This window comes from Pogona vitticeps, chromosome 1 (genome assembly GCF_051106095.1).
Source record: "Pogona vitticeps strain Pit_001003342236 chromosome 1, PviZW2.1, whole genome shotgun sequence".
Lineage (NCBI taxonomy): Eukaryota > Metazoa > Chordata > Lepidosauria > Squamata > Agamidae > Pogona > Pogona vitticeps.
Window position 1 is genome coordinate 329,863,322 of NC_135783.1, and position 121,896 is coordinate 329,985,217.

At 40.5% G+C, this 121,896-nt stretch overlaps 2 protein-coding genes across 12 annotated transcripts; one reads left to right on the forward strand and one right to left on the reverse strand.

Annotated features, from left to right (window-relative positions):
- Nucleotides 1-36,504: 36,504 nt before the first annotated feature.
- On the reverse strand, nucleotides 36,505-88,671 carry EFCAB11 (EF-hand calcium binding domain 11). Of its 6 annotated transcripts, XR_012082648.2 has the most exons (9): nucleotides 88,487-88,671; nucleotides 84,611-84,706; nucleotides 79,306-79,351; nucleotides 77,853-77,954; nucleotides 77,211-77,301; nucleotides 53,796-53,919; nucleotides 52,038-52,189; nucleotides 50,096-50,159; nucleotides 36,635-36,792 (listed from the first exon to the last, which is right to left on the reverse strand). XR_012082648.2 is itself a non-coding variant. In XM_072986553.2 (7 exons), the coding sequence occupies exons 1-6, from the start codon at nucleotides 88,565-88,567 to the stop codon at nucleotides 50,144-50,146; spliced, it is 432 nt and encodes a 143-aa protein (XP_072842654.1). In that variant the 5' UTR covers nucleotides 88,568-88,671; the 3' UTR covers nucleotides 36,505-36,792; nucleotides 50,096-50,143. The 6 variants fall into 6 exon arrangements, 2 of the variants coding, with proteins under 2 accessions (XP_072842654.1, XP_020663236.2); XR_012082646.2 differs by lacking the exon at nucleotides 50,096-50,159 and having other exon boundaries at nucleotides 36,505-36,792; XR_013540790.1 differs by lacking the exons at nucleotides 50,096-50,159; nucleotides 52,038-52,189; nucleotides 53,796-53,919 and adding an exon at nucleotides 56,760-59,580 and having other exon boundaries at nucleotides 36,505-36,792.
- A 109-nt stretch (nucleotides 88,672-88,780) lies between these two features.
- Nucleotides 88,781-117,778, forward strand: TDP1 (tyrosyl-DNA phosphodiesterase 1). 6 transcript variants are annotated; one of them, XM_020807600.3, is made up of 16 exons: nucleotides 88,781-88,878; nucleotides 88,987-90,170; nucleotides 92,013-92,056; nucleotides 93,465-93,520; nucleotides 95,086-95,182; nucleotides 96,676-96,710; nucleotides 100,137-100,229; nucleotides 103,888-104,058; nucleotides 104,446-104,524; nucleotides 106,014-106,199; nucleotides 107,630-107,678; nucleotides 108,093-108,159; nucleotides 110,004-110,111; nucleotides 110,477-110,579; nucleotides 112,375-112,483; nucleotides 117,350-117,778. In XM_020807600.3, exons 2-16 carry the CDS (start codon nucleotides 89,648-89,650, stop codon nucleotides 117,421-117,423), a joined length of 1,794 nt encoding a protein of 597 aa, XP_020663259.3. In that variant the 5' UTR covers nucleotides 88,781-88,878; nucleotides 88,987-89,647; the 3' UTR covers nucleotides 117,424-117,778. The 6 variants fall into 6 exon arrangements, with proteins under 6 accessions (XP_020663259.3, XP_020663258.3, XP_078239851.1 ...); XM_020807599.3 differs by having other exon boundaries at nucleotides 88,795-88,899; XM_078383725.1 differs by lacking the exon at nucleotides 112,375-112,483 and having other exon boundaries at nucleotides 88,795-88,899.
- The last annotated feature ends 4,118 nt before the right edge of the window (nucleotides 117,779-121,896 follow it).

The window sequence follows — 121,896 nt, forward strand, 5'->3', positions numbered from 1 at the left end:
GCTAATGCGATCGCTCAACGTTTTTTAAATGGGGAAAAATTCGCTTTGCGAAGACCGGTAAGCGTTTCGCTTACCGATCTTCGCAAAACGAACCCCGACGATCAGCTGTTCGGCGGCCAAAATGGCCGCCAGAAGCCGGGAAATGGCCTAAAATGGCCGCGCACAGCGTTTTCGCGCCCTCGTTAAGCGAGGCGAGGGCGCGAAAATGGCTGCCGGCCATCCTGAAGCTTCGCTGAACGGTGAGTATTTGGCCTATTTGGAACGCATTAAACGATGTTTAATGCGTTCCAATGGAAATCGCTGCCCCGTTCAGCGATGCTTCAGCATAGCAAAGGTTAATCTGGAACGGATTAACCTCGCTATGCGAGGCACCACTGTACTTGTGCCTACAGTTTTCTTCATAGCTACAAGCTTTTCGCATTTTACGGCAGCTCTGAAGTATATTGTGCATATGGAATATAGAAGTGTTATAGATAAATAAAAATGGGAGGGACCTCACAGAAGCAGAAGACGTCAAGAAGAGGTGGCAAGAATACACAGAGGGATTATATCAGAAAGATTTGGATATCCTGTACAACCCAGACAATGTAGTTGCTGACCTTGAGCCAGACATCCTGGAGAGTGAAGTCAAGTGGGCCTTAGAAAGCCTGGCTAACAACAAGGCCAGTGGAGGTGATGGCATTCCAGTTGAACTATTTAAAATCTTGAAAGATGATGCTGTTAAGGTGCTACATTCAATATGCCAGCAAGTTTGGAAAACTCAACAGTGGCCAGAGGACTGGAAAAGATCAGTCTACATCCCAATCCCAAAGAAAGGCAGTGCCAAAGAATGCTCCAACTACCGCACAATTGCACTCATTTCACACGCTAGCAAGGTTATGCTCAAAATCCTCCAAGGTAGGCTTCAGCAGTATGTGGACCGAGAACTCCCAGAAGTACAAGCTGGATTCCGAAGAGGCAGAGGAACTAGAGACCAAATTGCTAACTTGCGCTGGATTATGGAGAAAGCCAGAGAGTTCCAGAAAAATATCTACTTCTGCTTCATTGACTATGCAAAAGCCTTTGACTGTGTGGACCACAACAAACTATGGCAAGTTCTTAAAGAAATGGCAGTGCCGGCCACCTTATCTACCTCCTGAGAAACCTATATGTGGGACAGGAAGCAACAGTTAGAACTGGACATGGAACAACTGATTGGTTCAAAATTGGGAAAGGAGTACGACAAGGCTGTATATTGTCCCCCAGCTTATTTAACTTGTATGCAGAATACATCATGCGGAAGGCTGGACTAGATGAATCCCAAGCCGGAATTAAGATTGCCGGAAGAAATATCAACAACCTCAGAGATGCAGATGATACCACTCTGATGGCAGAAAGTGAGGAGGAATTAAAGAACCTTGTAAGGAGAGTGAAAGAGGAGAGTGCAAAAAACGGTCTGAAACTCAACATCAAAAAAACTAAGATCATGGCCACTGGTCCCATCACCTCCTGGGAAATAGAAGGGGAAGACATGGAGGAAGTGACAGATTTTATTTTCCTGGGCTCCATGATCACTGCAGATGGAGACAGCAGCCACGAAATTAAAAGGCGCCTGCTTCTTGGGAGGAAAGCAATGACAAATCTTGACAGCATCTTGAAAAGCAGAGACATCACCTTGCCAACAAAAGTCCGAATAGTCAAAGCTATAGTTTTTCCTGTAGTGATGTATGGAAGTGAGAGCTGGACCATAAAGAAAGCTGACTGCCGAAAAATTGATGCCTTTGAATTATGGTGCTGGAGGAGGCTTTTGAGAATCCCCTGGACTGCAAGGAGAACAAACCTATCAATTCTAAAGGAAATCAACCCTGAGTGCTCACTGGAAGGACAGATCCTGAAGCTGAGGCTCCAGTACTTTGGCCATCTCATGAGAAGACTCCTTGGAAAAAACCTTGATGTTAGGAAAGTGTGATGGCAAGAGGAGAAGGGGACGACCGAGGATGAGATGGCTGGACAGTGTCTGCGAAGTAACCAACATGAATTTGACACAACTCCGGGAGGCAGTGGAAGACAGGAGGGCCTGGCGTGCTCTGGTCCATGGGGTCATGAAGAGTCGGACAGGACTAAACGACGACGATAGATAAATAAAGCTTGTAGTATTAGACAAACTTATGTTTCCAGGACAGGAGGGCCTGGTGTGCCCTCATGATGTGTCCATGGGGTCATGAAGAGTCGGACATAACTAAATGAATAAACAACAACATGTTTCCAGGAATTATTGCAACAGTTAGTGCTTCCTGTTTCTGCTGGTTCCTTGCTTGAGCTGTAATGTCTTCCTCAACTGTGATGCCTTTTTGTATCCCTGTCCAATCTTTCATCATGCCCCTTTTCTCTTCAGATTCCCATTTGCCTGTTGATTGTTCTAATTGGCTTGTCCCATAACTCATCTCTGTCATCTGCCCGGTACGTAGCCCTGACACTCTAGAACAGTATCATACAAACCTGGTGCTTCTAGATGTTCAGTTTCATAACTCTCATGTAGTCCAACACATCATGAGGGCACCAGTTTGGGGTGATGCTATTGTAAAACAAAAATGTACGAGACAAGAACTTGGAAAAGTTTTTTTTTCCTAATAGAAACTCTCCATTTGCTATGACCATTGCCCATACTGTGTAGGGGATTCTGGAATCTGTAGTGGGGGAGAGGTAACTTTTCTAAATTCTGGTAAGGGACTGATTTGTGTCTAGTGCTTGCAAGTCCCAAAATATTCAAAGATTTTTAATGGCTTTTGTGTTTAAAATGTGGAGTGTTTCAGCGTAGTGAAATAGACTGGTATTTTCTTTTATAATATCTGTACTTGTTAAAAAACAGATCACAAGGAATAAAGCAAATTTTAAATATATATTTTCCACAGGCCAGCTAGGAATTTTTCAGCCAAGTGTTGTGAGTTGAGTTGGAAGCTGCACCGCCTTCCTTTTATCATCTTTCCACTAAAAGTTAGCAGTCAAGTACATACATTTAGTGGGACGTGGTGGCGCAGTGGGTTAAACTGCAGAAGCCTCTGTGCTGCAGGGTCAGAAGACCAGCTGTTGTAAGATCGAATTCACGCGACAGAGTAAGCTCCTGTCGCTTGTCCCAGCTCCTGCCAACCTAGCAGTTTGAAAGCATGTAAAAATGTGAGTAGTCAAATAGGTACCACCCCGGTGGGAAGTCATGCCGGCCATGTGACCACGGAAACTGTCTACAGACAAACACTGGCTCTACGGCTTGGAGACGGGGATGAGCACTACCCCCAGATATGACTGGACAATTTGTCAAGAGGAACCTTTACCTTTACATACATTTTTAAAAAATTAAATCAACAACACTGCAGGACAAACTGGACATCATATACTTTTCTGCAGTTTATTCCCCCCCTCCACCAGGTGCCCACTTAAAGGCAGCCTCCCAACTGCCTGTCCCACCTCCTTCAGGTGCTGCCTCTGAGTGGGCGCCCACTGGAGAAGGCAGGGCACCCAACCAGGGAACAACTGTGCAGCTGTTAGCTGAACGAGCGTGAACCATGGAACTGGCAGTTTGTGCCCCTCTCTATATACCAGTATAAAAATAAGTGTAATGAATGGGTAAGATTAGATTGGATTTGCTCAGAAAGAGGATCTTGGTGTGTTGGCTCAAACCCAGGCTAAGCTTCCACAGCTGGAGACCAAGAAGTTGGACGGGTCCTTGGTTTAGATTTGGGAAGACTGATCCTCCTTTAGGAAGAATAACTCACCCTATCCTGAAGTAAAGTGGTTTGTAATCAAAGTCAAATTAGTATGTAATTGATGGCGGGGAGAGAAAAACCTATTAGTATTTTAACCATACAGTCCTCTCCTAGTCTTATCTGGGCAGTCTAAATGCAAAACAAAGCCATTTCCACCACCCCTTTTTTTGGTTAAATAAAATAAGTGGCATATCAAAAAGGCAATGAATCCACCTAGTATGGTATTAGAATGGTGCTGCATCAGTTAAGGAAATATTTAAAACAAAAACAGAGGAGGGTTTTCTCTGTCATTGTGAGGATAGGAGCCAGAGTGAGCCGTCCCCTCATGAATATAACATAAAGTATGAGCGTAAAACCGCGGAGAGAGAAAAAGAAAGAGAAGTTAAAGGAATAAAAGAACCAGCAGCAGAGACGCGCGAGGACAAGAAGGGAAAGGACAGCCGCGCGGGAGAAATAGAGAGAGCTTGAGGAGAGAGGGAAGGCGCGAGGAGGAAAGTGCAATTAGGACAGAGACGGTGACAAGGGAGGAGAGAGGACGAAGTCAGGAAAGGGAGTGGGTAAATATGTTCTTAACCACAGAAATAGGAGGGGTTTCAACTGAGACCGAGAAAGTGAGTGTGTTCTCAGAGCAAGAAGCTAAAGAACCTGAAGATATTGGTCATGTCTTCTCTGTACCTCAGAAAAGAGCGGTTGAGAGGGTAGACGATCCAGGAGAGAGGACTTCTGCCAAAGCAACCTATCGGCCGATTATCCCAGGATTAAGTCCCATAGAATGGACTGTCTTAGTGTATCCCAGGATGCTCAGTCCAGAGGGACCAATCCCAATCCCCACAGGAGATCCAAAGATGATGATAGAGCAACCTGTAATGGTAGAATGGGCTCGTCACCCGTGTTGCGGGACCCCGTGTGTGGGACGCGACTCTCGCTTGAAAGAAACGACCAAGAAAGATTAAGAGAAATAAACTTGCTGTTGAAAGATGTTGATGAGCGTTCTTTGTTATGGTTATGAGAGGAATCTCCTCTCCAGTTATCTGTTTGCTGTTCAAGTGAATTAAACAAGAGACTCTGTTATTGTTAATAATAAAAATACTTTTATTCATGAATCTGCTGCTTCGGTTTTGTCTCAAGATCTGGAACAGCCTGATTTGAACCCAGAACCTACTCACAGTCATCCCTTTTAATATTACAACCCACCGATTATGTCGCAAGGGTGGTCACCTCTAATTACACAGCTGCATTTGGGTGTGAACTAACCATCCACCCAGGCTACACAACAAAATTATTCAGATCCTGCTGAATCATATAAAAAAGAATACATGTCTTAATGCTGTGCCAGAAAGGAGTGAGACAGCTCTTAAAAGGGGCAGGAGAGATCATTCTAAGTGGAAACACATGTGAACGCTGTCATTTGGTTTGAACCAAACTATACCAACAGTGATCCATATACCAATCTATATGTTTGTGTGGACAGCCTCCAAGTGGAAGGACACCAAAGAATCTGAGAGAAAGAGGTAGATAACTTCAGCAGACCTGTAGCTGCCCCTCAAAACTATAGAGCAGTCACTGTCAGGACATGACTCCCAATAATTACCACTAAATCCAATGGACTTCTGACATAGCAAGAAGCGGTAAGTAAAGGTAAAAATGCTCCCTGTGGAAGAGCCCTCAAGAAAGAGAAAGGAAGGGAAGGAGAATGAAAGATTATATCGCAAAGAAAGGCAAGAATTTTAACTTGCTTGGAGTGAATGAGGATGATAAGACAAAACTGATTCCCCCTTGAAGGCATGTTGCTATAGTTGATGTAATGTCAGCTGAATCTCACATTTTTTTTTCCTGAACACATGGTTGGGAGACCCTGCTCAGATAAAACAGGAAGGGAGCTTACAGCTTGTGGTACCATCTGTGATTGTCACACTTCATCCAAAACAATCTCCTCAACAGAAACCAGCAGTGACACCTCACTCATGTTTTGGCAAGCAGGGAGGAGAAAAAGGATCAGCAACATGACCATAAGGCAGAAGCTTGTTGTTGTGAAGCAAAGATATTAGTGAATTGTTATAACGGCTGATTGTAAAAATCCAGAGAGTCCTTTTCTTGATGTTTCCAAAACTGCAAATATTAGACCTATAAGCTAGGAAACAATGGGTTTTTAAATTACCTCTCTCATAATGAACCATTGCATAACCACAATTCACCTGAAGGGACATTTTGTTTCTTGTTGATTGTAAAGTAAATTGCAAAAAAAAATAATAATAAATAAAATAAAAAGACAGAAAAGGCCTAAATCCAAATACAGCACAGACTCTTTTATAACACATTGCTGCAACCACGAACAGAAAATCCCAGTTAGAAAAGCACAGTTTAGATACAACTGAAATAAGGACAAAGAGGATGATTTTGCTGGAATATGGGATGGCAGTGTTATGGAAAATGTCTGGGCTTTAGTTTATCACACAGAAAAAAAGTTAAGGCAAAAAAAAAAAGTCCAAAGGACAGTTGAAAACATGCTGTGGTAATACTTCCTGAATTATTGTTCTTGATATAGTTTGTTCATCAAGTTTTTTTATTCTTCAGAGGAGCAGACATCCTAAGCCTAATTCACAGTGGCGCCATTGTCCATCACACACTGTCAAACACAGTAAAATCAATGCACTTACTAAAAATGCCAAATCTATCCCTCTATCTCCAGAAGTGAGTCTAGTCCCTTCTGTAGTGAACATGGCACCACCTCCCCACTGAAGTGAATGAGAGACCATCAGCAGTCCTGGAGGACACCCCCCCCCCCCCAATCTTAGTAGCAGTAGGAAACGTTTGAACTGAAACCTTCCTCCCCAAGAGGTGGAAGCGCTGCTGTGGTAATACTTTTAAAAAACCCATTTTATTAATTTTTCAGTTTATCTACATTCAATTCGTGCTTGTTAAATATAATGTTACATGGGTTGCTTATAATTATTTGGTTTTTTGTGTCTTGGTGTCTTCTTAGTTGTCTCTTCAAAATCTATACATTTTTTAAACATTTAAACTGTTCATGTTGTATTTTAGTATACAATATTGGCTACTATCATAATATTGCTCTCAGAGTATACAATGTTGTCAGACTCCTCTAGAAACATACCTAATAAAAGTAATTCCAGTTCCAAATCTATATAATTTTGAGGTAATTTGAATGACGAACTTTGTATTTTATACCAATAATAACTGAGTAGGTACCTAACACATAATAGATGTTATCTAAAGCATTTTATACAGATTTTCTTTATATCATTGTTTACTCATTTCTATCTCCACATTTTCTATCATGTCTATATCAATATCATATGTAATGTATATTCATTAAGTACTATTTGTTTTGCTCCATCCTTATATCTAGCTTCAATTAACCTTAAAAACCACCGTGTTGTGCCTTTACCCTGATTAATGATCCCTTATTTTAGTTTAATTTCCTTTTTTAATATATAAGATATGACCCTTTATAATTCCAGAAGCTAAGTACAGTGGTGCCCCGCATAGCGATGATAATCCGTTCCGGAAAAATCGTCGCTATCCAGATTTGTTGCTATGCGAAAAGAAAAAGCCCATAGGAATGCATTAAACCCCGTTTAATGCGTTTCTATGGGCTTAAAACTCACCGTTATGCGAAAATCCTCCATACAGCCGCCATTTTCGCTGCCCGGTATGCGAGGAATGGGCGCGAAAACACTGCGGGCGGCCATTTTTTCCGGCAGCCATTTTGGAACTGGCGATCAGCTGTTTTTAAAACATCGCTATGCGAAAATCGGTAAACGAAACAGCTTACTGATCATCGCAAAGCGATTTTTTTGCCATTAAAAAGATCGCAAAAAACAAATCGCTATGCGGATTCTTCGTTAAATGGGGTGCTCATTAAGCAAGGCACCACTGTATATACAGTAGTACCTCAGTTTGTGAAATGGATCCGTTCTATGCGACATTACGTAGTACGGAAATTTTGCAAACTGAAATGCCGATTGCACTATGAAAGGGGTGGCACTATAGGCGCAATGCACCCTGGGAAAACCCTTTCATAGTGTGAAAAAAATAAAAGAAAAGAATGTAAACCAGGGCTTTGTTTCTTATGGATTTTGGTTCATAAACCAAAAATGACACAAACCAAGGTACTACTGTAGATGCTTTCAACATTGAGGGCCACCTTAATATTTTTCCCTTTTTCATCTTTCTAAGTAACTCCTTCTCTTATTTGTCTTTTTCCAATTCTTGTTTCTATCTTACTAAACATTCTGCTGTCCCTTGTTTCATCTGAAAACATTTTATACACTTCATCTGTCTCCAATAGATATTTATGCACTTGATCTGTCTCCAACAGATCTTCCAGGCTACAGTGGGCTCTCAACTTACGAACGACCCTACTTGCGAACAATTCAACTTACGAACCCGCCCTATAGAGGAAATAAGGACTCGACATATGAACCTCCCTCGAGTTACGAACAGGAAAAAAAATGCTCCCTCCCCTTAGAGGCTTCTGGAGGGGGGGGGAAAGGGTCAGAAACTTAAAATAAATAAAATAAAGTCACTTACCAGGCCTTGGTAGCCCCTAAACAGCAGGAAAAAGATCAGAAAACAGCTAAAAGCCCACACCAGAAGGGAGCCTGGCAGCCATTTTGTGCTTCCCCCGCCCCCCCCGCTCCTGCACCCTCCTCTCCCCGCCTATCAGCTGATCGGCTGGCTCTGAAGAGCCTTGGGGAGGCTTGCTGAGCACCTAAAAAGCCTGCCTGTGTGTCTTTGTGCTGAAAAAATCAGCACAACATGCTTTAAAACATGATTTAAAATTGGCTTCATTGAAAAAAAAAAGATTTCTAAAGTGCTTTGCAAACTGTTCCCTGCCTTCCTCCTGGTTTCCTGAACCTAAACGAAAAAATTAAAAAATATCCCCCCTCTAGTGGCAGAAGGCGGAATAGCAGCTTCCCATTAGTTTCTATGGACGGAAAAGAGCAGATACAGATTAAATGGTTTTCAATGCATTCCTATGGGAAATGCAGATTCGACCTACGAACTTTTCGACCTACAAACCACCTTCCAATACGGATTAAGTTCGTAAGTCGAGACCCCACTGTATTTTTAACTAATTCTGTTGAATTTTTCTCCTTCTCTTCCCTTAACACAGCTAAAATTCTTCTTGGCTCCAGGGTTAGAATAAAATCTCCTAAAGTTTTCCCTCTGATTTCCTCCAGCCCTTCTTTTAATTGGCATACATTGTCCTCCACCTTCAGATTTCCTTGTTCATTATTCCGTCTCCTGTTGAATATAGTTCTTCTTTAGTTGCTCCTTGAATGATTTCACCTCTTCATTATGGGATCTCATTATTTCTAAGATTGTTTGAAGGGTAGATTTTGTTTCATCGCAAAATTTCCCTTGTTGCAAAATTATGTCCTAAGATGCCAAGTATTTCAAGTAAAATATGACCAGTAGCTTAGAGCAGTCAGTCCAGTTCCCATCAATAATTGGTTCAATAAGTCCACCTTAATAAGTTGATCACCTTTAGGGTTAATTTGAATCCAGCCTCTGATATAAGTTGACAGCCCCGTTCACTTGATGTTTGTATTAGACTTTCCAAAGTTAACTATCTATGTTTAGTCAGTTCTCAGGAAAAAAAAGGAATCAGAGTTCTAATTTTCAGTATTTAAGGTCATGTTCTGGGCTTTTTGCCAACACTGTACATAGCCATAACAGTTTAAATCCCAGCATTGTTTGGCTAAAATAATTTTAAGAGGAAAATTTCTTTAGTAATACCAAATGTCCTTCTTTCAACTACAATTGTTTAATTAATGTCCAATTTATTTTCTTTGTGTCTCTTTGCGTCTCTTTCCCCTTCTCCACCGCTGCTCAATTTAGTGGTGGGCTAAGAGACTATTTTTTTGTTGTTAAAGGGATTATTCCATTGAGGGATAGTCATAGAGCAGTATAATTAAGATTTTGTATCTCACCCAGTGGTAATGACAATGTTAAATTGGCTGATTTATTGCTTCTTCTTTTGCTGGCTGCCGATGACTTGCAAGCAAGCTAATTCAGCTGCTTGTTCCTGCCCACAGGTTGATTGGGGAGTTTCCTGGGTGAAACGTAGGTAAGCACCGTCCCTCCCCATGATCAACAGGCTTCTCCCCCATTTTAACACATCTTTGGGGTGATTTTAACCCCCTGGAGGGTCCCAAACAGGCCACAATTCAGCCCAGGGGGTGGAACTCCATCCTCCTGCTACTGTCTCATCACAGCATTAAGCCCTGGTCCCATGGCAATTAGAGATGGGGGTATTCGTATACAAATATTCCTGCACAGGTGGAAATAACAAAACTCCACTCACAATTTTTTCGCTACCACCGGCTCCACAGCAGCTTCCTATTGCGCTTCTCTCTGCAATAGATTAGCCACTCTTCCACCTAGCAGAGAGGCTTGCCATCCAGCCTCCTGCCAGGACTGGATAATCGACTGTTAACAACAGAAGGCACCGCAGAGCTGGAAATAACCCTTGTTATTTCTACCTGTGCAGGAATATTCATACAGTGGTACCTCGCTGGACAACGACCCAGCTGTATGATAGATAGGCGGGGTATAAATGAAATAAATAAATAAATAAATAAATAAATAAATAAATAAATAAATAAATAAAACAGTAGTTCCTATGGGGAAATTCTGCTGCACATCAATTAGGTCCGTGCTTCGCGAACCGTTTGTTCGCAAAATGATGAATTTTCTGGCTCTGCAAAATTGCTGCCCTGTGTTTTCCGGACCCATGCTTCGCAGGGCAGTCATTTTAACAGCTGATCGGCACTCGGAAAATGGCTTCCTCTATGGACGATCTTTGCTGGACAACGAGGTAATTTTCCCATTGGAACGCATTAAATGAGTTTCAATGCATTCCAATGGGGAAAGGCTTTTCGCATGACGACTGCAGTTCCCAGAAACCACCACCAGCTGTGCTGACCAGAGTTGCTTGGAGTTGCAGTCCAAGAACACCTAGGTTACCCAAGGTTTGGAACCACTGCTCAGTGCATGCCACTGAATTACAGTGATGCCCCGCATCACGACAATAATCCATTCCCCTGAAATCGCTGTACAGCGAAATCGTTGTCATGCGAAAAAAAATCCCCATTGGAATGCATTGAAAACCAGTTAATGCGTTCCAATGGGGAAATTACCTCATCGTCCAGTGAACATCCTCCATAGGGAAGCCATTTTCTGAGCGCTGATCAGCTGTTTTTAATGGATGTCTTCTGAAGCATGGGTCGGAAAACAGCGGGAAGCCATTTTGCGATGTCGTAAAACTGTCGCATTGCGAACAAACAGTTCACGAAGCGCGGACCTATTCCACATCCAGCAAAAAAAAACCATTGCAAACATCATTTTGCGATCACTATAGCAATTGCAAAAAAGTCACCGTCAAGCGATTTTGTCATTTAATGGGGTAAGTATTTAGCGGGGCACCACTGTATAACCCTCAAGCTCAAAAGAAGAGAATACTAAGTATCTCCCCAAGCTACAAACCCCAGGATATAGTTCTGTATGGATACTGTTAGATACAATTTTGTATGGACTTTATTTTCTCACCTGTGATACAAATCTACCCCTATAAACCAGGAATGTACAAATTACAAAAAGCTGGAGTGGATTTCTAGCTTAAGAACTTTTAACTCCACAAGGACTGAATGAGGATAGGGACTTCCTGCCTCTTTTCAAAAGAACTGTTGGATTGTATTTTGGCAACATTCCTTGGGTCTGGTTCTTGGATTTATAGCAAATTTAGTATGGTTTTTTTTCTTTAAAGACACTCTTTGAAGCTCTTGATTATGATGGTAGTAGTAACATCTGCTCTTCTCATTACGTACGAGCACAGCCTTCAACTCTACAGTACTTTGATTCTCTTTACTCTTCAGTTTTGGCGAGATTGCAAGTGCTATGTCTTTTATTATGTATTGGCCAAAATTCTGTTGTGTAGCTATGACTTTGTAGCCCAGAGTTGTGAAGGCAGTTGTGAAATTCACACCAAGGTATAAGTCATATCGAGCAAGCAGTTCCACAGGCACAGCGGTGTAACTAGGTGCACAGTCAATTGTGTGATCAGCCACACAATGAAAATTGTCTGGGCATAACTCCCTGCAGACGTGTTGTAGGTGTAACTTTACATTTCACCAAATGCAATAGGATTTCAGCTTATAGTAATTCTATTTGAATGAGCTTTGATGCTTTTAGTTACATATTAGAACGTAGTTTAATATTTCATTATAGCCCCTTGGGAAGATCCTAGCATTAATAGAGGGAGAAAATGCATCAAGCTCCACAGAACGATTAAGAGAACAAATGATAGTCACTGGCATTCAGATGTTTTGCCTCCATTATCCATACATGTTAATGAATGCCTGACAGTTTTGGCTTATTGTATTTCTATATGGACATAGCTTTTCAGACGCCAGTTGTCTAAACAAAGATTTTAAACATTTAAGAAATAGGCTAAAAACTCCTTGACTCAATTATATTTGCACTTCTTCCTCTTGCTAAAGCAAAGTGGTGTGCTTTTTAAGGATGGTCTTTTTCAGTGAGGAAACCTTTTCCTACAGATTAAAACATGCTGAGTGATGTACAGTCTAACCACACACACACACCCCGCCAAAGAAAGAGGAAAGCAACAGAGGCAAAGAAGCTGAATGACACTTGCTTGTTTTATGCATTTCACCTTTAAGAGTCACTGTTTTCAACATGTGCCAATAAAACACAGCAGGAACAGAGCTAGCAGGTGCACATGAAAGCTGGCCAAATGTCTACAAAAGCACCTAGCAAATTACAAGCAGAAAAAGGTGTTGTTAGACATTTGTTTATACCTACACTCTGCTATCTGCCGGGTCACTGCTGCAAGGAGAAGTTGACTGGCATCCACATGTTGTATGAAAGTTTTTGTAGAGGACCCACCAGTTAACATGGTGGTCAATAAACAGTCCCGTCTCTACAGAGGCAGCAGATGCTGAGGAAAGCAATGATAACCTTCTTGAGTTCCCTTGCTATTCCTCGTGGTTGGATAATAGAGCTGTGTGTGTGCCACTCAACCTATCCTAGTCTTCAGAGCTGGCCAGCTGTCTCAGACATGATAGATCACATTCCATTACCAGTCTGAAGTCTAGACAGCTTCTGTATGTATAATGGGGGGAAGGGTGCCATTTTGTCCTTTGTTCAGGCACAAAATACCTTGGGGTAGGCCTGTCATATAGGCCTCTCTATTGTCACTCTGTCCTCTTTATACTTAGAAAGTGTTTCGCATGCCATTGCAAGCAGGGTTTGACTGTAGTTGGCCTTAAAATGGGGCTCAGAGGGAAACTTGTGTGTGGCAACATATGGCCAGAAGTAGTTTAACCGGTTCTTGCTGGGAGTGGCTTATAGATGACCAGTCCCTTCTCATAATACCTGAGTTCTCACTATGAAGTGGGGGCAAACCGGAAGCATAGGAAAACAGAGATTGCTAGATGAGGGGTGATGTTGGTAATGAGGGTAGTGAGTAAAAATAACAGAGAGTTACTTCTCTACTCTAAATTATCTATTACCTCCACTGCTGTGTAGCAAAGAAGCAGACCAGTGGGATCTTAATACAGGTATTTGCATGGAACATTTAGGTAGACCCTTAGGGTTTCATGTATTTCTCTGTCATCCTGTTGGCATGCCACTGTTTCAGGGAGAATAGGAACATTTATTTCAGAAAATAAAATCTTGTAAATAAATATTTATTTTATGAAGGTTTCAGGAATCCCTTGACACTGATTTCAGCTAACACAAAAGGAAAATCACAACCGAACATGAATTTCTTTAGAAGAACCAAATGCACTTTCTAAAGCATTTGTAAAAAGTAAGCTGTCATCATGTCAAACAGGACCTCCACCTAACGTTCTTTTATATATATGAGCTTCCATTACTGGTTGGTTTTGGAATCACAGATCTAAAGGATTAATGCATTTCCCTTCCATAATTTATGTGATGGGAAATTACACCATCAAGTCTCGTCGCTATTGTTTCTCGGAAATTCCAAAGTTGTGAATGCATCACATGTGCAGATAAGCAGAAAGAATTAAATAAAGCAAAGGGAGGATCAGAAGTCTGAGTTTGCCAACCAATGTTATAAATTAACAGAGGTAAGCCCCATTACGTTATCTGGGGCTTACTCAGAGATAGCTGGATAACTCAATGATTTGGGTACCTGGCTGCTTGGTCAGAGCTGAGGAGCGTGATTTTCCATTGTGCCTTCCAGGAGAAGAATCAACTAGTGTGGTCTCGGGCAAGCTGAGTAGTCCCTGAGAGCCCCCCAGAATAAAGGAATGATAAATCATGTCTGAGTACCTATATCTAGAAAACTGTGGAAAGAGTCACCATTGACTCAACGGCACATAATTATTATTTTAGTGTGTATAGGAGTGCGGCCTTAGAAGTGAAAAGAGATATTCTCACAAAGTCATAAATTTGCTTGAAAAAAATTCCATAACCATAGTTTCTCCAAGGAAATGAGTGATGTTTTTTTTAAAAAAGGACATCTGTTTGTTCACAAACTGCACATTTTTATTCCTCTGGAATTAAAGCTAATATGGTTATTATTTAAAACAGGCAGAACTTAACAACACAGTCAAACTCTGCAATGTATGGAGGCCTCATGAGGATAAAAATCTTTTGGTTTGTTTCGTTGGTATTTTTTTTCTTCTATGGTATTGCAAAAGTGGGGGTGCAGGTAGTGACCTACCTACTAGGTGGTTCCCAGCCTTTAGCAATCAGATGTTTTAGGCTTCGGCTCCCAGAATCCCTGTCGGGCAAGTTAGCTGGGGCTTCCGAAAGTCAAAGGCCCAAATGTTCAGAGACCCGGAAGTTCAAAACTAGCGTGTTAAACCACAATACATGTTTGATTATTTAAGAGTTTGGCTGGTGAGTCGTAACCCATCTGTGGGCTTAACTACAACAGGGACTAAGGCATGTTTCTTGGGCTTTCAAATTATGCACCATGTGTGTAGTCGGGGGGACACTCACTGACATTTCAGCAAGGAGCAAAGAAAGGTTTAAACCTTTATGCCTAGCTGTACCAGTGAGGTTGAGATCTGACCAGGGAACACCTGGGAGATAGGTAAATTGCTGGGCTGAAAGCCTGTCTGTAGCTTTGGGTGGGTTTTGTAGGAAATCATCCTACTAATGTGGAAAGCTAAGGAGGCTTGGGCCCAGTTACTACTTGGATGGGAGGCCACCAGGGATGGGTTAGGGTTCTTCTGCCTAAATCTAGCCTGAAATTTTGCCACTACCAGTCTAGATGGGCTGGGCTAAATGACCTATGGTCTGATTTAGTAAAAGATGACTGCCTATGTTCTAATTCAGAAAGCCATCTTCTTTTTGAAGCTGCCCTGTACTTCCAGGGCTACCCAGCCCAAATTGAATCTCAACATAATCTAAAAAAAAAACAGAAGTAGGGTCATCAGGGAACTTGCCCATTGACTGTCATTGCCCAAATATCGTAGACTCAGAAGGAACAAGCGCACGTGGTTAAAATCTCCTTTTGAAGTATAGTTTAAATTATGAAAATAAATTTTTTTTAAAAAAATTGTATCTGTACATATAAATCAGCATATGCAATTTTATGCAAATTGGTTGAAATAAGAAGAAGGTACAGACACAGCAGGCTGTTCCTCCTAATAATTCCATATTTCAAATATTTGATCAAAATTATTGAGTCACTAAAGGCGGAGCCACTCACCATTTGATCAGGAGTGCCTGGCTTCTCCACCCCACATCTTCTGGGTGCTGCGTCCGAGAGGGTGCCTGCTGGAGGCAGGGCTTTGAAGTGCCAAACACGTGTTTGGCAGATAAATGAACCGCCAGTTCATGCCCACCTCTATGCTGGGGAGGCTCATATGAGATAACACTGCCGTTCAGATAACTTGAACCCAAGCTGTATAGGGTATTAAGGCTGAGGGCCAGCACTTTGAATTGGGCCTGGAAACAGATCAGAAGCCAATGAAGCTGTTGTCACAAGGAAGATATGCGCTCTTGTAACCAGTGCAGGTAAGCACTCTGGATGCATAGTTTGAGGCCATAACTGGTGCAAAGCATGGCACACCCCTGATTTGATATCCCCCTCCCATACATGCCAGAGCTAAAGACATGAATGAGAACACTTTAAACAGCTGTGATTCGAGCCTGAGACCCACCATGTTCCCTGGCTCAAGAGTAATCCCTGAATAAACTTTTGGGACTCTATTGATTTTATCTCTTTTGAGATTTGGCATCTTAAAAATCCCTAAACAGTATTCATGTCCACTGAGGAATACAAGAATAACATTCAGTTCTATAATTTTTTTTCCTGCTAATCGACAGATTTCTCTAAGCCTGAATCTCCAAAGAATCAATTCAAATTAGCATTATTATTATCCCCAAAGAAATCTGCTTCATTATAATACTGAACTGGAGCATGCAACTTTGTAAGCATAACATTCATGTTAACTGATCTGAAGGAAAAACCTCTTTTAATCAGCATTCAAATAAAGCTCAGGTGCAGTTTTACAAATGACAGCTCTAAAAATAGTTTGCCCTTGCTGGCAGATTAGCAGTGGGCAAGTCACACTTTGTTGAATTAGGATGATGTATGAAGACTGATGGTCCTAATATAAGAGAGAAGGAGTCAATTACATGGGGCAGGAAATCCGACATTAACACTCTAGAGGATATTTTAAAATTTAGACTACCCCATTCCTGTGACATTTGGATGTGTTGGACTACAACTCCCATTACTGCAGCTAGCTTCCTGGAGATGATGGGATATGATATTCAAGAAGTCTGGAAGGCTAATGGTGCCTTGCTCCCCGGCGTGCTATTCCTGAGGCCAAAGTCTTTGCAGGCTGGAGTACGTGTACCAATGGGTGGAGGTCTAACAAACAGAAGCAGATGTTGGAAGTAGATGTTGTTTCCAAGAGTTTCTCACAAAAGTGAATGCCAAAATATTTAAAGGACTGTACCTGTTCAATGACATGCCCATCCAATGACCAATTATGTTTGGGGGCTCTCTTCCCATAGACCATGATCTTTGTCTTAGCGTAGTTGATTGTTAGCTGTTCCTCTTTACAGAGCTGCCCAAATTCAAATAGCATTCTTTTAAGGCCAATTTTGTAGAATAAATTCATGGGGCTGATACTGGGGCTCCCTTTGGGAATTCCCTTGGCTCATCTCAGAGCTGAGTTAGGCCTTCCCTCAATTGCCGCTAAAGCTGACCTGGACTATTCTAGATACCGGCTAGAACAACTACCCCCTTCATGTATTGCTGCCTTGTCGTGGCGAAGGGGCTTGAGTAATTCAGAGAACTATGGGCTATGCCGTGCAGGGACACTCAAGATCGACAAATGATAGTGGAGAGTTCTATTTAAAATCTTAAAAGATGACATTGTTAAGGTGCTACACTCAATATGCCAGCAAATTTGGAAAACTCAGCAGTGGCCAGAAGATTGGAAAGGATCAGTCTACATCCCAATCCTAAAGAAGGGCAGTGCCAAAGAATGCTCCAGCTACCGTACAATTGCACTCATTCCACACACTAGCAAAGTTATGCTCAAAATCTTCCAAGGTCAGCTTCAGTAGTATGTGGCTCGAAAACTCCCAGAAGTATAAGCTGGATTTCGAAGGGGCAGAGGAACTAGAAACCAAATTGTTAACATGCACTGGATTATGGAGAAAGCCAGGAAGTTCCAGAAAAACATCTACTTCTGCTTCATTGACTACGCAAATTAGTTTGTTTGTTTGTTTGTTTGTTTGTTTGTTTGTTTATTTGTTTATTTATTTATTTAATATCCCGCCTATCTGGTCGGGTCAGGACCACTCTAGGCGGCTTTGACTGTGTGTGGACCACAACGAACTATGGCAAGTTCTTAAAGAAATGGGAGTGCCTGACCACCTTATCTACATCCTGAGAAATCTGTATGTGGGACAGGAAGCAACAGTTAGAACTGGATATGGAACAACTGATTGGTTCAAAATTGGGAAAGGAGTACAACAAGGGTGTATATTGTACCTCTGCTTATTTAACTTACTGCATATACTTCAGTATAAGCTGACCCGAATATAAGCCGAGGCACCCAATTTTACTACAAAAAACCGGGAAAACCTATTGACTTGAGTATAAGCCGAGGGTGGAAAATGCAGCAGCTACTGGTAAATTTCAAAAATAAAAATAGATACCAATAAAATTACATTAATTGAGGCATCAGTAGGTTAAATATTTTTGAAGATACTGCTTTTCTGAGCTGCAAGGCACAATTCACTGCCTGCAGAGGGAGGACTCATACCAGATGCTGCACTTATCTACTGCTCTGCTGCTGCGTAACAAGGTGGAAGGAGACGGACGATGGAGAAGGAAGGTGGGAGCAGTGCATTCTGGGTAGATTTTGGTGAATGGGTGTCTTTATATAAATGGATCTGAGGCAGGGTGTTGTCCATGCGGAAAACCTAAAATGGGATCAGTCTGGACAATCAACCTTATGTTGATTGGAGATTAGATGGGGTGGGGACAGGGGCAGAATGCATGCAGCAAACTACTGATAAAGCTCTAGGGTTCTGCAGTAGATATATAAAGAAATGCCACATCTATTCCTCTGTACACAATGTTTTCAAATGTTATCTTTCAGGCCACCTTAATACTCACTTAATTGTTTTGTCTTGTTTATTTACAGTGGAACGATTACACATAATATGGTGCAAGTCCCCAGCAGCCTGAAATACCACATGCTAGTTTTCTATCTGCAATCCCACAAGGCAAAGCAAAGTATCATCAAGAGGATTTTAAAATGAGCCCAATTACATTCGTGCTAGCATGTTAATTTGCCTAAAAGAAAACCCAGCAAGTAATGATCTTATAGTCACTGCTATTTCCATTTCCCCCCGAAATTTAAAGTTGCCTTACGTCAAGACTGTTGCTCCATCTAGCTCTCTGTGGTCTAAATGAGAGGTGGGTAATTTCTTCTCCTGGAGGGACCTGTATTGGATTCCTACAAAGCCTGTAGGGGCCACAATCACATTAGATGTGGCTGCAGCCCGCTAACACATTTGCTGCCTTTGTCAAACTTCAACAGCAGTGGCAGCAGTTCTCTATGGTGCAGGAGGTTGCCATAGTATGTTTCTGTACCACAGAGTTCAGAAAGATTATGAGGAAGAGTGTCTTTTCCTGAAATGAAAGGACAGCAAGGGGAGGCAGGAAGATGCATAGTTTTGGTAATGATGGTGACAGCCACCAATTCTGCACTGGAAGAGTGCCGTGGTTTTCATGAGGGTTGCACTCTACCTGCAGAACGTTACTAACTTCTAGAGATGGACACGACCTGCCAGTTCAGTGGTTCACTTATCAGCTGAACAGGTGTTCACCACTTTTCAATCCCACCTCCTCCAGTGAGAGCCCACTCAGAAGCAGCACACTGTCTCCCCTGCCCTGCCTCCTCTGACTGCCCACTAGAGGAGGTGGGCCCGGGAAGTTCTGAACCCTTGTTCGGCCAATAAACCCAACTGGCATGAACCACCAAGCCAGTGGTTTGTGCCCATCTTTATTTGCCAGGGTTTCAGACAACAGTCTTTCCCACATTTACCTTTGAAGCCTGGAATCATGCAAGAATTTGCTCTGTGACTGAGCAAATTGAATTTTGGCCTTTCATTTTCTTTGGTCGTACAACCAATCTTAGACTTATACCAATGGTAGCATTGCAGTATTGCACTGCTGGACCACTGAGACTCAGAGAAACTGGCTTGCCCAAGACTAAATGGTGGATTTAATAGAGGAATGACTACCACTGCTGGATATCTCAATAGCTTAGTTATCTGGCTGTGGAGCCAGAAAATGGAAGTTTGATTCCCCACTGTGCTTCCTTGACAAACTGGACTCCATGATCCACAGGGTCCCTTCCAGCTCTGCAGTTCTAAGGCTGCAGTCACACTGGCAACAAGAACTGCATTTAAGCATCATTTGAGTAGATTTAGATTTTATCATTCACACAATACAAGGATGAAATCAATTTACAGTATATGGGCTACAAAGTGAGTTTTTTTTTCCACCTGGCTTGCCTTTTAAAAAATACTTTGCTTCTAAAATCAATTAAATGCAGTTTTGTGGAAATGAGTCAGTTCCAGCAGCGTAGATGCCAAAACCAGTTTAAATAATCAGAAATAAAACAATTTCCATCCAGTGCATGTGAACTCAGCCACCTGTTTAAAAAACACATGCCTTGAACCTGATTTTTAAAAATTCAGAACAGAAACCAATTCACATTGCCTGTATGACCACAGTATGACCATATAATTATCTGGACTCCAAATCCAAGCCTTGCATGAAAATATGGATATCCTTGCCCATTCTCCCTTTTAAAGAGGTGACATGTAGGAGAGTAGAGAGGTGCACCTCCCACAAAGGGCCCCTAGTTTTAATAGTGTTAAAGGTTTTGTTGAATTTCTGTATTGTGATATAGCATCAGAATATTTAATACCATGTACTCATTCTATAATAAAAGGGACGTGGTGGCACTGCAGGTTAAACTGCAGAAGCCTCTGTGCTGCAAAGTTGGAAGACCAGTCATTGTAAGATCAAATCCACGTGACGGAGTGAGCTCCCATCACTTGTCCCAGCTCCTGCCAACCTAGCTTTTCGAAAGCATGCAAATGCAAGTAGATAAATAGGTACCACCACGGTTGGAAGATAACAGCATTCCGTCTCTAGTTATGTTGTCCACGTGACCACGGAAACTGTCTACAGACAAACGCTGGCTCTACGACTTGGAAAAGGGGATGAGATGAGCACTGCCCCCTAGAGTCGGACACAACTGGACTAAATCTCAAGGTGAACCTTTAGTTTTACCTTACATTCTATAAAGTCATTTGATTTATTGTTTTTAATTATGGTTTTATATGTATTTATGCTATGTTAAACTCTGGTTTAGTATTCTATGGTCAAAATCCTTTTGCACAACTATGAGAGTGGATGGGAAGTGGTAGCAGTAAATTGCCACTAATAAACCAGTGCCCATTTGGCTTGAAGGTCACAGGCCAGGACATCCAACTGGTGCACAATAAGGAATCCGAATGGGAATTCATTAATTAGCAAACATTTGCTGCCACGAGTTATGGTACTTCCTTTTCACTGGAAGAAGGGTTTTTTCTTATATTTTCATTTAAGGGAGCCTCTGCAGAGGGTGTTTGCCCCAAAATGTGACCCGTAGTGTTAAATCCTAACTTAGAGCTGATATCTTGAAAACAATATAGGCCCATTAAAATCACAACTACTGTACCTAAAGGACCGCCTTCTTCCGTATGTGCCTGCCCGTCCTCTAAGATCAGGCCAGGAGGCCCTTCTGAAGGTGCCATCTCTGAAAGAGGTGAAGGGGATGGCATGTCAGAATAGGGCCTTCTCGGTTGTTGCCCCCCAACTTTGGAACACCCTCCCTAGAGAGATCCGCCTGGCTCCGACACTCTTGGCCTTTCGGCGCCAGGCAAAGACCTTTCTGTTCACCCAGCATTTTAATTAATTACTTTTAATGTTTTAATTGTTTTAAGAAATATTTTAATATATGGTATTTTATACTGTTTCTTAAAATGTTTTTAATGTTTTTAGGTTTTAATGTTGTACGCCGCCCAGAAGCCATTGGCAATGGTGCGGCTAAAAAATATTGTAAATAAATAAATAAATAAATAAATATAATTTCATCTCCATTGGTTTCAGTGGAGGTACTCAAGGCATGAATAAATCTGTACCCAATATAAGATACCCATTACACGCACATAATCTTCTTGCAATTGCTTTTAGTGATTCACTTTTTAAAACTCTTCTGTTGGTTTGAGATCACCAGAAGACCATTTAAAAGGTTGTATCTAGAAGGCATTTGCTCTTCTGTCTCCTCCAATACAGCCACTTCAATGGATTAAGCTACATCTTTTCACACAGAACATGATTTAACAAAACTAAAAAAACAATAGCCACAAAAAGGTAATCTATCTGGTGTGTTTCTAATCAAGAACTGCTTTAGTAGCAGAATAAATTTTTCAAAACAAATTCTGGCAAGTCAGCATGATTCTTATTACTTCCCATAAGAAAAGTTTTAATATAAGGAAAGGACGATTAAAGGCAGAAGACCACCTCAAAATGACTCTTATGTATGAGGAAGATGACTTGTCCACAAAATCTCACATTAAATATAGTAATCTTTAGGGTCCCACAACTTTTTTTGTCTTTCTTTCTTTCTTTCTTTCTTTCTTTCTTTCTTATTTATTTATTTATTTATTTATTTATTTATTTATTTATTTATTTATTTATTTATTTATTTATTTATTTATTTATTTATTTATATCCCATCTATCTGGTCTTGCAACCACTCTAAGTGGCTTACAACCACATAATACGACAATAAATATAAAACAGAAATTTTTAATATTTATTCGTCTTTTTAATTTTTTTTCATGTTTTTAAAATCGTTCAACCTCCAGTTGAAAGACTGATTTTATAGAAAGATAGGAGGTAGGGGATAACCATGTTCTAGTAAAAACAACACAGTCTCATTGGCTGTAAAGTTCAACAAGTTTCATTCGGTATAGGTTTTCATAGACTTCAGCCCACTGATTCTTTGCAATGGATGAAGTAGGCTGCAATCTATAGAGGTTTTTTGCAAAGTAAAGCTTACTAGCCCTTAGATGCCACAGGTCTGCTATTTTGAAAAAGGAGCCATATTTATCATCCTGATTGCTCTGCTGTTCTTGAGCTTTGTGTGGAAACAACACGCAGGCTTCCATCACAGGCTTCTTCAGTGGAATATGTATGACTCGTACTTAAACTAAATCCCTTGCAGATACTGAGAACAGAACAGTTTTTGAAGTGGTAGCAGAATGAAATAAGTAGAGGTTGAAGGACCACGTCCAAAGCTGTACTGTACAAGACATAGTTTAAGCAAGTCATTCAAGTGAGAGGTGGCAGACTGCCATTTCAATGAGAAGTAATGTCATTCAGAGCAGGAGGAAACAATACTCTTTCAGAATCTGAGCCACACATCTGAAGTATCTGAAGTACAACAATGCAATGTCATAGCAATTCCTATTTAAGTATGGAAGCTTTGTGACAACTTCTGAATCTTTAATGTTGGCATTCTTCACTGAATATCTTTCTTCAGTGTCAAGCTTCACATCCCATTTATGAGTAAAGAATTGTGAAGCTTTGCTTGAACTGCCTGTCAAGCCAACAATACTACTTAAAATATAGCTGGAGTAAACAGTGACATTCTTCTGACAAAATCTCTCAACCATGAGCTGATTAATTTTCTCCAGTGGCAGGCAGGTTGGCTGGTACCTCCTGAGGGGAGTGTAATAGGTGTGTCCACTTCACATTTTATATTTCCAAACATGTAGAAGACATGTACAAGAGAACTATAGCCCACTGCAGTTCCCCCATGCGCATCGCAACATATGCTTGAGTAGTTCGATATTCATATTCCCCATTTTGTAAGGTATCACCAGCCCCCACAAAAGAAAAAAATACAATACAGCTTGAAGTATTTTAAGGTAAAGAATTATTATTACAGACAAAAGTTACCTTTCAATCCATGCCTGTTTCATATAAAATAGGTATTGCGCTTAGCTTCTCTTACACACATATACATCAAGATGTGCATCCAATAGGTGATGCAAAGCCATACTTTATTTTTTAAAGATATCAGGATGCTATAAGCAATATTATTAAAATTCTGCATAGCAAAAAAAAGTATAGGAAAGGAACAAGAACAATATAAAGAGCTTCAAAGTAAAGAGAAGCATCTGGATAGAACTGAAGCTCCACTTAACTGGGGTGGCCTGTAGCTCTTGAACTGGCAAAAGCTGAACTTTGCCTTGCTCAATTTTTTCCTTAGTGGAAACTGAGCTCTTTCTTAACTTGTTCTTATTAGAAGCTGAATTTTGCCTTGCTAGATGGCAACTTCTGCCTAGAATCTCTTGAACAGAACCCAGTTTAAGGCTAAATATGTATGGCCCACTGATTTCACCAAAGTGTATTCCAAAGGGTGCATAGAACCACCTATAGATGTAATTTTTTAAAAAATCCATTTTTCCCCTGGCAAAAAACAGGGATATGGTGTGTTTTTGAAATTTTTCTTTTTTTTTCTGGGAAAAAATGATTTTTGGGGAGGAAAATGGAAAAAGGGTTTTCTCCAGAAAAATAGTAATTTTCAGAAATGTTACATCTCTAGGACCTCCACCTGAAACATTCCCTGAGATAAAAAAATTACAAACAAAATTAACACAAAAGAAAGAAAAATAGTCAAGGAATACCTTATCATCTTAAATGAGTTCAAATCTCCAGAACAGGACAAACTGTATCCGAGAGTACTGAAGAAACTGGCCAAAGAACTCGGAGAACTGCGGTCCATTATTTCCTTGAAATCATGGGGAATGGGTGAGGCACCAGATGACTGGAGGAGGGCTAATGTTTTCCCTGTCTTCAACAAGGGCAAAAAAGAGGAACCTGGGAACTACAAGCCAGTCAGCCTGACATAAATCCCAGGGAAAATTCTGGAACAAATTGTAAAATGGTCATGTTGCAACCACCTAGAAAACAATGTAGTAATAACTACAAGCCAACATGGATTTGTCAAGAACAAATCCTGCCACATCTCATTTTTTGATCAGGGAGCCTCCCTGATAGACAAGAGGGAATGCTGTAGACATAGTATATCTTGATTTTAGCAAAGCTTTTGACAAAGTGCCCCACAATAGCCTGATTAGCAAGCTAACTAGGTGTGGGCTGGATAGATCAAGTGTCAGGTGGATACACAATTGGCCATAGAATTGTACTCAGTGGATGATGATTAATGGCTCCTTCTCCAACTGGGAGGAGGTAATAAGTGGAGTACCCCAAGGCTTGGTCCTGGGTTTGAAGCTCTTCAATAATTTTATTAATGACTTGGATGAGGGATTGCAAGGGATGCTTGTCAGATTTGCAGATGACACAAAAATGGGTGTAATAGATAATACCCTGGAAGACAGAAACAACATTCAAAATGAGCTTGATAGGCTGGAGCACTGGGCTGAAAACAACAGAATGAAATTCAACAAGGATAGTGTAAAGTACTGCTCCTCGGAAAAAGAAACCAATTGCAGTTACAAGATGGAGGATACCTCGTTCTGTAATACTACAATTGAGAAGGATCTTGGAATTGTGGTAGATCACAAGCTGAATACAAGCCAACAGTATGATGTGGGTACAAAAAAGACAAATGCTATTTTAGGCTGCATTAACAGAAGTATAGTTTCCAAATCCTGCAGGACACGCAACAATGGGCTAGTCACAAGAAGCCAGATTTCGATTGAATATCAGGAAAAACTTCCTAACTGTTAGAGCAGTAAGACAGTGGAACCAATTGCCTCAAGAGGTGGTGAGTGCTCCAACACTGGAGGCATTCAAGAGAAATTTAGACAGCAATCTGGCAGATATCCTTTGATCTGTATTCCTGCATCAAGCAGGAGTTTGGACTTGATGGCCTTATAGGCTCCTTCCAACTTCACTATTCTATTATTCTATGATGATTCTAATAGGCATGTGGTTCAGGATTACATAAATGCAAGAGCAAAGTGATACATTTAATTATAAAGTATATTTTCATGAACAGACCATTAAATGCTAATAGTTGAAGTATCTCAGTGTGTTATATTCTGTAAGTAGTGTTGACAATTGCGTGAGAAGTATAATGTAAATTATTAAAAATAACATGTTGTGTTTTTAGATCATTGATAAAAAGATGTTGTTACATACAGCACTGATGTTACCTGTCTGTCATGGGTTTGGAGGGAAAGTTCCATCCTATGGGGAGTGGAAGGCGGGACATCAGGAGGAGGGGCTGTACTGTATATATATGTGATGCGTGTGTGGAGAAGTTGAGACACTGGGAGATGCTGAGAGACACTGGGTTGTGACGAAGCAGCAGCTGGGAAGAAGAAGCTGTTGTGGGAGTCTGTGTGTCAGACAGGGTACTACTGTGTGTCAGAGTACCAACCTGATAGGTTCAGGTGTCTGTTGGGTAGCCAGAACTGATAGGTTCAGGGTCTGTGCTTCAAGTTAAGGGTTCTGTGTGAACCAAGCTGTATGCATGTATGAGTGAGAGTAAGCCACGTTACTTTATCCTATACACCTGATTGTTTTATTTTTCCCTGTGTGTATTTAAAATAAACCTTATTCTTTTTATTGTTGAAAAATCCATCCCTGGTCTGTGTGACTTCTTATAGGGAATGGTTGGTGGCAGCTTAGTGTAACTGTGTGACATATCCCAGTAGGTCTGGGTTTGTTACATTGATTGGTGTCCAGCGTGTGGGATACGACTGGTCCAGTTGTCCAGTGGTCCAGCAAAGCCTTGGCAAGTGTGCCCAGAGCAAGGGGGGTCTAGTCAGGGACAGTCTGAGGCGCGTAGGTAATCTTCTAGGTGTACCTCACGGGGAGGTGCGCTAGTAGAAGAACGTGCCAACTGGGGAGACTTAGATTAAGGTGCTCTGAGGCAGCCTAGTTTTGGCGGGAAAAAGCTGAGGCAAAACTGCGTAGTAACAGTGAGCTAGCTTGCCAGCTGAGAGGCCCAGCAGAGGGGGGTAGGCTCTGACTCGATACTGTTGCAAGTTAGTGCTGAAGAACAGCAGCAATCTCTAGGGAGAGCTGGTTCTGAGGCAAAAAGGAAAAAAGTGGTCGTTTTATTTTGAGGCTTGACTTTTTAAAGCAGCCTGTTCTGAGGGGGGATTATGCCCTTGACTCGAAGCCAGATGGCAGAAATGAGTGATGTGAAAGACCCCCAGATTGACCAAGGTTCTGAGGATGAATTTGGCTCAGTGCAGGGTGACAGCACGGGAGAGCAGAACCCAGAACTCAGAAAATTGCTCATAGTCCAACAGCATGAACTGAGGATGAGGCAATTTGAAGTGGAGGAAAGGTTAGAGAGAGAAAAAATGGAGGAAAGGGAAAGAGAGAAACAGCGGCAATTTGAATTAGAGAGAGAGAGAGAGAGAATGGAGAGGGAAGAAAGATTGGAGAGAGAGAGAATGGCGTTTGAATTAAGAAAACTGGAACTGATGAACCAGAACAATAATAACAATAGGGATTCTGAGGGAGGCCAACTGTCTAAAGCTGACCTGAAGAAATTCCCTGTGTACCACAAGGGAGATTGTCCTGAGGTATTCTTTTCCTTAGTGGAAAGAGCGTTTGTGGACTTCTCAGTGAGGGAAACTGAGAAGATGACCATCATGCGATCTTTAATCAGTGGTAGCCTGGCTGAGGTCTATGCCGAGATGCCTGAGGAACTGATGAAAGATTTTGCAGAGTTTAAAAAACTGGTGTTTGCCAGACATGGGATAAATGCGGAGCAGCTGAGACAAAGATTCAGGTCCCTCACCAAAAAACCAGAACAGACTTTTACCCAAGTGGGGGCCCAATTGGTGAGGCTGCTTGAGAAATGGCTATCGCAGGAGGGAACAGAGACCTATGAGCAGCTTAAAGATTTGATAGCACTGGAACAGTTCTATTCAGTCCTGCATGGGGAATTGAAATTCCAGGTGAGGGAAAGGAAACCGAAATCTGTGGCAGCAGCCGCAGAGATCGCAGATTTTATTTCCCAAATAAGAAAGCCCTTGGGTGAGGGGAAATCTGTAGGTAAACCCAAAGAAACCTACAGCAAGTACTCTCAGGGACCAGGGAAAAGCCAGCAAGGGGGAGGGGCCCATGGTGAAGGGAAGCCCTCAGACATGAAACCAAGACCTCAGATTTTGGAGGGAAAACCAAAACAAGATGAGAGAGAATCAAAATACACCAGAAAATGTTATTTCTGTCAGGGAAAGGGTCATCTAATCTCAGAGTGTCAGAAATTAAAGCAGCTAAAAGGAATGGTGCCTCAGGAGTCTAGTGGAACCAAGCCAAAAGCTGTGTTCTGTGTCCAGAAAGAGCAAGGCTCAGTGTCACTGAGGGAGCCTGTTGCCATGGCTACTCAGTCTGGAACAGCTACCTCTGCTGATCAGGCTGAGGAAAATGGTCCTCTTATAGAGGTAAAGCGCTGCTTGCTGGTAAAAACAGATTCTCAGTTGTTTGAGACAGCTGGGGTGGACGTAGGAATACTTGACCGTCAGTATAGGGGGCTGCGGGACACTTGTTCCCAGGTAACCCTGTGCCATCCAGATATTATTCCTAGGGAGTTTATAATCCCAAATGAGAGCATAAAGGTGGCAGGGATTGAGGGGCAGGTAATCTCTCTGCCAGTAGCAGAGGTACCTGTCAACTTTCAAGGCTGGAGGGGAGATTGGCGGCTAGCGATTTCATCGACTCTGCCAGCAGCCGTGCTCGTGGGAAATGACCTGGCTGAACATGTGAAACGGGTGCTAGTGATTACACGCTCACAAGCCACCACAGGGACAGTTCAGGGGGGTAATGATGAGCCAGAGACGGAAGCAGAGGGGAGTTCAGAAGCTGTGGTGGAAACCTTAACCACAGACAGCAGATTTGGACAGGAGCAAAAGGCAGACGCCACTCTCCAAAAGTGTTTTGAACAGGGGACTGACGCCCCGCTAACACCTGAAACCCCAGTGAGATTTCTGGAGAAAAAGGGGATTTTATATAGAGAGACCCTGAGGAATATCTCAAAAGGGGGAGATGGGATCAGAAGTCAGCTGGTGGTACCTGAAAAGTATCGCCCCATGATCTTACAAAGGGGTCACTCTGACATGTTTGCTGCACACTTAGGGGTGAACAAAACACAGCAGAGAATCACACAGAATTTTTACTGGCCTGACATAGGGAAGCAGATCAGGGAGTTCTGTAAACAATGTGATGTGTGTCAAAGGCAGGGGAATAACCGCGACAGGACCAAAGCAAAGTTGTGCCCTTTGCCTGTGATTGACACTCCGTTCAAATGCATAGGGGTGGATATTTTGGGACCTTTGCCCAAGGCCACAAAGAGGGGGAACAGGTTCATTCTAACAATTGTGGACCATGCCACAAGGTATCCTGAAGCCATACCCTTGACTAATATTGAAACTAACACAGTGGCCGATGCTTTGGTAGGGTATATGTCCAGGATGGGATTTGCCTCAGAGATAATCACAGATTTGGGCGCATCGTTCACATCAAAGCTCATGAAACGCTTATGGCAAATCTGTGGAATTAAGCACAAGGAAACCACTGCCTATCATCCTGAAAGTAATGGGTTAACTGAGAAGTTCAATGGGACTCTAATGCGCATGATTAGGGCTTACTTGGCAGAGAATCCAAACAATTGGGACCAGAAGCTGCAATCCCTTTTGTTTGCTTATCGATCAGTGCCACAAGCCAGTACCGGGTTCAGTCCATTTGAACTTTTATTTGGGAGAAGGGTGAAAGGGCCCCTTGATTTGATCAAACAAAATTGGGAGCAGATCACCCAGGATGACCCACAAGACGTTGTGACATACATAGACACCTTGATGAATGACCTAAAGAAAAATCTAGAGCTGGCAGCAGAAAACCTGCAAGCTCAGAAGGTCAGACAGAAAACATGGTATGACCACAAAGCTAGAGAGAGGCACTTTGACCCAGGGGAGGAAGTGCTTTGGCTTAGGCCCTGCAGAGAGAATAAACTGCAGCTCAAATGGGCAGGACCATATAGGGTCATTTCCAAGATGTCAGACCTGAACTACCTAATAGAGCAGGAGGAGAACCAAGCAAGGAGGGTGGTTCATGTGAATGCCCTAAAACCCTACTACAGAGGGGAACAGAGGGTTTTATTCGCGATAAAAGCAGCTGAGAGTGAGGAAGCGGAATTACCCTTCTGGGAGGGTAGAGGGGAAGTAAAATACAACCCAGAGGAGGTAAAGATCAGTCCTGCACTCACCCAAGACCAGCAGCAAGAACTAAAAATGCTGCTTAGTAAATATCAACAGGTGTTTTCCAACAAGCCGGGGATAGTGAAGGGAGTGATGCATCGGATCCACACAGGGGATGCACCCCCGCAGGCAGTATCCCCATACCGAGTAACGGGACCCTATAGGGACAAGGTGCGGAAGGAGCTGGACGAGATGCTTAGAGAGAACATAATCGTCCCCTCTTCTAGTCCTTGGTCCTCTCCGATAGTCCTTGTGGACAAGCCTGATGGGAGCATTAGGTTTTGTGTTGATTACAGGAAATTAAACCGTGTAACCACTCCTGATGCCTACCCAATGCCCAGGCTAGACAACCTGATTGAAACCATAGGGGGTTGTCGGTTCATCTCATCATTGGACCTGGTAAAGGGATATTGGCAATTAAGAATTGATCCCAGGGATCAAGAAAAGACTGCCTTTTGCAGCCCTTTTGGTCTCTATGAGTTTCGAGTCCTGAGCTTTGGTCTCAGAAATGCACCAGCCACATTCCAAAGGCTGATGGACCAGACCTTGGCAGGGCTCAGTGACTTTACAGTGGCCTACATTGACGACATAGGGATCTTCAGTAATACCTGGGAAGATCACCTGATACACCTGGAGTTAGTGCTGCAGAGGTTAAGTGCAGCAGGGCTAACAGTAAAGGCCAGCAAGTGTCAGCTGGGTAGCCCAGAAATAAAATACTTGGGTCACATGGTAGGGGGAGGAATGATAAAACCCCTGGAGGCCAAAATAGAAGCTGTTCGTGATTGGCCCAGACCCAACACCAAGAAAAAAGTCAAATCATTTCTTGGGTTGGTGGGCTACTACAGAAAGTTCATCCCGAGGTTTAGCGAGATTGCGGCTCCGCTGACCGATCTGACGAGGAAGAAGGCTGATGACCGCATCCCGTGGACCAGCGACTGTGAGGAGGCGTTCCAGAGATTGAAGGAGGCGTTAATCAACTATCCAGTCCTGCGAGCTCCAGACTTCGACCGGGAGTTCATCATCTACACCGATGCGTCTAACAGCGGGGTAGGAGCAGTTCTGTGCCAGGAGGATGAGAATGGTGACCAGCATCCAGTGTCCTACCTGAGTAGGAAACTTCAAAAAGGTGAGAGACATTTGGCAACCGTGGAGAAGGAGTGTTTGGCCATAGTCTACGCGATCCAGAAGGCCAAGCCTTACATCTGGGGAAGACATTTTGTTCTGTGTACTGACCATTCACCATTGCAATGGTTAAAGACAATGAAAACCCACAATAGCAAACTTATGAGGTGGGCTTTAAACCTACAGGACTATGACTTTGAAGTGAAGGTGGTCAGAGGGTCAGTGAACTGTGTTGCTGACGCCTTATCAAGAAGACCTGAAGAATGAAGACGGCGAAAGAACATGGACTATGTGTATATAATGATGACAAAAAGTAAAATGTACCTGTTTTTTGAATTTGGTTTGTATGAATAAAGGTAAATTGATGTAATGTAGATGGTAAATGTTTAAATGCATAATTGCTATGGTTAACTTAGAGTGTAAGGATAAGTAAGTATTATATGGTATGTATAACTGTTTTTGTGTATTTTATCCAGGTTGTTTTTTTGGTGAAAAGCACCTTAGCTTTCCCCCTACAAAACAACTTATAAAGAGGGGAGGTGTTACATACAGCACTGATGTTACCTGTCTGTCATGGGTTTGGAGGGAAAGTTCCATCCTATGGGGAGTGGAAGGCGGGACATCAGGAGGAGGGGCTGTACTGTATATATATGTGATGCGTGTGTGGAGAAGTTGAGACACTGGGAGATGCTGAGAGACACTGGGTTGTGACGAAGCAGCAGCTGGGAAGAAGAAGCTGTTGTGGGAGTCTGTGTGTCAGACAGGGTACTACTGTGTGTCAGAGTACCAACCTGATAGGTTCAGGTGTCTGTTGGGTAGCCAGAACTGATAGGTTCAGGGTCTGTGCTTCAAGTTAAGGGTTCTGTGTGAACCAAGCTGTATGCATGTATGAGTGAGAGTAAGCCACGTTACTTTATCCTATACACCTGATTGTTTTATTTTTCCCTGTGTGTATTTAAAATAAACCTTATTCTTTTTATTGTTGAAAAATCCATCCCTGGTCTGTGTGACTTCTTATAGGGAATGGTTGGTGGCAGCTTAGTGTAACTGTGTGACATATCCCAGTAGGTCTGGGTTTGTTACAGATGTTACCTACCTGTAACTCTGGTTCTTTGAGTGGTCATCTGTGAATTCACACTAATGGGTTAATCTGCACTTGCATGGAGGAGCCTCGGAGCTTTCTAGCTTGGGCACATGGTGCAGGGACCTCCCCCACATTGGCTATAACTCCACCCCAGCACAAAGTGCCTCGGTTTCTTGGAACTGACCACTGCTGCACAGCATGCAATAGCACACATGATGGACAGCGGGGAGGAAGGACGGGGAGTTTGAATTCACAGATGACCACTCAAAGAAACAGAGTTACAGGTAGGTAACCTCTTTTTCTTCTTCAAGGTCTCTGTGAATGCACACTAATGGGTGACTGGTAAGCAGAGGGACATCACAAAAGTGCAGAAGCCAGGACAGCTCGACCTACCACAGCCTCAGCCTTAGCCTGGATATCTAGGTGGTAATGGGAGAAGAAGGTAGATGGAGTGGCCCATGTGGCGGATCGGCAGATGTCTGCAATTTCCACACTGCGGAGAGAGGCTGTCAAGGATGCTACAGCTCTTGTAGAGTGAGCTTTGACTGGGCTTGGAAGAGGAGTCTCAGCTAAATCATAGGCAAGGCGAATGGTCTGCACAACCCATCTAGAGATGATCTGAGAGGAAGCCAGTGCTCTGTTAGAGGGGTCAGCAAAGGTGACAAAGAGTCGTTGTGACATACGGAAAGTGGCCGTGTGGTGAATATAATATGAGCGAGCTCACTTGACGTCAAGGGAGTGTAGAGCCCTTTCGAGTGGTGAGGTTGGCAAGGGAAAAAAGGCAGGAAGGACAATCGGCTGATTCAAATGGAAAGAGGATGAGACCTTGGGCAGAAAAGTAAGGTCTGGATGCAGAGTCATCTTGTCTGGGTGAAACTGGAGGAATGGAGGGTCTGCCCTCAATGCAGCTAGTTCTCCAGCCCTCCATGCTGAGGTTATTGCCAGGAGGAATGTAGTTTTAAAGGACAACAAGTGGAGTGAAGCAGAAGCCAAGGGTTCAAAGGGAGGCCTCATGAGTCATTGAAGAACCAGCTGGAGTGACCACTGAGGTATTAGCGGTTTGTAGGCGGGGCGTATATTCTTCAGCCCTCATAGAATGTCTAAGGAGCATGGGTGTTTGAGAAGGAGGAGGCTGGTGGGCTAAAATGGCAACTATGTAGACTTTTAAGGTCGAGTGTGAAAGCCCTTGTTAGAACAGGTGGAGGAGAAACTAAAGAAGTGCATCTAGAGATGTTGGGCTGAAAGGTAAGTGGTGTGTTGGTGCAAATGTACTGAACACCTTCCATTTATAGGAGTAGGTTAAGGAGGTTGAGGGTTTGCAGGCATGGCTGAGCACATCTGCTACAGATGGGGAAGCTTCCAGGCTGTTAGGTGGAGGGATTCGAGATCCAGATGAAAAATCCGTCTGTCATCCTGAGATAGTAGGTGAGGGACCATCCTCAACCGAGAACCATGGCTGATGAGGCCACCAAGGGGCTATAAGGCTCACATCTGCATTTTTGTGCCGGATCTTTATTATGGCCCTCTGCAGGAGAGGAATGGGTGGGAACATGTAAAAGAGGCCGGATGACCTTTGCATCAGAAAGGCGTCTCCCAGGGACTGGCGGCCGATGCCGGCTCGTGAGCAATACCTGGTGCATTTTTTGTTGGCTTGGGATGCAAAGACATCCACTTCTGGAGTCCCCTATCGGTGGCAGAGGTGGTGAAAGGTTGCAATGTCCAGAGTTAATTCGTGGGAGCAGGACTGTAGCCTGCTTAGATGGTCCACAAAGGAATTCCCTTTGCCTGCTACATGCACAGCCACTGGGTATATGTGCCGGACAAAGCACCATTCCCAGAGGTCGATGGCGTGAAACAGAAGGTGTAGTGAGTGAGTGCCACCCTGTTTGTTTATATACCGTATTTTTCGCTCCATAAGACGCACCTTTCCATAAGACGCACCAATTTTTTAGGAGAAGAAAACAGGAAAATATAATCTGTTTTCTTCGCTCCATAAGACGCACAGACTTTCCACACCCCTGTTTTGTGGGGAAAAAGTGAGTCTTATGGTGCAAAAAATACAGTAATAAACTGCTGTGGTATTGTCTGTTGATACCTGGATTATTCAACTGAGGAGCAGGGTCTCAAAGGCCCGAAATGCCTTGGCAATCACTAGGTGCTCCAGCTTGTTGATATGAAGGCTAGCCTCCGCCATGAACTGTGTGGTGGCCAGGATGAGCACCCCAGCCTGTTGGGCTAGCATCCACAGTGACATGGACCGTATGAGTCAAGAAGCCAAAAGGTCTTCCTACCAGCAAATTGGAAGGGAGTCTCCACCAATCGAACTGTGCAGCAAGCTCTGGCGTAACCTGCAACATTGTGGACAGGTGGTCGTGAGTCACTGAGAAGAGTGACAGGAACCAGGCCTGAAGAGACCGCATCTTCAGCAATGCATGTTGCACCACAGCCATGGTGGATGCCATCAGCCCCAAGAGCCACTGAACCTTGAGGGCAGGGATCCATGTACCTGAGGAGAAGGAGCATGATACAGATTGTATCTTCAAAATTCTATTTTCAGGGAGGAAGGCTCGACCTCAGGAAGCATCCAAAGTAGCCCCTATATAATTTACACGTTGGGTAGGGTGCAAAGTGGACTTCTCTATGTTGACTTTCAGTCCTAATGTTGACAGCAGGGAAAGTGTTAAGTCCATATGTCTAGGAGCTTGTGACTGGGATTCAGCTACCAGGAGCCAGTCATCCAAATACGGGTAAACTGTGACTCCCAAAAGACATAAGTGTGCCACCACCAGAGGTAGACATTTAGTGAACACCTGAGGTGCAGCAGACAAGCCAAAGGGGAGGGCTTTAAACTCATAGGTCTTGCCTCCAACTGAGAACCTCAGGAAACACCGGTGGTCTGATCTGATGCTAATATGAAAATAAGTATCCTTGAGGTCAATCACCATGAACCAATCCCTGTGATGTAACATGTGGATAACAGAGTCCAGGGAAACCATACGAAATCTATGAGTAGTAACAAGAGTTCATGAAGAGCAAGAATCGGAAAGAGACCTCCATCCTTCTTGGGGATGGTAAAATACCTTGAATAGAAGCCTACTGAAACATCAGGGAGATGCAAAGGAACAATGGCATCTTTCTCCAGCAGGGCCTGAATTTCATCTTCCAAAGAGGGGGCCCTTCCAAAGAGGGTGGACTTGAAATGGTCTGTGATGGGGGGACTGTCGAACCATTGCCAGTGGCTATGATGGATAACACCCAAGAATCAGACATGATGGAATATCAGGAGTGCAGAAAAGAGGCCAAACGGACTGATGGGTCAACTATAGAGAAGTCACAAGTATTAAAGAGACTGCCTGGTATTGCGATCTGGTCAGTGGTTTTGCTGGCAGGGGTGCTGCCTGCCCACTTGCCTAGGAGGTCCAGATTGGTAACTTTGAGCCTGTGGTCTCTGACGATCCTGATACTCCCCAGGCTGGTAAGAATGCCTCCAAGCGCCTCTCAGATGAGGCTGCTGCACAGAGTAGAACCACACCGTCTTCCGGAGCTTGAGAAGATGATCAAGTATCTCATTGGTCTTTTCATCGAAAAGTCCCGCTCCATCAAATGGCAGGTCCTCTATCTGTGCCCTAGCATCTTCAGAAACGCCAGCAGAGCGCAGCCAAGCATGACGGCGCAGAGAGATGACTGTGGCAGGCAGCAATGCGCTCATGCCTTGCAAGCCCCATAATCTCCTTATGATATAAGAGACCCTGGGCTCGAACATCCTCAGGTGCAAGTTCCAGAATGGGCAGCGCCAAATTCCACAAGTGGCGGTGGTAAGCACCCATGACAGCCGAATAGTTGGCTTCCCAGAGGACAAATGAGGCTAAAGAGTACATCTTCCAGCCAAGGACATCCAATTTGCACCCCTCCTTGTCAGAAGGAGAAGTAGCAGAGCAATTTCAGGCCCTATTTTGTGTGCTATCAACAACAAAAGAGTTTGGTAAAGGGTGCTTTAAAAGGCAATCCGTGTCAGCACCATAGACCTTATAAGATTCTCAACCCTCCTCAGAGTCTGATAGGAGATGGAAGGATTAAGCGATGACTCTCTCGTGTTTTTGGAGAGGGAGGGTATGAATCAGAGGCGCACCGGAGGAGTTTGTTCCTGAGTGATGTCCCCATACACCTTATCTGTCTTTTTGACTGCAGGTACTTCAACATCAAGCTCGAGGACCTTCGCTATCCAGTGAATGAGGTGGGAGTAGGAGTAGGAGTCCTCTGATGGCGATGGGAGATGGTTGCCTGCCATGTCCGACACTGGAGTAGGAATGTTCTTCAGCGAGTCCTCCTCTCCCTCTGACATCTGCGAGTTGGAGTCCCAATCGATAGAGGGGGGATAAGGTGCCTCCTCTATTGGAGCTGTGGTAGCTCAGCTCGGGCTCAAGCCAAGCTCGCCTCGGGTCCGACAGCAGGATAATCCTAGCCTGCATGGCCGACCTTCAGGTCAGACACCAGCCGTGATCGTTTGACCCTCCAACAGTAGTAGAGGTCGGTGGCATGTGCCTCTTGCGAGGTCGAGAAGGAGTAGGCGGAAGATAGCCTTCTTCAGCCTCGGGTACGAACTCGCGCCATCCATGATATTTAAGCGGAGTGGGCAAGAAGGGCTGTTAACAACACACTAAGGAGAAGAAATACCAATAAGCATGAAGAAACTAAAAGGAAAACTAATTTATTGGAAATATGCATACATATATTAAAATACATAGTCCATAAAGACTTCAACAAAGTTTTTTTTAATAGTATTGTATGTAATTTATTTAAAAAAATTTTTTGAAGGAAAATGTTTTGTAGATTTTTGATGCATTTTTTTTATTTGACTGTTTTTGTAAGAAAATACACTTTAGCTGTTACGGAAGTGCTGACAAATCATCCTGCCCATAGTTCATTGCTGATTCAAAATCTCTGAAGCTAATGTGGCCATCAGAATCCTGATCAACTTCCCTATAAAAAAAAAGAGAGAAAATTTTAGACACTTAAACAACATTAAACCAAGGCAATTTATACATGGTGTTCTACTCCATGCTTTCTCATTTTCAAGTATTAAACATACAGGGGAACTGATACTTATATGGCAGTAGTTCCCAGCCTTGGGTAACCCAGGTCTTCTTGGACTTCAACTCCCAGACACCCCGGCCAGCACAGCTGGTGATGATGACTTCTGGGAATTGCAATCTAATAAGACCTGGGCTACCCAAGTGTGGTGGCTACTGTCACATGGCAATGGTACCGTCATCTATGGCAGTTGGGTTTGCTGTCCATTTTGTCATAAGCTAATATAAAATGTTTCGCTTACAAGTTTTAAAAACCTGAGCATGCAGAGAGTACATCTCTCATTCCATCAGCATAGTGGTGGTATATGTTAAGTCTTTAAGAAATTTATTTATTTATTTATTTATTTATTTATTTATTTATTTATTTATTTATTTATTTAACTTATATGCCGCCCACTCTACCCAAAGGTCTCTGGGCGGCTTACAACAATTAAAATTCAATTAAAATACAATAAAAGATAAAATGATTAAAATACAATTAAAATTGCCACAGTTGATGTTATTTCAGTTAAAAGTCTACTGGAACAGGAAGGTTTTGACCTGGTGCCGAAATGTCATCAACGTCGGCGCCAGACAAATCTGTCGGGAGGGCATTCCATAGTCTGGAGGCAGCTGCTGAAAAGGCCCTTTGTCTACAAGCCATCCCTCTTACCTCCTTGAGGGATGGCTCTTTCAAAAGGGTCCCCTGGCTAGATCTTAACTGCCGGGTATGCTCATATGGAAGGAGGCGGACCTTCAGGTATCAAGGGCCCAAGCCGTTTAGGGCTTTATATGTCAAAACAAGCACTTTGAATTGGGCCCGGGCAGCAACTGGTAACCAATGTAACTTAAACAGAATCGGCTTGATGTATTCTCTAGTGACCCCACCACTCATCAGCTCAATTCTGGACCAGTTGCAGTCGCCGGACGAATTAGCAATTCGTTATGGTTAGTACAGGTGGAGTTAATTAGGTACTAAATCACTGCCTAAATCAGTGGTCCTCAACCTTGGGCCTCCAGATGTTATTGAACTACAACTCCCAGAAGCCTTCACCACCACATCTGCTGGCCAGGATTTCTGGGAATTGAAGTCCAAGAACATCTGGAGGCCCAAGGTTGGGGACTGCTGGCCTATATGACTAGTAAAACACAGCCCTGAGGGATAAACAATCCTGGAGCAAACCCTTTTTTGATTTGCTGAAAGAAATATAAATTAAGAGACAAGTTACTTTGTTCTTTGCGGTTCTTGTTTAACTGTCTTGGTGAAGTCCTGCCCAGTTGAGTACCGAATGTTTAAGTTCCTGTGAGCACTATGTAAGTTTGTATAGCATGCAAATCTATTTCTCTGCATGCATTCCTGCTGTCTGTGTGTGACTTACTGTGCTGGAGATTGCTTCTGCTACCTCTTTGAAGCTAACAGTATATTTCTAACAACACAGTAACTGGAGTATAGGATTGTTCCATTTAAAGGGGGAAATGTTGATTGTAAAATGGATGTCACCTGTATTATAATCAATTTGTTTCTTCAGAGAGTTTTATTTGATAAAGCTTCCACTGCATCTGATATAATATTAACAAGAACAACAATATGTCATTAAAACAGAAAAAAGGTGGTATCTAAAGGTGGCAGTGATGTTAACTTTGTTTATAAAATACAACATAAATATGTAATTTTTCAAAACGCTGATCTGATGTAAGTGGACACCCACACTGAAGGCCACAACCCTCATTTTTACACATACATGAAGTGGATGAAAGATACAATTGTACTCTAGGATGATTACACCTTTGGAGCCTAGAATATGAGTAATACGTATTTGCTGTTCATTACCTTTACACACATACCCACACAAAAGATATGTTTTGAAGCATTCCGTGTTGTCAACATCTTTCTACAAAAGCAGATGCAATCTGTATCACAACTTCACTTACAGCAGAATATAAATTACTAATTTTTTCAATTTTCTTCTATGTTAAGGAACATCTCCAGTTAGACAATACACTGAGATTTAAAATGCTCTAAGTAGGCACTCAAGAGGTTCATAATGTTGCCTGTGTTTTCTTGATTAATTCAAAAAGATGGATATTTTACACTCTCCAAATGCTCTCCCTATAATGAATATGGTACAAATCTCTTGAGCTATCTCCAAGAAGCTGACACTAGGAGGTATGTCCCTACATCTATTATGAACCAATGCATTTTGCATTGCTCCCAGTACCTAAGATCACCCCTGGAGCAGAGACAGAGGTGTAAGAAGGCCAACACTGAAGTTATAGGCACAAAGGCAAGCCAAAGCTATCCAGGAAGGACTGTCCTTAATCACTGTCCTTAATCACTGCCCCGTCTTACAATAATTCCTGAAAAATGCCAAGAAATTTGACAAAAATATTTGCAAAAATCCCTCTCTATACTTGTTTGGCTCACCCCTAAATTTAGCTTGAAGAGGTTTATATTTATACATCATGTTGATCCAGCAGAAATTCTTGGCTACAGATATAATACCTCTCTAGTGCTTGGGAGCTGCTAGTGTACTTCTTGGCTGACAGCCACATTTGGTCTACTTCAGGGCCAAACTATACATTACACAGATAACCAACTGATTAATTTTGAAATCACATTGGTGTTCAAAAGATATGTGTGAGCTAGTCTTTCAGCTGAAGCAGTCTCTTGTTCCTGAGAAATCAGACTTTTAAAAAGAAGGTTCTTGTATTGTGAAGTCCAATAACAAAACAAAGCAAGTTTGCAAATTAAAAAGCAAGCTTGCAAATTAAATCAAGTTATTCTACAAATTACAAAAAGCCAGAAAAGATCCTTCAATCAGCACTTAAAGAATTCTCTTTTCTAGTGTTGGGATATCTGTAATGTACAGTTCTTATTATTCAGTCAAGTTCAACCCAGTCTAGACAGAAGAACAAACTGTGGGGAAAGTGAAGCAAATGTCTCTGATCTTTTATCTGTGTTGGAAAGGGGAGTCCAGGAGCCTGCGTCTTGTTCAAATAGCAACTAATCACTATGTCCAAATGCAGCCAGAATATAATATTGGCCAAAATTATGTTACGTAGTTACACTGGAAGAAGGGAAATGGTGTAACTCACAGCAGCAAATTGCCTCTAATTAATGAGTTCTCACTTGAATTCCTGTTCACATGTCAAGTCGCCCAATATAATGTAAGTTACATTACAAAATAAGTACAGGGATAGTCTCCAAGATAAAATCTTAAAATACACAGAAGAACAAGACTTGATGAGGGAAAATCAGCATGGGTTCTGTAAGGGTAAGTCTTGCGTCAAAAACCTTTTAGAATTCTTTGAAAAGATCAACAGGCATAGATTCAGGCAAACCAGTGGATATTGTCTATCTGGAGTTTCAGAAGGCGTTTGACACAGTCCCTCACTAAAGGCTGTGGAGAAAACTCCACAGCCAGTAGATAAGAGGGCAGGTCCTCTTGTGGACTGTGGACTGGTTGAGAACCAGGAAACAGAGAGTAGGTGTCAATGGGTAATTTTCACAATGGAGATGGGTGAAAAACAGCGTGCCGCAGGGATCTGTCCTGGGACGGGTGCTTTTCAACCTGTCCATAAATGACCTGGAGACAGGGATAAGCAGTGAGGAGGCCAAGTTTGCAGATGACACAAAACTTTTCTGGGTGGTGAAGACCAGAAGGGATTGTGAAGAGCTCCAGAAGGATCTCTCCAAACTGGGAGAATGGGCGGCAAAATGGGAAATGTGTTTCAATATAAGAAAATGTCAAATAATACACATTGGGGCAAAAAATCAAAACTTTATTTATCAGCTAATGGGTTCTGAGCTGTCCATGATGGATCAGGAAAGAGATCTTGGTATGTGGTGGACAGCTCGATGGAAGTGTCAACCAGTGTGTGGCGGCAGTGAAGAAGGCCAATTCCATGCTAGGTATCATTAAGAAGGGGATTGAAAATAAAACAGCCAAATATTTTAATTGTATTTTAATTGTTTTATCTTTTTTACCGTGTTTTAATTGTTGTAAGCCGCTCAGAGACCTTTGGGTAAGTGTGGGCGGCACATAAGTTAAATAAATAAAGTAAATAAAAAATAAAGCAGGGCTCCCACAGGCCCAGGAGGGGAATGGCTTGAGGCCTGGATTCTCACCAGCCGGGGGAGGCCAGGAGGACTCCTCGGGATATCTGGCCTCAGTTTATCTCAATGCTTGCTGCATTCCTCTCTCTGCCTGCCTTCCCTTCCCTTCTTCTCCCTCTTCTAGATGTCTTTCTCTTTCCTTCCTTCCTCATTTCCCTTAAATAAAAGAAGAAAAAGCATGCTTCTTATATACCGCCCCATAGTATTTCAAGCACTCTCTCCCTGGCTGGTTTACAAGTTTATTACACAGGCTACACATACCTTCCCCCCCCCCCCCAGTGAGCTGGGTACTCATTTTACCGACCTCGGAAGGATATAAGGCTGAGTCAACTCTGAGTCGGCTACCTGGTATTGAACTCTCCCGGGTCGTGAGCAGTTTTTGGCTGTAGTACAGCCGTTTAACCACTGTGCCACAAGGCTCTTCAATCAGCAGTTACCAAACATTTTTTACTCTTTTTTTTTTGCTTCCCCCTCCCTTCTCCCCCCCTTACCCAAACTACTGGGGGAACCACAGCCAGTGGCCAGTAAGTCAAGGGAGCCAGCCACAAGCCGAAAAAGTTTGAGAACCATTGACATAGCTGACGACCAGAAAGGTCACTCTCTCCCTGAGACCCCTGAAAATCACTGCCAGCCAAAATGGACAAAAGTGAGCTAGACCATTTCATCAGATATAAGGCAACTTCTTTCTTTCTAGACAAAGTTCAATGATGGACTGCATGTTATGGCTGCACGAGGTCCAAATTCAGTCTCCATCATTCTCAGGTAAAGATGAAAGCTGCTCTCAGGCAGTGTGAACAATACTCAGCTAGATGGACTGGGGGCATAATTAGGACACTTCCCGCAGGATGTTGACAAATCTCTGTCTGGAAAACGATAGTAAAGAAACAACATCTAAGTAATATTTTCTTCTTTAATCATCCTTACTAATGAAATCACACTCTCCACAAAGCCCATTATATTTAAGTGCTCAGGGTTTTATCTTTCAAAGAACATGATGGAAGAGTCAGTTAAATTGTTCTCTGCAATGCCTAACATCCATCTAACTGGTAGATTCTGTCCAACTCAACAACCCATATTAGGTGGAAGATTCATTTCCTGAGGCACAAAGACAGTCTCTCACAGTTCTTTGACACTGCCTGCCTACTTCATACAATTCAAACTTTACACTAAAGATACACTTTAATGTTACGTTTATTTTCTGTTTCTGCTTCTCTTTATGAAGAGAGGCAGAATTAGAAAGCCCACATTTTAAATCCATTAAAAGATATGTTTGCAGTAGAAGTTTTTATTTGATTTCTATGTCCAACCTAACTACAGCACTGTGCTGAAAGAAACCGTTTTGGACTGTGTCTGTTTTGTGACATAAAGTCTCATCCAACACTAGTAGAGTTTTAAAGATAAGTGAGACATTTTAAGAGTGATTTTACCAATTCTGCCTGACATACTCCTGTGAGTTTCCATGGCTGGGTGAGGATTTGAAGCCAGGTCTTCTGATCAGAATTGGACACTTTTATCTAATACATCTCACAGGCCATGTCACTGTAGCACAAGGAAACTGTTTTGAACAACTGTTAGGCAAATCATCACAACACAAGTCCATCTACATGATTATCTATATTCTTGAAATTTCTATGTAATTATTTTGTCTGATTTGCTGGGCAAACATATGTACCAGGAAAATTAAACCAGCTCTATGTGATGAATAACACTGTGTAGACTTTGGATTTTAAGTAAATAACAATGACGTGTTTTCTGGTTGTGCATAAATATTAGATGCTCTTCAATATATCTGTAAAGATTCTCAGTTATCCAGGTGTGATTATCTGGAAGTTGAGTCATGACAACTGGACTTCTTTCTTGTTGGGTTGAAACGTTTCGCTACTCATCCAAGTAGCTACCTCATCAGACTGAAAAGGCTACTTGGATGAGTAGCGAAATGTTTCAAACTAAGAAGAAAGAAGTCCAGTTGTCATGACTTAACTTCCAGATAGATGCTCTTCATGGTGTAAATTGGATGGTTATATAGCAAAAAATGGGCCCATACTCAAGGCCCCTACAGATGGCCTTATTCTTTGTGCAGAAATGAACTGCGAACCACTCATAAGTGTGACATCCAGTTGAGATCTTGGATGTCATTCTGCTCTGGTGAGGCCACGGAACACTTCCACCAGATGATTAGCTGCCTCAGCAATATGCAATTTGAAAACCATATAAAGCAGTGGTTCCCCAACCTTTTTTGACACCACGGACCAGTTGAGGGAGGATGGGGTCCATGAGATCTACCACCCACCCCCATTATATATATAAATAAATAAAATGACGGAAGGACAAGAATGAGGGGGCCAACCTGGCTTCTCAGGGCAGTGCATTCCAAAGCCTGGGAGCAGGCACTGAGGAGGCCCTCTCTCATCTCCTCACCAAATGCGCTCAGGAAGGTGGTGGGCCCGAGAAAAAGGCCTCTCCAGAAGTTCTTAAAGGCCAAAAAGCTCATTCTTTCAAATAGCCTGGACCCAAGACAGATACAGCTTTATAGGTAATAAATGGCACTTTCAATTGGGCCCTGGCAGGCAGTGAAGCTGTTGTAATGAGGGAGTTACATGCTCCTTATATCGGCAACAGTCAGCAATTTGGCTGCAGTATTTTGAACCAGCTCAAATTTCTGAACTTTGGAAATTAAGTCGACTTTTTGCTGAGGGGGCTGAATGGGTATTGCTGCCATCCTCTAACAGATGCATTTTAATTGTGTTTTAAATCTTTTTTTAATGCTTTGTTTTTGTTTTTATTGGATTTTACTGCTGTTAGCTGTAGCGAGTACCATTTTTTTTGGCAGGAAATGTAGATGTATATATAAATAAACAAATATTGGTTGAGCTTCCTGCAGTACTTTGCAGTTTAGCTAAAACATGTGCATTCATGTCACTCCTTTAAAAGACTTAGATGTTAAGAAAAGCTGATAAACAATAAATATAGAAGAAATAGGATTACTGTAGTTTTGATGACTAAAATAGTACAGATTATGCAATAGGATTACTAACAGTCAAAATCTCCATTCTGAGTGACGGGATCCTTAAGGAAACATTTAAGTTGTCATAATATCAAGATCTGAATGTATTTAGCCTTCTGAAATAGTCTGGAGTGGTCTCTAGCCTTTTAGATGATGGGAGCAAATCACAAACAAGTTTAAAATGATGGTATTGAATACCAAAGACAGTATTGTTCAGTATTGGACAAAAATGAAGAGTTCAGAAGTTGAACAAGAATGTCGCCATTTTACTTGATTGTTATTTCTTTTTCTGTTTTAGTGGCAGTACTCAAACCATGCATTTAAAGAAACTGAACGCCTGTGTACTTTTGGGTAATGAATCAAAAGACGGAAACAGAATAGGCAGTTTGCTCCCACTGAAACTGTATTTGCAAACCACTTCATGTATTACTGCTTCTTTGTATGCATTGCTATTATTTTTCTTTCAAAAACAAGTATGTCATTTTCTACATAAAGTACAGAGCAGATAAAAATGTATGTAAATAATATATCCTTCCAACCACATATGGTGAAGGGGGAGTGTTTACTATCTTTGCTTGTTCACATAGCATTATGCTTCTGCCAAAGTGAATTGCTTCTAAAAAGTATAATACATTTTAATGACTCAAAATGCAGCCTTTATGTACACCCTAATTTCATTTTGCTATGCTAGACTTTGAGTAAAGTACTGATGTATTTGTGATATTTTTAAATGTATTCTCTAGTCTGTTATATTATGGGTTCTTACATGGTCATCGCAGCGATTTTTAGAAGTAGTTGTGGTTTTCTGCTTTAGCATGTACTGAATAGACAAAGAAAAATTTAAAAATCAATGTAGTTTTTGTTATGACTCATCATTGCAGTCACTGCTCAAACATATGCATTATCCAGCCATAGAGCAGATATTTGTGCATGTCCACAATGGTGTTTGAATTAAGGAATAGTACTGAATCCAAGAGGTGATAATCAAATTACATTGTTCCTGTGTTCATGAAGGTGGATTTTTAACCTCCAGTTACAATCATGCCCCCAAAAGGGATGAATCTAAGGCAGTATTCTCCATAACCAGTGGATACACTGGATGGAATCCAGTTACACAACTTCGCATGCATAAATGTTGCTAATATAATCAGCTGTGGACTTCCATTTTTATAGTTTCCAGGCTTGACCCTTCTTTCAAGGATCCCTTTCAACCTGGAGAAGACTTTGGGAGCTTGGGATGCAGGGTGGGGGATAGCCTTGAATGTAAGAACATCACTGCTGCCAGTCCCACACTAATTTCCTTAACTGAAATCATTCCAAAATATTTCATTAACAATTTACAGCAATTGCCAATCAAACAATAGCTGCTAATTTGTTTCTGAAAGTGGGAAAAATCATTGATTTTGCAAACATGTTATATCACCTGTACATTTTTAGAACTTGACTCCTGATTTTTAGGCTTGACCCTTTGGTCCACCCCTATGCTCCAGCAATGCTGAGAAATAGAAATGCAATGCAGTAACAACAATTACAACTCAATGCAAAAGGATAAATTACTGTTATTAATAGCATCAACATATTATTTAGGACTTGTGGACTGGAAGTACAATGATCTTCTTGATGATTTAAACAGAAAAACCTGACTCCTGTCAAAATACCAGTGCCATCCCCAAAATCATGAATGGAGCACCTTTATTTGCCACAGAACAAGGGTTGATATGGGCTTGTTGACCTCAGGGATCTCTATACAAATCAAATACTCAGACTCAAACTGCTTACATGGGAGCACAGTCCTACATCATCGGACGATAGGAGAAACAAGAAAGAACAAGTATTACAACTTACAAGTGAGAATCGACCTATGTTAATCAAAGTCCCGGAGTGTATGATACATGGCTTGAGAAACTATGACATGGACAGCCCCTAGCTAACTGCCAGATGATAATGTTGATGAACAACAAACGAACCTATTCCTTAAATCAGGCCATATTCAGTCTGAAACTGAGGGATTTGTATGAACAATCCAAGACCAAGCTATTTCCATTGAAAACTATTAGAAAATTATTAAACAGGGTATAAGCAGTATATGTAGGGCCTGTCACAAACCTAAAGGAACACTTCATCATGTCATGGCTAGATGCCCTCAACAGATTACATATATACTCAGGCATAATCAAGTTGCAAAGATCATTTTTTAGCATTTGACTAAATTTTATGGATTACACACATTTTTTCTTCACATTATAATTTCCAGCCACCTCTAGTTTTAGAAAACAAAACCACAGTACTAAGACAAGCAAATTATCACAGATAATTGATTTTAATAAGATGGATGTTTGTTTTTTATTTATTCATTTTAAATATTTATACCTTTCCCTTTTCCTTAAGAGGACAAGGTGGCTCACAATATTAAAACAAACAATATAAAAATGAGAAGGGGGAGGACCAGCATTCCTTTCTTAAGCAACGAGTTACTGAGAAAAAGCCTTCCTGAAGATATTAATTGCTAAATTACTTCTTAGTGATTTAGAAAAATCACTAATATAAAAAATCATTAATTTCTGAAAACATGCCATCTCACCTTCACCTTAATCCCTCCCCAGTCCAGCAAAACTACAAGTGAGAAGGATCTTGGAATTGTCATATATCACAAGCTAAATATGAGCCAAAAGTGTGATGTGGCTACAAAAAAGGCAAATGCTATTTTGGCTGCATTAATGGAAGTATAGTTTCCAAATCCGATGTGGTGCTAGTCCGCCTCTATTTAGTACTGGTTAGGCCTCACCTTGAATATTGTGTCCAGTTCTGGATACCACTTCAAGAAGGATGCTGACAAATTGGAACAAGTTCAAAGGAGGGTGACAAGGATGATCAGGGGGCTGGAAACCAAGCCTTATGAGAAAAAGCTGAAAAATTGGGCATGTTTAGCCTTGAGAAAAGAATACTGAGGGGTGATATGATAGCACTTTTCAAATATCTGAAAGACTGTCATACAGACGAGGGGCAGGATGATCCCAGTTAATCATCTCGATCATTCCAGAGTGCATGACACACAACAATGGGCTCAAGTTAAAGGAGGCTGGATTTTGGTTGAATATCAGGAAAAATGTCCTAACTGTTGGAGTAGTACGAGAGTGGAACCAGTTACCTTGGGAGTTGGTGAGTGCTCCAACACTGGAGGCATTCAAGAAAAACTTAATCACCTGGCAGATATGCTTTGATTGTGTTCCTGCATTGAGCAGGGGGTTGGACTTGATGGCCTTGTAGGCCCCTTCCAACTTCACTTTTCTATGATTCTCCTATGAGGCACAGGGCTAATCTTCTCAAGTAGCTGGTTCTGTGCAGGAACTGGCAAAGAACTCCTTGAGAGATGTCTTCTCCTGACTGTCATGTGGTGCCAGTTCTTATCATTAAAAAAATCTATCTGGAGTCCAATTTGCATCCTACTGAGCACAGCTAACCTGATAGTATTTGAAGTGAAAATGCCTACTGCGTCATTCCTGAGTGAACCAATTTCCCTACTTTATGCGTATGTATATATTGAGTGCAATTCAATTATCCTGAAAGATACTGTTAGTAGCAGTGTAAATAAAAAAGCTTGAAATTTCCCCTGCAGCACGTGTCCCTATTATACTGAAGTACATTTAAAGCACAAATATATCTAAGTAGAAAACTGTAAAGCACTACAAATATATTTCAGTTTTGAGAGAAAGACGTGAAGGCTCCTTGAATATTGCAATACCTAAGCAGAGATTAAATAATTTTTCTATCAAATATATAATCACTCTAACAGAGTTATCTAGTACCATCTTAAGCTTGATTATAAGATAAGTGAAATGGCACAGGAACGGCCGTCATTTAAATTCTCTAACAGCCTCTTCTGAAGAGCGTTTCACTCAGTAGTTTTCTAGTATGTTATGATCCAGCATGAACAAAAGTATATTGATGAGGAAAATTATGCCTCCAGGTACATGGACTTTTCACAGTAGCAGGGCCTTCCACAAAAGGAGCAATGAAGTGCACCATGTTCATTTTAACAGATGGCACTCTGAGTAAGGGAAAGGGAAAGAGAGAGAGAAAGCACATATGAGAGAGAAAGAGAGAGCAGACAAAGCCTATGCCTCTTTATTGAACAACTGCAGTGTGTTTTTGGCAGCCACACAGGGAACATTGTACAAACTTGCTGAAATTGAATTATTTTGCTTTTGGACGAAACCTCGCACAACTTATTTCTAGCACAACTTTCCCAATTTTACAGAGGTTAGCAGTGATTTGAAATCTGGTTAAATTATTTAAGTATTTAAGCCGCCTAACGTGGTCTTATAGGCCAGGTGGGCGGGGTATAAATAAATAAATAAATAAATAAATAAATAAATAAATAAATAAATAAATAAATAAATAAAAATAAAAATAAAAATAAAAATAAAAATAAATAAATAAATAAATAAATAAATAAATAAATAAATAAATAAATAAATAAAGTATTAGAAGACAAACTAAACATTCAATGTGTAAAGGAAGCTGAGTTTATCAAGATCAGTCATGTCCTTATCAAGCAACCATATCCCAGGTTACATACATACAGAGATATGAACTACAGTATCAAAGGTACTAGTGTTAATATGCATATTCTTGCATAAAGGTTGACACCGACTTCTTCAATATATCTACAGTATTTACATTTCAGGACTAATATTTTTTAAAAATATTAATGGTATCTTTTAAATCTAGCACCACACAAGTGATTGCCCACTAACACAACATAACTTCCCTTTCTGCTCCCTTCTTTATCCATCTGTATAATTCAAAAACTCCAGAGAGTTTCTCAGCCCCTCCCACAGCTGGTTTTGAGGGTAAACGTAGCTGACAGGGGAAAGGACAATGTCATCTCCTTCTGGTTCTAGAGATGAAAGTAAGTCCAACGGCATGACCATCCCATCAGATCCCTACCTAAATACCTCTTTTTGCACAAAATGGAATCTAGGTGCCAAAGACACAAGTCTTCTAAAATCTGAAGAATGCTCTTTATCTGGTTGTATTGTATAGGCTGGCCAGAGTGCCATCATGTTTATGGTGGTGCTGCACAGCAGATTTGCTCCTAAGACAATAGTACCACAATGTCTCAATAGCTGCAACCTGGCACATACTGAGCCTTCCGTGTCCTTCAAATTTAGTTATTCATTAGGGCAGTTGCGCCTTTAGAAGTGGTGGCTTCCTTTAATGTAGGTCAAACTTGTATCAAAACTATTGTCCTGGTCAATCATAAACCAGAATATAATTATGCACTGGGTGGGACAGTACTTGTCACCCAATACTTAGGGATAGTCTTCAGAAGCATAAAGTGAAACACCATTGCCAAAGTCCTGCTAAGAAAACTCAATATTTAGGAGCTCTGAACAGGGCTAGAAGTAAAAAAGATCAGTTTGAAAAATTAATGCTGTACTACTACACATTATTTTTTCTTTCCTTTCTGAGGGATGAACCCAAACTGTTTAAGCATAAAAGATACAACATATGTAATATACTCTGCTACTGTAGCTCTCTTTTTAAGAACAGATGGAGCAAAATAATATTATATTCCTCATACACAGTTCCACAAAATTTGCAGCTTTTAAATACTGTGACATGTACTAGTGTTTAGTAAGGGAAAATTGTGTCAGGAATCTACTAGCCAGTAAATAAATTCCAGTACTACAGTCAAATAGGTTCAGGTAGCTGGCTCAGAGTTGGCTTCCATCCTTCTGAGGATGGTAAAATGAGTATCTAGATCATGGGACGGAGGATGTAAAAATATTCTTTACATAACTATGTTGTAAATTGCCTATAGAGTGCTATAGTACTATGGGGTGGTATATAAGTCAAAACAATAAACAAACAAAAACAATTTGTTAACTGTGTGTGCAGGTCCCAATTATTAAAACGAAAATATATTCTGTCAGGGGCAAATGTTAGACTTCACAATATTTTTTGAAGGATAGCATAGGACTTTTCAAGTAGTTGTAGGTCATAAAGATGTTGAGCACACAAAAGGAGCATAACTGCTGCTGTGGCCTAGCTAAGCCTTGGAAAACTGGAACTGGATTGGATACCAACCTAATTCATTCTCTGAGCTGAAATGACTTCTACATTTCTTTTTTCCTTCTAAGCCAAGAAAAATCTATTGAGACATAAACAAGAGACAAGAAAGGATTGTCAAAACAGAGAAATCAGTGATCAGTGAAGAGACATATTTTTTAAAAGAAGAAATAGAAGACTCGCAACAAGGAGAGGGAAGAACAGACCATAGATAAGGATGAACTAGTAAGAGCTGCTTACATTTTTCCCCATGGAAAAGCTCTTGAGAAAGGTCTGAAAGATGTTTTCTCAGAGATGGCTAAAAGGGAGCCTGTGCAGAACAAGTGGTGATAATCTGGGATATTCCAAAGAGTTTTGCACAGACGCAGAAGGATCCACATGTGTGAATCAGAGACCACAAAGAATTAGCTTTTGTTAAAAGGTAGATTACTGTAAAGGAGAAGTAGGGTTTCTCAAACATCAGAAGAATCAAGAGACTAAAATTTGGCAATTACTGTTTTACTAGATGTTGAGTCCTAATCACCAGCATCTTATAGGCTGCTATGTAATACAATCCCCTTCATGGATTGCTGCCTTGTCGTGGCGAAGGGGCTTGAGTAATTCAGAGAAGCTATGGGCTATGCCATGCAGGGACACCCAAGATGGACAGGTCATAGTGGAGAGTTCTGACTAAACGCAATCCACCTGGAACAGGAATTGGCAAGCCACTCCAGTATCTTGGCCAAGAATACCCCATGAATAGAAAAAAAAAGGCTAAAAGATACTGTATTGTGGGCAAGAATCCCATAGAAGAAATGGAGTAGCCCTGATAATCAACAAAAGAGTGGGAAAAGCTGTACAGTGGGGTCTCGACTTACGAACTTAATCCGTATTGGAAGGCAGTTCTCAGGTCGAAAAGTTCTTAAGTCGAATCTGCATTTCTCATAGGAATGCATTGAAAACCATTTAATCCGTATCTGCTCTTTTCGTCCATAGAAACTAATGGGAAGCTGCTATTCCGCCTTCTGCCACTAGAGGGGGATATTTTTTCTTTTTTCCTTTTAACCTAAGATGGCTTAGCTTTAAAAAAAAGGAAAACAAAGAGTTCATAACTCGAATCTAAGTTCGTAAGTCGAGTCCATATATTCCTATGAGAGCTGTTCGTAAGTCGAAACGTTCGTATGTCGAGCCGTTCGTAAGTCGAGACCCCACTGTACTGCGATATAATCTTAAAAATGATAGAATGATTTCAATACGAATCCAAGGCAGACCTTTCAACATCACAGTAATCCAAGTTTATGCACCAACCACCGATGCTGAAGAAGCTGAAATTGACCAATTCTATGAAGACGTACAACACCTTCTAGAACTGACACCAAAGAAAGATGTTCTTCTCATTATAGGGGATTGGAATGCTAAAGTAGGGAGTCAGGAGATAAAAGGAACAACAGGTAAGTTTGGCCTTGGAGTTCAAAACGAAGCAGGGTAAAGGCTAATAGAGTTTTGTCAAGAGAACAAGCTGGTCGTCACAAACACTCTTTTCCAACAACACAAGAGGCGACTCTACAGATGGACATCACCAGATGGGCAATACTGAAATCATATTGATTTTATTCTTTGCAGCCAAAGATGGAGAAGCACTATACAGTACAGCCAGCAAAAACAAGACCTGGAGCTGAAAGTTACAGAAAATTGAATGCGGATTTCCAAAGAACAGCAAGGAGAGACAAGAGAGCCTTCTTAAATGAACAGTGCAAAGAATTAGAGGAAAATAATAGGTAAAGGTAAAGGTAAAGGTTCCCCTTGACAATTTTTTTGTCCAGTCGTGTCCGACTCTAGGGGGCGGCGCTCATCCTGCTCTTCAAGCCATAGAGCCAGCGTTTGTCCGAAGACAATCTTTCCGTGGTCACATGGCCAGTGTGATTTAGACACGGAACGCTGTTTACCTTCCCACCGAGATGGTACCTATTTATCTACTCACATTTGCATGCTTTCGAACCGTTAGGTTGGCGGGAGCTGGGACAAGCAATGGGTGCTCACTCCGTCGCGTGGATTCGATCTTACGACTGCTTGGTCTTCTGACCCTGCAGCACAGGCTTCTGCGGTTTAGCCCACAGCGCCACCACGTCCCCTCTAGGAAAATAATAGAAAGGGAAAAACCAGAGATCTGTTCAAGAAAATTGGAGGTATTATATATTTAGATTATATATTTCACACACTAGCAAGGTTATGCTCAAAATCCTACAAGGTAGACTTCAGCAATATGTGGACCGAGAACTCCCAGAAGTACAAGCTGGATTTCGAAGGGGCAGAAGAAGTAGAGACCAAATTGCTAACATGCGCTGGATTATGGAGAAAGCCAGAGAGTTCCAGAAAAATATTTACGTCTGCTTCATTGACTACGCAAAAGCCCTTGACTATGTGGACCACAGCAAACTATGGCAAGTTCTTAAGGAAATGGGAGTGCCTGACCACCTTATCCATCTCCTGAGAAGTCTATATGTGGGACAAGAACCAACAGTTAGAACTGGATATGGAACAACCGATTGGTTCAAAATTGGGAAAGGAGTATGACAAGGCTGTATATTGTCCCCCTGCTTATTTAACTTATATGCAGAATACATCATGCGAAAGGCTGGACTGGAGGAATCCCAAAGCTATGGTTTTTCCAGTAGTGATGTATGTTTGTTCTCCTTGCAGTCCAGGGGACTCTCAAGAGCCTCCTCCAGCACCACAATTCAAAAGCATCAATTCTTCTGCCATCAGCTTTCTTTATAGTTCAGCTCTCACTTCCATACATCACTACAGGAAAAACCACAGCTTTGACTATTCGGACTTTTGTCGGCAAGGTGATGTCTCTGCTTTTTAAGATGCTGTCGAGGTTTGTCATCGCTTTCCTCCCAAGAAGCAGGCGCCTTTTAATTTCGTGGCCACTATCACCATCTGCAGTGATCAGGGAGCCCAAGAAAGTGAAATCTATTACTGCGTCCATCTCTTACCCTTCTATTTGTCAGGAGGTGATGAGACCAGTGGCCATGATCTTAGTTTTTTTGATGTTGAGCTTCAGACCGGTTTTTGCACTCTCCTCTTTCACCCTCATTACAAGGTTCTTTAATTCCTCCTCACTTTCTGCCATCAGAGTGGTATCATCTGCATATCGGAGGTTGTTAATATTTCTTCCAGCAATCTTAATTCCAGTTTGGGATTCCTCCAGTCCGGCCTTTCGCATGATGTATTCTGTATATAAGTTGAATAAGCAGGGGGACAATATACAGCCTTGTTGTACTCCTTTCCCAATTTTGAACCAAATAGTTGTTCCATATCCAGTTCTAACTGTTGCTTCCTGTCCCACGTATAGGTTTCTCAGGAGATAGATAAGGTAGTCCCAGTAGACATTGTCTAGAGAGGCGGGGTAAAAATCAAATAAATAAATAAATAAATAAATAAATAAATAAATAAATAAATAAATAAATAAATAAATAAATAAATAAATAGTCAGGCAATATTACCTGTACTAAAAGAACTTCCTTGGCTCTTAAACAGCTTAAACTTCACCTTGATTCTCCCCTACCCTACACATCCCTTGAGGAATATATTTCCAAAAATATAATGCAATTTTATGAGAAAAAGCTCTGTTTGCTGCTTATTAGTATGAACAAAATGTATTAGGTAGCATAACAATCTTCATGAATGAAAGTGAAATAGACTACTTGACCTAACATAACTTCTTCATTCCTACCTTTCATTATTCCATTACTTATCAGTTTTCTTCTTAGAGTGATATTTTCCTCAATGATTGAAAATATTTCATACTGCAGAACTGAACCAAGGTCCCATTTCTAAGTGAAGTACTTTAAGTAAATCTGTCAACAATGATAAAAGCAAAATAGAAAGATAAATAGAAGTAGATAGCCCAGGAAGGAATGGTTTTATACAGACATGGTTTATTTAGAGTGAAAATGTTGATATCCAAAAGTAAACTGTTCTGCTTCTTCTGCAAACAGTTCTTCCTAACGCACATGAACCACACACCTCACATACAGTACCTTAATCCAACAGTGCCACTGCACCAGGGATGATCCATTGTGCTAGCAGACTTGAACTGTATGGAAAGTGTCCAGTTCAGCTTTTCATTTGCACATACAGTGGTGCCTCGCTTGACGAGGATAATCTGTTCCAGCGAAATCGCTGTACAGCGAAATCCTTGTCAAGCGAAATAAAAAAGCCCATTGAAATGCATTAAAAACTGGTTCAATGCGTTCCAATGGGCGAAATACCTCAGCGTCCAGCGAAGATCCTCCATAGGGCGGCCATTTTCCGATGCCTGTGCAGTGAAAAATCTGTCCTGAACACAGCGGGAAGCCATTTTGAACAGCCGACGGCCATTTTGAAACCCGATGATCAGCTGTTTTGATCGTCGTAATGCGAAAAATCGGTTCCCGAAGCAGGGAACCGATCGTCATAAAGCGGATTTTGCCCATTAAAACATCGTTTTGTGATCGCAAAAACATCGTCGTGAAGCAGGTTCATCGTCAAGCGGGGTAATCATTAAGCGGGCACCACTATATGTACATTGTCCCTTCTTCTATCTACAATGGTTAGATTTATCACAGCTGCAATAGCAAAGTTCTTCTTTCTTCTAACATCCAATTGGATGTAGATAATGGTGGCTGGTAACCACTGGTATGTGTGACTTGAAGGCACAGCAGACAACGATGGGTGAAGCCAAGAATGACAGGCAGAGTTGGAGTTGAAGGGGAAGGAGGATGGGGAAGGATGGGCCAGGCAAGCATTCACATTTGTGAGTAAAACAGAAATAGCTTGTCTGGGGAGAGCTGAACAACAGTGTGCAACTGTGCAACAGTGCCCATTTTCCTGTACTGTTCTTAGATCAGCCACTGTTGGATCTAGGTCCATGAGTCAAGCAATAATTAATGGAGAATCCCTCCCTCAGTTAGAAAACAAATGGTGTAATATTGATTGTAGAAAGTAAAATCCTAGAGTGTCATGCAGTTAAAGATTTAAATGAATCACAGGCTGACCTTTAAGAGTTCTTCTTTGAAGAAAATTAAATAAAAGACATGAAGAGAGAACTGTAGTATTTATATTCCAGGGCTAATCCCTGACTTTAAATTGTTTTGAGCAATATCGTTCAGCTCCTGGAACATGGAGGGAATGAAAACGAGAATGAAGAAAAATGATGAGTCAGTAAATATGACCAAAAGGTTTAGATTCTGCTTGAAAACCTCCAATGGAGGAGAGCCCACTAGATTCCAAAGTACAGCGGTGCCTCGACTTACGAACGTCCCGACATACGACCGATGGGTCTTGCACGGTTTGTTTGCTTTTTGTTTTGTTTTTTTTGCATTTCCGAAAGGTCTTGCACAGTTTTTTTGCTTTTCTTTTTTCTCCCTTCAGCTGGAACGGATTAATAGCGTTTCCAATGGGTTTTGCACTCTCTGTTTGCTTTTTGCTTTGCTTTTTTTGCATTTCTGAAGAGTCTTGCACCATTTGTTTGCTTCCCCCCCCCCCCTTTCGGCTGGAATGGATTAATCGTGTTTCTGATGGGTCTTGCAATTGTTCTTGTTGTTTTTTAGTGATTTTTTTTCTGCGGCCGGAACAGATTAATTGCATTTCAATGCATTCCTATGGGAAATGGTGCTTTGACTTACAACCATTTCGAGTTACGACCGGAGTTCCAGAACCAATTAAGTTCATAAGTCAAGGCACCACTGTAATCTGTTTCATTGTCAAACAGCTCTTGTACAAGAGCCTCGTGGCGCAGTGGTTAAACTGCTGTACTGCAGCCAAAACTGTGCTCACGACCCAGGGCTCAGTCCCAGGTAGCTGGCTCAAGGTTGACTCAGCCTTCTATCCTTCCGAGGTCGGTAAAATGAGTACCCAGCATGCGGCGGGGGAGCAATGTGTAGCCTGCATAATTAACTTGTAAACTGCCCAGAGAGTGCTTGAAGCGCTATGGGGTGGTATATAAGCAGCATGCTTTTTGCTTTATGTGCTATCAAGTTGCTTCTTACCTGCCGCAAACCTAAGAATTAATGGTCCTATCATTAATAGTCTGCCCAGGTCTTGCAAACCCAAGGGATGTTTCCTTTATTGAGTCAAACCATCTCACATTATACCTTCAGTTTTTCTAACTTTCTCCAACTTTCCTAGAATTATTCACTTTTCAATTAAATCTTATCTTCTTACGGTATACCCAAAATAAGATAGCCTTAATTTTATTCTCTTAACCTTGTAGTGAGAATCCAGATTAATTTATGTCCAAAACACAATAGAATCCATATTTACCAGATGCCTGGGACAGGAATCACCAGCTCCTGAACAAGATGGTTTTTTGTATCAGCAAAAGCAAAGCACCTATTGATCAGCTTAATAAGTGACCCTGCTGTTTTTTTTTATTTATTTATTTATTTATTTATTTATTTATTTATTTATTTATTTATTTATTTATTTATTTAATTTATATGCCGCCCACTCTACCCAAAGGTCTCTGGGCGGCTTTACCCCTTTCTTACCCCTTTTACCCCTTTCTCATGTATTATGAGGGCACTCATCTGGAACACGTTTCCTTCTCACAACTGCGCCTCTGCTGCTAGACTTCCCTCAACATTCAGCTTCCAGCACATCTCAAACCATGCCACAAATTTGCAGTTGAGTGAGAAATTATAATTCATGCACATACCAGAGTACAGCATCCGAGAAACACACATTGGTTTTCCTTGTGCCTTTTTCTCTCCCTGCTCTAGTTAGATGTCACACTCAGAGCACAAAAGCAGAAGAGACACACAGAAAATGGCAATTCCTTTCTATGCACATGTCTTCAATTGAGATAGAGAGAGACAGAGAGAGAGAGTGTGTGTTATAAGACAATAAGACTATTGTCCACTCACTGACTTTCATTATTGTTGAACTGGAGGCAGAGGATGATAGTTACTGCTGACACTGAGGGATGGCAAACTTTTCTCTTTTTTAACAGTGAAGGGTATGAGATGCCATCCCAAACTGCTGACAATTAAATATTTCACATTCAAATGCATAGCATTTCAGGGACCCAGAGCCACCTGCAAGCACAGAGGAGCAATTACATTTAAGTGGAATTAAGAGCAATTATATTGTCTGTTTAAGGTTGCTCCTTTCAGATGGCTTCAAAACAGAATCTGTGCCTGAGAAAAGGACTGCCTAGCGTGATCTGAGCATGAGATGCAACAGTGCTCCATCTTCCCCAATGGACCAACTGGTCATGAGCCTCTGATTCCTTATAAGGATAATGTTATTACTAATAATAAACTAATAATGATCCTAAGTGGTGAACTAGTAGAAAATAAATATTTGATGATATTTGCAAAGTCTATATGCATATTTTCTTAGGTCCCCACATCTCAAAATAATGCATGGATAATTATTTCTTTACATAAAAATATATTTGTGAAAAAATAAGTAGACCTGGATATTAATGCAATGCTCCTTCACAATCCAAATAGTGTACGTGTCTGCAACATTATTTATCATATGGTTCCCATATTACTTCTTTGTGTTAATATCACAAATACGTTTTGAGCTCAAGATGATTGTACTTTAAATAAAGCATTAAAGGCCTTTCTGTTATTGTTCTAGTCTTCTGTCCCACTCAGATATAAAATTATTTCTATCTCACTTCCTTTTAAAGCTTTTTAAAGGACATTAGCTTCTCAATTTCCTAGAAAAATAGCTAAGGAAGTTATTTTATTACCCTGTTAATAAGAGAATATATTGTACACAGTGGGGATTGTACACGGTATCATACTCATGTAGCACCGATTGAAAGGAAGTGTTGGTGGCAATATTAATAGCTACGTGATAGAAATAAGTGAAGCCACATAGGCCTGAATTATGGCACAACAGGACATGTGAACATTGAGGAAATAAAAACTTATGACTTCTTTGAATAACTGGCCAGAATACCATTCGTGATTGTATAAGTTTACGTAACTATCTGTGACTAACAGGTGCCAGGGCACATCTTGGCCATATGCGTGGTCACATGCTGAACTGTACAACTGAGGTGTGCCCCCGCTTCTCATCCATTAACTGCAATTCATCACACATGACTTTACAAGTGGTGCAAAAACAGATCTGAGGCACAGATCTTCATGGATCCAGATGATCCCAATCTCCAAAGTGGTATTTGAATCCCTCGGCATTTTTAAAAGACGTTTGGAAGAGATGCCAATTCAAGGAAAACCACCATCATATCTGCATTAGAAGTAGTTTCCACATGAGTAAGTTTCACACCTAAACCACAAACTGCTTTTAAAACATATGTTTATAATAGAAACCTGACAAATATTCAATAACAGGGAATTGCTTAAACTAAGTATTCAGGTCAATGGGATAATGGCTAACCTTAAATATTTTTAAAGTTTGTGCTTTTAAAAATGCTAGTACATATTGGGAAGCTATTAAGACAAACAAATGTATACTGTTATTAGGTACAAGTGTCTGGGTATTTCAAAGAAAATGTTGAAAAATTCTCAGGTAAATTAACAGGACCTGAAAGTAACAAAAGCTCTCAATTGCTCATTCAGGGAAAAGGAAAAAAAAAGAATGCAATAGCTTGAAAACAATAAACAGGATCCACAGTGGAGCTCTTTCACACTCTTGTGCATTTTATCACTTAGTCATAATAAAATTTTCAGTATTTCAGTTGAGATGCTAAATTTCTTAGTGATTTATGTTACTATTTTTAATAGCTCTCTTAAAATGGTTATAAAGGAATGCATTGCTGACTTGTGAGAAATGTAGTATGATTTATTTTATTAGAATAGGATTTCACAGTGATATATGTTTGATTCTTTGTATGTCCTGGGAAAATTTTTCACCTGAGAAGTAGCACAGAAATATTTAAAATATATAAATCATATCCTAGAAGAGTGAGTTCACTCTACCAGTCAGCTCCTTGCATGAATGGATTTTCTGAAAGCTTACCATAGAATGTTTTTTGTTCTTTTATTTATCCTATTATCAGAAATAAGACATAATCACAGACCATCAAATTGTGGTTACGATCAACATTTTCTGAAAGACCCAGATACTTGCACCTAATAATAGTATCCTGTACATCTGTTTACCTTAATAGCTTCCAAATGTCCACTAGATTTTTGATGGGCTTTTTGAAAAGTAAAAATCCCTCTCACAGGAGGCTAGTCCCATCTTTTCTGTCCTTCTACAAGCAGATGAAGACCTTTCTCTTCAGGCAAGCTTTCCCTGAGTGACTCGCTACCTGCCTGAGTGGGGTTGTTGAATGGATTGTGGTTACCTTACTGCTTTGAATGTGCTTTCATGTTGCTTATGTGTTTTAGTATAGTATTTTGTTGGATCCTTTTTAGTATGTATTTATATACTCACTGTTGTTAGCTTTAATATTGTCTTTTAATGATGTAAGCTGCCTTGGGTCCTCTTAAGGAGAAAGGCAGGGTAAAAACAAACAAATGTTTCATGGAACATCTCTTTTGGAGATCTCAGATCTGGAACAATGAAAACACAGCAGTCAAAATGCATCCTATAAGCAGCAAATATGGGAGACAGCAGGGAGACTCTTCCTGGAATCCTCTGGATCTCAGCCAGTGGTTCCATAAGAGTTATGAAGTCTGATTAGACCACAGTTGTTGCTGTGTGCCTTCAAGTCGGAACCAACTTATAGCAACCCTTAGAAAGCTTTCAAAGTAAGTGAGATTATTTAAGAAGTGGTTTTACCAGTCCATATTCCCAGTGAGTTCCCATGGCTGAGCCGGGATTCAAACTCAGGTCTTCTGAGTCCTAGTCCACCAATGCCCAGTTTACCATACTGGGTATCCCTGATACCACCAGTAGCCCCAGAGAAACAGATGCATGTGCAGAGGCTGAAATAAGCTAGTTGTTTAAGTACTAAAACTTTGCCCACAGGGATACTTTTATCAGGGGCAAAGGGTACTAGTTAACAGTGGCCTCCTTCCTTCCTCATCACAGACATTTAGACCTGGCAGAATGACAATTTTCTGAAAAAGTCCACAAGTGTAGTTATAAATTATTCTCTACGGGTAATAGACAACATGATGTATTTCTTCTTCTGTGATCTTTCAAATTGCTGTGGAAAGTGAAATATATCCAGCCTTAAAAAGAAAAAAGAAAAATAGAATCTTCAAATTATTGTAGCTTTCACATGACTGTGGATATGCAGATCTGAAATGGCATTAGAAAATTGCCTTACAATAGCTAATCCTAGGGAAGACATTGAAATGTTTATGATGGAGAGATTTAAGAGACATGGAAAGATGTAAATGGAGTGCACTATGGATCCTATATGCACTTTTCCAGCTGTTTGTGGTTTTTGAAGTATGGGGATAGACTTATCAGCTTTGACGTAGTATCCCTGTTCACTAAGGTACCTATAAAGCAGATCTTTCCAGATCTTTCCAGACAACATCAAAGCCCTCTTCCAACACTGCCTAACGACCAGCTATTTCCAGTGGGATAATGAATTCTATGAACAGACAGATGGAGTGGCCATGGGGAGCCCCCTCAGCCTAATTATAGCAAACTTCTACATGGAGTGTTTTGAAAATTCCCTGGCTTTGGCACCCCTCGCATCCACAGTCTGGTTCCAATATGTGGATGACACCTTCGCAATTTGGAGCCACAGTGAAGAAAAATTGGAAGAATTTCTGAACCATCTCAACAGCATCCACCCAAATATACAATTCACCATAGAAAAAGAAATAGGGGGCCACCTCCCGTTCTTAGATGTCATGGTCCTACACAAAACTGACCTCCGACTGGGACACAAGGTCTACAGAAAACCCACCCACACAGACCAGTACCTACACAAAAACACCAACTACCACCCACAGCAAAAAAAGAGAGGCATAATCAAAACACTGGTGACCCAGTTGCAGACAGACAGAGAGTCTGAGTTCATGTCTGGAAGATACCAGACGTGGCTGACAAAGATAGGGATACATCATAGAAAAACAAGTCCCTATTCTCCATTTCCGAATGGTGTGGCAGAACGCAGGAATGGAGTCCTGCAAACCATGAAAGATGCCCAGTTAGCGGATGCTAACATAAGTAGTTTATACTTGCAAAAGCAATTAAAATGGCTAATTATATAATTAATCGAATTTGGTCTTCTGTCACAGAACAGACCTCATATTACATGTTATATGGCAAAGAACCTTCCCTGGAACATATGAGAGTGTTTGGATTGGGATGTGCAATGCCTGGGTGCCCATTCCAAAGGAAACAAGGAGAAAAGGGAGACCAAAAGCCAAGAAAATGAGGTTTCTGGGGTATGAAAAAGGGTCTAAGGCATATAGATTCTTAGATGGAAATAAAAATATGGTTATTTCCAGATCAGCCAATTTCTGTGAACATGAAAATTGGGACAAGGTTCATGCAAACTCGGAAGTGTTCACACCTATAAACAATAGTGAAAAACCTCACGGAACAGAGGTGGTTCCAAGGCAAGTGGCTGAAAGAAGCTCAAGTCCCAGTAACTCAGAGGTGGATGATGGGGAATGTAGTGAGGCAGAGAGTCAGCCTGTCATCAAAGAAGAACCAGGAGTTCTCAGAAGGTCAGAAAGATCTAACAAAGGAGTACCTCCATCAAGGTTTGGTGTGCGGGAAATAAGATTTTGTCACGTGTTCCAGAACTCAAGAATTATCAAGAGGTGTTGCTTCTGCCTGAAGCAGAGAAAATGAAATGGCAACAAGCCTTGAAAAAAGAATTACAATCCATGGATGACCATGGAGTGTTTACAGAAACCACATTGCCACAAAGACACAAAGCACCTGGGAGCAAATGAGTCTATAAAAGAAAAATGCAGGTCAATGGGGAATAATAGGTACTCTTGACACACGTTTGGTAATACAACCCTCCAGTAATTTAAAATAAAATGTTGATGTAGATAGTGATTGGGCCAACAATATGGCAGTCAGGAAATCAGTATCAGGTTTCACAATAAAGTTTGCTGAGACATTGGTGGGATGGGAATCAAGGAAGTAAGGTACCATTGCCACATCCACTGCTGAGGCAGTTTGCTGTTCTTTCAGAAGTGTGTTCAGAGCTGGTGTGGTATAAGCAAGTGCTTACAGATCTGAAAATTAAAGCAGATCAAGCCATAACAGTGTTTGAGGACAACACTACATGTATACAGATGGCAATCACAGAAAAAATGAGAAGCAGAAGCAAACACATTGATATTAAATATCACAATGTTAGAGAGGCAGTAAAAGAAAAACTAATTCAACTGCAGTATTATGAAACAGAAAAGAATGTAGCAGATATTCTAACTAAACCGCTGAGTGTGCAAAGACACAGAGAACTAACTAAAGAGTTGGGAGTAAGTTCTGCTCAGGTGTAAATTAGGAGGGGTGTCAAGAATAATTTCCACACTGAGGCAGAACAAGGCCTATGATAATCAGCAGCCATATTTGACAGGTGTTCAAAATGCTGAGTCATGCAATATGTGTATTAAATGAAGTAGTGTCTGGGGTGATGCAATGTCCTTACCGATTGGCTACATGTAAATGTGCATGTGCATAACTGTGTGGACATGTGGAGAAGATGCGGGATCTCTTCTGATGAATGTCATGCTGCCGGTTTGTGCTGCTAAAACTTCTGAATATATTGCAAATATACTTGGTGTTGGAAGAAGGTGTCTTTGTCTGTGTGATTCAACTAGACTGCCTGGACTGGGACAAAACTCTGCTAATTTACACCAACACATACATACATACATACATACATACACACACACACACACACACACACACACACACACACACACACACGCCAGATGCCTGTCCAAAGCTCAGATCTGCCCTATATGGAACATGGAAGTAGCCAACCAATTACACAGAAAGGGGAGAGAAATGAGAGCATATATAGTAAATATAAAGTCCTTGGAGACTTCGAAAGTTTACCACCAGTATTTAAAGAAATCTTCATCTGAATAAAATAAATATCATGTATGCATAACTGCAATAGCTATAAAAATACTGACTCAAAAGAAACTAGTTTTTAAACATATCTAAAATCTGTTGGAAATTGGTCTTTTTCTCTCATGTATGCTTTGAAAAAAGGATATACACTCAAGGTTTTATATACATTTCACTAATGCTGCCATAAAGCCATGGTTATACATGCTAGTACTGCATTAGCTATGTGCTATCAACACGAAAGAAATACTGCACATATTTATACAAAACTGTAAGATCACAAATCAAGAAATAGCGCAAGACTATAAAATATTATTACACATGTTGCATCTGATGCATTTGACTATAGGAAAGTGCTATGTGAAGGAGAGATAGGAAAAAGAGAAAAAGAACAGAGTTAGCCGTCCCCTCGAATAGAGACATCAGAGAAAGAGGGAGAGATAAGGACAGAAGTAATAGAAAGGGAAGGAAAAGAATCAAATGGGGAAGAGGAAAAGGTCGAACTCTGTTTGGTAGAGGAAGGAAAAGGGAAAAAGGAGGAGGAGTTAATTCTGCCCGTGTGGGAAAAGAATATAAAATATCAAAGGGGGAGGAGAGTTTTCAGTATACAGAGGAGAGAATGAGGGAGGAGGGAAGGGAGAGAGAAACTTAAGACGATGAGCTGAGATACGGGAAAACGTGCAGGTTATTGAAGGACTTTCCTAACTTAAAGGATTACTGCAAGACCCGGAGTTAAAGAAGGAGAAAGGATCAGTAATGGAGACGCAAGAATGGACAGTTGTGGTCTTTCCCCAAGGACAAGGTCATTGGAGGAAAGTAATCAGATCCCACCTTCAATCAACCCCTGCAAGAGGGAGACTAGGCCATACATCCTTGTTGCAGTACGATATGCACAGTGCGGAGGGCTCCATTGAGGAAGCCTACAGACCAGGAGCAGTTTGGACCAGCCCCTCAATAAACTTTCCTAATTTATAGTCGGAATTTTCATCATCATATTATGGACAATAACCTGATCTTAGTTGTTTTGATCCTATAGAAGTTGTGGGCTCACCAAGTGTTAAAGCAAATAAACCTGTTGATCTTTCAAAAGAGGTTCAGTGGCTATTTCCTGTCAAAAAGGAGGAACTGCTACAGATTTCTAACGAACCCAATCACATGCTATCAAGATACTTGAAATATCAGAGCGTATCTGAAAGCATGAAATGGGAAAGCTAGAAAAAAACTTGCAACTACCTACTTACTGCAATTTCGTATATCCTTCTTAGTAAGGATCTGCTATTGGCTATATTGTTCTTCCTTTCACTTTCCTTATATCTTTCTGGTTGCATATTTTGGTATAATGAAATTTAATTAAGAGCAACAAAATGGTACTGCAGGTAAAATGCTGTAGCATGATCAGGGTGAGCCAACTCAGATTTCCTGTAGGCCATGATGTTCACTAAGTGACCTTGCTCCAATTATTGATTAAGGGTTGTTGTGAGGATACTGCTGGAGAATGAAAGGCATGCTATGAAGCAAATGAGAAAATAAAAATAAACAATAAGCAACACTGAAACCAATGAGACACTCTCTACCACTCATTTGGATATAAAACAAAGATCAACAAGAATGTTTTCAATTTTTTTTCTTGATATTGTTTCTTGCTTATTTTTAACATCTTCTTAATTCTACATTTCTGCTTTTAACCCCTACCAATTCTTGATTAGAGAACTACAACATACACATAATGCACACGTCTCTTTTCTGTGAAGTACTTTTTACTCGTTAGTCCACATTTTACTGGTGGTTGCTAAGCAACATGCATAACATTAAGACATAGATTCATTTATCTCAGAACACTTTCAATTTCCAATATGTACTACTCTACTTCAGGGTTCTTTATTCACATTTCTGTTTACTATTTTTTCAAGTTCCTTCCTTATTTTTGATTACCTACACTTTCCCTTTCCACTTCCTTTTCTGAAATTTTGAAAGTATAATGATTCATAATTTGTTAAACACAGACAACATTCTGCTAAGAGCACCACTCTCTTTGTCCTGTCACCCACTCATTTTCCTTCTTGCCTTCCTTGGATCCATTTGTCCCACAAGTGATTAGGTATCCTTCAGTCTCAAGAGACTATGGTAATATGCTCTGTATGGAGCACTTGGAACAGCGTCTAGTGTGGCTGAGAAGGCCAATTCGAGAGCGACAATCCCTTCCACACTGAAGACAAATACAATCTGTCCCCTGTCCAGCTCCCTTATTTTGCTGCTTCCGAGACTGCCTCTTTGCCTCGGCCTGCTGGACAAGGGTCTCTTCAAATTGGGAGAGGCCATGATGCACCGCCTGCCTCCAGGCCGAACGCTCAGATGTCAAGGTTTCCCATCTGTTGAGGTCCATTCCTAAGGCCTTCAGATCCCGCTTGGAGATATTCCTGTATCGCAGCTGTGGTCTCCCTCGGGGGCAATTTCCCTGCACCAATTCTCCATACAGGAGATCTCTTGGAATCCGACCATCAGCCATTCTCACAACATGCCCAACCCAACATAGACGTTGCTGTTTCCGTATGTATACATGCTAAAAATTCCAACTCGTTCTAGGATTACTCTATTTGGAACTTTGTCTTGCCAGGTGATACCAAAAATGTGTCAGAGACAACACATATGGAACGTATTCAGTTTCCTCTCCTGCTGTGCATAAAGGATCCAGGAGTCACTGCAGTACTGGAGTGTGCTCAGGACACAGGCTCTATAGAGCTGGATCTTTGTATATGCCGTCAGCTTCTTATTAAGCCATATTCTCTTTGTGAGTCTAGAGAACGTGGTAGCTGCTTTGTCAATGTGTTTATCCAGCTTGACATCTAGGGAGAGCGTGTCAGAGATCATTGAGCCAAGGTACACAAAGTCATGAACAACCTCCAATTCTTGTGTGGAGATGGTAATACAGTGGGGTCTCGACCTACGAATGGTCCGACTTGCGTACTTTTCGACGTACGTACAGCTCCAGCCGCAAAATTTCGGATTGATTTGTGGCCAGAGCTTCGACGTACGGACTGAAAAGGCAGGGGGAAAGGGCGGGAAATTCAAACCGTTGGTGGCGAAGAGGCTGCTTCTTTCACTCTTTCGCACCAACGGTTTGGAAAAGGGAAGCGATGGGAAAGCCCAACCAGAGCAAGCGAAGGGCAGCGCAGCAGTGGCGGGGAGAGGGTCTTGCTCCCCAGCCGGGGAAACCTATTAAAGAGAGTTCTCCCTGGCTTCCGTCATCGCTAAGGGGAAGCTGCCCAGGGCCTCTTCGGCGCGGCGGTAACTGATGCCGGCCAGCCCTCGCCTGTGCTGATGACTTTAGGCATGCTGGGGTGTGCGTGGCCACCGCAGGAGGAGCAGCGGAGAAGCTGCAAAGCTGCCCGGTGGGGGGAAAAGCCCTGATCGGCTCCCGCCTTTCTCCCCCACCCCGCCCAGCTTCTCCGCTGCTGAAACCACCATTGGGGCAACCCTTTGGGAGAAGCCGGGTGGCGGGGAAGAAAGGCAGGAGCCGATCCGGCCTCTCTCCTTCACCACGCAGCGTCTCCTGCAGTGCTGCGCCCGATGGCGGTTTTGGCAGCGGAGGAGGAGAAAGGCAGGAGCCGATCCGGCTTCTCTCCTCCACCGCGCGGCGTCTCCTGCAGCGCTGTGCCCGATGGCGGTTTCGGCAGCGGAGGAGGAGAAAGGCAGGAGCCGATCCGGCCTCTCTCCTCCACCGCGCGGCGTCTCCTGCAGCGCTGCACCCGATGGCGGTTTCGGCAGCGGAGGAGGAGAAAGGCAGCGGGGGTGGCCAGGCTCGGTGGCCAGAGCCTTGGCCCGGCAGCGGGGGTTAAGAATCCAGGAGGCCTTCTGGCAGTGGGGGTGCAGGTAAGGTTCTGCTTTTTGCTTCTTTAAAACTTTTTTTTTTTTTTGGTCTTTGCAGGGTGGGATTGGGCTGGTGGGGTTATGTTTGTGTTTGTTTTGTTTTTTTGCAGCCCCAGGGGCTTGCAGTGTTTTAGTTTTGGGGGGTATTTTTTTCCTGTGGGTCTGTGCTTAAATGTGCTGGGTTGCAAAGACTGTGCTAAAAATTTCAAAAGTGCTTTTAACACTGTTCCCTGCCTCCCCCCCTCCGTTCCTTGCCTCCCCCCCTCCGTTCCTGAACTCTTCTTGAGCTAAGAAAAAATAAAAATATATCCCCATCTAGTGGTAGAAGGCAGAATAGCAGCTTCCCATTAGTTTCTATGGATGGGAAAGAGCAGATACGGATTAAATGGTTTTCAATGCATTTCTATGGGAAATGCACATTCGACCTACGAACTTTTCGACTTGCAGACTGCCTTCCAATACGGATTAATTACTTAAGTCGAGACCCCACTGTAAAGGGAGGTGAGTCCACGCCCTGGCCCATGACTTGTGTTTTCTTCAGGCTGATTGTTAGTCCAAAGTCTTGGCAGGCCTTGCTAAAATGATTCATGAGGTGTTGAAGGTCTTCAGCAGAGTGGGCAACAACAGCTGCATCATTGGCAAAGAGGAAGTCCCGCATGCATTTCAGCTGGACTTTGATCTTTGCTCTCAATCTAGAGAGATTACTGTAAAGAGTTTTCCATTTGATCTAGTCTGGAGATAGACACCTTCTGTCACAATTCCAAAGGCGTGCTTCAGCATGACAAGTAACTGCAAGTAACTGCAAATATAATTGGGCGCAAGTAACTGCAAATATAATTGGGCACCCTCTCCAGCTTTGTAACTAACCATTCTGGAGATCCAATAGAACCAGCAATATGCTTGTGAGGGTTTAGAAATAGTCCAAAGGTATTCAGGGTCCTTGATAGTCTTCTTTTCACATATATACACTACACATGTACACTGGACATTTGGTTCATTGGGTTGGAGAGAAGTATTTAATTTGCAAGATCAAAAGGAATTCATTGCAATTGGTGTCAGGTCTGCTTATTGGACAGAGATTATGTTGGTCACCAGATAGATTATCTTACCCAGAAAAAACTTCTATTTAACCTCTTAGTGGCTCTCATTGTCATTAACCATGGCATCTTTCTTGGTACAATAATTTTTCTTAACAAATAGTTTGACAATTAACAATAATTAGTTGGCATCAACTCTGAATTACGGATATCCTCCTTGGGTTTTCTAGCTGTAAAGTGATTTACTACTCCCTTGCTTTACTAGCACTCTCAAATTATGCAGCTTGTCCAAGGCCACACAGGTGGCAGGGCATATAAGACTGTCAACCACACACTCTCCATGTGGTATCAGGAGGCCCCTCTTTTATGAGGCATAGAGGTGATTTGAACTACTGCCTCTGTAACCAGGTGTTCAAACCCAGTGAGCTACCACATGGATAATTTATTCAAAAGAATGATATTGAAGGCTGCAATGAAATTGAAGCAAACAGAAGCTTTCTTATCTAATGTAAAGTAATGTAAGCAATTTCCTCTTTTCATGTATCCTGGATACCTGTCCAGGATGGGATAATAAGATACATTTTGAATTTCACTCTTCAGAACCAAAATGGTAAGGTCTACCAACATTTTAACACACATACATGAATTATGATCTACCAGAAAGGTGTATATTAGTTATTGCAGATGACTTTACAAAGATTATATCAGACGTACCTGCAAGGCACATGCATATTTAAATATCTAGGCTGCAGCATAGTTGGTTAGGAAAACAGCAAGGAAAAACTACTGCAGCCATCACCAGAATGACACTGCACTGTGTACTATGTTCCCATGGCAACTAGCCATGGGAAGATGAATGTTTCATATTCACTCTGCTCAGCAGCACATGTTTAAATCAAAATTTCATAGAGAACATCTTGACTGAAGATACATGCACAAAGCCAGGTTATTTTTGCATTACTAAATAACGATAGAAAATAATCAATGAGGTCATTTGGTAAGGAGCAGAAAAAAATACACAGGCATTAGCATGTCTCTATCGTGTGGCCCCATGTATCCCAATATAAGCAAACATAAAATAGAGAACATGGTAGGACATATTACCTGTTTTTAGTTATTGTTATCTTATGTATCCTGACCCAGAGATCTATGCTAACAGCAATAGGCAGGAGGCACAGTGCAAGAGGCTTAGAGATACAAGGATTTGTATAGTTTCGGAGGAGGTAGCCATGTTAGTCTGTGCAAGAACATCAGACAAAATCCAAAGAGACAAAACAAAACAAGGCAAAAATATGTGGTACGTTAAAGACTAATTATTATACTTTAGTGTAAGCTTTTGTGGACACGTACACGTCAAAATCCATCATGTACAGCCAAACCTTAAGATACAATCGCATCTGCTCCAACCCAAGGATAGAGACTCTAAACTCAAGGATCTACAAAATGCATTCTTCATGCTACAATACCCATCCCATGTGATTAGGGAACAAATCAACAAAGCAAGATGCATAACCAAAAGTAACTTACTACAAGACAGACCCAGAAGACAGACTGAGAGAACACTGCTAGTTGTCACTTACAGTCCACAACTGAGGCCACTCATACTCATGTTAAAACAATCCAGCCCATCCTTGACAAGAACATTTCACTCCCCAAAGCCCTTGGTGGGAGACCCATACTTGACTACAGTCAACCCTCCTGCCTCAAGCAGAATACTAACAAAAATTGGACCCCAATACAATGACCTGGACAAGGGGACTAAACACTGCCACAGACCCAGATGCTAACTCTGCCCACACATCTATTCTGGTAGCACAATTAATGGACTTAACAATGCTAGTGTGGCATCTGCCCAAGTCATGAATAGTAATAAGCTATTTGCATACCCCTTCACAGATTGCTACCTCGTCGTGGCGAAGGGGCTTGAGTAATTCAGAGAAGCTATGGGCTATGCCGTGCAGCAACACCCAAGATGGACAGATCATAGTGGAGAGTTCTGACTAAATGCGATCCACCTGGAGCAGGAACTGGCAAGCCACTCCAGTATCTTGGCCAAAAAAAAAAAACCATGAACGGAAACAAAAGGCTAAAATATATGATGCTGGAAGGTGAGCCCCTCAGGTCGAAAGGCATCCAATATGCTACTGAGGAAGAGTGGAGGACAAGTACAATGAGCTCCAGAGCTAATGAAGTTGGTTGGGCCAAAGCCGAACGGACGCTCAGCTGCGGACGTGCCTGGAAGTGAAAGGAAAGTCTGATGCTGCAAAGAAGAATGCTGTGTAGGAACCTGGAATGTAAGATCTATGAACCTTGGGAAGCTGGATGTGGTCAAACAGGAAATGGTAAGAATCTACATTGACATCCTGGGCGTCAGTGAATTAAAATGGACGGGAATGGGTGAATTCAATTCAGACAATTATCGTATCTACTATTGTGGGCAAGAATCCCGTAGAAGAAATGGAGTGGCCCTGATAGTCAACAAAAGAGTGGGAAAAGCTGTACTGGGTGTAGCGTTCAGCCCTGCCCTCACCTGTCCGTCACAGCTGAGCAGTGGAAAAGCAGTCAATGAGGGGACGGAAAGTGGTGCTAAAGGGGGAGCAGCTGGGATATAAATGGGTGTGTGTGGAGTGTGTGAAGGAGATTAGGAGTTCAAGATTTAGAGAGAGATTTGGGGAGTCTGTGGGCCTGTGAGCCAGAAAGTCAGTGAGAGTAGGGTTCTGTGTTAGTGAGTTCAGTGAGTGAGAGATATTGATTAGCAACTTGTGATTTACCTATTTTATTTTACTGATCTAATAAACAAGTTTAGGTTTCAAAGTTACACTGGTCTCACTGAATAATTAGTATTAAAACTGAAATATTGGTAACAGCAACTGTGTAGAAGAGTCAGCACCTCCTGAAGGCCTGAGATAATAGAGGCTTCAGCATGCTCGCTACACTGAGATATAATCTCAAAAATGATAGAATGATTTCAATACAAATCCAAGGCAGACCTTTCAACAACAAAGTAATCCAAGTTTATGCACCAACCACCAATGCTAAAGATGCTGAAATTGACTAATTCTACGAAGACTTACAATACCCTTCTAGGACTGACACCAAAGAAAGATGCTCTTGTCATTATAGGGAACTGGAATGCTAAAGTAGGGAGTCAAGAAATAAAAGAAACAACAGGTAAGTTTGCCTCGGAGTTCAAAATGAAGCAGGACAAAGGCTAATAGAGTTTTGTCAAGAGAACAAGCTGGTCATCACAAACACTCTTTTCCAACAACACAAGAGGTGACTCTACATATGGACATCACCAGATGGAGGCTCATAACACTGTACAGGAGGCAGCAACAAAAACCATTCCAAAGAAAAGGAGAGTGGCTGTCCAATGAGGCCTTAGAAATAGCAGAGAAGAGAAGGGAAACAAAATGCAAGGGAGATAGGGAAAGTTTGTTTGTTTGTTTGTTTGTTTGTTTATTCCATTTATACCCCACCTATCTGTTCATCGCGAACACAAGTTACAGAAAATTGAATGCGGACTTCCAAAAAATAGCAAGAAGAGACAAGAGGGCCTTCTTAAATGAACAATGCAAAGAATTAGAGGAAAGTAATAAAAAAGGAAAAACCAGAGACCTGTTCAAAAATTGGAGATATTATATATCTAGATTATATATTTAGAGTCACTAGCAAGGTTATGCTTAAAATCCTACGAGGTAGGCTTCAGCAGTTTGTGGACCGAAACTCCCAGAAGTACAAGCTGGATTTCGAAGGGGCAGAGGCACTAGAGACCAAATTGCTAACATGCCCTTGATTACGGAAAAAGCCAGAGAATTCCAGAAAAGCATCTACTTCTGCTTCATTGACTACGCAAAAACCTTTGACTATGTGGACAACAGCTAACTATGGCAAGTTCTTAAAGAAATGGGAGTGCCTGACCACCTTATCTATCTCCTGAGAAATCTATGTATGGGACAGGAAGCAACAGTTAGAACTCGATATGGAAGAACTGACTGGTTCAAAATTGGGAAAGGAATACGACAAGGCTGTATATTGTATCCCGGCTTATTTAACTTATATGCAGAATACATCATGCGAAAGGCTGGACTGGAGGAATCCCAAATTGGAATTAAGATTGCCGGAAGAAATATCAACAACCTCCGATATGCAGATGATACCACTCTGATGGCAGAAAGTGAGGAGAAATTAAAGAACTTCTTAATGAGGGTGAAAGAGGAGAGCACAAAAAATGGTCTGAAGCTCAACATTAAAAAAAACTAGGATCATGACCACTGGTCCCATCACCTCCTGGAAAATAGAAAAGGAAGATATGGGGAACTGCTTGACGCCATGACAAGACAGCAGCAGGAGGACAGAGCTCTGCCCCCTGGGCTGAATTCTGACCTGTTTGGGACACCCCAGGGTGTTGGAACCACCCCGGAGAGGTGGTGAACTGGGGGGGGAACCTGTTGATCACTGGGGGGATGGCGGTCATCCCCGTTTGATCCAGGAAATTCCCTAATCAGCCAACGGGCAGAAACAAGCAGTTTCCTGCTTGCAAGTCGTCGGCAGCCAACAATAAGAGAAGCAACAATCAGCTATTCAACATCAGTGTTGCCATCGGGTGAGATATATTTTTACAACTTATGAATGCTTATGACTACCCTTGCAGAAGACAATTCCTATATACTGAAAAAAAGAAACTTCTATCAATCTCATCAATCACAGAGCGGCAGAAAATCTGGAGAGAGGGATAGTTGATGCAAAGAAAATAATTTAAAGATTTATGGGACATTACCTACTAATTTAAATACATTTAAAATATACTTTAAGAATATTATAATTTGGCATTATAAATCTTAAGAAATTTTCTCGTAAGTTATTACTAGTTAAGTCTGGACTTATCTCATGTTTTGACTATTTGAAGTTTTTTGGCATAATGCCCAGAACAGTGACCTTGAGTACTCTACTGCTGTTTAAAGCCTGGAAACTTGTTTTTATTTCTTTTTGATTTTTTCATGCCTGGCTGGACAAATTAACCATAAAGTGGATCTTTTTAAACTGTACTGTGGGAATTAGTATATTGGGCCAAAGTGAAATTTTTGGAACCACGTCCAGGGACCTGGAATTTCAGTTTTGGCTGACCCAGAAATGCAGGAACTAGGCTACCAGGACATGGATACAAACACTGAATTGGATTGTGATATTTGGGGGTTTTGAACCACAGTTTAGGCCTGTTTGGCCAAAGTAGATCCTCTGAAAACTGCCCCAGGAGTTGGAAGGGTTTGTGTTTGACTAGCTAGCATAAACCTGTGGGAATTAGGCCATCAGGCCGCGGATACAACCATTGCATTGTACCTTGGTACTTTGGGGGTTTAAATTTTGGTTCAGGCCTATTTAGCCAAAGCGGACTCTTTGAATTGACTCTGGAGACTTGGAATATCTGTTTAGCTGGCATCAATTTACCAGGGATCAACTAGGACACAGACACAATCATCGAACTGGACTGTGAGACCTGAGGGCTTCAAATCTTGGCTTAAGCTCTTGAGCAGCTGGAACAGAATGGCACAGCAAGAACAATTTTGAGATGAAACAAAATCTACCCTTCAAACAATACTAGAAATAGTGAGATCCCACTACCAAGAGGAAAATTATTCAATGAATATCTGAAGAATAATAGTCAACAAGAGACAGGGAATAACGAAGAAAGAAATGAGAGTGTACCGGATGATGTATGGCAATCAAAAGAGGAGCTGGAGGAAATTAATGGGGAAAACCTAAGAGAAACAACGTCAATCTTGGATCCGAAGAGAGTATTAAGGGAAGACAAGGGGAGAAAATCAGAAAAATTAATTTTAAAAAGCCTAGAACATCTATTGAAGATAGACCAAATGCATAAAGACCTAGTGGAGATAAATCAGATGCACAAAATGGTTTCAGAGGCCATGAAAGATGGCAGAATACTTAGAGAGACAGAAACAAAAAGTGAAAAAAGAGAAATAAGAGAGGGAATTACTTAGAAAGATGAAAAAGGGGAAAATAGGAAGGGGGCCCTTAATGTTGAAAAACATGTATATATTTAATTTCGGGAATTGTAAAGAAGCATATGCTTTATATTAAAAAGGAAAATTAAATTGAAATAAGGACCTCTAACCAGGGTAAAGATGTAATATGGTGGCTTTTTATTTTAGGTTAATTAAACTAGATATAAGGTTGGGGCATGGAGCCGGAACTACTTTTATTAAGAATGTTATTAGAAGATCTTGAGAATAATGTACACTATGAAAGTAATATTATGATAGTAGCCATATTATATACTAAAATATGTACATGAACGGTTTGAATGTTTGAAATATGTCTGGAATTTGGGGGGACAACTGGGAAGACACTGAGGTGTAAAAATCTAATAATTGTAAGCAAATCATGTAACACGATGTTTGATAAGCACAAACCAAATGTAGATAGAGTGAAAAACTAATAAAAAATTTTTTTAAAAAAAGAAAAGGAAGATATGGAGGCAGCGACAGATTTTACTTTCTTGGGCTCCATGACCACTGCAGCCACAAAATTAAAACACGGGTGCTTCTTACGAGGAAAGCAATGACAAACCTAGACAACATCTTAAAAAGCAGAGACATCACCTTGCCGACAAAGGTCCGCATAGTTAAAGCTATGGTTTTTCCAGTAGTGATGTATGGAAGTGAGAGCTGGGCCATAAAGAAGGATGACTGCTGAAGAACTGATGCTTTTGAATTGTGGTGCTGGAGGAGACTCTTGAGAGTCCCCTGGACTGCAAGGAGATCAAACCTATCCATTCTGAAGGAAATCAACCCTGAGTGCTCACTGAAAGGACAGATCCTGAAGCTGAGGATCCAGTACTTTGACCATCTCATGAGGAGAGAAGACTCCTTGGAAAAGACCTTGATGTTAGGAAAGTGTGAAGGTAAGAGGAGAAGGGGATGACAGAGGACGAGATGGTTGGGCAGTGTCACCGAAGCTCTCAACATGAATTTGACCAAACTCTGGGAGGCAATGGAAGACAAGAGGGCCTGGCGTGATCTGGTCCATGGGGTCACGAAGAGTCGGACAGGACTTAATGACTAAACAACAAACATTTGCATGTATCAATGAGAGTGCTGGAGAGGCGGAGTCATGAGATATAAGAGTCTCTGCAGGAGAAGGAGGGAGATTGAGAGTTTAGAGAGTTGAAGAGTTTTGAGAGTTTGGGCGGGAGAGTGGTGGTTGAGAGTGGATGAAGGAGGATGTTTGTTTAAGAGTTAATAACACTGGTTGTTCTGTCAACATCTGTAACAATAAACAATTTCTATTTAGTTCTTTTAAAATGACACTTGCCTGGACTCCGTGATTAATAATAAACAATGTTGATGTAATCAACTGGTGGCAGCTGAAAGACACGTAGCATGAGCTCTTAGTTTGGTGAAACAAGCAGGGGCCACATGGGAACGTGACAGCCACATACAATATCAAAGACATTTTTGCTTGCTCCTCAGCTAATGTGATCTATGCCATCTTTTCCCACAATGCCTCTGTACTTTACATAGGACAAACAAGAGAATCTCTGCAGAAATGGATCAACAGTTACAAATCTGACTTCACAAACCACAACAAACAGAAACCTGTTTCCAATCACTTATCTACCAGGACACTGTAGATTTAAAAGTCACTATTTTAGAACAGAACCATTACAAATCAAGAATACAAAGGGAAACAGTTGAGATAAAATTTATACGCATAATGGACACCCATATAAATGGACTGAATATAAGCCTACGTTTCTTAAGTCATTATGAAATGTAATACTTCTGGTGTTATCTCCTTCCACTTTTAATTTCTTCATAACTACCAAGCACATCTCGGATCGCAAGGTTCAAAGGTAAAAACTGCTAATATTCCATACATTATCAAGTGTAAGGTAGTGTCACTGGAGACCAAGATCATTCATACTGTTGTATTTCCAGTCACCACGTATGGGTGCAAAAACTGGACAGTTAGGAAACTTGACAGAAAATAATGGATTTGTATGAAATGTAGTGCTGGAGGAGATCTTTGCGGATACCTTCGACTACTAGAAAGATGAACAAGTGGTTCTTAGATCAAATCAAGCTGAACTATCTCTGAAGGCAAATGTTGAAGCTGAGACTGTCCTACTTTGGGCACATCACGAGAAGGCAGGATTCTCTGAAACAGACAATAAGGCTGGAAGAGGTGGAAAGCTGCAGGAAAAGAGGAAGACCAAATAATACAAGATGTATTGATTCCCTAAAGGAAGCTACAGGCTTGAGTTTATAAAAGCTCAACGGGGCTGTTGAGAACAGGACATTTTTGAGAGTGATCATTCATAGTCACCCTAAATCAGAAAGAACATGGCAGCACATAATAATATAGATACAAAGTGCACATCACCAGATTTTGCTATATATTTTTCTTTTGAATAGTTGTTAATTTATTTATCCTAAATGTTGCAGTCCATTTGATAATGCAATTTCACATGTGCTTTGTATATTGAATATAGGCTATGTCAATTGTCCAGTGTACTTCACAGTTAAATCTTTATACATATCATTTAGTCATATAAATAGTATGCATTGCAATGTATCTTAATTCCTACCCTCTAATATATATGTTAGAATGGGACATGGTGGTGCTGTGAGTTAAACCGCAGAAGCCTCTGTCAGAAGGCAGCAAGGTCAGAAGACCAGCCGTCCTAAGATCAAATCCACGTGACAGAGTGAGCTCCCATCACTTGTCCTAGCTCCTGCCAACCTAGCATTTCGAAAGCACGTAAATGTGAGTAGATAAACAGGTACCACCACAGTGGGAAGGTAATGGCGTTCTGTGTCTAGTCGCACTGGCCACGTGACCACAGAAACTGTCTATGAACAAACGCTGGCTCTACGGCTTGACGGGAATGAGCACTGCGCCCTAGAGTCGGACACGATTGGACTAAATTTCAAGGGGAACCTTTACCTTTACATATATGTAGATGCTATACTGAGGCATAATTAGCTTTTGATACACTTGGTTTCTCTATTGTTACTTCCTTCACTACTAAGGAAGTGAGCGATGCTGCTTGCTAGCTGAAGTTACAGTACTTGTGCCTATGCCTCCCACTTCATGTTATGGCCTGGCACAGCTTTTGCCCATGTACAAGAAGAAACAACAGGGAGCTGTTACTTCAGATCTCATGACATGTATGGAAAATGCCTGCTGTGGACCAGATTAAACCTTGTCTACATTTTAAGAATACACTTAAGTAATTCTGTACATCATACCTAAATGCTTCAATGATAATCCTCTCTGGCAACTTTGGTGCAACAATACTGAAGGCTTTTTTGAAGTCTTCAAAAGATAGAAATCCTTTACCTTGTTGGGAGAGAGGGAACAATGTAAAAACTGCACACTGAAAAAATATTTAGATATTTAGAACAATGTATGTCTGAATCAGAATTTAAAGGCACCTTTTGATGTTATTGAAACTAAGGAATCCAAGAGTACATTTACCTCTCATTATTTTCAGAAAAGTGCATGAAAGCTCAAGTCCACTGAGTTCAGAACTGTTTGTTGTGATATTACTTTAATTTTCAGGGAATATTGGGAAATACAATAACCCACACTTTCATCATGGATTAACTGAAGTGTTTTTATCATGGATTAAGCAAGGAATTACTGCAATTTTCAGTCTTGGAAAATCCTGAGCCTTATTTGCTGTTTAACAGAAAGGCAGAGTTGGACAAAAGTTTTAAAACAGTCCCAAATTACCAGTTACTCTTAGCCAGCTTTATGATAGGGTAAGAATCTTGCACATTACTTTGAACTCCTGAAAAAAATGACAGGATTAAAGTGAAACTGACAGTTTCACTTTATTACCAATAAACCATGAAAACGTTGTTGTTCCACATGGAAGAAAGACTTACATTGTCTGTCAAAAACTGTGAAAAGCTGCCTCACTTCACTACAGTAAAAATGTGCAGGCTTCTTTGCACTCATGAGTTTTACAAATTCTTCAAGTGATACACCTAGAAAAGTGGGAAATGGGAATATAGGTGAACAAAAGCAAATTGTTATTCCTCCTACTAATATAGCATTCATATTTCAAGTTCTACAGTAGTTTTTCTTTGTTCATCTAACTAAACTGTTTTCATGGTGAAAACGTGCTGCACAGAACTAAATCCACTTGGACTTCCTGGTAGGTATATATCTAGATTCATGAGCCTGGATTTTGACCTCAGAAATGTAAAACAGAACCAGAAATATTATGTGCATGAGGCATTTATATTAATTACACAGTTAGCAGAAAACTAGAATAAGAGTCCACAGAAAACGTTCTTTCATTCTAGATTTCACATGAGATTTCTTCAGTTTCTCTCAATATAATATTTCTAATTACACAAATGCTGGATGAAATCGAATTGTCTGTCCACCAAAGGCATGGACAACATTTGAGGACCAGATTGTTCCTTCTATGTGCAAAGTCCATAATCTGCTTGGAAACTTTGGTACTCTCATGAGTAAAACAGAGAGGCACCACAGGAAGGAGAAGTCCTCACACAAAACCATATGTTGCCCATTATAAGTATGTATGGTAAGAGTTGGTATTCAGTTCAAATCTAATTCAATCTTAGATGTGTATAATTTAGCAATATATCTGGAAAGATCATTCAAATCACAACAAAGGATTGGCCATTCCTACTGAACAGAAACCATGTTGCCATATTACAAGAGAATGCTGAGCTCATCTTATCACTGTAACCACTGCACAATATTCTGTTCTCTGTGCAACAGGTTTCTTGCAAAACCTTCCCATAAGCATGTTGATGTCCCTACTATTCAGCTTTTGGGAAGAGAAAAGGTAAGTGCTATCTTCATATCTCAGACACATATGGCTTTCATTTACTTTTCCTGAGAAAATTTCTATGTTCTCCTATAGAGTTAAAAACTGTTCATTTAAACTGAAGCTTCTAGTCCTAATTTCAGTTTTTCACCTGTATGCTTAACAAGCTGACTGCAAGTGTGTGAAACAGAACATGTAGGCACACACAAAAACAACTGCAACAAAATATAATTTCCAATTCCCTTATGGCTTTATGTCACCACCCTTATTTCATGCTAGGGGCAGCACAATTCCCAGATAAGAGCACTACTCTATTTCCATAAAAATACTATATCACTATTTTCTCTCACACACTCTCTTGGCTCTTACTACTAAACATGAACCAAAATCCAGCTTTGAAGCGAACGTCCAACATGTGTTTCAAATATTTAATAATCAAAGTTGTGAAAACCTATCTTCAAATCCTGTCGAGTTTTACTTTTCAAGGTCTTATCACTGTTACAAAGATGAATGAATGTTCAACAGCTGCATAATACCAGATTGACTTTGCTTCACAGAAGCCATGACTGAATCCACTTCCACCTGAAACAGAGAAAAATAACAACATAAAGGAATGATCCAACGTATTTCTTTAAACTTGTACACTATTTTTCTTCTTCCTATATGTAACGTAACTCTGTAACACTATTCAGACAATCTTATACATAGTAATTTTTAATGCAAATGTTTGTTCCTTCCTCTAAAAATTAAGGACACGATTGAGCCAACTTTCTCTTTGAGAAAGTTTGGTACAGTACCTGCTTAAACGTCCTTCATTGTATCAATGAGACTTCCGGGTATATAATGTTTCTGTATTTTTCCAGAAATGTTACCAGGTCCAGATGATATCCATCCAAGCCACTTTGAGAACTTCAATAATGATGAGCCAACTTGGTGACCCCTTCTAAGATTTTGTACATACTTAAAAACAGTTTACCATTCCCTTCTTCTGGAGTGCTCTATAGCAGTGGTCCCCAACCTTGGGCCTCCAGATGTTCTTGGACTTCAACTCCCAGAAATCTTGGCCAGCAGAGGTGGTAGTAAAGGCTTCTGGGAGTTGTAGTCCAAGAACATATGGAGGCCCAAGGTTGGAGACCACTGCTCTATAGAATTTGGCCAAGACTACTCAGGCTGGCTGTTCTCCTGGGAGGCACAGTGGGGAATTCACCTCTCATCCTAGGACCTCCACCCAGCTACCTAAACCACTCAGCTATCCAGCTAGCCCTAGGAACTTAAACATGAAGTTCCTGATAATCTGATAGAAAAATGCTACGCTTCACTAAGAATAGCATCTGCACTAGAGGACTATGGAATAGTGAAACTTTAAGAAGGAGTCTAGATGGGACCAGTGAAGTGACAGCCTACTTAGTTTAACATTGGCTCTGTCATGATCATGGGATATGTATTTAGAAGTGTGTTATGAGGATGGGATATGTAGTCAGAGGAATATAAAATGGAGTCAGGATGGTTCTGTCTAGAGATGGTTTGAAGGACTTTTGAATGTGTTTTTCTTAAGCATCATGCGACTGTTTTCCTGTGACTATTATCCTGAAAGCCATGTTGAGGGGCTGGGGAAGACTCAACATTCCACCTATTACAGAAGACAAACAACACCTGCACTCTCATGGGAATAATAGATGGGGAGAGGTGGTACAACCTCCAAAAAGTTAATTGGTTAACAGTAAAGGGGGCCAAGAATAAGTGAGGAGTTAGGAGGTTAGAAAATGGAAGATATGTTATGTGAATAGAGGCTTACTGACGATGAATGGAGACTGATGATGTTTTTGTGTGGTTTGGTTCTGAGAAGGAAAAAAAGATGTGAGGGAGGAGAAAGGAGCAGAAGGGGGGCTAGCCCACTATAGCCTTCCCTAGATTAGCTTTTAGAAGTTTATTATTTTAAATGGGGAATAGTTATTTTATTTAACTGCAATAATCTTGAATATGTTCTTGAATGCTAATGCTTTTGCAATATAAACTGATTTTCTATGAAACTCAATTTTTCGTAATAAAAATTAATCCTTAAAAATCCTTACTGAGGACTGGTCTCTTGAACAGCAAGGTCTGGCTAACTCCAGTGGTGAAGAGGGCCACAGATTTGCTATCATTTAAGAGTCCTACCTCACTGAGCGGTTGCGAGTTCTAAGGAATCACAAAGCTCAGGTGTCTATACTTGCTAAAGTTCTAAGTAAGTGCAAAGTGTTCTTTTTAGATCAGACTTCTTTCAACGGGCTTATGCTACGCACTGCTGGGGTGTAGGGACTTGGCCCAGCATAAAGGCGGTTGATAAGTGCAAAGAACTCTCTGACCAAGTGCCCTGTGATCCCTAAGAGGGTCGGGAGCATTACAGGCTCTTCTTACATTCTCCTGTTCCTAAAGCTTTGGAGAAATGATGTCTAATTCTTCTTGCCAAGTTAGTTGCACACTGCCACTTGACAAGAGAAGAGTCTACTATAGCCAACAATTTAAGCTACAAGAAAGTTTTCCCCTTGGAATTTAAAGAATCATGAGAGAAGAGAACCGAAATGGCCTAGGAGGAAGCACACTGCTAGGCCATTATCAGAGTTTTATCATCTGCCATCCATGGTCCCAAAGTCAATACGATGCCAGTTAAAATTTGCATCTCAATACAAACAGCACTGAAAGAAAGACAATGCCTGTAAGGGTGGATTGTGAATTTGGATGTACTCTACAGGTATTTCTGTGCAACATTTGTTCTTTTTCTCCTGAATTAGACCCTGTCATATAAATGGGAAAAGGTCAAATTATAATCATTCTAGAAAAAGTAAAAACAATATTGTATTGATAGCTGTCCAAGAGAGCAAATGTGATAATTAAAATGATAATTGAACAGCATATCAGTTATTCATTGAAAAACATCCATTGGCTAAAGATTGTGAATTTAATGAAGTCAGCTGCAATCCACAAAAACTGATGATAAATAAAACGTGTTAGTCTTATGATGCCACATGACTCTTGTTGTTTTCATATTAATAGTCACTCTAAAAATTTTCCACTAGGAGGAAGCATCTGTACAGATACACCTTTATGTACCAAAAAAGTACAACCTATGTTATTTTGTAAAAAAAAAAAATAGTTTGTGGAATTGCACTTTCAAAAAGAGAATAAATGCCCCCAAAAATCTAGAAATAACAGTGACCATGCTGAATCTCAGTCTGAGATTCTTAACACTGCTGGCTTCTTTACTTCTTATTGAACCATTTATTACCCACTTTAATGGTATTTACCCATTTTAATTTATTACCCATTTTAATGGTGGTAGTATATCTAACATATTTCTTCACAAAAAAGCTATAAGCCTCTGTAAAAGATAATTTCATTGATAATTGTTCTTTAAAAGAATAGCAGTTGTAGATTTTCTAATAAAGTGACAGGGATAAAATCTTACCAAATAATCTTTTACCTCTGAAACTGAAATCTCTAATAAAAGCATTTAACAGTGACACCTCATGGTAATAAAAGGCATTATTTGGATTCAAATATTTATTCATGGTGATATTCATGAATAAATGAATAATAAAAATAAATAAATGCATTCACCCAAAATTTTATCTGAAACTTTTTTGACTGCATTGTATAGATGGGGTAGGGAGGACATGCAGTGATGTCCTAAATATGTATGTTGAGAAATAAATCCCATTGCCACAATCCTTAGTAATGCCTGCAAGTGTAATGCAAAAAGTGTTGTATTTGGAGGGAAATCGCCTGAACATAAGAAACTACTAGATGTATTATCTTTTGTGTACAGTACTGAGTTGTGCAACTCAGCATGCAACAGACACTGTCTACAGGTGCTTTTTTTTAATTTGAGGCCATCCACCATCTGAAGTTACACCACTTGCATTACAACAATGTAAAATCCCAATAGGATTTTGATCACTGAATTAAGTGGGGCTGAACACCCATAGTTAAGACTGTGCACCTATACCCATTTTTCCGGACTAAAGCCAAGCTGATTCACTAGGACTTCTGAAGAGACACAAGAGGTTTTGTGGTGTGCTTTTAGGATCAAGGCAGGCTATGTTAACTTATTGGTACGGAATTTTTTTGAAAAACTTATACTTAAAACAAGAAAAATCTCATATAAATGTATATGTGTCTGAATAAAGACTTTAAATTCTAAAAAAATTTTAAAATATGAATGTACAAGAAAACTTAAGTTTACCTTTCCTGGAGTAGTACAGAAATCATGATCAACAAAAAAGCTCAGTTCTGAAGTAACTCCCATTTTCCTGGTCACAACCAACTTAATAGCAAATCAGTTTGTTACTTCAGTGGTACCTCGCAAGACGATTACCCTGCAAAACGATGAATCCGCATGATGATGAGGTTTTGCAATCGCCATTGCGCTTTGCAAAACTGTGTTTCCTATGGGCGATTTTTGCTGGACGATGTTTCAGTCCATGCTTCGCAAGACTTCCCCCCCCCCGGGACAGATGCTTCGCAAGACGCTGATTTTTACAGCTGATTGGCGGCTCCACAAAATGGCTTCCCTATGGGTGATCTTTGCAAAGCGGGTGTTTTCGGGACCGATGGATGCTTCACAAGTCAGCGATTTTTACAGCTGATTGGCGCTTCACAAAATGGCTTCCCTATGGGCAATTTTCGCAAAATGATTACTATTTTCCCCATTGGAACGCATTCAACGAATTTCAATGCATTCCAATGGGGAAACACTTTTCACAAGATGATGTTTTCGTTAAACAGCAATTTCAATGGAACAGATTAACATTGTCTTGCGGGGCACCACTGTATATCCAAACTGGCCAGGCAAGTCAATCAAAATTATAAAAACATTGCTTGATATTATATAACAGATGCAAGTTTTAGCCAAAAAACCTAAGTAACTGTTAAATATCAACATAGTATATATGCTGTTCCTAATATTGCCAGGGTTTGTAGCTCTGATTATATTATTTTTGAAATCTGTAACTGCTTATAATATTGCGTGAAATTCTTTAGTAGTAGTAGTAGGAAACCATTAGTCTCTGGGTGGAAAGCCCTCCTACATACTTTCTGGAACATGTGAGCCTCTCCCTACATTTCTCTCTTATTCCTGGTCTTGATGTTTATGCAGCCAAACCTGTGCCATCCCTACACAAAAGAGCTCATTAGAATTTCAAAGTTTACAGAAATATACTATGCTCACACTACTCTATTGAAAAAATAAAAATAAATCCAGTGGTCGAAAATCCCTGAAGAGGACACCAGAAATGGCTCAATGAGAGGCAAGTATATTCAATGGCGAAGGGATGCTAGATGAATGTTGATGGGGGGGGGGGAACAGAAAAATGGATGGGGATGGAATGATGCATTCTTGTTGTGGGATATGTTGACTGATAGGAACACTGAGCAGGAATACTCCATGCTACAAAATTTCACACCAGGTCTTATGCGGCCACCACAGTAGTTGGTCTTTTAGTGGGGGGAATTAAGGAGTACTTTAAAAGTATATAACTAGAAGTAATAAATATATATCATGTTTCAGTACAAATATGACATGTACAAGCTGTAGCATAGCCATGGTCTTCTGTTGGGATGCAATGTTGGCAGCTTTAAAATGAGACAGTGGGAACCCTAATGCCAATGTGTAAACACATGAATTGTCAGTACAAAGTAGGAACAGTTTTTGGGATCAAACAGGAAGTCCGGTAAAACCCTCCACTGAAGAGTTTATTTATGCTCCTAACATTTTATAAACTATATCAGATTATTTCACTTAGTATGTTTAATTACCGTAATATGTCAGTCCTCAAAATAGGAAAGAAAGAAAGCCAATGGTACCTTTGAGGGCTTATACCCAAAAAGCATCACTACAGCAACTTTGTAGTCTTCTCTGTTTAAATATCCTTTCATGTCTTCATCACATGCCTCAAATGCCTGAAGAAAACAAAGATGAAGGTGATTTTTTAAAAAAATTCCGTGCCTGCTTTGAAAAATGATGCATACTTAAACATCCATAATTTGAAACACTTAGGGGAAACAGAATGGGTAATCAATCAGGTCTGATCACCATTCTGTCCTGAATGGTTCTGCACACTTTACAAAAGAATTTTCTGCCTATGATGTAACCTGGTATCCAAAATTAAGTTTTACAATCTCTGTTACTTACCAGTATTCCTTTCCCCAGTGGAAACCTCAGTTTACACTAACTTTACATTCAAATTATAATAAATATACTGTTTTCAGATCTGAAATATTTACTTAGATATTTAGATATGAGATATTTACATCACCCTTCAACTCAGAATTCCATGTTTTCATTTACAGTGGCAGAATAAAAGGTGATCGGGTAGAACAGTGACCAGGAAATAGTGATACAGAGAGCTAACATCCATTTTACTTTTAACATGACTAATGTGGCAAGAGAAATGTGAGACAAGAGCAGTACAAGACTACCACTGCTGAGCAACAACCAATGGAAAGGGTCCTCCAGAACATAGGAAAAAGTGACAGGACAGCCCTGAGCTAGTAGCAGCTGCGGCAGCTACATGGAGGTACACAGCTGATGACTGGTCAAGAACCTTGCATCCAAGCAGAGCCCACACAATCAGTCAGCTCCTTCTCCATATCTTCTGGTGGAAATGTGGGCCAGAAAGCAGGTAAAATTATGTTGGATCAAACCAGTATTCAGTTCTCATAGTAGCCAGATGCATATGCAAGCTTCAACTTCATACCGTTGATCACCGTTTTTGCAACTTCCAGTTTTCTTTTATTGGTGACAAGTCATTTGATTTGATAGTTACACTGGAGATCTCTTGGCAATAACTGGCTTCAAAGCACTCACAGTTTTTCAGCTAGGAAATCTAAATCCAGTATTTGGGGTGGGAAATAAATTCATTTTAGTGAATGAAATTGATAGCAACAGGGAAGCAAATGAAATTCTAAAGCCAGTGTAACTTCTACCTTCAAGAACACACAGGCAGGACATGAAAGCAAAAGAAGCCCTCTGTAAATGTCCCCTAGGAACTGGTATTCCATGGTATGTTGGCACTGATAGAAATTATATTTAGCCAACATGACTATTAGCCCTTAGTGGCATGATTTTTACTATCACCACCTCATGCTATGCTGGATACATTGTTTTAAAGGCAAAAATATGCTCTGGTAAATAGCTAAATATCAAAAATCAAGAAATGGGTACTGGGGGCAGGGAAAGAGAGAGAGAGAGAGAGCAAGCAAGCCTACAGCGCTTTTACAGCATCATATTTTTTTTTCAACAACTGCTATATTTTTTCAACAGCTACTAATCACAAAGAGTAATGAATATGCTGTCAAAAGCAGTCATGAATTAGACAACAGTAGGACTTCAGAGATACATTGCTAATTCAGAAATTCTCTAATATACTGGATCCATGTGAAATATAGTGTAAGAAGGGCTAAAAGTGAATCAGATTTTTCATTATCTGCAGGCAGAGATCTCAGCTTCTTGGCATCATGCTTGCTACATCAACATGCAAGAATATGCTTATAAGGTAATCTAAAAAGGAATGAAAAATGGCAGCTTGCCTACTGGTTATCTCTAAAACACTTTATGTAGAAAACTTAACAAAATGCATGAACAAATTATGAAGTTCCATCAAAACACCAGGACTACTTTTGAGTTATGAAAAACAAAAACAAAAAAGATTAGCTAATAGCTTTTGCTATTCTTACGCCTTGAAATCATCTCTAAACACAATAGAGATGCTATGACCTTCACAGCAGGAAAGTATGAAGTAATTCTCACATCCTAGAAACCCCAACACAAATTGCTATCTAGCTATAAGTATTCACTGAAATCTGAAAGCTGGTAAGTTTAAGAAAAACTAAAATTCTTATAATAACAGTAGAACAAATCAGTAACTGCCCAGAAAAAGGTGCCATATTGCCTTTTAGTGGCATTTTAACATAAAGTTGAAGGTAATTTGATGTCTGTAATACTAAACACACTTTGGGAACAAGCACCATAGAACACAATATGACTTAATTCTGAATAAACATACAGGAAATAAGATTGAAGTGTTAGTCAGCCTTGGCTGAATTTCTGACAAATAAAATTTCTTGCTATAGCTTATCATTAGAAGCCCTCCACTTTGTCCACAGTCAATTCCTTTTATGTTTAGCTTTATTTAGAACCAGCATGTTTCAAGTTACAGCTGGTTTTACTTCTACTTGTAGTTCAGATTTATCTTCAGCAGGATACACACCTGGCATCGAAAACTCATCATATGGGGAGCAAAGGTGGCAAAGTGTAATAAAAAGTGGAGGAGAGAAAGGTCATTGTCCTAATGTAACACCGTCCTTCTAAATCAGGGGTGGGCAATTAATTTCTATAAGGGGGGCACATGAAAAATCTGAACTATGTTTGGGGGCCGAACAAACTTTACTTAAAAATAAAAGGAAACAGTGATGTTATGATTGTTTTTATTTTAACCCTGTTAATCTTCACAAATACTAAAGAGATTTTTTGCGGTTTGTTAAAGATAAGCAACTGATCAACTTTAGACAAAAAGCTATAAATGGTTTTCATTTTCAAAACTGTCCACAGGCCGGACAGGAGCAGCTCATGGGCTGTATGTGGCCCTAGGGTTGCACTTTGCCCAGGTCTGTTCTAAATCATGTGGGAGCCTTTAGATACATCAGAAAACAGCCATGACTTAACTGAATGAACAAGTACCCACTTTTGCACTTGACTCTACCCACCAGTTGTTCTTGTGTTTTCTCCCACCAACCACAATTGGCATCACACACCACTGCTTTCAACTGGTGCTAAACCTGTGCATTATAGCTTGCCATTTTAACTTTCTCTGAACTTTGTTTCTTCTTGACTATATATTAGAAATCTGCTTCATAAACTCAGCTACTGCCCTAATTTATATGCATGGAATGGACTTATTAATGCATTAGTTCATTTGAAAAAAGGATTTACAATGAAACTGGTAGTAAGCTGGCACCTCAAGAACCAGTTCTGTTACACATGAAGCCATGATTCTGGCAAAATCAAAGTGAGTTTTATCCCTTGCTGCCCAAGTGGCTGATGTGGGCAGAAATATTCAGCTTTGGCTGAGGTGCTAGTTGTGCCCTTTGCTCTAGAAGCTGACTCTGGCCACAAAGATCCATGCCTTAATCAATTCCTATTTTAGATTAATTGATTATCTTTTCACCCATATTGAAAATAGTTTATTTGAGGCCAAGTTCAACCCTAGTAGTACCTGTGGGGATGCATATCAACTGGGCAAACAAGAACATTGATTATGATTCAAGTTAAACAGCTAGACTTGGATTCCCGGATGAGAGCAACAATTACTTTATACAGTATTGCCTTTTAATAATATACGGTGTCTCTTTAACCACTTTTACCACTGTTGTATATTCATTGTTCTAAACTTTAAATATTGTTTTTTCAATAGCGTAAGCCACCTTGGGTCCTTTTCAAGGAGAAGGCAGGTTGGTCTCTCTCTCTCTCTCTCTCTCTCTCTCTCTCTCTCTCTCTCTCACACACACACACACACACACACACACACGAAAAACATGAAATAAACTTAGTAGCAAAAAAAAAATCCTTATCGGCAGCCAACATAATCAGAGAATTCTAGGAGTTACAGTCGCTCAAAATTATTTTTTCTGACCCATGGTCGTGGTGACTATCCGAAGGAGGACCACAATTAGTCCACCTACCTTAACCCACCGCCTTCTATGGTGTTCATCAACATTCTCCAACCCACCACCCTTTTCGGCTTCCTCAAGAGCTGCACACATGGCACTCGACAATCGCGCCTCCAAACCGTATGAAAACCTCCCTTAGCAACCAAACCACGGTAGTTCAACTTCCTCGTAACAACGAAAACTCGAACTCTCATTGGCCAGAAGCGCAGGGAACACCCACGGGAAGAACAGGCGGGAAAGGACGATTGGCTCCTCTTCATTCCTCGCGGTGTCTCAGCAGCCGGGCTGATTGGACAGCATTGTATGTCAATCTTCGATTCACTGCCGGCGAATGACCTCGAAACAGGAAGTGTGCTCTCTTGAAACCGTTCCCGTGGTCGTTGAGTTTTTCGCCTCACGTTCCTGTGAGTTTAGAAGAGGAAAGAGTAATTAAGAAAAGGGTTTTTTTTTTCTTCCCGAAGCGTTCTTGGGAGCAGGTTTTAAATGTATTGCCTTTTCCTTCTTTTTCCCAGGAACCGCCACCACCTCGGGTGGTGTTAGTGGTCTGGCAAAGCCCTGCTTCGGGGACCCTACTAGTTCCGTACGTTATACATATCTATAAAACAGACTTTTCAGGCGCTTGGCGCGCTTTTGGAATATTATTTGTTCCGAAGAAGGAAGAAAAACCCTTAGGTTATTACGGAGGAGTAGGTAAATACGAACTACCCGTATGAAAAGAAATCAAGCTTGGGCGGGTCGTCTTTCAAGCAACTACTTGAGCCCCTTGTTACCCTAATTACCGCCAGGCTGCTTTTAGATTAACTGCCCTGTGATCTCCTAGCCCCAGAGACCTTTTCTCAATAGGTCTTCCGTGGGTGGAGAATCGTGTCTCCCCTCTGAAATACAGCGCTGGGAAGCGACGAGCATGTGCGACAACGCTGTAGGTTCCTCTTTTTGAAGAAGAGCCGAGAAAGTTAAGATTCGCAATAATATAGCGCGTTGGCTTTGGGGTGGCTTGTGAAAAACGTGCGGCAAGGAAAAGGACCGACACGATCGTGGATTTAATGAATTGGAGTTTTCATGAGAAGGTGGGAGACGTAGGACCCCCGTACACACACACCTCCAACCCTCAAAGCTTGTCTAGCCGGATATTCTGTTCTGCCTGTTCCATCAGTGTTTTTGAAACAACGTGTCATGTCTCAGGAGAGTGAGCATGGGAAATGGACAGTGTCTAGTAGTGATGAAAGTGGAGATGAGAAACCCGAGGGAGAGAAGCCCCTTACTTTGCCGCAGCAAGGTGGCCAAAGCAAAGAAGATGGGCCCCATTACCCTTGTTCAGAGGCTAGGAAAGCTGCACTCAAGAGAAAATCATCCCCTTTGAAACATAAGGGTGGGAGTTTTGCACAGGAGATGTCTCCTGCTCAGAAAAAGAAGCCTTCTCAAGATGGCTTAGGTTGGTGCCTTTCTAGTAGTGATGATGAGGATGATTTCAAAAACCAAAGGGGAAAAGAAGAGCTGGCAGCCAAAGGCAAAGAGGAGGAGGAGCGTTGTACTTCAGAGAAAACAAGGACTGTTCTGAGCCAGGCATCTGCAGAACCATGTGACAAAGCACAGGACACTTGGGATCTGCTGAATGATGGGAATCCTTTCCGATTCTTCCTCACTAAAGTCAAAGGAATTAAGCCAAAATATAATTCTGGAGCACTGCACATAAAAGGTGAGAAATGCTGAGGCAGAAATGCTCCCTCAGTGAGTGAATTGATATTTTAAGTATTCTGTTTTACAAAGAACTTGTGTAGTTTTTTGCAGCTAATATGTGGTGAGATGTGAAAGTTTGTACACATCACGATTACTAGTAAGGTGGCCTAGGTCACGTGTACTTAATTTGTACATGAGAACATGAAGTTGAATGTATACTTAGTTACCTGTTAGATGTGGGACGTGGTGGCGCTGTGGGTTAAACCACAGAAGCCTGTGTTGCACGCTCAGAAGACCAAGCAGTCGTAAGATCGAATCCACGCGACGGAGTGAGCTCCCGTCTCTTGTCCCAGCTCCCGCCAACCTAGCGGTTCGAAAGCATGCAAATGCAAGTAGATCAATAGGGACCACCTCGGTGGGAAGGTAAAACAGCGTTCCATGTCTAAGTCGCACTAGCCATGTGACCACGGAAGATCGTCTTTGGACAAAACGCTGGCTCTATGACTTGGAAATGGGGATGAGCAGCACCCCCTAGAGTCGAACACGACTGGACAAAAATTGTCAAGGGGAACCTTTACCTGTTAGATTTATATTTTGTCTTTTTTCCAGTGTGCTCAAAGTGGTGTATGTTGCTTCCCTCCTTCTCATTATAACCCCACAGCCACAACCCTGTGAGTTTAGGTGGGTGAGAGACAACAATGTGCCCAAGATTTGTTAGTATATGCCATGGCTCCATGGCACTAGCATCTGCATCTCTAACGCCTGTTGCAGTACTATAGCTACTGACCACATTGGCCCTGTGTAAATCAATCACTTGGAAAGCATTGAGTTGAATGCAGAGTGATATAAAAGACCTGTCTGTTTGTGATAGTAATTCATGAATTGTCATATGATGTTGCAGTCACCAAGATACTGAACGTACCTATCTTAATCAGCCTACCACACGTTTTAAATCCAAACAAGATAGTCTTGGCTATGTCAGCATTCCATCATAAAATCTCTCTGAAGAAGCTAGATTGATTTAGTTTAATGTTACCTGGTTTTTAAACTTTCTCAATGGTTTTGTTGATTTTAAATGTATTAGCTCCATTTTCTGTTACAAAAAGATGACATTTATTTACCTTTAAATTCTACAGTGTAGTGATGTTTGTAAGCCACTGTTGGATCCCTTTTTGGGCCAAAAGATGACATTGAGGCTGAACTCCTGTTGCTTAGCTTAGTAGGTTGCAACTAGAGTAATCTCATTGAATCAGTAGAGCTTATGGAAGAGTTGGCTCAACAAATCCCCACTGATTGAATGGAAGTACTCTAGTTATAATTTGCTATGGTCAGCAACAGGATTTCGGCCACAAATAGTGACTGAAATACTGTTTGTATAAGTTTTATGGCATAAAGCCAAGGCCATTTTTTGAAAATTAAAAAAAAATCCAAGGGCATTTTTTGAAAATTCCTATCTGTCAGCTGTATGTTAGCTGACAGATGGGAAGAGGAAGACTTAACTTACACTGTCAGTAGAGTCATTATTTGTAAAAACAGCATAACGTTAGGACTTTGAAAAGATCACAGGGGCCATTTGTATGATTATGGGGGGGAACCCATTTGTTTGTAACATTGGGTGAAATCCTATTCATGTATATTCTGTGGCATAAGGCTGGTGTTGCAATTTTTGAGATTTAAACATTTTCCCCTACTATTCTGAGGCCTGTCATTGGTTGCCTGTCGGTTGCTAAGGTCAAGTATGCTTTTCTTTCAGTATTAAAACCCAAATTTTTAAATTTATGACTAATGTTACTAAAACAATTATCACATGCGCTCTTTCAGTAAAAATGCTTGCTTACTGTAATTGTTACTTTTATAACAGATATTTTGTCTCCTCTCTTTGGGACTCTTGTATCTTCTGCTCAGGTATGTTCAAATGATCATGTCACTTGTTTGAACTAGAGTACAGTGGTGCCTCGCATTATGACGGTAATTCGTTCCAGCGAAATCGCTGTAGAACGAAAACATCGTAATGCGAAATAAAAAAGCCCATAGAACGCCTGATTAATGCGTTCCCATGAGCTTGAAACTCATCGTCCAGCGAAGATCCTCCATAGCATGGCCATTTTCGCTGCCCGTGCAGCGAGGAATTCGTCCCTGAAAAGAGCGGGGAGCCATTTTTTTTACCCGGTGGTCATTTTGAAACCGCCGATCAGCTGGCTGAAAATCATCGTTTTGCGAGAATCGGTTCCCGAAGCAGGGAAGTAATCATCGCAACACGAAATTCCCCCATTGAAACCATTGTAAAGTTCGTCGTAATGCGGTTTCATCGTTAAATGGGGCGCTCGTCTTGTGAGGCACCACTGTATAGTATTTCTCATACAGCTGTTATCCTTTATGATTACGAGCTGTTTGAAACTGTTTTCTAATGTTGTATAGAAATCCATTTAACTCCAATCCAATTAATTTAGCCTTGTATTTAACAACTGCTATTTATCCTAGTAGCCATAAGCAACAAGGAATTCTATGAAGGCAAGTGACCAGGGTTGCAGAGGAAGGATAGATAGTCTATTGTAGTGCTTCCCAACCTCGAGATCCCAGGTGTTCTTGGACGACAACTCCTAGAAATCCTGGCCTGCACAGCTAGTGGTGAAAACTTCTGGGAGTTTTACTTCAAGAACACCTAAGGACCCAAGGTTGGGAAACCATGGGTCTATTGATTTCTGGGATAGCCTGGGCATGGAAAAAAGAAAACTGTTCCTTCAGTTCCATCTGCTCCTCAACAACCCACTTGGTAGAAGGCAACTTACTGACTTATAAAGCGGCTAGAATCCTGTGCTTTCATGTTATCTGTAGAGAACAGGATTTCTTCAGCCTCCATGGAAACACAGGAAACCAAGTAAGTTTTATTGTGGCTTAATTAACATATATCAAGCATCTTATTTAAAGATGTTTGTCTTACAAAAGACTGATGTTCAAATGTGTATTGTTTCATTATGTACATAGTTGCTGTAATAAGGGGGAAAGTATGTCTCTAAAATGGTAGAACAGAATTGCAATTTTTAGCATGGAAGGGATTGTCACTCTCGAATTGGCCTTCTCAGCCACACTAGACGCTGTTCCAAGTCCTCCATACAGAGCACTTTACCATAGTCTCTTGAGACTGAAGGATGCCTAATATAATCTAAAAATCGTAATTGGAGAAACAGAGACTATAGAAATAATATTGACCATAGAATGTCACATAGTAAACTTTGCCTTGTTGAAAAAGCATTTCCTCTCCTTACCTCTCTGATGTTTCTAACCATGATTTGTTTTTCTCTCTATGGCCAAGTTTAACTATTGTATAGATGTGGAGTGGCTTGTCAAACAGTATCCAAAGGAATTCAGGTATGTTTTTCTGAAAAGGCTTTATTCTTACAGCGCCTCGGTGTTTCTACGCTCCATTTGAGTAGTCTAGGCATCTACTTCATCTTTTAAATTCATGCTTGCAAATTTATTATTATGGTCTTTTACCAACAGGTACTGTTATATTTGAAAAGACTGCAGACAGTGGCTAAAATCCTGCTGTGGAAATATGCAAAAGATGTAACTTGTAATGATGAATTGTTATTGAGTTAAGTAATCTTCATAAGCATTATATGTTGTATATTGAGTTGTGCATCTTTTGCGTAATTATGAAACAGAACTTTGGCCAAATATTGTATTTAAAATATCTGGCACTCTTTGTTCTCATAGTTCCCCCCCAGCAATTTAATAGATTAATACTCACCCTTGTGGTAATGAGTTTAGTTGACTGGATTGAGCTGTTGTCCACATATTAGCTTTCAGTTCATAATATTTGGCACAGTAGCTATATTGAAGAACTTTATTTATACTAGGATCTGCCTGATGTGATAGTCGTATGAAATGACATTTGATTCTTTTAGACCACTAAAATGTCAAAAAAATTTGAGTTACCCAGGACTGTTGCCCAGATTGGATATTTACATAGCTGGTAAGATAGAACAAAAAGCAAAAAAATAAAAAATAAAATAAAAAAATCAAAAGCCCGTGGAACAATCATAGTCAGATGTTAAGGCCAGGTTCTGTTGCTTAAAATGAACTTTAAAACTGATACTGCAGTCTGTTACAGTCTGCTTGTATATGGTTTCTCCTCACGATTTATTGTCTTTCTCCAGTTTTTTAAACATAAATCTTTCCTTTAAAAAATTATTTAAGCAGTTTGCAAGATATTATTAAAATGATAGATTGCTGCATTTGGAGAAAGGTGGATGGAAATCACAATTGGTAACTTTCATATTTCCTTTCTCATTAAAAAAATGATGAATATATCATGGGATTTTTTAACTTGCATATAATAATAATTGTATGCTATCAAGTTAATTCTGACTTAGGTTGGACTTTTTCAGGGTTTTCTATGTATACTCAGAAGTGTTTTATCATTCCCTTCTTCTGGGGACTCTCTCTGGGACAGTGCAGCTTGCACCAAGTCATACAGGCTGACTGTTCTGGGATGCGCTGTGGGGAATTGAACTCCCACCCTCTTGCTCCACAGCCAGATACCTAATCCATTGAGCTATCCAGTCAGCTTTTATTTGTATACTACATTTAAGTATTGCAAAAACCTGGAGGATTGTTTTCATGGAACACTCAAGGTGACAGTATTGCTTGGGCAAAAGGATGTTTCCAGGAAACTATCTTCCGTGGTGAAAGCACCTTTGATGTAACTCCATCTTGCATGGAATATCTTTTTCTGATTTGGGAAGATTCTTCCTTTTCTGTCCCCCTTTCCCATTTGTGAGGCTCTGAGGCCTGATGGGCAAGAGGGATGAGATAGGTTCCTGGAAATCTGTTCTGCCAGTGCACTGTTGAATGTTACCCTTATAAATGTGTAAAGTTGTTCAGTGTTTAAGTCCAAGAAGTCTATCTAAAGATGTTTCTTTTGTTCTAAGGGACAGACCTTTATTAATAGTCCATGGAGAGAAACGAGAATCCAAGGCTGAGTTACATGAACAAGCATATCCATATAAGAATGTCCGCTTGTGCCAGGTAATTATACTTACCTTCCCATATAATGACCAAAAAAAAGCGTTCTGTATTGTGATCTTCCAGGAGTGTGTAGAAAATACGCATGATAAGGCAACTTTTAATCAAGAAATGTTCTTCCGTGGTTTAATTTATCTACACTGAGTATAGAGAAAGTTTTGGGGGATCTATATGCAAATTTCACACTGTTCTGAGACCTTCCCAAAACCACCCTGCGTGCATGTCTTTGTATCATGTACTAATATGTGACCACAACTATGTACACATGTATATACACATACTATGCAATGCACTATTTATTTATTTATTTATTTTATTTCTATCCCGCCTATCTGATCATATTAGACCACTCTAGGCGGCTTACAGTAAAAACAACAATGTAATTTTAAGACTTTACAGCAGAAACGTAAATAAAAAATAAAGAACAGAATAAGAAAAAAAAGATCGTCAAGGGTTTTCTGTTGGGAAGGCCCGCCTATACATCAATGTTTTTAGTTGTTTCTTAAAAATGCCCAGCGAGGGAGTCGCGCGAATCTCAGGGGGCAAGTTGTTCCAAAGGCGAGGAGCCACCGCCGAGAAGGCCCGGTTTCTGGTCTTTTCCTTTCGGGCCTCTCTCGGCGTTAGGCTCCTCAGCCTTATCTCCTGGCTCGCGCGAGTGACACGGGTAGATCTAGGTGGGAGAAGGCGTTCCGCCAAGTATCGAGGTCCTAAACCGTTTATTTAGTACAAATCCCCTTCCAGCAAACACAATTACTGTAACTGTAAAAGTAGCTGTATTCCTTCATCATATCTTGCCCATTTTCTGTAAAAGCTCCCTTGTCTCCACACCTGCTTCTTCTGAATTTTCTTCCTTGAAGTGATAGTTTTGAAAATTAACTTCCAGGATGTCTGAACATCCCAGCACAGCGAGCCTTGCATTAACATCAGGGTCTTTCTAACAGCTTGCATTCTAAACGAACTCTCATTAAATACTCCCATGTGTATTTTCATTGCTTCTGGAGTTTGTGATTCAATATAATGAAAAGACGGAGGAATAAAGGGTAGTGAACTGCTGGGAATTTTTCATCCTGTTTCCTGACCATTCCTTAAGGTACCTTCAGTGGCAACTGTGAAGGACCGGATGTGAATAAAAGTACATAGTAGTATTATTTTTGTCTGCATTTCTCCTTTTAAGAGGCATTTGTAAAGTTAAATACATTTCTATTTTTCCAATTTTTAATTGCTTCTCTATAGAAGCATGCCCACCATTGCACTGTCTTGTCGATATACCCAAAGAGGTTTAAATCTAACATCTAGCAAAATCTGTAGAGTGACTTCTAGAAGTTCGAAATTATAGGTCTGATATGAAGTGAGAAGGATATAATGCAATTTGTGTTAAGTCCAATAGGGAGCAGTAGAGCTAAAGCAAGAAAGATTTGCTTTTCAGATTTTATTTATATTACTATGGTACAGGTCTGGTACCTGAAAACATTTTGAAAATATTATTCCTGTTACAGGCGAAGCTAGATATTGCCTTTGGAACCCACCACACGTAAGTAATTTATGGCATCTAAAAGTCAGTTATGGACATTCCTTCTCGGACATTGCCATACATCTATTTATTTTATTGCTGTCTCATGCAGGTAGCCATCTGTGGAGGAGGCACCTCACAGCACTGCCTAAGATACGCCCCCAGCCATTTACAGTATAAGCTGTCATTGTTTGTTCTCCATATAATAAAACTACACACCTCATAAGATATGTTCAGGTGCTGATAGTTTATAAACTAGAATTCAGGGAATCCCATATGTGTACAAAGGGGATCATTGGCATCCCCTTTAGTTTGTTAAGTCTCCAGTGTTATTAACAAAATAACACTTTAGAGCTCTCGACCTGCCAGTTGAGGCATCAGCTGAAAGGAACCAGAACATACTCAGGCCATAAAATATACAGCCCTACAGAACTTGGGCAAGTGGTCTGGAAAAAAGTTGTTGATGATGATGTGTCATCAAGTCAATTCTAACCTATGGGGGCCCTTTCCAGGGTTTTCCGGGTTGAGAATACTCAGAGGTGGCTTACCATTCCCTTCTTCTGGGGTCATCCTGGAACTGTGCAGCTTGCCCAAGGCCACACAGGCTGAGTCTACTCATAGGAGGCCCAGTGGGGAATCAAACTCCCAGCCTCTGGCTGCACAGCCAGATACCTGAACCACTGAACTATCCAGCTAGCTTACAACTGCAATAAAAAGAGGTTCAATTCTGTTATTACTCTTAAAATGCAAATAAACTGCCTACAGAAAAAGGGCAAATATTTAATTACAATAGAGTTGAAAACTGTACAGTGGTGCCCCGCTTGACGACGATAATGCGTTCTAGCAAAATCGCTGTACAGCAAAATCGTCGTCAAGCAAAAAAACCCATTGAAATGCATTGAAAACCAGTCAATGTGTTCCAATGGGGGAAATACCTGATCATGCAGCGTAAATCCTCCATAGGGCGACCATTTTCTGCTCCCTGTCTTGCGAAATGAGGTCAGCAAAACAGCAGGGAGCCATTTTGAGAGCAGCCGATCAACTGTTTTAAAATCGTCGTGATGCAAAAAATTGGTTCCCGAAGCAGGGAACTGATTATCGTAAAGCGAAAAAACCCCATCTGAATCATCGTTTTGTGATTGCTATAGCGATCACAAAAATTTAGTCATAAAGCGATTCCGTCGTCTACCAGGGTAATCGTCAAGTGGGGTACCACTGTACTTCAGTTCTGCTGCTATACCTTAAAACAGCCTAAACGATCAAGGCAGCAAGTCCCTAGTTAATGTAGTCTAAACTCCATTAACAAGTTGATACCATATATTACATTCCTAATCTCTTGATTGATCAACAGTGGGCTGGGACCTCAAAATTTAGCACATCTTTGCTTGGTAAATACTGGTAAGGATGAGACAGTTTCTTTCTTTCTTTATTTATTTATTTATTTATTTATTTATTTATTTATTTATTTATTTGATATATACCTCGCCCATCTGGCCTGTAAGACCACTCTAGGCGGCTTCCAATATAGTGTAAACAATAAAATAATACAGAAATATATAAATTGTACTATGACAAATACAATGCAAAGATAGAATAGAAAATAAATAAAAAGAGAATAAATAGAAAATCAGGTATTCACTGGACGGAAGGCCTGAATATATAGCCATGTTTTTAATTAAGTTTTAAACGTGCCCAGAGTGGGGGCCGCGCGAATCTCAGGAGTGAAATTGTTCCAGCCCTTTTCCAAAGCCATGGAATAAACTGGGTAACCAGTCAACACATTAAGGTGTGTGCATGTTGATCAGTTTAAGAGCATGAATATTGTTAATTTGAGTAACCCAACAAGTGCTAAATATTTGGCCCAGACTAAAATGTCAACTGGATTGGATTTTTGCCTCTTTTTTTAGTTGACCTATTACAAATTTATTACATGACTTGACAATGCATTACTTACAGGCTGCTTTTCTCTCCATAGAGGACTCACACTATGTTTGAAGCTCCTTGTGTTACAAAAGTAGTTTCTGAACCTACAGTTTGAATCCAAACTCACTTTGGTGATAGGTGGTAGAATCATGGAGTCTAGAGTGGAATTTAATACATTATGGAGATGGAGATGTTTGGATCTTGTTTTATTGCTGTTCAGTTCTTTGACATTTTATTTGAATAATTAACTTTTTTTAAAAAAATCCTCATTTTGCTCAAAAGTAGTATTTCAGGTTACTGACTGTATAGTAACATACATGATACATTCAATTACTAAATGAACTATTGCTTTCATTTAAAAAAAAAATCATTGGTTTATGGTGTTAGCCATATTCTGTTTGGTCTTCAAATGAGTCAGCAGCAGGAGATGTGTGTTATTTCTCCAGGACATTTTCCTTCTCAAGTTCCAGTTTCTAAGGCAACTTGGCTCTTCAGGGAAAAAAGCCAGTGCAACATCACCTGTTTTGATTAACTAAGTTACAATCTACTGTAACTTAGTTAATGACAATTTTAAAAACAGATGCTGCAGAAAATACAAAATATATGCAAACAAGAAATGACACTCATTGGCTCTATTTTGCATATTTATTTCCTTTTGCAGAAGATGACTAGATTATTTATTAATCTAAGTCACCTTTCTGGATGTGACACATCACTCTAGTTATTGTTCAATTTTAAAATTAAACATGCCGGCTCAAATTCCAGCTGCACAGCTTACACGGCATAAGTCTTCAGCTATGGTGGATTTTCAGATATTAAAATTTTCTGATCCTTGCCAAGAGTTTCGAGGCTTTCTTAGGATTCATTTCACTGTGAGCAGGGTGGATTTGATTTAAATCAAATCAATTTAAATTACTTGCAGGGTAGATAAAAATCAATGATTAAAATAAAAATAAAAATCCATTATTTAAAAAAATAATTTATTTTTATCCTCCCTGCTAGTGATTTAAATTGTGATTTAAATTGATTTGATCTAAACCATTGGTGGCGAAGGTTTTTTTTAGGGGGTTTTTTTGTTTGTGTTTTTTGCATTTCCGATGGGTCTTGCACGGTTTGTTTGCATTTTTGTTTTCTTTTTTTCATTTCTGATGGGTCTTGCAGGGTTTGTTTGCTTTTGGGGTTATTTTCCCCATTTCTGATGGGTCTTGCAGGGTTTGTTTGCTTTTTGTTATTTTGTTATTTTCCTTCGGCCAGAACGGATTAATCGCATTTCCGATGGGTCTTGCAGTGTTTGTTTTGTTTGGTCTTTTTTTCTGGCCGGAATGGATTAATCGCGTTTCAAATGGAAAATGGTGCTTTGACTTATGACCATTTCGAGTTACAAGCATCTTCTGGGACAGATTAAGTCGAGGCACCACTGTATACTGGATATGTTAAAGTTACAAGTTGAGCTTTGATTCTATAGTTTCTAATGTGCCTAGTATTGCCTGCCTGTGATAATAATAAAATATTTCTTTTGAGCAGGAAAATGATGCTATTGGAGTATGAAGAAGGCCTTCGAGTGGTGATACATACATCCAATCTTATTGATAATGATTGGTACCAAAAAACACAAGGGTAAGAAGAAAGAAGTTTAATGTTTCATTTTTATAACTAATGATAGTAATCTAAGTCAGGACTCAGTTAAGACAGGACTCAACAATTATACCTTGACTGCCACATCAGCAACTGATTTTTCTTTTTTAAAAAACCTCAGCTACCTTGCACTAGACCCCACCCTGCACTCATCGTAACATTTAGTCTTTCTTCCCATCCCGACTGTCCTTCAGAGCGTCACAAACCAGCTCTGAGGGATTTCTAGGCCTTTAAAATAAGTTTTTAGGGTGCATTTGAACTTCAGGAGGGAAAGATGATGGCTCCTGACAGCAGAAGACTCCATTAGATACTGACCTGTCACTCTGTATGTGTAGGCTTCCTAGATGTTGTGGATAATCGCGCAACACATACTCCCTAGAAAACCATTACATATTGTGGCTTGTTTACTATTTATTATTTATATCCCACCATTCTCTCTTGTGGTACCCAAGATAGCTTATAACATCTTCACATGCTAGCATAGGAACAGCACAAAGGGCACCAGCTTAACCTCCTGCAGAAGTGAGTTCCGTAGCCTGCAATTAGCCACTGAGAAGGCCTCCTTTCTTGTCCTCACTACGCATGGCAGTGAGGGTGGCAGGACAGATGAAAGGTGTATTATGGCTACACTTGGCTAAGCTGCTGTGACTATGGGTCCCATTTCATGGCTAATTGCATCCATAGTGGTCTCTAAGTTGCCTTGTTTACTAGACTAGAGGATCCATTCTTGTTGGCTTTCTTTTAAATGTCTTCAATTACAAAGCACAGTAATAAATTGTCAGCTCAGTCTTAACAAATTTGGCTTCCTGGTTCTACCATCATTCAGCTGCTGTGGAATCCGAAATAAATAGATAGTACAATCACATGCAGCGAAGCACTTCAAAACAATAATGCGTTGATTGATTTTAAATCATAGATTTATTACTTAATCTATATTCTATTTCTAAAAGTTTAAACCAAAGTCCAAAACAATCAGTGGGCATTAGATGAGTAACTGAGAAGAGGTGGTGACTTTGGGACTGAGCTCATGCTTTGCATTCTAAAGGCTTAGAATCAGTCTGAAGCATCTCCTGGTGAAAGTAGGGAAGACCCTATCAGAATGCTGCTGCCAATCTGTGTCTACAGTACTGAGCTAAGCGGTCCAAGGCTCTAGCTTGCTGAGCCTTCTCAAGTGAAAAACTTCTATATAGTCCACAGCACAACAGCAGAAGTGTGTGGATCTTATTTATTTATTTATTTATTTGTTTGTTTGTTTGTTTATTTATTTATTTACAATTTTTTTAGCCGCACCATTACCAGTGGCTTCTGGGCGGCGTACAACATTAAAACTTAAAAACATTTTAAAAGACAATATAAAATATCATATATTAAAATAATTCTTAAAACATTAAAATTAATAAGTCCTGCTGCTCATGTGGCCAGCTAGGGAATACTGTTTAATTAAAATGCTGGCTAAACAAAAAGGTCTTTGCCTGGCGCCAAAAAGCCAAGAGTGTTGGAGCCAGGCGGATCTCTATAGGGAGGGCATTCCAAATTTGGGGGGCAACAGGCGAGAAGGCCCTATTTCGGCATGGAAGAATGTTGGTAATTGCCAGTGTATCAACTTGGCTTGTATATTTCAAAGAGGTCAAGGTCCTTTTCATAGAGAATATGCAGCATCTACAGAATGTTTCTATTAAAATGGAATGAGAGACGTACATGTGGAGGAGGATCCTTGAAATCATAGTGAAGAGAATTCTTTGGACCCAACATAAGCTGCTATTAAATATTTCTTTTATCATGTGTAATGAGTTTAAGATTGCAGAGAGTTGATGTCTTGCATGATTTTGTAATTTTAGATCTAAAAAGTGAGGCCTTAGTTATTTCCATTGCTTCAATTTCTTCTGACAATGGTTCTTTAGGTCAGCCTTTGCAGGAGACACAGGCATCATAAATTATGACTTCACTTGCTATAAATATGTTACAAATAAGTTTTATTCTTTATAAAGTATTCCTTCCAATTCATTTCTATCAGGAAGCAGTGAGAATAAGATCTCTCTCTCAACAGCTTTTCTTTTTTTTCTCTCTTGGAGGGAAATTATACTTGATGAGTCTCATTTGGAAAAAAAACATAGTAGGCTTTTAAGCAAGAGAACTTTTTTTTACAATAATGTGGAAAGTTTATCTACATAGCAAGCACAGAATCTGTCTCTTCAGTATAGCAATGGTATAATGGCTGTGTTCATAAAGGTAAATGTAGCATATTACCATATAATGTTTCACTTACTTTTAATTACTTTTTGAATCTATAACTAGAAAATGTAAATGCAGTTCAAGCTATGTTCAAAGTTTGCATAATTGTCATAGGTTAGAGACATTTTCTTAATAATTCCTTTTGAATACATTTCCCCACTGTGCCTTCTGTGAGTAGAGCCAGCCTATGTAGCTTTGGGCAAGCTGCACAGTACCAGAACGCACCCAGAAGAAGGGAGTGGTAAAACTAAAAGTTTACCTAGAGCAGTGGTTCTTAACCTTTGTTACTCGGATGCTTTTGAACTGCAGCTCCCAGAAACCCCAGCCAGCACAGTTGGTGGTGAAGGCTTCTGGGAGTTGCAGTCCAAAACACCTGAGTAACCCAAGGTTAAGAACCAGTGACCTAGAGTACACAAACCTCTCTACCTAGAAAACCCTAAATAGAGTTGCCATAAGTCAGAATTGACTTGACAGCAGATGATGATTCATTTTAATAAAAGGCAAAACCATGGTGGTTCTCTAGCATCTGAAATAATTGCAAATCTACAGGTATGGTCTGATTGAATAAAAGTTTGATTGCACTGTATAACTTTCCTCAGGATTAGATGAATTGACAGCCTCTCCTATGCTGGTTAGATCTCTGCTCTTACTGCGAAACAGACAGTACAGTTACAGAAAGGAATGAGTTGTAGATTTAAAGAAGCAGGTACAGAAGAATTAGAGATGAAGCAGTACAAAGCTGTTTCAAATCCAAATCGTCTTCTCTTCAATTTTAACTATCTTAAGTAGAATCGGGAACATAAAGGTAAAGGTAAATTCTCTACCCTAATAGTTGGTATAGTGGAACTGGAAGCAGACTTGTGAGATTACTGCCTTACTGTATGTAGGATGGAACATCTGAACTGGAGTATATTGCATTACATTTATTTGCAGCATAGGTGCCTGGTGAGGGAATATTCACTAATAAAAGATATATTCCAGATTTCAGTGTAGTAAGGAAGGCAGGTGTTGTCTTACAATAGGACTATATGTACAGAGCAGGACATAGGTGAAGGGGTACATTTGGGAGTATTTAGTGGTGACAGAAAATGTCACTTTTGCTGCATTTGAGCTCAAAAATGTTGAAGAAACACTAAGCCTCTCTGATCAACAGTATGGGTTTTTTTTGACGATTTATAGCATTGGTGTGCTGCATAATATGCCTTTATCATTTCTGTTTAAGTAGAAGTAACATGCAGTTTATGCGTAATATGTGCATAATATGCTCACTTTTCCAAAGTTAAGCACCAGAATTCTGTGATTTTTCTTAAAAAAAGGTGACTCTTATCTTTTTTGAAAACTACAGAATGCAAGCTTGCTATCATAACTACTATGCTGTTTGGGGTTATTTAATATTTTTATCTTCTAGAATATGGCTTAGTCCTCTGTATCCAAGACTACCCTGTGGAGCTGATGCATCTGAGGGAGACTCGCATACAAGATTTAAGTCTGACCTCATAAGTTATTTGAAATCTTATAATTCTCCCACTCTTGTTGAATGGATTGAAATAATCAAGCAACATGATCTTTCAGAAACCAGGTACATACTTTGAGGTATATTACTTTTTTAAAAAGTTGTATTTAATTGTTCCTGTTTAAAAAAAACAACAGAGACACATCTTTACATAATTATTTCAGATTGTGAAATGTTGAAGATAAACATTGGCTGATTATTATAAATGTCTCACTCTCATCATTGTTCTTGGTGGATGAAAGGAACAGATAAAATCAAATCCTTAAATAAAAGTGTGATGGCTTTCCTACAAAGTATTTTTCTTCACATGCAGTGCTGTAAAGCTTGGATGGAAGCAAGTAACATCTTGGAGAAATCTTTATTGCAATGCTGAAGCACTGTGATAGTGGACTTTGGTAAAACACCCTGCTTAAGCATAACTGACATATATTTTATTTATGTATTTTTATGTAGGGTATATCTTCTTGGGTCAACTCCAGGTCGATTCCAAAACAATGAAAAAGAGAAATGGGGTCATCTTAGACTTAGAAAGGTACTGCATTTTTATGCTTGTCGTTTTTTTCTTCATGTTTCTGTAAGTTTGTGTTCATAGAATCATTTGGCCTAAAATTGCCTTGAAAGACTATTCAGCTCAGTTCCAGGCCAATGTGGAAAGAGTACTTTTAAAAGTTTATTCCTCTCGAATCTAAAAGAATTGCCGTTAAAGCAGACTTTTCTAGTGTTGAAGAATTCATATAATGAGAACGATCTTTCTAATAGATAGTTAAATCACCATTCTTTTAATTTGAACCATGGTGGATAAAAATCAATTTTTGGATTAAAATCATCAAAACAAATCTGATCTTTAAAAATTTTAATATTGATTTAAATTATTTAGATCAATTTGAGATTTTGTGGACAAGTTCATTTCTTCAGATAATATAAGTTGTTCTGTCTGAAGAAGTGGACTTGTTCACAAAACCTCACAATAAAATACAGCAGTTAGTCCTTAAGGTGCCACAGTGTTTTGTCTTCTTTATTTTTTTTTTCTTTTGGTTTTGTTTTCGACTGACATGCTAGCACAGACTACCTCTTCCAAAAATATTTTTGGCTACCATTACACTTTCAGTGGGGATCACTGGCATGCAGTTGTAGATAGATGAACACCTTATGCAGATGTTTGCCTGCTCATATGTTGGGCTAAATCAGTAGCAGAGATGTGGGTGTGCATGCAAGCCTTGTCACTGAATGTCCCAAATGCCTGGAATTGTGGTAGACCTGTGAAGCTCTGAAGAAGGTTCTAACCGTGTATGTGCTTAACGAAGTTCTTATGATGTGGGACCCTAGAAAGACAATATTCAGTGCATAGAGATCTCCAGTGTTGCTGAGTATGTGAGACACTGGGTACTGGGACTTACTTGTGTGTCCTCATCCACAACACGAATTTAGCTCGAAATATGAGTGCACAAATGGGCTGATATCTTACAGGCACTATGTCAAGAGAAGCTTATCCCATAGCATCCTGATTAATTAATAAGATACCTCCAGATGTGGTTGTTTTTTATTCAGTACACTACTGTGACTAAGAATACCATAAACAATAATGCTAATACCATTATATTTGAAAAACTGAGTAAGCCTGATCATAGTTTTATTTATACATTCAAAACAATTATCTACAATGAATCCCTTGCTAGTATTTGTTTTATGATATGCAGTAGAAATAGACTGGGTGTATGTCCATCTGTGAAACTCTTAGCAACACTTATTATAGTAGATATTTGTAAGCATGATGGCAAGTAATATGTAACAATACTAGTATGTTATTTTATTATCAAATAATAAATCAAATATATTGTTAGAAAACTCTGCTGGTGCTATTGACGGATGGAAGGCATGAGGAATAAGTACAAATCAACATCTGCATTAAATAGCAATGTCTGTGTTATATGTAACCTAATATAAGCTATATGGTATTCTGTGTCATTTGAAGTGCCAGTGATGGTGACTTGTTTTGCTGTTCTTAATTTTTCTTGAAACAGATTTTGAGAGAGCATGCAACACAAATACCTAATCAGGATTCTTGGCCGGTAATAGGACAGTTCTCAAGTATTGGATCACTGGGAGCTGATCAGTCCAAATGGTTATGTTCAGAATTTAGAGAGAGTTTGGTCTCTCTGGGAAACACTGAAAAAATTCAAAGAAATCATGACATTTCCATTCACCTGGTATTGGTTCCTTTTTGTTTATTTTTGATTATGTATAGGTAAAGAAGTGTTTTTTCTATTAACATGTTTATGCCACCCTTTCTAGGCGTAGATGTTACATTTTAGCTTATGCTTTTGAAGTATTACATTTGAAACCATTTAAAAGCGCCTAGTCTTCTGTGTGACGAAAATTAATTAAGTACCATGAATTTTGTTCATTACTAAGTTTCCTTCATGGCACCAACAAAAGCAAAACAAAGGAATGTGGCAGCTTTAAGACTAACAAATATTAATCTGAATTTTATTGGGGCACAATCCAGTTCCCCAGAGAAACTGGAGCACAGCACCAGCATCACAGATTTATATACTGTGTACATGGTGTGGGGATGGGAGTGAGACCAAGTGTGATAGATAAGTCTGAAGAAGCAGAATTTGATCCAAGAAAGTTCACATTGAAATAAAATTCTTAGCCTTAAAAGTGCCAGAATATTTTTGTTTTTGCTGAAACAGACTAACTAGGCTCCCTCTCTGAAAACTGCTACCTTGCACTTATACTCTTGTACTCTGCGCGTATTACATAGAAGCATTTATAACTCAATTTTATGTTACTTTCTTTAGTTATTAGCTATTAAAAGACATAATTAATCCTGCAGGTCTTCTCAAAATTAACTGAAGCATTGGATTTCAGCGTTAGGCATACTTGGAATTCACCCACTGATGTCAGTAGGACAACTAACTCAAGACTAAAATCTCATAGTTTTCAGTGGTTTTGTCTAAGAAAGACTGTGTCTAAATCAAATCCAGTGTTTTTGGCTGGAATCTAAAGTGTGCTCCATTGCTAGAAAGCCTTCTGTCTCCAGAACAAGGGAGTGCAATCTTTTTGGAAGCCTTGTGGGCCCTACAAGATCTGCTGAGGATTAAGTACCAGTTTGTGCGGACAACAAAGTTCCAGCACCATGTTGGTTTTAAGCCTTTCTTTTCCATATCAGTTGACCAAATAAATGAACTTAATAAAGTGCCTAACATCTTTACAAGGTGGCAATAACTACTGCCCAAGGTACATTTAAGGCTTGGGCCTGCTCTGTTGGTGCTTCCAGCCTCTGGAACCCACTCCTGTGGGAAGCTAGGCTGGCTCCATCTTTGCTTTCCTTCCACAAGCAGATGAAGACATTTCTCTTCCTTAATGAGCTTTTCCTTAATCAGTGGTGGTCTGAGAGGGCTTTTAAATGGACTGTTTTGCTCTGTTGTTTTAAATGCATTTTAATATTGATCTTAGTTGCCATTTTAATATAATACTTCATTAATTCTTTTTAAATAATTGTATACTTACTGCTTTTAGTTTTAAAATAATGTTCTAATGATGTAAGCCGCCTTGGGTCCTTTTGGGGAGAAAGGCAGGATAGAAATATTTTAAATAAATAATAGTTTATTACTATATTTTTCTTCTTTAGGTTTACCCAACTGTGGAAAATGTGAGACAGAGCTTAGAAGGTTATCCAGGTAAAATCTACCTTTGGGTACAGTGTTGAAAGAAGTATAGCAATATTAGAATAAACAAGGGATGTATTGGAAATGGTTTCTAGATGCTCAGTAGTATTTATTATTTTTTTATTAAAACCATTTAGCTATCCCGCTATCCAACCTTTTAATAAGGTGCAGCAAGGTAGTTTATGCTCAAATAATGGCAGTTATAAAACAAATACTTGAGTATTCTTTTAAAAGGTTGCAGTGTATATCACCAGGAAGAATCATATTAAATCTGTTCCTTTTAATACATACATAGTGGGAAGTAATGTTTTTTGCAGTAGAAATTTGGTGGTAAAAAGTAGATGAATCATGTTTCTGTTATTTAGCAACATACAATTTTAGTGGTACACTTAATTGTGAATAATAGTTGCTTTCTTTCCATTTAAGCTGGTGGGTCTCTTCCATATAGTATACAAACAGCACAGAAACAGCTTTGGTTGCACACTTATTTCCAGTAAGTGAAATTACCTGTTTATGATTAATGGAACTCTATTTAATAACAGATAGCAAAACCCTGAAGACTAACAAATTCATTCCAGCATTCTTCTCTGGAAATTGTAATTTGAAATGTCACTTAAAAGTTCAATTCTTATTGGATATGTTGTCAGTTGAGATTTAATATATCATTTTAAAGCTTCCCTAGAAGAAGAGTTCTGCTTATTTTATTATCTCTCAAATACTGCTGCTTTTTTTAATCGGTTTCTGTAGATATACCATTTCATGTTGTCTGACAGTGATAAGGAGTAGCACGGTGACTTCCTCTTAAGTTTTTGTTGTAGGTTTCTAAAGCAATGTATTTGATTCTAATGAAGCTATTCATTGCAGAGCAAAGGTGTAATAAACCATGTTCAGAAATCCAAAATTACCATGTGCTCATTAAAAACTGCCATGTCAGTAGAAGGAGAGTAGTTAACAATTTTTTTTTCATTTGCATCCCACCATCTGTTTCCCAGTATTGAACTGTTGGATAGCTCAGTGGTTTTGATTAGATATGGGGACTTCGTATTTGTATATGAATACGAAGCCTACTGGAACAAGTGGCTGGCCACCCACCTCCAGAACCCGCTGGAACACTTATTGCACAGTGCACACTGTGTGTGGCCAGCGTCATCTCCTGCATCCCAATTGTGGCACTAGTATGGCTGCCACAGCCCCACCCCCCTGCTTGCCTAGCCACTAAGTGGCTAAGCAGGTAGACTTGTCCTCTTACCCCCTTGCCAGACTGACCAGGCAAGCAGGGAGGTGGGACTGTGGCACCTGGGATATTTCCACAATTGGGATGCAGGAGATGATGTCAGCCATGTGCACTATGCAGTAAGTGGTCCAGCAGGTTCTGGGGGTGGGCGGTAATCGAGCCGGCCATGTGTGCCAGCAAGACTCCTATACTAATACAAAGCCTCCATGTCTAGTTTTGATATCTTGCTACCGAGCCAGAGAGAGAGTTCAGTTCCCCACTGTGCCACTTTGACAGGCGCTAGACTTGATGATCCATAGGGTCCCTTCCAGCTCTGCACCTTTAAAATGATGATGAAGAGTGGCTCAGGGCTGCATGTGTGATTACTCTGAATGGAGAACTGAAAAGACCCCTGGTGTATTCATGGTGTTCCATATGTCCTCCCCCATCCTTTGGATCCTGCCAAATTATTACCCTGCATATTCAGTCCACAAACCAGTCTCATCATCAGTCTCAGTGCAGTGATCTAGTGCAGCTTTGTTTTCTAGATAGGCTGAATATGATCTTGATACCTCACACTTCTCAAGAGGTAAACAGTAATATCTTTGCCACTTAAGTGTCCAGCCATTGTTCAAAGCCAGTACTGCACAATACAGGTCACTTATTAAAGTAAAATGTGTATTGAAATTATTACTGTGCTGTTTTACACAGTGCAACATTCCCCCACCCTTATATATCCATGGGTAGTATATCCATGGGTGGTAAGATCTGCCAAGGATCCCTGAAACCGCAAATACTAGTGAACCTTATATGACATACAAGGAGTTGGAAGAAAGGCTACAAGGCCTTCCTATTTGTATAGCTTTTCTGGCCACAGTAGACCACAGATAACTGAAACCACAGATGCTGAATCTGTACAGGAAACCACCTATACTAATCAGGAGGAGCTATGCCATAGTTGGTCTACTCTATTACATATGAAGCAGGCCTTAATTATATATTTTTTTAAAAAAATGTATTCTATCGATGGCTACCACACATAGGTGGTCCCTATCTGAAACTGCATCAGTTACCATTTAACCTGCAGCTACCCCCATTTTCAACTTTTTCTTTTTTTACTTAAGCAAATGGTCAGCTGAAACTTCAGGTCGTAGCCATGCAATGCCACACATTAAGACTTACATGAGAGTATCTCCAGACTTCCAGAAGATTGCATGGTTTCTAGTTACAAGGTAAGTCTTCTGTTCCCTCCCCTTTTTTTATTTCCAGTAAAGCTGCTGAAGTGATGACTTTGCCCTTGTTTTCTTTGTTTAAAATACAAGTTAAACCTTTCTGGTGGCCATTCAACATTTCTTTTTTGTTTAAGTCCCACAGAAGAGTATCTCTTCTATCCTTCAGTTTGAAGAGTGGGTGATGCTATTTGTTTTCTTCTGTAGAATCAGGACTGAGTCCAAACCTCAATAATTAACAGTACGTAGGACGTCACTTCTCTGATCTGAGAATATTTAGAAAACTATGCACTCTGGGCATAGGAATGTTTGCTGCGAGCATCCCACAACACAATTCTAACAGAACCACTGCTTCCCTCTTTCTCCAGTGCCAATCTTTCCAAGGCTGCTTGGGGAGCTTTTGAGAAAAATGGCAGCCAGCTGATGATCCGTTCCTATGAGCTGGGAGTCCTCTTCTTGCCATCTGAATTTGTGAGTTCTTGTAAACAAGTCATAGGCAACCTCAGCACAGCTGGGGCCAATTTCCTTCACTTTGGAAAACTCTCTGGGCAGCACAGGCTTCCAAAGAGGTCAGAAAAGGCACCAGAACTGGCTGGAAGTCCAACGCTGACTATGGAAAAAAAATATTTTTGTGCATGTATGTTAAATAGGAGCGGAGGGGGGGGTGTCTATGATCTATTTTATAATGAATTGCCATTTCTGGAGACTTCCAGGAAAAGCACTTTACCTTTTTTGTTGGAAAAGAGCAGATCTGCTTGAACACTATGGGATGCAAAAGCACATTTGGAGAACACATGTGATCCCCAGGTCTGCTTTTCATCTAACCTTTGTCTAACTCTACACTGTCTCGTATTTAGTAAATATAAATAATTTCTTCACCCCATTAGTTTCCTTTTGCTGATGATGACCACTGATTTGTGAACAGGATGGATCTTTCTCTGCCTGGTATCTTGGCTTTGGCCATTCCGCTTTGGGCGATGCTGTTAAGAGTCTAGGTTCACAAGAATCCAGCCTCTTGATGGCATTGCTCCTGACTTCCCTGACATAGTCAAGCCCCTTCCCCATATTACGGTTTATAACCAAGAGGGAACAGTTGGTTTAGTGGTGTTAAAACAGCTGTGTGCTGGATTTGGGCTTCTACATTCCCACTTACACTTGTAGTTGTAAGGGGTGAAATAGGATGTTTCTGTTTTTCACCAATCACAGTTCAGTATTGTCTGTAAACGACACATTTATTTTTAGTTTATTTGTTACTTTCACAACCCACCTTTCCCCTGGTGAGCTCACGGCAGCGTACATGTCTTTGCTTCTTCCTCCTCCTACTTCTTTCTTTTTTCTTTCATATCTTTATTATGCTGCTTCAATTCTTCCTTGAGTTTTTTATAATGACTTAAAATAATGGGGGGCGGGGGGAAGCAGCCCTCCATGGGTCAAATCATAGTACAATTAGATGTCTGGATTTCCACTTGAAGGGCGGTAGTCTTGTTCATTCTATGTGTTTGGATGAAAGCTGCAACAGGAACCAGGGAGAGCTGTAGGCACATACAAAGTACTTGAAGAGGCTATTAATGTTTTTTTCCAGCTCTAGCCCTCATACTGGCTCTCATTCAGAGTCTTTTGAGTTCAGTGCTTGCCAATGAATTGCAGGGGAGATAAATGGTAGTGAGAGATCTTGAAACCCACTGTATATGTAAGGTTTACTGGATCTTGCCACTGAAGCATACATTCATAATGTTGTTCACATCTGTATCACAGAACCAGTGAAGTATTACTTTAGCCTTATGGGGCCTTCACCAGTTTGAGCAAGACAAGCCACTACCAGTCTGATAGAAAGGCCTTCTCTTTAGTTCTGTGAAATTGCTGTCTTTTCTCAAGCATGCAAAACCCCTTCTCTTCAGGCAAGTGACTGGCTGCCTGAGAGGGGTTTTTTTTAATGGATAGTTGTACCTTAGTGTATTAACTGTTTTTGGTGTTGCTTTTGTTTACTGTTTTTTAGTGTGATATTTGTTTGATCCTTTTTAGTATTTGTTTACTTTGGTTTTTTTAACTTTAAATATTGTCTTTTAATGAGGTAAGCCTCCTTGGGTTCTTTTTAAGGAGAAATGTGGGGCAAAAATAAGATAAATATATTAACGAGGCAGCCTACCATGAAGATATGAACTTACTGTGCAGATGTGTTTGCTATTTTTCTGAGTTCCTTAATGAAAGGAAAAGTTTAATTGAATCAAATAATTATTCTCTGTCTGCAATTTTTTTAAAAAAACAGGGCTTGGATACAGGTTACTTCCAAGTGAAGGAAAACATGCTTTCTGTTAGTTCAGTGCTATCATTTCCTGTACCTTATGATCTGCCCCCAGAAAAGTATGAAACTAAAGGTAAGATGTTTTGTGTAAATGCAGGAAAAAGGATGAATACCACATTTGAATAAAACTTACTTTCCTTCTTTGTTCAAATGAGTTGTGGGGGCGGAAACAACACAGAATTCTAGCTCTTGTAAAATGTGGGGAGGAGGTTATGTGGGCTGCCCCAAAAGAGACCAATTCAAGTAATGACTCCAGGTCTCTTCATAAGTGAATGTGGATATGAAGAAGTCATTTCAAATTGTGCTGAGGTCATTATTTCCCTCACAAGTGTTCTTTTTGTGTTCTTTGGAAGAAGGGCAGAACACAAATACAACAAGCAAACCATAAATACTATACATTAGTTTAAGACATAAACAGGTGAGATATTTGATCATTGCATTGGACAGTTGCTAAACTAGCACCAGTACATTCCTTTCCAGCAGCAAAAAAACAGAGAGCAAAACAATAGCAGCTTAAGTAGCAGCCATTCTTACAGCAATTCTCTTTCTCTTGTGCTGATCACTGTTGTGTTTGCTGGTAAAGGTAAAGGTTCCCCTTGACATTTAGTCCAGTCGTGCCCGACTCTAGGGGGTGGTGCTCATCCCCATTTCCAAGCTGTAGAACCAGCATTTGTCTGAATACAGTTTCTATGGTCACGTGGCCAGCGCAGACATGGAATGCCGTTACCTTCCCACCAAGGTGGTACCTATTTATCTACTTGTATTTGCATGCTTTCTAACTGCTAGGTTGGCAGGAGCTGGACAAGCAACGGGAGCTCACTCCATCATGTGGATCCGATCTTAGGACGGCTGGTCTTTTTATTTTGTAGCACAGAGGCTTCTGTGGTTTAACCCACAGCTCCACCATGCCTCTTGTGTTTGCTGGGGACATCCCCAAATGCTAAGAAAGGCATGTCAAGATGCGACAGTGTTGAGAACATTTTATCATCATGGAGTTTATCTGTGTCCACATACAATGTGCAAGTGTTCTTTTGCTTTCAGGGGTGGCCAGCAGCAGCTCCTGTGGCCCAGCAATTAGAAGGTCTGGTGTAAAGCTTAGAAGCTTTGTGGTTTGAAAGGTTTGAATTCTGCTTGATTGCTAGTCCTTCTGCAGAACTAATGCTAATCAGAATTTCAACCCTGTGCATAGTTTTTGGCTCTCAGTGAGACAGATTCAGACAAGTCTCTTTTAAAGTGTGTCTCCCCCCCCCCCCCCCGGCTCCAGCTGACATGTGCCTTCTCCTTGCAACATCAGTTACATCAGTTCTAAAATTCCTGATGGATGCTGGTCTCTTGCATTCCACCTCAGAATACGTGTTGAGAGGTGTTCTGAGAAGGCACTGTAACTCCTCTACTTGCCTTTCCTCTGCTTATTGTTTGCCTTGGTTGTCTGATGTTGTATAATTTGCTCTATATGCCTTATAGGTCATTTTGACAAGTTCTCCCATCAAGGACATTTCCCATTTGTACTGCCATAGCTTTCATGAAATTAGGGAAGGGGCCATGACTTCATGCACCAGGATAGGATATATTAGACCTCCAGAGTTGCATCTTTTTGCAAAAAGATTAAGGAAAAGGCTGTGTGGTTCCTATGATTAAACAAATGTAAGAGTGGGTGATACCTTTTATTGACCACTAAAAATAAAACAAATTGCAAGCTTTTATAGGAAAAAAATCATTTTTTCAGGCTTAGTACAATCCCCTTCATGAAAAATTATACACAGACGTCCAAAGACTGATGGTGCATGTCTATGAGAGTTGATGTCAGTACTCTCGAGGCTGCAGTCTCAAGGCTCTCTGCCTCATGTTTTAGAATTTTTACACCCCTCTCTTAGGACCGGGAGCTGCCAGTTGGTCTGTGATTACCCCCACATACACATTCCCACATTGCCTGCTTTGAAACTAAAACCAAAAAGAAATGGTAGTGAACCTTCTGCTTGAGACAAGCTGCAGTTCACAATCCTGTTGGAGCAAACAGTATCATTCTTAATGAACTCAAGTTGAGCAGTCTTCCATTTCCTGGAAGTCTTTATGAAAGAAGCTGACTCACATTTTCTGCTAGGCAGCATATAATATTGTAACTCTATCAGTTCAGAAATTTATCTGTCACGGCTTTCCATCTCTAAATCGTTGCAAATTGCTGCATTTGTAGGAGACATAATTTCTTAGCTTCCTATTATGTGCATTTGAGTTTTTCTTTTTTCCTACAGGGAGAACAGTGCTCTATTCGGTCTGAAATAATAAAATGTCACTTTATTCACTGTGGTGTAGATTAATATACTTAAGATGAAATGATGTGTCAATTTTGCAAGCAACGATTAGCAGCTTGGTTAGAGAAAGCAGGGAAATGTGAAGGATTGCTGCTACTGCTGCTTCAGTTGGATTTAATATGTCTTCATATGCATTAAAATGCTGGTAGTAGATAGTTTTTCAAAGACTGGTACATGGAAATGTAAGAACCTTGAGATACTTTTCAGTGAAATACTTACAAGCTTTCCTTTTCCCTACTGTTTTTCTGGTTTCCAGCAAAAAAAAAAAAAAAAAAAAAAAAAAGGTTCATGCAGCTGTCAAAGAGCCACAGGGTTCTGTACCATGAAATGTCCCAAGGAACCTGAAGTATAAAATCTTAGCAAAACATAATGTTCTCAATGTGAGATGTATCTTTGACAGCTCTTTAGGAGATGACAAAAAGGTAGCTAGAATGCTGGCCAAATTGACAAGGGAAAGAGAATTGTATTGTGCCTCAGTATACTCTATACCTCTTAGAAAAATATGAATTAAAGATATGGGCAAAGTGTCAATTATTCAGTAAACATATAGGCCAAAGTCCTATTGGGTTTTGCAAAAGGTTTGTGTAACGTGCTGCAGCAAAGTGCTAGAACATGTCTCGATCACGAGCCCACTTGTGCAGTCGAGATGTTTCCCAGCAGCAGGAGTCAGGCTAGTGGTGAATTGTTTAGTGCAGTGGTTCTTAACCTTGGGTTACTCGAGTGTTTTTGGACTGCAACTTCCAGAAGCCTTCACCACCAGCTGTGCTGACTGGGGTTTCTGGGAGTTGCAGTTCAAAAACACCTGAGTAACCCAAGGTTAAGAACCACTGGTCTAGTGCAGTGGTCCCCTACCTTGGGCCTCCAGATGTTCTTGGACTGCAACTCCCAGAAGCCTTTATCATCACCTCTCTTGGCAAAGATTTCGGGGAACTGAAGTCCAAGAACATCGGGAAGCCCAAGGTTGGGGAACACTGGTCTAGTGCCATTCACAAAATACTTTACAAATTCTGGCATTCTGCATTTGCTTAGAGGGGAGTGCCCAGCCCCACCTTCCTCTCTTAATACTGCCTCCATGGCTCCAGTGTCAAGTCTGAACAGGAAAGGCACCTGCCCATATATAAGCTGAACTAGATGGCACAAAGGCTGGAGAATCCGAGTTACTTGCTCACCTGTAGAGATGGTAGGCAAGCAGGAACCTCCCAGCGGTTCCTCAGATCTCTTAGACTCAGTGCTAAAACTGCAAGAAAAGGAGAATGGCAGAGCTAGCTCTTTCTCCTTGAGCACACTTAGAACTCTGTTACTTCCTGAATAAACCTACAGTTGTGCTGCAAAGAAAGCTTCCCTTTTGTGGTGCTAATCATAGGAATGTGGCAAGCTGCTGATGAAGAAGAATAAATGGTCTCTTTGTCCATCTGCAGTGGAGCTATAAAGCCATGCCCACTCTTTCCTGCTGCTCAGCTGTTTCCTGCCTGTAGGACAATCATGAGGAGGAGGTTCAAAAAAAAATTTTTTTTTAACTTCACCTTGATGATAAGCAGTAAAAGAGTATAAGAGCATTTGCAGAGGAGTTTCTGGGAAGAGAGATCTGTAAGCCTGGTAGGGGAGCAGCACAAGTCTGTTGGAGAAATTTTCCTTGCCCTTGATGTACCCTTGTTACGGGGATACAAAACTGTAATAATTGTCAGCTGGACCTTATCTACAGAATCTGAATAAGTTAAAGAATTTGCAATCAGAGCACTCACAAGTGCCTATGAACATTTACCATATTCACACCTCTGCACGGAAGACAAAATAGTTCTGTGAAGCTCATTGTTGCTGCAGTCTTCTGTCTGTTGAAACTGCAGCACCTGTAACTGCTGACACCATCTCTTGGTGTTAGTAAAACCGGGCCCTGTTAGCTCAGAAACTGCCTTTCAGTGGCCCAGGCAAGTTGATTCTTTCATTTGACTCAGTTAGTATGCAATTGGTTCAGTTGAAAAGGAGCCTCATGGTGCAGTAGTTAAACTGCAGTATTGCCGTCAAGACTCTGCTCGTGACCTGAATTTAATCCTCAGCCAGCTCAAGGTCAACTCAGCCTCCCATCCTTCCAAGGTTGGTAAATTGGGTACCCAGGTTCCTGGAGGAGGGAGCAATGTATGAACTGCATAATTAAATTGGAAACTCCTTGGAGAATTCTCTAAGTGCTATGGTGCAGTATATAAATGGCACACTTTATACACAGGCCTATTAAGTATCATCTTGAATGTCCACAGTATCATGGATGATTCAGCTTCTTAATAATATAGCATTTAAGTTAATAACCTTTAAAAAATCAACATGGACCACTGTTTGATCATATGTTTGGTAGAGTACATTGAGACTACCTTGTCACAGGTTTCTATGCCACCTATGAATTTGCTTGCTCCCTCTTTCAAAATGCACATGTGTTCTTTGTCCTTTCCTGTCTTACACATACCCTTCTCTCCAAAATGGCAAGATTCTTTCTAATGTCTTAGGCTTGATACATGTGTTGATCTTGGGAAGTCTCTTCTGTCCCCTTTTGAAGCTTTCAAAGGCTTCCCTAGGGTTTAATTTTTCACTTCGCTTTTCCTTGTATCTTTCGTGTGATATTGCCCCTTCTCTCATTGCAGATCGCCCGTGGATTTGGAATATTCCCTACACTAGAGCTCCAGATACACACGGAAATATGTGGGTTCCTAAATGAACAGCAAAAATTCACCTTGAAACTTCAGCATCTTTATTTCTGAGCCCATTCATGTACCTGAGAGAATTGATGGTTTTAATAATGTAGTTTTTTACACATTTAAAACCTCTATACAAAATAAAGTACTAATTTTTTTTAATTGACATAATTTTTGGAGAAGATAATTGCCATGAAGCTTAACATTATATTTATAAACCTCAGTACTCAATGGAAGTGGTGCTATCAATTATGTTCTAGTGCTATCTTTCCCTTGAACCTGATCATTGCTCATTTTGTTTGTTTTCAGTCAGAACAGCAGCTGTGGGAAAAGACAAAGTTGTATAGAGTTGAAATAAAGTTGAATCATAGGTCTCAATGAATTCATCTCATTCTTTTCTAATGGTTCTCCCTTTTATTAGCAAAGACATTTCCCACAAATGTTGGTAGTGGTTGTAATGATTTTCAGTTGGGGGGAAACTTCATGTTCATCATTAAAAAAAAATTAAGTCTATAAAATGGAATTCCTGTTAAAAGCAGCCTGTTAAAAACTGGCTAGCCGTGGAAGAATCAATCCTGATGGATCACTAGTGTCTCCCTGAATGGTGATGTTGCAGGTAGGAAAAATGCATGTAGAATTTGCATTATCTTCAAGTTGTGCTACACAGTTTCTTTATTTTATTAGTTTTATTTATAGGCCACATTTCTCCCAACAAGGGACCTAAAGCGGCTCACAACATTAAAATTCACACAATTTTAAAAACAGTAAGTTAAATATTATACAGTGGTGCCTCGCAAGACGAGCACTCCGTTTTACGACGAAATTGCATTACGACAAAATTTTTGCGATTGCAAAACAATGTTTCCTATTGGGGAATTGATCGGTTCCCTGGTTCGGGAACAGGTTCTCGCAAAACGACGATTTTCCTACAGCTGATCGGTGGTTTCAAAATGGCCACCGGGTTAAAAAAATGGCCACTCGCTGTTTTCTGGGACGGATTCCTCGCTGCCCGGGCAGCGAAAATGGCCGCGCTATGGAGGATATTCGCTGGACGGTGAGTTTCAAGCCTATAGGAACGCATTAATTGGGTTTTAATGCGTTTCTGTGGGCTTTTTAATTTCACTTTACGATGTTTTCGTTCTACAGCGATTTCACTGGAACGAATTAACAGGCACCACTGCGAGGCACCACTGTAATATAAATTAAACAATATATGATTTAAAATACAATTAAAGGATTAAAACTTAAAAACATTAAAATTATCTGCTAAAATGGGGTTCAGGTATTCAGTTTTAACTGTTAAAAGCCTGCCTGAAGAGATGGGTCTTTAGCTTTTTTTTTTTGGAAGAATAACAGGGAAGGGGTCATCCTGATCTCCCAAGGGAGAGCATTGCATAGCCTGGGAGCTGCCACCGAGGAGGCCCTCTCCCGTGTGCCCATCAGCCGTGCTTGTGCTGGCAATAGGACCGAGAGAGGAGTCTCCTCTGCTGATCTTAATCGCTGAGAAGGCACATACGGGGAGATACGGCCCTTCAGGTAGCCTGGACCCAAGCTGTATAGGGCTTGGATATTCACCATGCAACTGTTTCATATTGTCAGCTTACAGTAATTGGAAGTTTGAACATAAATGGTCGTCAGTTACATAAAAAATGCACCAGATGAACACATTAATGGCAGGTTTATTTATTTATATATTTATTTATTTATTAAATTTATATGCCGCCCACACTACCCAGAGGTCTCTGGGCGGCTTACAATAATTAAAATTCAATACAGTAAAAGATAAAATAATTAAAATACAATTAAGATACAATTAAAATTGCCATCAGACCCACAGCTAATATTATTTCAATTAAAAGCCTTCTGGAACAGGAAGGTTTTGACCTGGCGCCGAAATGTCATCAGCGTCGGCGCCAGATGAATCTCAGTCGGGAGGGCATTCTATAGTCTGGGGGCAACTGCCGAAAAGGCCCTTTGTCTACAAGCCATCCCTCTTACCTCCTTAAGGGACGGCTCTTTCAAAAGGGCCCCCTGGCTAGATCTTAACTGCCAGGTAGGTTCATATGGAAGGAGGCGGTCCTTCAGGTATCCAGGGCCCAAGCCGTTTAGGTTTATGATATACCTCAATGATAGTGATCTTTTTAGATTCTTGGGTATCACTCATCCAGTGCTCATTCATATCCCACTGAAATCAGTAAGAATTGTGAGTAAATATGTTTGCAGTTGCACTGTTTGCTGACAGATGTTTTAGTACTGTAATAAAATTAACAGCTTTTGGTTCCTAAGCAATAGTTGATAATTTTTATTAATTCACTATACACGGCAGATGACTCATCAACAGAGAAATGTGTTTATTAAATCAGAGATAATAGAAATGAGATGAACCCTAAACTTTGTTTTCAATGTTACTTTAAAAATATTCTAAAAGTTTTTCTGAAGCCTTGTTCTTGTGACTACTCAACCAGGTGTCTCACTGATTTCAGTAGGATTTAACTGAATTAAGTGGATTATAGTCCTAGATTGGAGGGTCTAAGATTGCAACTTTCCTTTCCAGTAAATCCATTGTTCCATATGATCCAGCAGAGAAATACTTAATCTCCAAGGTAATCTTTTCATGTCAAGCCAGACTAGTATTTATAAGCAGAAACCAAAGAGCTTAGAAGAAAGATGCAAAGTCATATGATAATACTAACTCAGTGCATGTACAGAGTGCAAATCCAAAACAAATACGATACCTTCACTTCATTGCATTTGCCTTACACTGCTAGGTTAAGATATTTATAATGTGCTTTTTTTGTAAATACAATTGCTACTTTCAAACTGATCCAAGTGAATGTTTAGGAAGCAGAAACCTAAGGAGATAGAAGAGTGATGCAGACCAGTGACAAAGGTTTGTGATAAGTTCTGAGAATTTAGGACAACCAGTCTTCTCCAGCCCGAGTTCCCAGACATTCCCAAGCCAATAACAACTCTGTTATGGGATTTGTCCATCTGGAGAAAAGTACCAACTTTTGAAGTAGCCAGTAACAAATACGCCATTAGGCTTAAGTGGTGACAACTCACAAACCATAGTTCACTAGTTTGAATATGACACCCCATAATTTTCTGTTACAAAAATAGATTTATACTTAGGATACAGGGAGGAAACAAGAGAACATGAACCTATGTATCCCTCATGTAATCTGACATTACATACTAACCAGTCAGTACAACTAGTTGCAACCTTCACTGAGTTTATATTAAGAACAATGGCTTTGTCCTAGAGTTACAGATGCCATGAATGTTACATAAACCATAGAGGTAATAATGGTGAATGTGAAACAAGGACCTAAATCCAGTTTAGTCCTGATTACTGTGGACCCATTGAATCAATGCAATTTACTTTCAATGGGTCTATCCTTGATGGGATTTGCTGTTGGATTTAGGGACAGTTGATAACCCATCTAATATTTTAAAATCCGGGGAAAGGTTCTAGTAAAACCAGTTGGCGTTAAGAATATAAGAGCCCTGCTGGATCAGGCCAAGGGCCCATCTAGTCCAGCTTCCTGTATCTCACAGTGGCCCCACCAGATGCCTTTGGGAGCACTCAAGACAACTAGATAACCTGTCTACTGATACCACTTCCTTGCATCTGGCATTTTGAAGTACCTTTGTTTTAAGCCTGGATATTATAAATCCTCATCATGGCTTGTAACCTGTGATTGACTTTTCCTACAGAAATCTGACCAATCCCCCTATAAAGGCATCTAGGCCAGAAGCCATCACCACATCCTGTGGCAAGGAGTTCCACAGACTAACAACACGCCGGGTCAAGAAATATTTTCTTTTGTCCTCACTCTAACACTCAATTGGAGTGGATGTCACCTGGTTCTGGTATTGCGTGAGAGGGAAAAGAGGTTTCCATTATCCACTTTATCCATCCCCTGCATAATTTTATACATCTCAATCATGTCCCCCTGGCGCCTTTTCTCTAAAGAGCCCCAAACGCTGTAGCCTTTCCTCATAAGGGAGGTGCCCCAGTCCAGTCATAATTTTAGTCGCTCTTCTGCACCTTTTCCAGTTCCACTATGTCTTTTTTGAGGTGCGTCAACCAAAACTGTACACAGTACTCCAGGTGCTGCCTTACCATCATTTTGTACAATGGCATTATGTTGGCTGTTTTATTTTCAGTCCCCTTTTTATTGATACCTAGCATGGAATTGGCATTCTTCACTGCTGCTGCATACTGGGTTGACTTTCATCAAGCTGTCCACCAGCATACCAAGATCTCTTTCCGGATCCATCACGGACAGCACAGAAGCCATCAGCTGATCAATAAAGTTTTGATTTTTTGCCCCTATGTGCATTACTTTATATTTTCATGTATTGAAACACATTTGCCATTTTGCCACCCATTCTCCCAGTTTGGAGAGATCCTTCTGGAGCTCTTCACAATCCCTTCTGGTCTTCACCACCCGGAAAAGTTGTGTGTCCCTGCTCCCCCCTCCTTTGGCGTG

Coding starts and splice junctions, on each gene's coding strand:
- EFCAB11 (XM_020807577.3), bottom strand. CDS start 88,567: ATGTGTGCAGCTCTTGAGGAAGCCGAAAAGGGTGGTGGGTTGGAGAAT. Junction 79,352..84,610: donor TTGGGTATAAGCCCTCAAAG/GTACCATTGGCT, acceptor TCTCTGTTTCAG/GTGGAAGTGGATTCAGTCAT. Junction 36,793..77,210: donor ATTATCATTGAAGCATTTAG/GTATGATGTACA, acceptor TTTTTTTTATAG/GGAAGTTGATCAGGATTCTG.
- TDP1 (XM_020807600.3), top strand. CDS start 89,648: ATGTCTCAGGAGAGTGAGCATGGGAAATGGACAGTGTCTAGTAGTGAT. Junction 90,171..92,012: donor TGGAGCACTGCACATAAAAG/GTGAGAAATGCT, acceptor CTTTTATAACAG/ATATTTTGTCTCCTCTCTTT. Junction 100,230..103,887: donor TGGTACCAAAAAACACAAGG/GTAAGAAGAAAG, acceptor TTTATCTTCTAG/AATATGGCTTAGTCCTCTGT.